General features: G+C 42.2%; 1 protein-coding gene across 5 annotated transcripts; it reads right to left on the bottom strand.

The window, feature by feature from the left end:
* Positions 1 to 56,905: 56,905 nt before the first annotated feature.
* On the bottom strand, positions 56,906 to 121,387 carry ICE1 (interactor of little elongation complex ELL subunit 1). 5 transcript variants are annotated; one of them, XM_045565699.1, is made up of 19 exons: positions 121,064 to 121,387; positions 106,745 to 106,803; positions 106,098 to 106,132; positions 103,658 to 103,676; positions 102,810 to 102,921; positions 99,478 to 99,554; positions 98,459 to 98,496; positions 96,406 to 96,488; positions 96,161 to 96,200; positions 96,024 to 96,080; positions 89,625 to 89,711; positions 86,132 to 86,544; positions 78,332 to 83,161; positions 77,022 to 77,190; positions 73,550 to 73,710; positions 68,541 to 68,731; positions 66,558 to 66,664; positions 59,645 to 59,743; positions 56,906 to 57,541 (listed from the first exon to the last, which is right to left on the bottom strand). In XM_045565699.1, exons 1-19 carry the CDS (start codon positions 121,145 to 121,147, stop codon positions 57,360 to 57,362), a joined length of 6,843 nt encoding a protein of 2,280 aa, XP_045421655.1. In that variant the 5' UTR covers positions 121,148 to 121,387; the 3' UTR covers positions 56,906 to 57,359. The 5 variants fall into 5 exon arrangements, with proteins under 5 accessions (XP_045421655.1, XP_045421656.1, XP_045421657.1 ...); XM_045565700.1 differs by lacking the exon at positions 78,332 to 83,161; XM_045565701.1 differs by lacking the exons at positions 56,906 to 57,541; positions 59,645 to 59,743; positions 66,558 to 66,664; ... (1 more) ...; positions 77,022 to 77,190; positions 78,332 to 83,161 and having other exon boundaries at positions 73,609 to 73,710.
* Between the last annotated feature and the right edge of the window lie 22,792 nt (positions 121,388 to 144,179).

Raw genomic sequence — 144,179 nt, 5'->3', positions numbered from 1 at the left:
ACAAACAAACAAACAAACAAAACCACCATCACCATAACAAAAAGTATAAAAATGCCCACACACAGTTGGCAGCTGGAGAAGGCAGACCTAAGACAGCTCCTCACCTCCCCTTCTGTCTCCTCGACTCGGCACCACCTGACTTTCTGCCTTCCCGGCCACCAGGACTGCCCTGAGCACGTCCCTGCAGCTCAGCTCTCGGCCTGCGGCTTGTTGTCAGTCTGCACTTGGCGTCTCCTCTCTACAGCCTGCAGCCTCACTGTGGTGCCTCCTCCTCACAGTCCTCTCTCACTGGGTTCCCTCCACCAACCGTACCGCTGACGTGGAGCTCTCAGCCTCTGCTCTTCTCACCATTCTTCTCACAGTTCTCATCCATTCCTGTGGCTCCACCGATAACTCTAAACTGGAAGATCCCGCCTTGGCATCTTTTCTGTCACTATGCCTTGCCCTGCCTTGCTACTGTGCGTCTACACCGATGTTGCAGAATTACGTCTAACTCAATAGATTGGAAGTGGAACTTAGCATTACCCCAATCAACTCCGCCTCCACATATTTCTATTTCTATTCTATTTCAGTCTCCTCATTGAAGGCATTTCTTTGATAACTCCCTCTCATTTTTTTTCAAGTTGATTTTTTTTAATTTTTTCTTTTAAAGTCACTTCTATCTGCATTTTGCTTCCATTTGCAGTGCCATATTCGTTCCTCATGCCTGGACTTTTGCAATTATACCCTGACCATCTCTATCCACTTTTTCCTCCAGTTCACTTTTTTCATACTGTTGCAAAAGTAAAAATCATAAAACCCAGCTTTGAACAAGTCAGCCCCAGCTGAACAACCAGCATGACTTCTCATCGCCTGTCATCCCTTAGCCTGGTACTCAAATGATATCTCCTCTTGCTCTCCTAGTAACTATGTTATTTTATTTTCATTATTTCCTCATTTATTTCTTTGGTACCCACTATGTGCCAGGCACTGTTTCACTGTGCTGTGAATTATCATCACAATCATCCACGGTTGATGCTAATGTTCCATTTTGGGGGAAGAGGGGAATGAGATATGACAAAGAAATCTGCAGCTGTCTCATGCATCTGACTCCATGGCTGTGGTCTTGACCACAACACATGCCAACATCTATGTTATCAATAGCTCTGTTCTTGTGCTAAGCAAAGGTTCAGTGGATCTAATATATTTAGATTAGCTGCAAACTGTTGACTCCTGTTCACACCATCTTTGCAGCAATGCTCAGAGAAATAGCTTCACTAAACTCATTAAATCACCATATCAAGATTTTCTTCCATCAAATGCTAATTAAGTTCCCTCAAGTCCCCCATATGCTATCCTTAAAGGGACCTTCAGGTAATAGACAACAGTAAGAATTGCAGTCTCACGTTTCTTTTGTTAAATCAGGTCCCAGCCAAGGGAGAACCCCAGGTCATGATCTCGATCCACATGGAGCACTATCAGATGTCAGGGCAGAGATGGAGACCAGCCTCAGAATCCTAAAACACAATACAGAGGTCATTGAGGAGACGTTGGCTGTCAGAACAAAAACACTAGTACCAATTTATTTTTCAATTTTTATCTTATTTTAAATACCAGAGAGGCTGTGGTTGAAAGATGTCAGTGGACCTTGTTAGTTCACAGGACAAACAACACACACCACATTTTAACAAAAAGTACCTTCTTGCAATAGAATATATATCTTCAAACTGTTTATTGTGCTTTTGTTTTTGTTTAATTCCATGTCTGATCTTGGGAACCTAGAGATACTTAACTACTAGGCCTATAAGTACTATCGTAACCTAATCATTTTTCTCAGTGCTACTCACTGGGGAAATCCTTGGGTGAAGTCATGCCTCCTTCCAATAATTCAAACATGAGTCAGATACAGATTCTACTCTTAAGTAACTTTCTTCTGAGCAGATAAGAGAATCTCCCTGATACCAAGTAGATGTTGACAAGTAAGATAGGATGTCCTGATGTTTTCCCGGACATGGCATGGAGGATGACATGAGACTTGGTTGGGAATTCCACAACCAAGTTTCTAGAAATTCCTTTAGAGAGATGTTGACTAACAAAAAGGATTTGGGTACACAGGTGGAATGGAAGACAACCTAGGCAGAAAGAGAGAGGGGGTTAAATCTCAGAGGTGGGAATCCACGTGGCAGGCACAGAACAGTTGTTCAGTTTGACAGGAGCATGGGGTGAGTGGAAACAAAAGGGGGAGAAGAGGAGCCAGAGGAGCTAGCACCTGAGGCCAAGGTAACTGGAATTTAATGGTCAGCTGTGAAAAGGGGACACTTAATCACAAAGTAACATGATCATAAATCTGGTAGGAAGAATTTTCCATACTTGAACTTAATTAAGAAGCTGTATAAGGTCATGTTTGCAAGCACAAGCTTGAGAAACATATAATCCTCATACTTAGCCCATGTCTACATTGTAGTAGGCATTTGGTCAGGGCATAATAATTATGAATGTAGTCAACAATCCTCTGGGGGACTAGAGGATGACTGCATAGACACGACAGGTGAGAAATGAGGAGGAGTGGGATTGAGAAGAGATGGATGATGAGTTCCATTTTGGCTGGTGAGATTTAAGATGCTGGTGAGATCCAGGTGGAAGTTCCAGAGCCAGAAATCCAGATTGGAAACACATGCCTGCACAAGTGAGAGCCGGCCACGTTAGATAAACTGAGATTTCCACAGGCAACAAGCACAGACATAGAGCCCTGGACGAGACCTCACCATGGGTAGGAGGAGAAAAATATGTCAAGGAAGGACAAGTCAAGATGGGGAAGAAAATTCCCCAGAGTTCAGGTATGAAAACCAAGGACTTGATTGCTGGATCAAGAGGCAGGTGTTGACTGACCGACCACCACACGGGGACTGAGCCGGTGAGAGCTCAGAGGGAGCTGATGGCTGCCGCTCACCTTAGCTCAGAACCAAGCCAAGGAAGATTTGGGAACATTTGTTGTTTCTATAAATAGGACAGACATAATAAATATATAAGAACATAAAGAAATTTAAACATTTAAGCTAATGGACAATCTCTCCTGATTGAGAGAGGCTAGAAAAAATAAAGATTAATGCATTAAATACTCCTGAGCCAATACTCCTTTGGCCAAAACTGTACCCTTTATTGAGCAAAGGGGACCTGTTTAATAAAAAGGAACAATGAGTGCTTGGGGAGGAGGTACAGCTGCCAATCTTTCCTTTTAGAATAAAACCTCCTGGAAGATTCCCAAAGTGATGGGTATTTTGCAGAGAAGGTTTTATAAATTGATGCTTCTGCAAATTCACTGATCCTATTTCCTCTGCCAACACTGTGTATCTTGCTCAAGTGTCCACAAATTAAGGATGTGATTATTTAGCATAAGTAAAAATGAGGAAAAAAATCTATTCTTCCTTTCCTCTCTTCATTTGTGAGCTGTATCTAATGAGGATTAAACCAAGGGGGCAGAGCTAATTTTGCAGAATCCCTATTTGCACTCCTTTGTCCTGTGCCTCCTTCTACGTGCCGCCCACTTCACCCCTCACCATGCAACAGCACCCCCGTCAGGGCACTGGGACATACTAAGGCCAGCCTGTGTGGTCAGCTTAGAGAAAATCCTCTAGTATTTCCAAATTCAAGGATGCATTCAGATTTTTTTTTGTGTGTGAAGAAATAGCCTTGAGCACCTTGAACACAGCAGACTGAATCTTAAGGGAAAATTTCTAGTCTCTAATCAGTGCTTTATGAATAATTTGAAAAGCATTGCTAAATGCCTTACTGTCCTTCATTCACACCTCTGTGTATTGTTTGGCTTCTCTCCTCTCAGCAGCTAAGCAGCCGTGGTCAGCGGGCCAAAAATCCCAATTATGAGGTCCAGGCAGCATATGCGCCTCCTCACCCAGACTGGCCCTTGGTCTCTGGACCCAGGTCACCACCCTCTGGGGTTGCGGGACAGCCTGAAGGGCCGGGCCATGCAGTCCTGAGAACCACCGGTACCCCAGGATGGAACAGACCCAAACTGTTTATAATGCCAGGAACACAGAGACCATCTCCTGTCCCGGTTCTTCAAGTGACAGGTACCACTTTTGTCTAAATTGTTCATTCTCCTCTCTTCACTCTGATGACATCACTGGACACAAATAATGCTATAACTTAGGCTATGCATTTATCTACAAGTATGTGAACTGTATTCTCTCACAATAAATGGCACTTAGGTTCAATGCTAAGCTCTCAATTTTAGAATATGATGTTGAATTAAATTAAATAGATATTATTTTAAAAGAACATTTTCTAACTGAAAAATGAGTATGTATTTTTACAGTAGAAAATTTGGAAAATATGACAAAAGACAAAGACTAAAGTCACTTTTATTCCCATATCCAAAGAAAACCACTGCTAACATTTTATTAATGTTCTCATGTTTGTATTTATGCATAAAATATTGTACATTTTAGTACATGTGTATGCACACACATATACAGTACCTTTGTCTAAACGTAGAATCATGTTGTTCTTACTAAACGATTTATTTTTTCCACTTACTATAAGCATTTTTCTGTTCAGCAAAAGGTCAACATCACTTTAATGACAACTTAATGTCCTGTCATTATGCCACCCTCTCTAACCACTCCTGTCAACAGCCACAGTCACAGCTAACTGTGCCAAAGGCATCCTGTGGGGCAGACAGGGTTCTCAGCACTTCACAGGCACCATCTCACTTAAATCTCAGATTTAAGTGATGGGTGGGAAACTGAGGCACAGAGGGGCAGTATGCCCAACATTACGTGAATAATATGTGTTGGGCTGTCTCTGATTTTTTTCTTTTATTCTTTTATTATGTTATTTAAAAATGACATAATGAATATATTTTGGGACAAATATTTATGCATATCTGTGATTATTTCTCTGGCATAACATTTTTATAAGTGCAATTGCTGAGCCTAAGTTTATGTTTATTTTAAAGACTTCTGATGGGCATTTTCCCAAATTGTGCCTCATCTGTTTTTTAATTTTGTGGACTGATGGTGGGTGGAGGAGCACCATTATTTTTGGTTTTACAAATCTTATTATGCACCATGGTAAACTAATTTTCAGACAACTAGGAGCTCCCACACAGAGATTCAAGGCTCTTTCTCTTCTTGAGTTCTCGGGGCTGGCCAAGCTGACTTCACCACTGTTGCTGATACACAGTACAGGGTGTTTCTGTGGAGTGGGGTCATTGCATCCTTTACAGTCTGAAACTGCACCTTCACCAGCAACACATGCAAACACGCTCGTTTGGAAGATCTGCTGGCTTGTTCAAAAGACCTCGCCGTGGAGGTCTATCCATGGCCCTATTTGGAGAGATCCCTTGGCTCAGCATGGCTGTAGATGGAAGATATGAACGAGATCAATATGTGAACGGACACGAAGGCTATTTTCATTCAAGCTCCATCATGGAAGCACCTTTTCAATTTATGGACCTGCTCAGCACTTCTTTTCTTTCATTTCTCATTTACTAGAAGCTTCCAAGTACAATGTGTTCTGTGCTGAATTAAATCAATACCCACATTAACATCCCCTCAAAGGCTACAGCTATCAGCCAAAGTTCTCACTTCCTGTGACCTTGCTCCGCACTCAGGCACGGCACGCACTTAGCACCGACTCTGTCTCCTCTGCCAGTGAGGAGTGGGTGTCGTCTCCCAGATAATCTCCAGGTTAATTAACCTTTAGGTGAAAACGTGGAATTGCTATGGCACTCACTTCCTTCTTGCTCATTAGGTTCAGCCTAAAAAGCAGCAAGGAGCTGCAATAAATGCATTAATTAGGAAAATGATTAAATGCAGTTGCCTTTATTACCTTGGTAGTTAATCTTCTCAGCAAGATGCTTGAAGTCACCCCCATCAGGGGGCAGCGAGGGCAGAGAAAAGGCCCCTCCTGTCTCTGCAGAGGGTGGGAAAGAGCTCCCACCAAGCAGTTGCCACCAATGCAAGAAGGGCGCCCAAAGGGAGCTTGTTCACCTGCTCATCCGAGAAGAAGGTACCGGGCATCCATGCCTTCTGCACAGACAGAAAGTTCAAACTCGTCACCCACAGATGGGGAAGCTTTCTTGGTGGCTGTCAAGCATCTCGAGATGCTGGGATTAAAAATTCCACGAGTGGTTTGAAAGAAAAGTAATAATATTCAGGGCTTAAAAGATAGGTCAACGTTTCCAAATAGAAATAAAGAAGTGATTAGTCGACATAGCCCTTCATCAAACAGATGTGATCAAGGCTAAACAGCGCTCTATCAAGACAGTTCCTGCCGTCTCCTGTCCTGCTTCTCACCTTGGACGGGCACTTTGGAAAGTGATACACCTTGTTCAACCTGGAACCTTCCCTGTGGTTGAGTCAAGTTGCATCCAGAGAATGTCTGGGGCACTGAGCACCCTCTTCTCTACTGTGGATTATGCTAGTGAGCCCCAGGACACACTGCCTGCCTCGTTCCCCTTTAACACCCAACCTAGAGACTGCCCAGCTTCGACTACCCTCTTGGCACCTTCGAGCTCTCCTCTCGCCCTCACGGACTCTACTCGCTCCTCTCCATCTCCCCCCTTCCAGGAGGGCCACTGTCACACTCTTCCCAATAAATGGAAATTCATTCACTTGTATGGCATGCCTGACCCCATCCTCAGGACTCGGAAAGGCCAGCTGCCCAGCATAGATGGGTGCTTAGTAAACGCTTATCACATCTAATTTAGAAGCATAATATATAATATCTTCTGGAAGATCTGAGGAAAGAAAATCCGCTATGCTACAGTTTCCATGTGAAGGTAATACTAACTAAAATTTGTAAGGCTGTCCTAGATCTAGGTCTTGCTGCAGGACAGAGAAGAGGAGGGCCACCCGCAGTTGTTCCACATCAAAGGCACAGGGTGCTTCGCACAATGGCCGTGGTTTTAGTGCAACAAGGGTGAGCTTCTCCCCATAATAACCCTCTGCCCTGCTCCCCACAAAGCCCCACCTCTCTCTGACTTTCCGTTTTGTCCTTGTGTGCCTCCCTGAAAAATATAATCAAATCTCACCACAAATCAGGGATTTGGGCATTTTTCATTTTCTACAGGGAAAAAAATACCAAGTTATTAAAAACAAACAAAAGTAATTAAAAGCCTCTTTTCCCCAATTAGTTCTAAGTATTTGCCCTTGACAAAGCCGCAACAAGCCCCCACTGCTTTCTGTTCGCTCCAACCCCCACGCCCCCCAGGGCCTCTGTCGTGTGGGGCTGGCTGAGTCTAGGCTGGAAAAATGAAAGTACAGTACATTTCTCAAGGAAATCTATAAAGAGAACTCCTGAAGACTAGTCTTCCCTTTAATTAGTCTGAATGAAAGAGGTGCTGATATACTTAACTATTTTCAGAGTAATTTGCTACTGAATTTGGAGAACAACCACAAGGTCCCAGAATCCTTTAATCAGCGCCTTAAAACTTGAAGTTGTCTAGCTCTCAGAGCTCATCTGCACTGTACTTCATTCGTACTCTCATGGAAATTAAAGATTGATGTCACGTCTCTCTGCTGAGGCTGGCCCAGCCAGGGTAGCACAGTCTTGTCCCGTTGCCTTGCGAGTAGGAAACGCCAAGCCCGAAAATCAGTCTTGGCTTGTCATGGGTTGAATTGTGTTTCCCCAAAAGTCATATGTGGAAGCCCTAATCCCAGTACTTCAAATGCGACCTCTTTTGGAAACAGGGTCATTGCAGATGTAGTTGGTTGAGACGAAGGTATCGTGTTGGAGCTGGGGGGCCTAACCCCTGTGACTGGAATCCTTATAAGAGCGGGATTGTGAAGATGAAGGCAGCGATCGGGGTCATGTTCCCACACACCAAGACAACCACCAGAAGCTGGAGAGGCTGGAACAGCTGCCTCCTCACAGCCTCAGAGGGAGCCGGCCCTGCCGGGCACCTGAGTCTGGGACTGCCAGTCTCCAGGGCCGCAGGACCACAAACCCAGTCAGTGGTGCTCTGCGACTGCAGCCCTAGCAAACTCGCATTGACCCTTCCTGAGATTCCGACACCTGGCTTCTCTCGCCATCTCATGCGAGGCACTGGGCCTTGCGAAGCAGCAGGAGACTGTCCCTGCAGGAAGGTTGCTGCGTCATTGTCATCGCCGAGAGCAGCGCTGACATGAGAAGGCTTCCTGAGTCCCTGTAGCCACCCTGCGGGGCTTAGACAGAAAGTACAGTGACAGCTTGGGATCCTGGAGTGACAAAAAGCCTGTGTCCTTGGCTCCCCTCTGCACACAGATGGAGGATTGAAATCCAGGACACATGCAGGTGCAGGGCACAGAGCCACCTGGTGTGGTGGGTCCCTTGATCTCTGGCATAATCGTTGCAGAAGCTCAGCTGCCCCAGCTCAGCCTCCCTGTCCCTGACCACGATCCTGGGCCATCTGGTCCTTAAACCACCCCCCTTTGCTGCTCTTAGCAGAGTCCCCCCCACCCCCTGCAGCTCCATCCCCCTCTGGGAAATTCAAGCACCTGAACGAGCAGACAGGCAGCCCAGATCACAGCACATCAGCCATGAGCGTCTCCAAGGCAGCCAGGTGGGCAGCCACGTCTGAAAAGGCAGGAGGTGAGCAAGGCCCTGCCACGTTGCCCCGTGGCCCTAATGCATGGGCTCCAGCAAGTCACTGTCTGGGTGTGACAGCGACAGCCTGGACTCCCTGCACCTGCCAGATCACTAGGCGGGAGCCGGACCCCAGATCCATCCTTGGGGCTGGTCCCCTCTTTCTCAGCAACACCCACTGTCCAACCTCTCTGGGACCAGTCCGTCAGCAACACTAGCCCCGCACAACTGCATTCCTATACGTTCCGCCAGCGTGAGGAGAGCCACAGTGCGAAGGAGGGAGGAGAAAGCTGACATGGAATCTCCCCGCAGGGAAGGCGTCCCCAGCTGACCCTGTGCCACTCTCCCCGCCAGAGGGAGAGGACAGCCCTCTGGGCCCAGCTCCCGCAGCCTCCGCTCAGAGCCAGGAGGAGTTTGACCTGCGCTTTTCTGATCCCTAAATCTCACTACTCAGATATCATCTCAGAAAATATTTTCACCCAGGGGCCCACCACACTGGGAATGTCCCTGGCACTGCCCCACGTGGTTAGGCCAGTGAAAATATTTCAAAGGAATGTTATTTTTGAACGCATAGCCAATGTTCAATGCAGCCTTTGAGCGATGCCCTAAGGAGCTGACATCGAGCCCCCACTGCTGTTCATAAAGTGCAAAAACCTTGCCCTTCCCTCCTCCTGCAGGCACGGCTATCACCCTTCTCTGCAGGGCTTCCCACCCCAGCCCTCCTGACCTCAGCTGGAAGAGCAGCAGGGCTGGGAGGCAAAGAGCTTCCTGCTCTCTCCCATCTGAGCCGATGTCCTGTCACCACGGTGCTGCTCCCACGTCCACCTTGAGCTAACCTTGACGCAGCACCATCTGCACACGGTTGCCCTGAACTACTGTCCTTCCACGTGGGGGAGTCTGTCTGCCGCAGACTGGCCCAGAGCAAGCATCACTTCCTCCCGGTGTTCACACCTATGTATTTTCAACATTCTAATGACTTTTAATTATGCATAATCATTTCCAAGAAAGGCTTTCCACACTTCATAATCCCTCGCGTAAACCGGCCCATTCTGAGAGCGTGCCCCTGGAAAGGGGACACAAGTGAGCTGTAAATTTAATTTGCTCGCACATCTGCTGTCGTTATGGCGGGCCCCCCTGGGCTCGGCGACTGTCCGGGACTCATATGTTCTCATGCCTCGTTTTTTGTTGAGGCTGTTTTTAATTATAGCCACTTCCACCAAAAAGAATCACCGTTCAAAATCCCAGCCAGGAAGCAATTTTTTTCTGCTTAGTTAAACTGAAAAGAGGCACATTTGGGCAAGAAATGCAGAGGCTCAGAAAAAATCCATTACAGGACAGCGGTCACTGCTTGCGGTGGCCCTTGTCTCTCGGCGGGAGGCATGGCCGGGGTCCTGAGCAGCACCACCAGCACCGTCGCGCTTCTGGAATGTTCACAGAAAGAGGCTGGTGACGCCCATGGTGTGTGTCAGGTTTGGGGGGAGCCAAATGCCCTGGACGGCATGTCCAGGTGCATAAATGGGTCACCCTAACTCGTGCCTAACTGCCCACCCTCCGCTCCACACCAGACAAGCCACGTCTGTGTGGATGCTGCGCGGACGACGGGTCCCAGCCTGATCTGGGCTCTGGGAGCACTGTGTGGCCTGAGTCCCAAGGCAGACGCTCCAGGGGAAACCGAGGGAGAAGAAGGAGCACTGTGCTCGTCGGGACGAGGATGAGGGTGGAGATGGGCAGAGGGAAGGCGTCTGACAGAGCAGCGAGAGAAATTGTGAGGAAAAGGCGAGCCTGACTTCAGACTCTGCAGCTGAAGTGTTGAGCCCGAGCTGTCTCATTCATCTGACAAAAAAGCCAGGGAATGGACTTTGTGTGGGACACAGAGTGGCTGGGTCTCCTTCAGTCCCAGGTCTTTCAGAAGAGCTGGGCTCTGTTCTCCCAGCTGCTAAGCCTCTGTCGCCCACCCTGACTTGTACCTGGACCTCACCTGTGGACAGAGGGATTTGGCACTGGGCCTCTGAGGCCACACTCTGGCTGCTCTGCCTCCCCCGTAACGTAAGTGAAGGATCCTTATTTGAAGCAGAAGGCCCCAGATGTGGCTTGGGCATGACCCAGTGGCAGGTCCTCCCCACTTTTCCCACTGCTGCCCAGCAGCTGGCCTCCCTAGCACGGCCCACGCCGGAGGGACACTCGGCTCCAGGGTCCTGGGGACAGCTGGCAACTCCTGCTCCCTCTGACTCCATGAAGCCAGCAGACAGCCCGCCAGGCTGTGCCCCAGCCTGGGTCACAGGTGCCCTCCACGCACCAGCTAGGGCAGGAGTGGGTGGGCAGCACCGTGCTGGACGCTGGTGGGGCTGGCAGGGCACGGCAGGGCTGTGGCGGCCCCTCTGGCCTCAGATGGCATCTCTGGCAGGCCAGGGGCTGAGCTGATGGAGGAGCGGGATGCCCCTCCCCAAGCGGGCACCTCCAGGGCTCTCTCCTTCCGAGCATGGCGGGGTTCCTGAGCTCCTGTCCCTGTCACTGCCATTTTCCTCTCAGTGCTGGCAGCACATCAGTCACACCTGCTCCTGGCCCTACACTTCACAGACATCCTCTTTCCCCCCTCTAGCCACGCGAGTCTTTCCAGAATGAAGAGGCTGTGCAGCTGAGCCAGTGTGCCTACCGGGACCCAGGGCACGCTGCTTCTGACCATACTGCAGGGTCCCAGAGCCCCAGAATTCCTTCCCAGTAGCCCTGGGGGCCCCTTCCAGCCTTTCTGCTGGCTCAGTCCTCACTGCTGGACGCCCTGCCACAGCCACAGTGTGACCCACCAGCCAGAGAGGTGGCCAAAGACAGCGGCTGGAGGCGCGAGTGGCCGGAGCACAGACCTGCAGGTGGCCAGGGGCGAGCAAGGCCCAGGCTGGGGTGCGCTGCAGGCATGAGCCCCACCCACTGTCCCCATCCTGGGGGTCTCAGAACCCCCTCATCCAACCGGACTTCGGTCCTTAGGAAGCACCGTTGCCACCGCGGAAGGAGAGGCGGCATCCTGGTCAGCAGTTGCTGGCTCCAGCTGCACCTTAGCTGACCTGGGCCCCGGCACTGGGGCCCCAGAGCTCCAGCTGATCATTCTTGACGTCCTGTGACCTTCATAAAGAAGCAAAATCCTCGGGCTCCACTCAGAAGGGACATTTTCCCAGGGACTGCGTCCGAGGAAGCTGGTGCTCAGGCATCTGTGTTTCCAGCGCCCACGGGGCCCTGACACCTGCAGTGCCTCCACGGCCTCATCCCAGCGCCCCGGCTTCCTTCCACACTCAGAGAAACCTGGTTTGCTTAACATGGGTCAAGGGTGATATTTTTTCTCTCAAAGCCCTAGATTGAGCATCAGACAAGAGAAAAGGTGCTGTTGGATTTTTAAGGACAGTGTGACCCCTCCCCAGCACGAGGTCACATGGGGAGCAGCAGCCCATCATTCATTCTTCCTGGGCCTTGGCTGTCTGTTGGGCTCAGTCGGGCTGGGGCACAGGGGGCTGGGAGTCCTTGGAAGTCACAGAAAGGCGGGGTGGGCAGGGCCCAGTGGACCAGGCTAGGGCAGCAGGGGCTGGGGAGCCACAGCCCCTGCGGCAGGGGGGAGCATCGAGGTGGTCTCTACAGGATGTGGCACTCAGCTGTGTGGACAGGTGGAAAGTCCCTGGGGAACCAGGGCGTGAGGGCAGAGGCAGAAGCAGGACCTGGGATGTCAGGGAGCAGTGGCGGACAAGACATTATAATGATGGAGCCCAGTCAGTGGTTTCAACACCCCTGAGGATGTTTGGGCCTCAGAGGCTGCACAGCCGCGTGCACCATGTCTGGTGTCCCTGCAGTGGGGTACCTTACAGGGCCTGGGCTGATGCGGGGCAGGAGCTGCAGGAATGAGGCAGGGAGGAAGGAGGGAGGAGGGAGGATGTCCCCCACAGGAGGCACAGAAGTTTTTAATTTTATAAAGTCCAGTTTATCTACAGTTTCTTTTGTTGCTCATGCTTTTTGTGTCATATCTAAGAATCCATTGCCAGATCTAAGATCATGAAGATTTACCCTTAAACTTTCTTCTAAGATTTGTTTGGTTTTAGCTGTTGTATTTAGGTTGTAGATACATTTTGAGTTGGTTTTTGTGTATGGTGTGAGGTAGGGGTCCAACTTCATTCTTTCGCATTTGGATATCCAATTGTCTCAGCACCACTTATTGAAGAGATGACTCTTTCCCCATCAAATAGTCTTCACACCTTTGTTGAAAATCAATTAGCTACAGAAATGTGAGTTTATTTCTGGACTCTCAATCCTATTCCATCAGTCAATATATCTATCTTTACGCCAACACCATACTCTTTTGATTACTGTACCTGTGTATACTGCTTTTGAAACTTTTTGGTTTTACTTAATAAATGGAATAATTTCTGCAAGACTTAACATCACAACAAGTCAGATATTTTATGTTTAAGTTTTTCATATATCTTTATTATCAAGAGCACCATTATAAACATACTTGTAGCTTAATGAATGAGCTGACCTGCAATTATTCCTCAGGATTAACTTCCTACATGTGGAATCCCTGGGTCAAGGATATGTAAAATTCCCAGACTTTTGTACTCTTGCCAAATTCCTCTCCAGGAAAGCTCTGCCGGTTGATCCTCTCCCCAGCCCGGAAGATCCTGCTCACACCTGCACTCTGCTCTCTTTTATTCCAGTCGGACCTCGAGGATAATTATCTCTTCCTTTCCTCTTTATCCAACTTTGCTGAATACCAGCTCTCCTTCTTTTTGCAGTTTTAAAGTTAATTGCAAGTTGGAAAATGTAATGCTACCTTTTATTCCTTTTTTGGCCCAAAGATTAAAAAGCTTAGCTCCCTTGAAAAAGCCTGAAAACCCTGTTCCCCATGTGATGGTCCAGCAGGGACGGTGCTTCCCGGCACTTGTGCCTCTGGGAGTCCAGCTGAAATGATGGGACGGACCCTGCACCCCAACTGGGCAGTGTCATCTCTCAGCAGGTATTTTAGAGATGACGTGTAGGAAAAATTCGCAGAAACCATCCAGCGTAAATAAAGTTACTGGTCTCCAAGCTGACTTATGCTGGTTAACAAAGTCCTCTCAAGCCCCCTGGGTAGGAACGGCATGAAGGAGAGAAAGCATGCTTCATCTGACTTGGGGAACAGCGCTTCCTCTCTGTACGCCCGAGAAGAAACAACCCTGAAAAGTTTCCACTGTGGCGGGCACATCATCAAAGCCACATGAGCTGTGAAGTTTCACTGAGACACAAACGGTTCTTTTGCCGATGAACTTGGAGCAGTGACTGCTACACAGCAGGTGGGGAAAGGAAAGCAGGGCCATTGCCACGCAGAATACGAAATACAATAAAATCCCTCAGCTTTCGATGTCTCTGATTCTGAGATGTGTGCTGCAGCTCAGGGGAGACCCACAGAGTATCCTCACCATGATCCTTTCACAGAACAGAGGCAGGCTATAATAAAATACTGCTTTTTCTCAGCATCAAAGTACAGAAGACTAAATAGTACCAGGAAGCTAGTTATATAGTTGAGTCATGAACAACCCCAAAGAAGAAACCAACCAAAGTCGGACAGGGCAGGCAGGAATTCCAGCTCACCTGCCACCAGTCCCCACCCCGCACTGCTGCAGACACCTCCAGCCCTCCTGCGGACCAGTCCCGCACGGTGCTCCACGGACGCAAGAGGAGCCCAGTTGGCCGCGTCTGGGCTATGTGCTGCCCTCTTTGCTCAGACAGGATTGAATCTCTCCTTTTCTCCTTTTCCTCACCCCTCTCTCTTCTTATCTCTTTCCCAAAAAATGGACACATGAGAATGAGAGAGAAGAGGAGGAGAGAATTGCTGGGAGATCGTGGTATATTTTCATGATATGATTATCCTACTAGGGATGGAGGGGAGCAGAGACCAGGCAGGGGAGTTTCCTACTCAGAAGGGAGAACTTCCGTTTGAGTCAGGCGCACACTTGTGCTTGAAAGGCATTGGTTCCAACTGGGGCAGCGGTACCTGGGATATTTCGGAGGGAAGAGATCCCAGAGTTTGCATGTACCTTCATGCCCTTTAAAGGATAGTGCACAGAACACGTGAGAAATTGGAAATGGGGAGAAATGTAGATGATGCTAGAATTGCATAGGACAAAGAAAACATTCCAGACAGAGTAATAGAAGAAGCCTGCAATCAAGTCAGCAAACAAGTAGAAGGCAATGTAGATGAATCTTTCCATTTATACTTTAATTTCAGTGTAGGAGGGTTACCTGGAGAGAGGAATGTGAGCCAGGTATGACACAGTTTGCTTAGGTCCAGGAGTTGTCTCACCTGGGGACTGAGTGGCTGATTACGGGCTCAGGGCTCATTACTTCTAAATTGCTATCTGTCACTGCTCATTAGAAGAGTTTTCATTTGAAATCTGTTTCTGGTTTTTTGCCCTCTTGCAGAGAATAGTGAATGAGGCATTTTAAAATTTTAAAATTTTAAAATAAAGCATTTTAAAATTTATTCTCTTATAATCTTCTAGCTACACCTCAGGAACAGACAGCACCAGACTTTCTTTTCTAATGAAGCAATGCGGTCGAGTCCCACCCTGTGGTCTGAGCAGGGTCACACGGCTCCTTATGGCAGAAGGCGGACTTGACTCGGGTCTCCTGACTCTTGTTGGCTCATTGGCTACTTCAAAATAGACAAAGGCCAACAAAGAGCGTATTCCTGAGAGCCCAGGTGTAAAGAATGAGAGAGAGGAGTTGGTAGGAGGACTTGGAGCAGAGGTGATGTTTAAAACATCACAGAAGAAAACAAACTAGAAAGAATCTCACTGAAAGGATGAAGGAAAGGCAAGGTTGGGATGGGATACTGGAGCTTGATTTCAAGCCACACCCAGCGATACCCAGGCTCTGCGAAGGTTTGGGAAAATGACGGCAGGTGAAGGGGTGTAGAATGAGTTGGTTGAAAGCACAGAAGCCAGAAGCTAAAAGGAGAACAACAAACCCAGCAGGTAACAGGGGAAACTTCCAAACCGCCCACACGAAGTTTGAGAGGGCTGTGCAGAACCCCAGCCCCACCCCACAGGCTCAACATGAAACCACTACAGAGGGGAAATCGAGGCAGAGGCGACTCTCCCATCAGAGACTTTGATTAAAACTTTATAATATTTTGGATTAGAAGATTCTGCTGGCATACCTTATTGATCTATTTGACACTAACCTGCCAAGGATGTTTTGAAGAAAGAACATGAAAGTCCATTGAAAGATTTCCGTGTAGATTGTTAACATAAAATGAGCAACAGAGAGACCAAGTCTCCAAAGCATAAAATGTGTTCAGAAATAGCAGAGGGGGTTGCGGCCTGGGATGTGACTGCTAAGGCGGATCACAGGCATACCCAAGAGGGTCAGGACCAAGGAGAAGCTTTTATAGGCAAAAAGATGTCCACGTGAGCTGTTGGAAACAAAATCCACAGGCCCCAGAAGTTCATTTAAGGAGTCAGTGTTGGTTCACTGGTGGAGACAGCTATTGTGGGTCACTGTCCTCGGGCGGGCAGCTTCTCTGGACCACTGCAGTCCGCAGGGGGTTCTTGGGATAAGTTCTGCGACATGGCGCGTGCAGCATGTACAGGTCCTGTGGGCTCAGGGGCACGTGGAGCATGTGGCACTTCCCATGATAAGGCAGGCCACGGACATGTGCACACATTCCTTCTTTCACGCCCTCCTGAGGGCATTTTGTTAGGGTGTTGACATAAGTGACTCCATTTTGGTGCTGGCACCTTTCACGAGACTATCTGATTGGAGGTGATCTACTAATTCTAGTGTTTTTATTTCAGGGTTTTGATTCAGAAAACAGGGTGATTAGTTTTCCTTGGAGCAATATTGGAACAGAACAGCTTTTAGTGGCCATTAACCCCTGTGACCTCATTCACTATTCTCTGCAAGAGGGCAAAAAACCAGAAACAGATTTCAAATGAAAACTCTTCTAATGAGCAGTGACAGATAGCAATTTAGAAGTAATGAGCCCTGAGCCCGTAATCAGCCACTCAGTCCCCAGGTGAGACAATTCCTGGACCTAAGCAGACAGTGTCGTACCTGGCTCACGTTCCCCTCTCCAGGTAACCCTCCTACACCTGCAGTTTCTCTGGGCTTTCTCCTTCCCTCATTCCCCTCGAGCACTTGGCTTCGAGGTCTGAGCAGTAAGACATATATTTAATTTTATCTGGCCTAGTGGTTCTCACCCAAGAGACAGGTGGCAACGTCTGGAGAGATTTTTGATGATTGTGACAGGGAGAGTCAGAGTGATGCCGTTAGCATCTGGTGGGCACAGGCAGGGATGCTGCCAAGTACCCTCCGGGACGTGGCAGGACCCTGGACAACCATCTGGACCAGAATGTCCACAGCGCAGAGGCTGGGAAACCATGATTAACTAGAGGACGTGTACCACTCAGACTATCGTATGCCACTTCTGTGAAGGAATCACGTCTCACCCTAGCCCCGGCTCCGTCGTCTTCCTTCTCATAAACACGGAATTTGAGCTTCCATACATCCAAATGGTGGATACGTGCAAGGAATGCCTGTAGCTGCCCTGACTCCTGCAGGGTCACGGGCTTCCTGCTCACGGTGATGCTAGAAGGTAAGTCGGGCCGTAGTCACACAGTGGGGTGGGGTGGGGGACAGTTCCAGGACTCCTTGCTGCGTGGGGCAGGGGCACCCTGCAAAGAGTTAACTTCAGCAGAGTCGCACACATCACTTCTTGGGGGAGAATCCAAATGGCCTGTGTTCTTTTGCCGACAGACTTCACAGAGGTCGGCTGCCTTCCGAAGGACGCCGTGTCCTGTCCCAAAGGTCAAAAAGGACACGAAGACAATAAAGGCCACCCTCTCACCCCAGATGGGCGTCTGCAGAGGAAGTGGACTCTGGGATGTGTTTAGAAGAGTGAGTTGTGTACTTTTAAAAATTTGTGCCAAAAATAACAAGAAAAAAAGGTATTTAAAGAGCAGATGTATCACAACAGCCCAAAGATAGAAACAATGCAAATGCTCATCAACCAATACATGGATAAACAAAATGTAGCATGTTTGCATAATGGAATATTACTTTGCCATAAAAAGGAATGAAGTAGTGACACATGCTACAACATGGAAGAACATTGAAAATGTGACACCAAGTGACAGAAACCAGACGCAAGGGCCACATATTGTGTGACACCACTTACATGAAATGTCCTGAATAAGCAAATCCGTCGACACAGAGATAGATTAGTAGTTGCCGGGGCTGGGTGGGTGGGGTGGGGAGTGGCTGCCGACAGGCACAGCGTTTCATTCCGGGGCGATGAAAATGTTCTGGAACTAGATAGAGGTGATGGTTGCACAACAGTGTGAATGTACTAAAATCCACAAAATTGTATACCTTAAGATTATTAAAACAGTGGATTTTATGTTATGTGAATTTTACCTTAACTAAAAAAATGTTTTGGGGCCAGGTGAGGTGGCTCACGCCTGTAATCCTAGTACTCTGGGAGGCTGAGGCAGAAGGATCACTTGAGCTCAGGAGTTCGAGACCAGCCTGAGCAAGAGCAAGAGCAAGAGCAAGACCCCATCTCTACAAAAATTAGAAAAATTAGTCCAGCGTGGTGGCTCAAACCTGTAGTTCCAACTACTTAGGAGGCTGAGGCAGGAGGATCGCTTGAGCCCAGGAGTTTGAGGTTATAGTGAGCTATGATGACACCACTGCACTCTAGCTGGGGCAACAGAGAAGACCCTGTCTCAGAAAAAAAACTATTTAGGGAACCTTCACTTGGGAGATTCAGATGACATGTCTTCTCTTGATGAAAGAAATGGAAAATTGCCTTTTATTCAGGATCTATCAACTTATGAAAAACAAAGTTAAACAAGCAGTGAAAAATATCAGTACACAGGTGTTTGTGGATGGTTAGTTAAAGAGCTCACTCCCCTTGGAGCTGGGTAGCACAGTTCTGAAACAGGATAAGTGAATAGTGTCATTGAACACACGTCATTCCCTGGCCATTCGCCAGCTCGCTGTCCTGTCCCTCTCATTTGTCATCTCACCACATAGCTCCATTTCACGGTGAATCAGTGAGACCTGGGTGTGATCGTGGCCAGCCACAGCCTTCGGCACAGGTGACCTCCTACCTACCAGACTCCAAGCCCTTCCTCCTCAAGCAATTTCCACCACTGGCATTGGTGGGTCCCCGGCCCTGGAGTCAAAACCTTGTCTCTAGATAGAGTCCTGAGATGAGAGGCAGCACATGAGACCCCACCAGTTAAATCAGCAGGGCACGTAGCACAGCATACAGGGCAGTGACAACTGAGTGACCTAAACCACAGTGTGCTTCCCAGAGGCTCAAGCCAGCGTGGGGAGCCAGGCAGGGGCTGTGCATGGCCGGAAGACAAGAAGGAAAAGGCACAGCCAGTCTGAAAGGGAGGTGGCTTTAAACAAAAGGAAGGCAGGCACAGGCCAGCAGATATTTCCAAGCAGGATGTGGTAGAGCCCCAAGGCTTGGCTTCCACGGTGCCACCTGTCTGCAGGCCCTACCTGGAGCTCCTCAGCGGCACACACAGTCCTCAGTTCTGTGCCACACGCCAGCAGCTCCCCCTCCTTTCTGATGCCTGGTGACTTCAGGCTTTCAGAATGCTCTAGTTATTTGCCAACCCCCCCATCAAATTCACAGGGTCAAGGTAATTGCAGAGACATGGAACATGATCCCAGCAAGATGTTCTCTGTGAAGGAGGACAGACACGTCCATGGAATCAGACTTTGAATACACTCACTTTTACACCAAATTGTACATCAGTGTGGTCTTGGCTTTGGCCGAATGGGTTATTTTCTTCTTTGGTTGGAAGGAGGATGTACAAATCACCATGGCCAACACAAAGCTATCTAATGTGAGGAAAAAACCAATTCCCACCTCCCCAACTACAAAAATATGTGCAAATGCACACGTGTACCCAGACACATACTCCCCATGTCCCATCCGCTTTCCTTCTCGAAGACAACCCTGGCCAACACAAGCCTCAAGTCTAATTCTCTGCCTTGCGCATCGCTGCGTCAATGTTAGCACACAACACTGTTTACTATTTTGCTCTTGATATTACTATTAAACAGAAATCTCCTACAGATCTTCTAAACCAAAGACAGATCCCTCCTTCAAGATGGAAGTCTTTGAAAGGTGACTGTTTCCCCATGATTTACAATGTGCCTTCAAAGCCCCTTAAACGAGTGGCTTGTGAATAGGAAAGATTTATCACTGTCACTCCTGCTATTGAAAACAAGTCCACACCTCACATCAGAGAATTCCAGCTGCAGAGAGCAAAGTCAGACAGAATCTACCTTGCAGCCAGCTGAAAGGGGGGTGCCCAGAGCTGGGGCTGCCCTCCCTGCTCAGATGAACGCTGATGGCCTCCCAAGACAGTCATGGGCTCTGCACGGCAGGGCCACGCTAACCTCTGGCCTCCTTTTGTTGCTGAGAACAGTGTATGCACAGGATGTCAACAAGAGGGGTGACCCATCCTGTTTTGCTCAAAAGGACTGGACTGTCACGGGACTCAGGGAAATTGAAGTTGGATGAAACATGGAGTTAGGTGCTTGCTGGTTTTCTCACTCCCAAAGAGTAAGATACCATCTTTCTTCTGTGAGTCTCTCTCGACTCGCTCCAAAGATTGACAATAACTGAACAAAGGTAAACACTTTCAGTCATCCTTGTTCAAAGCTCCAGCACAGGGGTGCCCGACACATATATCTCATAGTTCAACAGCCTGGTTGTGGCCCCACTTCCTTCATCCCCCAACCTTAAAGTATACCTTTTTAAGAGGAGCTAACAAGGAGTGAATGTTTCATCCTGCCCCTCTGGTCATGCCCCTTCCGTCCCTGTCTGTCCCGTCCCCTGGGCAGCCTGTCTAGTTTTGCTGCACTTTCTGTAACACAAAGTCAGGCATCTCCTAGCCCTATGATGACAACTGCAGAGGCTGCCAGGCAGAAAAAGCACTTAGCCCCACGCTCGTGCAATGTTCAGTGAGAATTCAGCCCTGGAGAATTCATGCTAAGCATCTGAAAGACAAATCACTTTGAAAATAAAGACACTTGGAACCCTACTGAGGTTACTTCATGCTGTAGAAGTCCAGCGCAAGGCTGAACAATGCCTCGACTAAAGGGAAAAATACTCTGTTGGATGCAAGGCTTAAGCGAGTGATAGCCTTATACGCTCAACTGCAAACACAGAGTAGGCGGGACACTCTGTCACTAATCATGAGCTGGAGTTTATCCAGCATTCACCTGCACATAATATATTCACACAGAGATAGAAGCGCATGAGCTGATGTCAGTCATCCGCAAGGACAAGGCGATAGACCAGGGGTCTGCACACTACAGCCAGTAAACCAAATCCACTCCACCTCTTGTTTTCAGAAATACGGTTTCATTGGAACACAACTATGCTCATTCATTTTTATTTTGTTTATATAAGGCTGCTTTCTCACTACAACAGCAGCAATGAGTAGTCGTGGCAGAGACCTTATGGCCCACAAAGTCTAAACAATGTGCTCCCGTTCCTTTAGAGAACAAGCTTCCCAGCCCTGCGACGGAGAGAGGATGGCAGGTGGCCTTTTGCGGACACACCTAAAATTCAGTCGGAATGAGCTGCCTTCACTAGCTCTGAGAACCTGGGTAAATTCCTTAAACCAGCCATCACCAACCTTTTTGGCACCAGGGACCAGTTTCATGGAAGACAATTTTTCCACTGACTGGGAGTTGGGGGTAAGGTTTTGGACAAGTTCTCATAAGGAGCCTGAACCCTAGATCCCTCACAGTAGGGTTCGAGCTCCTGTGAGAATCTAATGCTGATCTGACAGGAGGCGGAGCTTGGGTGGTGATGCCAGTGATGGGGAGCCGCTGTAAATACAGATGAAGCTTCACTCGCTTACCTGCCACTCACGTCCTACTGTGCAGCCTGGTTCCTAACGTGCTGTGGACCAGTACCGGTCCATGGCCTGGGGTTTGGGGACCACAGCCTTAAACCGTTTGAGATTAATTTTCACAACCTCTAAGCAGGTACAATAATACCTGTTTCTTTGAGATTTTTATGGAAATGACATGCAATCATCAATAGAGAGCGTGTGGCCCAGACAAGGCATCCAGTAATGATTAGCTCTCCTCCTTATCCAGGGGCCTCTTCTCCCCCTCAAAGAATTCCCCAGGTTCAGAATTCTAGCAGAACTTTAGTTCATGGGTAAGTGTAAGTGTGCACACACTAACTGTTCATCTACAGATGCCTAGTTTTTCAATATGGGTTTTAATGTATCAAAATTATAGTTAAACATCATGGAATAAATTGCAAATCATGCTTTTGTTGCCTATGAGTAAGTATTTAGGGCTGAGAGCAATTATAAAATTTTAAATGTTGTTTAATGTTGATGTGACTGATGAATCCAGAGTCGCGCTGGTCTGCTCACCCAACCCCTGCTGCTCCTCCAGCCCGTGGCAAGTCTGTGGTGTGGCCTGGCTGTGCACCTGAGGAGCCAGCCCAGCTTCCACAGCCTCCCCGGGCCCCACTCGGGGGCTCTGCAGCTCTGGGCAGCTCGCAGCTGTCAGGGGGCTGCCACACTCCTTGCCACAGACCACTTTGGGAAGCTCATACACGTAAGTCCCAAGCCTTCATCAGTCCCCTGTTTTCTCAGGTATAGGTGAGAGGAATTGTGCCAGAACCTACGTTTTCTCTCTACTTACAGTTTCTGTGATTCCATGAGTACATATATTTCTTGTATACTGCTTCAGAAACCATTCCATTGTACAGTATACTTGCACATTATCCGCACAGTGCTTTTGACTGTTTAAAAATAATATTGTGTGCATTGGGATTTTGGAAAACTGTTCTAGTGGTCAATAGTGGGCAATAGAACACTGTTTTTAGATAAAAAATAAAAAACATGTTCTGCTCACAGAAATTTTCCCCAGAACATGAGCTATATTAAATGTATGTCTACAAAGGTTTGGGACAGCTCAATGATCTACTTACAAATAAAATACTTATACATATATGTGTATATGTGTGTGTATATATATGTATGTATCTATACATATATATATATATATACACACACACACACATATATATATATATATATATAGAGAGAGAGAGAGAGAGAGAGAGGCTTCTCCAGAGCAAAAGAATCAATAGACTATGTGTGTATACAGTTAATATTATATATAATATATATGAACAGAGAGAGAAAGAGATTTATTTTAAGCAACTGACTCATTCACTGTGAGGACTGGCAAGTCTGAAATCTGCAGGGCGGGCAGGCAGGCAGGAGGCCCAGGTAAGAGTCAATGCTATAGCTCAAGTCCAAAGGCAGGCCGGAGGCAGAGTTCCCTCTTGTGCTGGGGAGGTCAGTCTTTTCCAATTAAGGGCTCCAATTGATTGGATTTGGTCAACCACATTATGGAGGGTCTTCTGCTTTCCTCAAAGTCTACTAATTTAATGTTTTTGATTAATTTATTTTAATGGATAAATCACAATTGTGTACATATATGGGGTACAATATGATGTTTTCATATATGTCTATAATGTGGAATGATTAAATCAAGTTAATTAACATATTCATCACTTCACTTGTTATTTTTTATGATGAGATATTTCAAATTTACTCTCCTAGCTTTTTTGAAACATATAATACATTATTATTGATAATAGTGACCCTGCCGGGCAATAGATCTCAAAAACTTATTCCTCTCACTGAAACCTTGTACCCTTTGACCAACATCTCCCCAATCTCTTTGCCACCACCCAGCCTCTGGTAACCACCATTCTATCCTCTACTTCTGTGTGTTCAACTTTTCTAGATTCCACACATGAGTGAGATCATGTGGTATTTGTCTTTCTGTGCCTGGCTGATTTCACTTAGCATAATGTCCTCCAGGTTCATCCACATTGTTGCAAATGACAGATTTCCTGTTTTTTTCTTTTTGAGGCTGAATAATGTTCCATCGTGTGTACGTGCCACATTTTCTTTATCCATTCATCTGTCAATGGACACTGAGGTTGTTTCCGTATCTTGGCTATTGTGAACACGGCTGCAGTGAACATGGAAGTGCAGATATCTCTTTAAGATCCTGCTTTCAGTTCCTTTGGATATATACCCAGAAGTGGGATTACTGAATCACAGGGTAGTTCTATTTTTTGTTTTTTGAGAAACTTCCATACTACTTTCCATGTGGCTATGGTAATTTACATTCCCATCAACAGTGTACATGGGGTTTCTTTTCTCTGAATCCTCCCAACACTTGTTGTCTTTCCTCCATTTGATGATAGCCATACTAACAGGTGTGAAGTGATATCTCATTGTGGTTTTAATTTGCATTTCTCTGCTGATTAGTGATGTTGAGCATTTTTTCATGAACCTATTGGCCATTTGTATGTCCTCTTTTGAGAAATGTCTGTTCAGGTTCTTTGCCCACATTTTAATCAGGTTATTTGTTTTCCACTATTGAGTTGTTTGAGTTCCCTGTATACTTTGGATATTAATCCCTTCTCAGATGTATGGTTTGCAAATATTTTCACCCATACTCTGGGTTGTCTCTTTGTTGATTGTTTCCTTTGCTGTCTTAAAGCTTTTTAGTTTGATGCAATCCCATTTGTCTATTTCTGCTTTTGATACCTGTGCTTTTGGAATCATATCCAGAAAATGGATGCCCAGACCAATGTTGTAGAGCTTTTCCCCTATGTTTTCTTCTAGTAGTTTTACAGTTTCAGGTATACTCATTAAATGTTAATCACATCTAAAAACCAGTTTCACAGCAACATCTAGACTGGTGTTTGACCAAAAACTGGGTACCATGGTCTAGCCAAATTGACACATAAAATTATCCACTACATATACAGTCATGCTTCACTTAACAACTGGGATATGTTCTGAGATGTGTGTAAGGTGATTTTGTCATCATGTGAACATCATAGAATGTACTTACACAAACCTAGATGGTATAGCCTACTACACACCTAGGCTACAATGTACAGCCAATTGCTCTTAGGCTACAAACCTGTGCAGTGAGTTACTGTACTGAATACTGTAGGAAATTGTAACACAATGGTAAGTATTTGTGTATCTAAACATAGAAAAGATACAGTAAAATTACATTATAATCTTATGAGACCATTGTCATATATGTGGTCAGTCATTGACCAAAAAAATGTCATTATATGGCACATGACTGTACATACATATACAGAGGTAAAATTTATCCAAGCAGTTTGAGGTTATTCATCTTTAGGCAAAAATAAATGACCCTCAAAAAGGAAAAAAAGTACAGAAAGTCTATAAAATGTACTATATGTCTACCTGCAGGTAATATTATGCTTGGGTTTTCTTAGCTAAAGTCTTATTAAATAAAATCAAAGTAGATGGTGTTGGACATTCTTCCTACATGGGGATGAATCCTACTCTGTGCCTAAGTTGTCTTGGAGTGGTTCTCTTTGCTCAAGATGCTTTAACAAAGCAGGGTGGTGCAAAGCTCAGAAGCACAGGTTTTGGAGTCAGCCCAACTGGAGTCCACACCTGGGCTCCTTGCAGGCTCCCTGTGTAATCTTAGACAATCAAATCAATCTTCTTGGGGCTATTTCCTAATCTGTAAAGTGGGCAAAGGAACATGAAATTGCTGAACACTGTGAGGAGAAGTAATTGAGGCCTATAAGGAAAGTACTTAATGGCAGTGTCAGGCACACGGCAATGGCCCAGCGAATGATGGCTGTAAAAGCGCACCAGCAAGGTGTCACACTGTCATCTGCCATGTTCACTGGGGCAAAGGTAGACCCGGATGAGGGCTATGAAAGGGGTGGTGGAGGTGGCCAGGACTGCAAAGTCTCCAGGGCAGAGGCTGTGGGAGGGAGAGCCAGTGGTCCAGCATAGCCTCTGGGGGCGACGGTCTCCACGCTGACCTCGCACACAGTTAATAACAGAAAAATAATCAAGTGGGCAGTGTGTCCACATGTTCCTTTAGAGCAAAAGGATGGCAGTTCTGACATGAGCTCTGTCTTTTTTCAGCATGATCGCAGCCATGGAGGAGGGGTGATGGGAAAGAGGCAGGGTCTTAGGAACTTAGCCACATGGGTGGGCTCAGACACTTTCCCACGAATCACGTGCAATTCTTGTGAAACAGATTCACCTGATATGTGGTTGAGACACTGCTGTATAGCTGAGTTCCACCTCCACTAATATCAGACTAATCCTCCCCAATGGGAACAAGCAAAAAATCTGAGAGAGTATTGTTCAAAAGTATTTTAAGGTGTCAGAAAACTAATACGGTGATAAAAAATTATGAAGCCAAGGTTTGAAAGAAAAATAAAATACAGACAAGTGAATTTTGCACTTGGAGCCATTTTACTCCTAAAAGCCTCCCCCTATCCTGAAAAAGCTGAAGAACAGGTAGAGATGCACAGAGCCTTTGACAGATGGAGACAGAAACTGGAATTCACGGCACTTCAGTTACGGAGAGTGGCACCTAGACTGTAGGTTGGGACATCAGATGGTTACAGCCTAGGAACTAGAGTGACTGGAAATTCACTGACCCCCAGACAAAATCAGCATCCAAGGTTGAACCAGGCCAATCCCTGCAGAGTTACAGCAACCCCAGCTTTCAGACTCCCCTGGCCTCGCCACCTCGAGAAACTGACTGAAACTCTTTATGTAGAAAGACAGCATCATCCGGAGCCTCAGGTTATCTCTACAGTTTCTCAAATGCACTGCCTGTGCCTCGTCTAAAATCGTTATGCATGAGGAGAGTTTATGTGCAGTAAAGAGAAGGAGGAGACCATAAATGACCTAGACAACACTGTTATTAGATGAGGCTTGGCACGTTAGAGAAAATAAAAGATAGACTGAGAATTTCTGTAGAGACCTAGAAACTATGTTTAAAAGTCCAGTGGGTATTCAAGAACTAAAAACTACAGTGACAGCATGCTAATGTATTTAACAGAAAATTATATAAAGCTGAAGATGAAACTAGTAAACTGAAAAACAGGTCAGAAAGAATTATCCAGCCAACATAAGAAGAATTACAAAAGAAGAGATAAGAGATGTGGTGAGAAGGACCACATTGCCTGTAACTGAAGTCTCACAGATATAGGAGAAAAGTAAACAGGCAAAAGAAATGGTAATTTTCCAAAATTAATGAAAGCCTTAAAGCTACGTACTCAAGAAGATCTATAAACCCCAAAAAAGATAAATGCAAAAGCACTGTGCCTAGGCACGGTGTAGGAAAACACATAAAAACAAAAGAGAAAGAAGGCAAGAAAAAAAAAAAGACAAATTACTTTCCAAATGGTCTCAATAAGACTTAAAGCTGATGATTCAATGGAAATGATACAATAAGAGGAGAATAAAGAGATATCTTCAAATAACAAAAAAACCCACAAGATTTTTAATTTATTGAAGTTCTAGAAAAATGCATTTTAAAGATGAAAATTAAATTAACACATGTTGAGACACACAAAAATTGACAGACTGTGTCAGCATCAGAGCCACAGGAAATGCTAAGGGCAATTATTCGACTGGAAGACAAATGACTACACATAAAAACTAGAGGCAGACACAGTGGCTCACACCTATAATCCCAGCACTTTGCGAGGCTGAGACAGAAGGATTGCTTGAGCCCAGGAGCTTGAGACCAGCCTAAGCAACATAACAAGACATTGTCTCTACAAAAAAAATTTTTTTTTTAAATTAGCTGAGTGTAGTGGCATGTGCCTGTAGTCCCAGCTACTCGGGAGGCTGAGGCAGGAGGATCACGTGAGCCCAGGAGTTTGAGGCTGCAGTGAAATATGATCATGCTACTGGACTCCAGCCTGGGCAACAGTGAGACTTTGTCTCTAAAAAAAATTATAATAAATAAATTTAAAAAAATGAAGGAAGGAAGAAAGAGAAGTGAAACTTTAAATATGTAAATAAATCTAAACAGAATTATCTATTAAAACAATATTAATGTAGGATTACCATAAACAGCAATGTAACATATAAGGTGGGAGAAGGCTAAATGGAGTCAGGTCACCCAAAATTTCCTATGTTGAGCACAAAGAAGTAAACGTGTTTATTTACATTAGACTTTGTAAGTCAAGGACCCCTGTTACAGTCTCCAGCATATTCCCTGGTTTAAAAAGAGTATATAACTACCATGAAATGGAACAAATGTTTGTGTCCTCCCAAAATTTATATGTTGAGACCCTAATAAGACAGTATTAGGTGGAACCTTTGGGAGGTGTGTACATTGTAAGGGCAGAGCTCTTATGATGGGATTAGTTCCCTTATAAGAAGAGATTTGAGAGCGCTCGCTCTCTCTCTCTCTCTCTCCTCTGTTTCCCTCTCTCTCTCCCCCCCTCTCTCTGCCCTGTGAGGACGCAGCAGGAAAGCAGCCATCCATAAACCAGGAAGAGCCCTCACCAAAACCCAACCACACTGGCACCTGATCTCAGACTTCCAGCCTTTGGAGCTGCGAGAATCGAATGTTTGTTATTTAAGCCACTCAAGTATGGTACGCTTATTACAGCAGCCTGAGCCAACTAAGACTAAGGAGTATAATAATTAAAAAATACTTCACCAGTTCAATAAAAATGAAATCTTCAAGAGAAGAACAAGGAAGAGACCATCTCTTCCAGATATCAAGACTTACTGTATCATAACTGAGACACTCTGGTACTGACAGAAGGATAAATAATGTTATAAAAAATGGAAGGCCGGGCGCGGTGGCTCACGCCTGTAATCCTAGCACTCTGGGAGGCCGAGGCGGGTGGATCGCTTGAGGTCAGGAGTTCGAGACCAGCCTGAGCAAGAGCGAGACCCCATCTCTACTAAAAAATAGAAAGAAATTATCTGGCCAACTAAAATATATATAGAAAAAATGAGCCGGGCATGGTGGCGCATGCCTGTAGTCCCAGCTACTGGGGAGGCTGAGGCAGTAGGATCGCTTAAGCCCAGGAGTTTGAGGTTGCTGTGAGCTAGGCTGACGCCATGGCACTCACTCTAGCCCGGGCAACACAGTGAGACTCTGTCTCAAAAAAAAAAAAAAAAAAATGGAATAACCTCTCTGGAACACTGTTTTGGCATTAGCGACCACACACGGTCCCTTGCTGCATGACAATGGTGGCACTGACAAGCAGTGTGGACGTGGTGGTCCTTTCAATAGATGGTGCTGAGTCCAAGGGACACCCATCGGAAGTGAGTACATCTATACCCCTGCCTCATACAGGACCATAGAACCCATTCCAGGTGAATTATGTAATCAATTTACTGTGAAATGCAAAACAGCAAGAGTTCCAGAGAGTGACATAGAAGAATATCTTGGTGACTTTGTGTTAGGTAGATAGTGAGGGCTCTGTGCTATCCTCTGGACAAAGGCGGGCACCTCGCCTTGGTGTTGCCCCACCTCCATCCTGCCTGGGGCAATTGCCACACCTGGGGGAGGAGGCAGGCCTGCTAATCAGCAAAAGGATGCAGGGAATCCCCCAGCCCACAGGCCAGGCAGCCCAGGCACAATAGGATTTGGAAAGTGACCTAGAGTAACCTAAGGCTAATTATCATATCATTAACTGTCCATGAAAGTGGGCCAGTGGTGACATCTGAACCATGAGGAGGGCCCAATCCAGACACTATAAAACAGGACCCCAGACCATAACCAGGGCCTCTTGTTACGACAGGGGGTCCATTCATCGTCTGCGGCGAGTGTATCTTGCCCTCCCTCAATAAACTTCATTTCAGGCTTGCCTTGCTTCTGGTGTGTCTGCTCATTCTTTGGCCAAGAGCACACCAGGAACCGAGAGCAGACGACTGTCAGCCCAACACTGGGAGGAGGAAAGGATACGAACAAAGAGAGTACCAAGCAGAGCTGTGCTACAGGCACATGTTTAAGGCAGCATGTTCATCAAAAACGACACTGGAAGGGAGTGGTGAGGCAAGCCAGAGTAAGAGAAGGTGCTTGCTCACACACAGCCTCCAGCGGCCCCGCAGCCAGACGCCCCAAAGACAGACCACCCTGTAAAAACAGGCAGGAGACCCTGTGGGACGCCATAATGGGACGCTTCAGAACATGAGGGATTGCTGAGACGCAGGAAAGTTTCCTGACTAGCCTTTACGTGTCAGTTATCTGCCTTCCCCCAAGTTGCTGCCTCCAGAGACTCAAAGTCCTTTTCCTTTGTCCTGTCACTTCTCTAAAAATGTATTGTTCTTTGTTGAAGATGCTACATGAGCTGGAATCCAAAGTCACCTTTCTGAAAATCACCCATTCCCCGGGCGCCTCCCAGGTACATGTGAAATACAACTGTTTGTTTCCCCTGGTTCATGTGCCTTTTGTTACAGAGATCCAGTCCAGCTATCACCTGTGGGGATGATTCTTATCCTCCAACTTCAACAGGTATTTCCCAAAAAGGTGCATATGAACAAATGGCTAATAAACACATAAAAATGTCTTTCATCTTAGCCATCTAGGGAAATATATATTAAGACCACAATAGGATACCATGACACACTATTCAAAATGAATAAATTAAAAGGTCAACAGTAACAAGCATTAGCACAACTGCTTTGGAAATCGTTTGTCATAATATACTTAATTTGAATAAATGCCTACCTTATGACCCACCAATTATACTCTTTGGTCTCTATTCAAAAGAAATCCCTGCACAAATGCACCAAGAGACACATATGAGAATGTCTGTGGCAGCGTTACTCATCATAGCGCAAAACTGGAACAATTATAATGCCAATCGATAGTAGAATGTATAAACAAATAGTAGAAAACTAAGGCAATGAAATATCATGAAGCAATAAAAACAAACAGGCTATAGCTACCTGCCACAGCATGGCTGAACGTCACGAATATAAGTTGAATGAAAAACACCAGTGATGAGAGAATTGTACTACATGACACCATTTGCGTAAATTCAAACACAAGCACAGCTGCTCTCAGACATCAGAAATCACGTGGTGGGTTATGGCCTCAGGGGCAGTGTGAGCAGTGCTTTGGGGGTCTTGACAACGCTCTGGACCTTGATCTAGGTGTTGACAACACATGAGTGTTCAAGTGGCAGCAATTTATTGGCTCCATATGTTATATTTCCACCCCCCAAAAAGGGAAAACGTGTACTCTCAACTGTCAAACCTGAAAGCATAAGAACTGTAAAATCTGATAGCCAAAGTTGGAAATAAGTTCCTTAAGAACCTCTAACTTAGCCTTTAGACTGGATTTTGATATGTGTGGTTCAAAACAGATTCTGCCATGCTTGGTGTTCTAAAAGACACAAAAGCTTTTGGAATAAATAAATGGAAAACTCTGTACATAAAAAAGAATATTGTTCCTCTTTGGGGGTAAGGGCAGACCCACTCCGAAGCCTTCAAAGAGGCCCTTCCTGAAGTCACTTGCCAAGGGCTGCTACACGTCTGTCACCGGCCAGGTGTGTCTTTTGACCCAGAAACCAGCACCTGGTAAGAGGATCTCAGGTACTTTGGAAAGTTAGACTCTCTCTTGACTTCTGCCAGAGAAATGTCATGTTGAAGCATGTATATAATGGCAGCTTCCATGAAGTAGACAAAATACCAAGGAAATTGAAATTTAAAAAAAATCTATTGTTTAGACCCCGCACAACTGTTAAACTCTGTTGTTTTAGCAGTTATTTTAATCTGTAAAATAAAATATAGATTATCGGTCTAAATAGCATAAAATATTATAATTACAGGGCTTTACTGATAAACATTTTAAGTGAAATGTAGGTAGTTGTATGTTCAGAACTCCCACTGGGGATAAGAGTGGATGAACCACAGCAAAGCAGGATCTGATGACAGATCAGGTGGGTCAGACTCGCCCTGAGAAGTCGTGCAAGACCAGGCATTTCTGAGCCCTTGAGTCATCGAGGGTATGTCCAGAGATATGATGCAGAGACCCCCTGCATCTCACAGCTCTGGGCTTGGGATCAATGTGCCAGGTGGTTCTTCTGGGTCTCCCGGAGAATTGTCACCCTGACCTTGTGCCTCTTTCTCCCTGGCCTGTCAGGAGAAGCTCTGCCCGGTCCAGAGAGAGGAAAATTCTGATCAGCCATGATATTCTTGCATCACACTCCACCTTCACCAGTAACTGTTTTTACTTTGGATGGCACGAGGCAGCGTGACACTTCTGTCAAAGGCTAGGGTACTAAACTCTTTCTGTCCATTTTCACCCACCCCTAAATGTTTTTGTCTTCAGTCTCAACCTCTGTACCTCATATGACAGGGACAGTGTCCTGACTCCAACACCACGCATGTGGGGATAGGCCCATGGGCAGGCCCTTCCAGGAGGCCATCTGAGAGTTTTACCAACATAACTGTCCCAACAAGAAGAGTAAGACTCCACTAAGGAGCATTTCCAAGTCTGTCAAATCAGGCTAATGATAGTAAATATATCCCAAGACTTGAGGCTTAAATTAAATTAGAGGTAGACACTCCAGTGTAAGCTCTGCAAATGGTACTCATGACAGTCACCATCATCATCATCACCATCACCATCTTCATCACCATCACCACCATAATCATCGTCACCGTCATCCCTGCCAATACTGTCATCATCGTCATCACCATGATCATCATCACCACCATCATAACCATCATTCTTGAACCAGCAGATTGGTTCTGCCTTCTTAAAAATTTAGCTCCCACCCCACTGAGTGCTCCACGTCAGACCTCAGGACTAAGTGCAGCCAGCCACGCCCACCACAGAGGCTCTGGTGACACGGTAAAGTGGTGTGTTCTCCCTCTCTGACCATATGAAAATGGCAGGGAAGCATGTCAGCAGCCGACTGTGCACTGAGCCAGACGCGCCACGGACAAGCCTGCATCCGTGGCTGTAAGCTCAATGGACACAGAGCAGGAGGCTCCCCTGGTCCCAGGAGGCAACCGACCAGATGGCTGAGAATAAAGATGTGAAGAAACTGCCTGCCTGTGATCTTGAAAGTGCAACCCACTCGGACCCTGCAGGGAACCTGTTTGAGGCCGGTTTGCCTTGATGTTTTGAATGCAGCTCATTCTGATGCACGCCTGTTCCACTTATTGATGGTGATGAGTGAGATGAAACCCAGGTGAGTTATTTGGCAGCAGGGAATGCTGCTGTTTTTAATCAAAGCAAATAAAAAGACAATCTTTTTATTGAAAAGATGCATCCTCAAGGCCTTTTACAGACTGCAGATGTGTGCACCTTAATCTTACATTCCTTTGAAAAGAGAACACTCTTGAAAAGCAATCTATATGTTCCTAATTTCACAATAAAAACTTGAATAGTTCTGTCTTTCTGAATCAGCAAAGCACAGAAAGGCAAGGACGAAGCCTGCTGCGGTGCACGAGGCGCTGGAAGGTGACGCTGGGAACGGAATGCAAGGCCACCAAGCGCTAAGGCTGCCCAGAGGTAAATTTGGTATCACAATGTAAACATGAGGACATGTTTACAGGAGAAATATAAACAAGACAATTACTAAAATGTGGAGACACCAAAGGATGAATAGAATAGCAAAACCCAACGTGTTCGAGTTTACGCTGTAGGTTTACCTTCTCCCTGAGAGGGCTCTGCACCACACGAAGGCTGAGGCAGGAGAGGACCTATGCACACCATGGTACGGAGACCAGGGAGACGGGAGCCCTGCAGAGGAGGCTGAAGGAGAAGCCGGAGGTAGCAGGAAAGGCAGTGTGTGTTCTAGAAGCCAAGCAAGGAAGGTGCTTCACCAGGAGGGGAATCAGCTGTGCGCAGTGCTGCTGGGTGAAGAGGAACACTCAGAATTAGCTCTGGGGGTGGCCACAGGGCCACCGCCCGTGACCTTGACCAGAGACCACTGGAGCAGTGCAGGCAAAAGCCTGATCTGAGTCATTTCAAGAGTGAAACGAGGGCATCTGCTAGAGGGAAAAGTAGAATAAAAGGAAGGTTATTTTTTTAACATTGAAAGAAAAAATAGCATGTTCATTTGCTCATGGAAATGACCCAATAGGGAGAGAGAAATTGATCACGAAGGAGAGCAGGGAGGAATTACCCAAGTGCTGTCCTTGAGAGATGTCCTTGGGAAGTGGGAAGGGACGGGACTCCGTGCAAACATTCACCCCCAGTAACAGGAGGGGAGAGAGAGTATGTGGGCACCGCAGGGGTAGGCGGGTGGGTGGTGGGGAGGGAGTTCAGGGCAGTTCCTTTCTGATCACTCCTCTTTTCTCCAGGAAACTAAAGAAACCGAGAAGTCAGCTGATATGAAGGACGGAAGGAGAGGTTTCAAGAAAGAGGAGATGTGCAAAATAGTGATCTGTGAGTGTCGTGTGTGGCCGGATGCCCCTCAGGGCCCATTTGAGGTCAGTGGTTGTGCACTTGTGTGTTTCTGTCCAGCCTCCTTCTGCTGCACAGACGAAGGCAGCATGGCCAGAGGACAGGGCTTTGCCAAGGAAGTAAGGTGCAGAAAGAGCAGAGCAAGGGAGTTCAATTCATTGGTGGTGAGGTGTTATTTTTTCTTTAAGATTATAAAATGAGTTAAGAATTTGCCCAAGATCACTGAGCTAGGGAGACACTGCCGTGGGATTTAAATCCAGGTCTAGCTGACTTGGAGGCCGTAGATCTCCCCACTACCATATTCTCTCACTATTTGATAAGGAATTGGGTTTTGTATATGGCCATTATATACATCTGCTCTGGAGTCTCTATGTCATGGTACCATTCATACCATTTTGAATTGCATTGTTTTTATTATTCAGTATTAATTCTTTCTTTTTCCAAAGTGCTCTGCATTTTTTATAAATTAATTATGGTATTTCTTACATACAGGAAAATCAGAGTTCAGAGGTACACAGCATGAATATTGCAAAGTGGTAATTACCAATGAGATTCTCGTATCTGGGAATTGATGTCTTTCATTGGTTTTGGAAAATTCTCTGCCATTATCTCTTTTAGGTTACTGTTGACTCATTCTCGGTGTGTTCCCCTTTGCAGGCACGAATTCTATAAATGTCAGACCTTTCATTTTGCCACTATGGCTCTTTATTCTTTGCCATATTCTTCATCATTTATTCTTTCTATAATTTATTCTGTACATTTTCTTTCACCTGTGATCTAGTTCTTTGGTGAAATTCTCCAAGGTGACCTTTAACCCTTGAACATCTTAATCACAGTTTTGTTAAAACCTGTGTCTGATCATGTCAGTATCTGGATTTCCTGTGCTTCTGTTCATGCCCAGTTTTTCCTCTTTGTTTTTTGGCCCATTCTTAACTGTTTTCATCCATTAATCCATTATTTTTAACTGCACTTAAGACATTATATATGAATAATTAAAGACCACCTGAGGTACTGGTTTATGCTATGCTATTGTTCTTCAGGAAAGACTTACTTTTGCTTTAAAAAGGCTACCAGGATAGGGCTAGATAATCTAACATGGGATTGAGCTGATTTGCAGCTGAGCTTCAATCTTTCTGGGGCCTGAACTGTTTCTGGTTAACCTTACCCTTAGATGTTACCCTGCAAGATCCCCTGCCAAAAGCCAGGCGCACCTCCCAGGGCCTCCTCTGCCTGCTGGTCCCTGACATCTGAGTTTTGTCTTTCCAAGCCTGGGTGACTGCCGAGAGCTCCGCTCAGATTCTGAAGTTTTTGGCTACTACAAATGCCTTGAAGGAAAAAGTGGCACCTAATGTTAAGGTTTCTTCAGTTTGATCTTTCTTTCCAGGATCTTGGCCCTTAAGTTGTTACTGATTTAAGAGTTCTCCAATGGCTTCAAACAGGCGCTTTTCTTTTTTTTGGCTTTATGTTGTGTCCAGTGTTTCGAGTTGTTCTTGGTAGAAAGGTTGGTCTGCATTATCTAGTCTTCCGTTAACAGAATTCAAAGTCTCTTCTTAACTGCTTAAAGCAATTTCACATAGATTCTTTTGTACACCTCCATAGCCCATCAGCATGTGGCAGACACAGAGAAAAACACATTTCACTGGGCAAGTGACTTGGCTCAATGCATTAGTACATTCTTTCAAGAATGTTTAATCTTTTGTTAATCTTCTTAATAAAGCTTGTTTCCCTGCCTCTTTCTGTGTCTGGGAGGGCCCACAGAGTTAATGTTTTTATTACACTGGGAAATCTCTCTCAGGATTCATCCACCACATCATGTTCTTAGAAGATTTGCACCCCTCATTAAAGCATGCCAGGTTACTTAATTATAAGTTTCCAAGTAGTGGTTGGGGCAGGATAAGGGGTTTCAAGATGTACAACCTAACCTCAAACTTAATAATGTGTTTTCAGGGGGAAAAAAAGAATTTTAATTAAAAAAGCAAAGTGGCAGATCAGAGAAATGTAATCAAGTAAGTCAGTCTTACAGAGCCTTATTTATCATCTATTTTGTCTCGAGATCTAGCTTGGAGAATGCAAGGGAACAATGAGTTTGGATTGAAACCTTGCTCTGAATCAACCTGTGCACACTCCCTCTGACCCAGGCCGTGCCCCCTCTCTGGACCCCACCAGCCAGCCTGTGTGAGCTCTGGATGTGGTGGGGGGCTCACTGCAGCATGGAGAATGGGGTGGGGGTCCTCCCTGTGCGTGAACAGAGATGCACTCACAGGTGGGGGTGTGCAGGCCAGCACAAAGCTCTGTGCAATGAGTATTTCAGCTCAGACCTATTGGACATCTCTTGTGTCACATAAAAATCATACTCCTCAAATTGAATTTATTTCCTGTGCCAAGCTTAATCCCTTGGCCCTGTGTTGAGAAAGCTTCTGAGGCTGAATCAAGGTCCATGAGAAAGGGTGACACAGCAGCACAGGGGTTGTGTATCTGTTGCTTCTCTCATTAGAATATAATTACTTCAACAGTTTCTATGGCATGTCAAAGCACATTATATTTTTGTGTCACTTTTTCCCCAAACAACCTCCTGATGTAGGCAAGACAGATACTACACATCCCATTTTACAAGTAAGGAAACGGCAGTACAGAACATAACAGGATTTGACCACGTGCTCCACAGCTCCTTCCTGATCACTGGTTCCGTTCCCACTCGACTCTCCCTCAGCGGTAAGAAAGACAAGTAGGAGGCTGTCAGGTCCCGGGTCTTGGCGGGCTGTTGTCCTGGTGCTTTGGCTATTTGCTTGGACAATTCACAAGCAGGGCTGGTGTGACGGAGTGACCACAGACAGGAAGCAATTCCACGCAAACAGCTTTTATTGCAGAAAAGAAGGGAGCTATACAAAGCGAGAGTACATTCCAGAGAGGAACGGGTGAGTCTCCACGAGAGGAGAAAGACATTAAGGATGCCCAGGTGGTTCCCGTTTATTGGCCTGGTCAGGGGAGCAATTACAGGAGGTGTGAGATGTTACCAGGTGATTGATATACGTGATTGTCAGGTGCTCTGCCTTTTCCTGCAGGCCCTTCTTCCCCTAATTGGTCCCTGGCTTCTCCACCCCCAGGAACCACCCTCCTGGCCTGTATCTGCCACCTGCAGATTTGGTCCCTGCCTAACAAGCTCAATAACTGTGGAATCATGTAAAAAAGAAATGGACTCAGCAAACTTATCTATAGCATTACTCTCAAGGAACACAACAAATGCTCCCAAAAGAACAGTAAACGGTTCTTTCCACTCATGTCAAAAAGTTAAACATATAGTTCAGAATCTTTTATAAAACATAAGTACAAGATAAAAATTATGAATGATTATGCATATAGACTTAATATTAGAAATGGAGTAATATAAATAGGTAATGTTGCAAACATATAAGGAAATAAAAAAGTGCTTTCATGATTGAAAACTCTAGTTGTTAACTGAAACTCTAGTTGTTAACTGAAACTCTAGTTGTTAACTGAAACTCTAGTTGTTAACTCTAGTGCTTTCTTGATTGAAAACTCTAGTTGTTAACCACCGTGCATATCTAAAAACACGGCAGGAAAAGAAGTTCAATTTAGTTAAAGGCACATTTCTTGGGCCATATGCTAAATGCATAGAATATAATCTATTCATAGATATATCAGCATAGAATGGGCTATATGAGTGTACAAATAACGGTCATTCAAGAGAGGATAGGACACTTGCCATTCGGGAGACTCATGAGAGAACATTGGTTCAGGAGATTTGGAAATAACCATTCAGAATGACAATTGAATGAGTATGAGTTTCATTTTTTAAATATTTATAATTGGCTCTCAAATTCAAGAAGGTAAACAAAAAGAGAAAGAGAGGAATTTCTTTCAATTTCTTGAATTGATCAATCCTACATATTATTTTTTTTCCTGGAATCCTCAGATGTCTACAATGTATTCACATCCATTTCCTGGAACCTTTCTAGGATTGATGTAATGAGCATTCAACAGTAAACCAATTCATCTTGGGATTTGCAGCATGGATTTTAATTTCTGGCTATAATTCCTCAAAGATTAAGAAAAGAGAAAATGATTTCTACGAAGGAATCACAGAAACCAAGAATGTGATACAATTCTGTCCACCTTTAAATGGAAATATTTTCACACCATCCAAGATGGACTGTTGTCTGTCTCATTCAGTGGCTGTCATGGAATCGGGATCCGAGAGTCTCTGCATCAAGCATTTGGATCTCAAAGCCCTTTTGTGTTGTGGCTTTTCCTCTCATGGCTGAACACGTGGAAACCAGGCCAGAGGGAGAGACTTTAGTTCCATTACTTTCTAAAGTTTCCTGATCCTTGGGCGCTCTTACTAGTGGCATTTCCTGCACCCACTTAGGCCTTAGGGTGAAGGTCCTTGAATGTTACCCCTTTCCTAATGTGCTGCTTCAAATAAAAAGATCAAAATTTCTTTAACACTCCTCTCTTCAAGGAACTGGGTTGGTGTCCCCTCCCCTTAAATCTAATCCAAACAGTCAAGTAGGAAAGTGGCAGTAATGACACACTGTGACTTTGCGGCAAGGTCGTAAGTGGCCATGCAGCACCCACACGGCCTTTGGCAATGCTCGTGCTTGGTCTCAGGACCCAGTGCCAGGCAGTGAGCAGCTCAGGCCATTTGGAGCATCCACCTGTAGGCGCTTGCTCAGCCATCGGAACGGAGCCCAGCCTTCAGGATGTCCCAGCCCAGGCACCAGACATCCGAGTCACTCCAGCCGTTGGAGTCTTTCTGCATGAGACCTGAGACCTCCCTTCTGTGCTCTCCATAATTTCCTGGCCCACAGACTTTGGGAGCATAATAAAATGACTGCTGTTGTACACCATTAAGGTTGGTGTCATTTGTCATGCAGCACTTGATAACCACAACACTCAGCGTTACTTTTGGCCATGTCACTTGCCTTGTCCCGAGTCCCACCTCTCAGTCCATTCCTGTCCTAATCCTTGCTTCTCTGAGTGGGTTCTTACATGATCTTTACATTTTACCACTCACTCAATTTTACACTAATGTTTTTCTCATTATAACATTTTGGTTTATTTGCTTCCACTTTTAAAAACATTTTACTATTATAGGACATTTTACTAGTATAAAATGTTTAGATTATTTTCCATTTGGAGCAATTATGAATTGCATTCTATTATGAACATCTTTGTGTGCAATTTTATGCTTGAGTTTGGGATAAGTTTTATAGGATAGATTTTCAGAAGTTCAATTACTAGCTTAAAGAGGATTAATGACTTAAGGCTCTTGAGGCATACTGCCAAATCTATTTTCAAAGAGTTGTAACAACTCATGGTGACACCAATAATATATGAGCATGCCTGTTTCACTGCACCTTCACCAGTTAAATTAAGTTTTATAATTAAGAAAAATATTAACTCGAAGCATAAAACTCATAGTTTTGTTTATCTCCCAGACACACGTAGATGTGGAACGACAAGTCAGCTGGAACAATAGGCACATCATGGCGCAGGATGCAAACACAGATGAACCATGAAGAGAGAAATTCAAACGAATGATCGTCAAGCCTGGGGAAGAGAGAGAAAGAGTAAGATGGGGCAAAAGAAAGATGGAGCGATGTCTCTGAAGGGAAACCAGAGCCCGTGGCAGGGCCAAAGTGCGTACGAGGGAGAGAAAGCTCATGCGACTGCACAGCTCTCATGGTTCCAAGGTACTGGACATCAGACAAGGGGTGTTAGGAACGTGAGAACAAAAATATCTTGACCAGCAGTGTCACTGCAATAGAATGTCCACCACGTTTATCACCCGTGGTTCCCTCAGAGGGTGGCTAGAGGGTAGAATAGGAGCTTTAGATAAATGGCATTATAAAAATCATCACAAAAAGAAAATTTCTGGAATGAGAGTGAATTTGGTCAAATACTCTCACCATTATTTTCCAAAATAACTGACATTTCAGCTTTCTTTAGGTAAATGCAGCTCTTAGAACTAAGAAATTTAAGGGAATATTCAAAACAGCGTTTTAAAGAGTTTTCCTTGAAATTCCCACTGTTTGGTGGCCGTGTCCTGCACTGTCCTATTTTTTTCCCCAGATACCAAAGGCTTGGGATAAAAACATCTGGTTTATGTGAGCCGTGGTGTTGGCAGTAGCACCTCATGTAAATAGATACATATTATCCACTATCCAGCTTTTCCAAGAACAATATGGGATAAATCACTAATTATGACTTCTAAACAAGAGGACACGAGAACAACAGGAAATAATGGGTTTTGTTCAGGCTCTCTCCAGCACGGGCAATGTCATTCAGGGTTTTTGAAGCTACTGGACTTGCAGGAAGAAGTATATTTTCCCCCAGATCACATTCAAGAACATGGTACATACATCCCACATGTACAAGCAAATTAAAATTCCATTTTCTGCTTGGCCAGGAAATGGACAAATTAAATATTCCAGTTTATAGAATAAATGATATTGACATATCAGGTATGTGAATTGTGCATTACTTGAGATCATTTATATTTGTATACTGACCTACGATGTGCACAGTGGTTTTCTGTGTATTATCCTATTTCACTAGCACAATAATTCTGAAAAAAGCTATTAATCTGTCCACTTTTCAAAATGCTGACCCTGGATAGATCGACCGGTTGCTCACATGAGAGTAGCTGGGTGCTGAGAGGAGAAGCTACACAACCATCACATGATGCTCTTTCAACTCAATGTCCTCCCTGCGCCTGTCCCCGGAACCCCAGACCACAGGGCCATGCCGGCCTCACCTCCGGCGTCCACGTGGGGAGAGCCTTGGGAGGTCCACCCGCGGGCCTGCTGCCCTGGTCTGTCCCTTCCTTTTCATTCCTGAGTGGCCAGCCCCAGTGTGAATTCTTCACCTTCAGTTCTCAAAGTAAACCTCACACAGGCCCATGAAACGTACACCATTTTGTAAGGTCTCAGTGGGTCTGGGGACAACCTCCACATCATTTTCTGAAGAATTCTCTTGTTCACATTGGCACTCCAAAGGAGCAGAAAGTGGCCTCTCTCTCACGTCCAGATGCTCTTTGAAGAGATTGCTGTTGTTTTCCAACTTGCTTTTTTCCACGTGACTGGCGTGCCCTATGTGGGAAGTGCTGATTTCTACTGTGGGCCTTTGACAAGAACTGAACGCACCGTGCTGGCTGTGAAACTGCTTGGCTGGAACCGCGGCGAGTGCTTGCTGGAGGGAGGGCCCGGCTGGCTCCACCAGGGACCCGGCGAGTGGAGTCGGCTCCACAGCTCAGCAGATCTCTGCCCTTGCAGATGGCAAGTGCGATCAGGTGTGGGAGGGGAAAGTGCGAGAGGGACAGGGCGGCAAAGTGGGGCTATAGTCCAGGGCCCCCTGGGCAGCCTTTGCCCAGCTCTGCTCTCTGGGGAACACAGGATGGGTTTCCAGCACTCAGGTCTATCTCGTAGGCTGGTTGTGAGAATTAAACTAAACATACAGAAGCTAACATCCATTGTGCACTTAGTGTATACTTGACATTGTGCTAAGAACTTCCACTATCTCCAATTCCCCATCAGCCCATGAGGGTGGTTCTGTTGTCATCCTTGTTTCACAGACGAGGAAGGTGAGCCACTTCCCACAATCCAAGAACTTCGCACAATCTGTGACGTCATGGGAACAGGGCTGGCACAGGGGACTGGTTCATAAACCATGGCTTCCCTTTCTCTCCATCTGTGTTTACAATTGTCATAGGACATTGACTTTCTTTATTTCAACATAGCTTTGTAACATGAGATAATCCCTAAATGTGTGTTTCCTGCTACGAACTGAATCTGTCCCGATGATAGGTCCTGTCAGCGCTTTGCCACATTTGCATTGAGGCTCAGGAACAACATAGTGAGAGGACGCACACCATGTGCCATTAGATTATGCCACAAGATCCTCAAACATGCACGAGACCCATCCTGACAAACAGTTGTTCTTGGAGGCCGATGCCATTTCTGAAACTACTTGCAGCATATTGATTTGATTATGATACTGAAAAGTTATTCAATGTTATTATATGTGGTTCTTTTTGACTTGCCAATGTTGCAGGTAGCTTTCTGATCTCAGGAAAAGGGAGAAATCACCTTCCATGTTTACCGTGGGAAGGAGCAGCACCTCAGTCCCGGAGCACCTTGGTGGTTTTCCATGTGGTTCAGCCAGGGCACAAGGGCCACGCATCTGGGGCCTCACCTCCAGCTCCCCTCCGCCCTTCAACCCCTGCAAAAAGCATTATTGCTCACAAAAAGCCGCCAAGGCTCACTGTTTTCCTATAATTTGGAATTGTTACTGGAGCAATGGAGAGTGACTACTTTATGTGGTTCTTAGGCAAAAGCCTGGGGCAGGCCCCCTGGGGTACGGCCACCTGGAGGGGGAGGAGGCATCGGGGCCTCCATGCACAGCCCAGGGATGGGCACCTGCCAGGGGAGGGCAGAGGAGGGAGGTGACATTTTGTGGCAGGAGGAGGGGAAGGCTGGGAAGTGGGGCCACCTGTAGGCTGTGTCCAGAAAGCACAGCGCTGGCCCAAGACCGTGAGGAAAAGGGAATTCCGGACTCCGGAATACCATGAACAAAGTCCCGGATGGGACAGGGACAGGTGTGCAACAGGAACTGCCGAGCTGGGGGGGGTACCCCCAAGGCAGGCGGATTGGGTGTGGCAAGAGGTGTTTGGAACCCAGAGGAGTGACGGTGTCCCCCACTCCCCGTGGGCCCTGCCAGTCAACCCAGAACAACAGGTAACAGCAGGCGGCCACCGGTTTTGCGGAAACAGTGAGATAAAGGCACCAATGATCAGCAGAGAAAAGGGCCCGAGGCCAGGACGAGACGCAGCCTCCAAGGCACCCTGGGGGTGAGCGGTGCCCTCCCGCCCCACCCTCGCCTTTCTGTGCCCTTGACAGGGAAGGAAGGAGAGAGCCCGGATGGCCGGGTGGCAGGACAGCTGAAGGCCCCTCAGGGAATTGGGAGCTGCACCTCCCGCCCTCTTTCCCCTCACCCCCACCTCTCCTGCTCTGGAACCCGTGGCCTGTCCCGGGTTGGAGGAGCTGTCTTCGTTCAGCCCTGTGCTGTTACTGGAGACAGCCCCACACAGGCTGAGCATGCGACCAGGACCCAGCAAGGGCCTGTGCAATCAGCCGGGCTTGGCACGTGAGAAGGACCGTGCGCCTCCCAAGGGGCAGTGGTGTGGCCACTAGGGAGTTTCTGGCCTGGGGACACAGAAGCAAAGGGCTTAATAAATCCGGGGGGAGGAGCGTGAGTGGGACCCTGTGTTGGCCGGGCCTGGGTTGGGGGGTCCAGGTGGGGTAGTCCAGGCGGGGTGGAGAAAGCCCTCAGACCCCGTTCACTCTGGGGTTCCAGTCTCAGCTAAGGAATTAATCCAAAAATGGCTGTGAGAACCCGACCTTCACCCCAATGCTGAGTTCATGCTGGAGTTATCAGCGACATAATTGCCCTTGAGGAGAAAAAGGCACATTGTGATTAAAGAGCCCACAGACCCTGAGATAGAGAGATTGCAGTTTAACAATTTCGCAGCAGACCACAATTTTTCATCGAGGAAATAATGAACAGGTACATCATGAAGAATTATGTGATGAGCAGCACAACATCCCATTTTAGGGAATCTGGGCTCAGAAATATGAATGCCCCTGTCCCCAAATATGCCAGCTGGAAGACACCCTCATCAATCACTTCAGGAATGTTTCCTTCCAAATAAATGACCTTTCGCAGTGGGCCACCTGCTTCCTCTGAGTCAGGACGCTGTGCTGCTGCAGAGGGGACCAGAGCAGGTGCGTGGTAGTCTGGGTTCTCAGAGACACAGAGCCAGCGGGGTACACGCTCCTCAGGGACAGGGGTCCTGTGTCTCTGGGGAGCCCTGACTACTACCGTCTGGATGATTGATAGATAGATCCATAGGTAGATGGATGGATAGATGATACATAGATGGATCATAGATAGCAGAGAGAGAGAGAGAGAGAGAGAGAGATTTTAAGGAATTGTCTTACGTGCTCGCGAAGCTGGCAGGTCTAAAACCCACCGGCAGAGCAGCAGAATCTGGAAATTCGGGGAAGAGTTGATGTTGCCATTGTGAGTCCAGATTCCACAGGGTGCCAGTCTCAAAACTCGGCCAGGGTTTCTGTGGCAGTCTTGGCAGAATTCCTGCTTCTTTGGGAAACTTCAGTCTTCACTCTTGAGGACTTCCACTGGTTGGATGAGGCCCACCCACGTCGCTGAAGGCCATCTCCTTTAAAGTGACGTCAGTCGCATCTAGAAAATCCCTGCACGGCAGCATGTAGACTGTTGTTTGACCACCGAGAGCCACAGCCTAACTGAGTTGACACACAAAGTTAACCACCCCAGCTTGTCTATATTTCCTTCTTTCTAGAACTTCCACAGGGTGAGAACAGTTATCTTTCTGCAGAGAGCGGCCAGACTGCCAGTGATCCGCCTGGTGCCCAGGACCCAGAAGAGCTGCCTGCAGTGGGAGGAGGGAGGAGGGTCGGGGGAGAGGCAGGCGCAGCTGCTTGTCCTAGTGCAGTTCTCAAATTCCACTTTTTCTCCCTAGAAATTTCCTTGTTGAAGCAACTGCAAGGACTACTGTGGTTTCAGATATATTCTCTCAGCCTCAGAGGTAACAAAATTATGCACATTCACACAAGGAAAACTTTATTTTTAATAGAGTTTACACATATTGAAGTGCTCTGATGTCAAGTGCACCATGGGAAGGCCTCGGGGCATTTTCATCATCGCGGAAAGTTGCCCAACTCTCCTCCCCAGGAGTCTCTCCCAGTCCAGCGCAAGCACTCACCATTTCTGTCACCACCACTCTCTCTTGCTTATTCCACGTTTATATCTATTGAATCGTATGGTATTGTCTCGATGAAGTCTAATTTACTATTTTATATTTTATGAGTATACCATCTGTCTAAGAAATCCTTCCTTGCCTAAGATCATGAATATAGTTTTCTATGTGTTCTTTTAGAAGTTTTGTGATTGTTTGTGATGTTTGAGATCCATCCCAAATTGACTTCATATGGAGTAGTAGTTATCAAGGTTCTTTTTTTAATGGATCTCACACGAGACACACACAGTCTATTAATTACAAGTGGCCCTTGAACAACACAGGGGTTAGAGGCACCGACACCCCCATGCAGTCAAAAATCCACATATAACTTTTTACTCTCCAAAAACTTAACTACTGATAATAGCCTACTGTTGACTGGAAGCCTTACTGAGAACATAAACAGTTGATCAGCACATATTTTATATATGTATTATATACTGTATTCTTATCATAAAGTAAGCTAGAGGAAAGAAAATGTTACTGAGAAAACCATAAGAAAGAGAAAATGTATTTACTATTCGCTAAGTGGAAGTGGATCATCATAAAAGTCTTCATCCTCATCTTCTTCACACTAAGTAGACTGAGGAGGAGGAGGAAGAGGAGGGTTGGTTTTGCTGTTTCAGTGGTGGCAGAAGTGGAAGAAAATCCACACAGTTCTAGAGCTAACTGTGATATAGAGCAGCAATATACACTTTCTTCAGTCTGGCTATTGACACAGGTCTTGGAAACCAACCTTGGTGCACCGGGAAGTGTTAGAGGAGCTTGTGTGATTCAACTCTTCTTGCTTTTCCAGCTCCTCTGCATGGAACCCCTGTGGCTTACTAAACACATTTATTTATCACTGATGGTCTCCTTGCTGTCAAAATAGCACTTTCTTTTCATCCCTCCTATGTGTAGCACAGACCATGTGACAGACATTCTCCAGATGGCATCACCTCCCTTGATTTTTTTCTACTTTTTTTAAATTATGAAATTTACTATTCATGGATATATATGCACAGTTTAAAGAATAAACATACATGTTCTTATACTCTCTCACACACATATTTGTAAGGGTTTTTTTAAATATTTCTACAAATAGGTACCCCTTTTGGTCCTTTTCATTACATCCTACAGATTCAGGGTTGACTCTCTTTTTTCTTTACCCAGAAAAATAATTTTAGTATTTCTTGAAGAGAAGATCTGGTTAAAATTCTTAGCTTCTATCTTTCTAAAATGTATTTATTTTGCCTTCTTTTGTTAAAGTTATTTTTTTATTTTGAGATAATAGTGCCTTCACATGCAACTGTAAGAAGAGCAGAGAGATACCATATCTTTTACTGAGCTTCCTCCAATGATAGTATCTTGCAAAATTGTAGTACAATATCATAACCAGGATATAGACGTTGATAAATTCAAGATACAGAACACTTCCATCACTGCAAGGGTCTTCCATGTTGCCCTTTGCTAATAACATTTAGCTCTCTCCTCCCTACACCCATCCATAACCCCTAGTAACCGTTTATCTCTCTTCCCCTTCTATCTATAATTTTGTCATTCCAAGAATAACATTACAGTATGTAATATTTTGAGATTGGCTTATTTTCATTTTTGAAGGCTATTTTTGTGGGATATGAAATTCTAGGGTAATAGTTACTTGTATATGAGTGTGTGTGCATGCACATGTGTGTGCATGCTCTCCTGTGTCCTTTCAGTACTTTGAGGGTTATCTTTCCATTGTTTTTTGATCACTATTACGTCTGGTGAGAATTCAGTGATTATACTTATCTTAGTTCTCCTGTATATCATGTGTATCTTTTATCAGGCTCATTTTAAAATCTGCTCTTTTGTTTCGGTTTTTAGCAATTAACTATGATGTGCTTAGGTACTTTTTTTTCTGATTGGTGTTTTCTGATTGTTTTCAATTTGTGGGTTTATGTCTTTCATCAACTTTAAATCATTCTCAGAAAATATCTTTTAAATATTTGTTCTTCTGCATTCTGTCTTCCCCTTCTTGGACCCCAATTATACATATGTTGGGCCATTTAATACTGTCTCACAAACAAAGACACTATCAGCTTTTCTTGTTTTGGGTCCTGTTATGTTTATCTTTTGTTTGCTATTTATTCTCTTTATAATTTAGTTTGGATAATTTCTATTAACTTGTTCTCAAGTTCACTGATTATTTCCTCTGCTGAGTCACTCTATTATTAAGCCCAATAAAATGTTTATTTCTAATACTATATTTCTCATTTCTAGCATTTCTAGTCAATTTTTTTTTGTAGCTTCCATATCTCTGAATGGATGGCAGAAATTTGCCATCTCCTCACATATTCTATACACTTTTCTGAAAAGGTCATTTAGCACATTCTAGGTATTTTAAAGCCCCTGTCAAATAATTCCAACCACTAGGCCATCTTTGGGTCTACTGCTACTAACTGTTCCCTTCGTCACCATATTTAATAATGTACCAGAACAGGAGAGACTGAAGTAAATAATATTTCCCTTCAGAAAAGCGCACTCCTCTTCTTGTGCCAGGCCACCAGTGCAGCTGTGTCTGCACTTCTTGTCAAATTAACTTTGCTTCAATTCAGTTCTAGCTTCAGATATTTTGAAAGTGGGCTCAGGATTTCCCATTCTTCAGTGCTTGGGGTCCGAGCACTGGCAAAATTCCCAAAACTTCTTCATGTCATCCCAATCACCAATTTTCTAAATCACGAGAGATCTTTCTCTGATTTGCAACTCCAGTGATAGCTTTGCACAGTATTTGGGAATTCTCCTTGCTCTCCAGTGCGGCTCAGGCTTTCGGACATGTGTGGGGCTCTCACTCTGTCTGAAATACCTTAGGGATTTCCTTCATCTTTCCCACCACACCTGCAGCTTTCAGTGCGAAGACTGATGTTTGAGCAGAGGAGGATTCTCTCAGGTCTCTTGTTTACAGCCTCACACTGATTTATCTCAGCTCTCACGCTCTGTTTCCTCCTCCTCAGCAAGTAGTTGCCTTGAACTGGGAGGTGGTGCCTTGAACTTCAGGGGAGTCCTTTAGTTCGCTGTCTTGCCCTCCACTTCAGGCTTTGGCACACTGACCTGAGTATTTGATGAGGGCCTGTAAGGAAGACTTACTCCATTATTGGGGCTCCTCAGAATTCTACTGTGCCAGCCATATGTGCCACTGTGAGTTAAAATTCATCCTAATTTCCCCTTACCCCCAGCTATGCTACATTCCTTTTTCTCTTGCAGCTACATCAAGAATGAGAACTTCTTTCCTCTGAAAAAATCTTTTTTAGAGTTTAGTTCACTTATTACTTTTTATTTTTAACTCTCTGATTGGTTTTAGAATGTCTATGATTCTGTGGCTTATAAATCTTCTTTGGATCATTAAGTTGAGAGCAACAGTTTCCCGTCATTTGTTACATTCTAAACGGAAGAGACATCTTCCATGCCTCTTACTTTCTATTGTCTATTGTTTTGTCTCTCCGAGCTGTTTTCTGGGTTTTTCAGAGCAATCTTGCGTAAATTCTCTCATCATTTATAACTAATCTGCTTTTATCTTGTTCCTTGGCTTTATATTTTGAAATATTTATGTGTATTTTTTGTTTTAAAAAGTTCCATTTTGTTCTTGTTTAAATCTGTCCAGTAAATTTTTGTAAAACTTATTCTTTTGTCAAATTTTCATATTCCTCTTACTTCTTTCAACATATCAGCCACACACATTTTATGTATTCTAAACGTGATTAGTAAAATATACACAAACTCTGTGAATCTGACTCTAAGCATAGTTTGTTCCTGGGAATCCTCTCATGATGTCTTGATTTTTGTTTTATTTCTCATCTTTTCAGAACTTTTTTGGGTATGAGCATGAATTCATGATCTTTGGAACTTTATCCATGGGGATCTTTTAGAACTGAACTTAAATAACTTTCCTGTGATGAGGATTTGCACTTGCCTCTCCAGGAACTTGGTAGAACTACCAGGTTGGCATCACTGGAAACAAGTGTGAGGGAATTAAGCCCCAGAGGTGATCTCCACTCCTGCCCCAAATTCACAAGTTCAGGCCTTTGGGTAAGAATTCTTGTGGGAGACACTGGCATTTTTGTTTTTGTTTGTTTGCTTTTTTTCTTTTTCTCTGATCACCCAGAGCTAGGATGAAGGTAGGTTAGGATCCTTAACTTCTTCTCTGGGGCTTTGTTTTGTTTTAGGTTTTGGCTTACCTTAAAGATTTCTCGTTATGTGAGGCCTGGCTTTTTGAGGTGGGGTTATTGCTGATACGACTCCCTTTATTCTGGCCCAGACCCTGTCTCCTTGGCCCTTTCACGTGGCCTGTAACCTTCAATCTGCTGCCAGAGACTGGTTTGTGCCCATTCCCCTCTAGGGCCAGTACTGCAATGTCCCTTTCCCTGTGGGTGTAAACTTTCTTGCCTTTTCACACTTCTAGGAGATTCCTTTATTTTCTGCCAGCTCAACTGTGCATTGAAGATATTTCATTCAGTATTTTGGTTGTTAGCCTACAATTCTTCAGGAGTTCCACATTTATCTTGTGTTTCTACTGACAATTCTTGGGCAGGTTTGTGGTTTCCAGTGGCCCTCAGGGGCCATATCTTTAAGGCACACCTCAGGATTTGGATAAGTGGCACAACGATGTTTGTCTTTCTTGGAGAAAGTAACCATACTCATCTGGACATGCACTTTGCGCAGCTTCAAAAGGAGGAAGCCTGCTTCTTCCGTGGGCCACTGAGACATCACAACCTTAGAAATATTATGTTCACATGATTGTTATGTTAGCCTTCATTGTGGTCACTGTAAATGTTGAAGCAAATGAATGTAGATACGACTACATTTAAAAGTAAACATTATCATGCCTACAAACTCATTTCCACCCAAATTAAATTTCAAACAAGTCTTTGTGATTTAAAATAAATGCTTAGACATTGTTTCTAATTTAAATGAGTCATTAGGTAGGAATATATATTTTTGCATGGCCAGAAATTGTGTTAATTGTTCTTTGATATTAATATTTTTGTGAGCAAATGTTTGGGTTGACTAAATCTTGCAAGCTTCAGGATTGAAAAGGGAAGTATATGGTCAAACCTGGAATGATACAGAAATGCTGCGAGATAATCTGGTGTAACATCTATTCAATAACGTGGACCTCACCTTGAAATTCTTAATGTTTGTTCTTGCCTTTCTTCAAGGGAAAAGAGAAACTTCACGTGTGGATGCAATACAACGGCGCAGTGAGAAGCTACGATGCGCCGGGGAGAAAAAAGGAGATTCCACAGAACAGCGGAGAGACCAAGTTGGCATCTTCTCTCTGTCACTCACGGGCTCCCGCACCGAGGCTGTCCACTGTAGACCAGGAGCGGCAAATCCCACCTCAGGCGGCCGCTCTGAGCTCTGTGCTTGGCCCGGGTCTGCAGGCTGCCGGGCAGATGGTGTGCTTGCCTGCCCCGCACAAACTCGCCTCATGCAGTCATACACCACGTCTGATCTTGCCACCATCCTTCCTGGTTTCTTTGCTCAGTTTAACATGGTGACAACACAGGGTGTGGCATGCAGGAAACACATTTCATCTTTGGCCATTGCATACTTCACGAGGCTACTCAAATCAATGGGCAGGTTTAGGGAATCATAATCAGTGTGTTTTTTTTTTTTTTAACAAGCCTATATTTTCATTGATATCAAGGTCACTAAGCCTGTGTGTGCCTCAGCTTTAGAAGAACAGTGCCTGATTTTCAAGCATGTTGTAAGGAAGACAGAGATATAATAGCCCTCAGTTTAAAAGAGAAAGTAGTTTGTAACGAAAAACTCCATCAAGGAAAGATTTTCAAAGGTTAATTAACTGAAATTAGTGACACGGAATTACTTCAAGAGTTAACATGGAAGATTTTGATATATATGTATCCACTTGAACATTTAATACAAATCCCGGCCCACCCCATTCCTCCATAAAACAGAAACGACAACAAAGATAAAGGCAAAACAAAGCAATCAAACTCATTCCATTCCAGCAGTGAGAGATTACCAATTCTATAAACCAATAAGCACAAGGGCCCTGCCAGAATGAGTGCCATGGGGTCTCGCTTAGTACAAAGAAATGTCTGCTAAATGGAAACGTCTTGTGAGGTCAAATTCTCATTGTCTGAGTGGCATTTCTCAGGGGCAGTGTATTTTCTATAGAGGAGTTCTATGCCCTGCCAAACGTGTTCGGGTGACTCCTGCAAAACTATTTTTGTGGCATACTTGTCTCGTCACAGCTACAGAAGCCAAAAGGCCAGTCCCAGGCACGCAGGGAGCCAGCCGCATAAAGCCGTGGAAGAGCAGAGGTCCCCTCTCGCCCCGCCCGGGCTGCTGTCACTCCGGGAGGCGGCACCGAGCGCTGCCTCTATCTACCCTTCGCCCCGGGAGCCCCGCGCAAGCGCGTTAGAAGCGTTGCCACCCCAGCCGGTGCAGCCTTGCTTCGGTGGAAATTTCCCCCTTTAAAGCATATTCAGGAGCACGTCGAAGAAAGGATGGCATTGGGTTGATCTGAAATACGACACACTCGGGTTTGCGGGGCGCAGGCGGCCGCCGCACGCGGGACTGCCGAGAGCCCGGCTCGAGCAACGGCGCGGAGCGCCCCCTGCTGGGGGAGGCGAGGAGGCCGCAGGCAACACATTTTCCACCGAACACACTGGCATAGGATTAATAATGATAATATTAATAATTAAAAAAAAACTTGGAGAGCCAGGCGAAGGGTTTTTTAAAAAAAATTTTTAAGGTTTCTGTTTCCCTGACTCCTTTCTCTCCACTGGGCCACAGTGTGGGGTTGCAACGAAAAGAAAGTCAGGTAAAGAATATGGTAAAAGCTCAGCCTAGGAATCAAAACCAACCATTCTCAAAGACGTAGCTTTCTTCCTAAGAGCATTGAAAAATAGCAACGTACAACTCAAGTAAGCCAGAAAAAAAAAAAAAAACAGCAAAGTAAGCTTATAGTTTCTAGACTCATGTTCATCTAACTTTAGTTTTCCCAATGCCAGTGTTCATATTTAGAAATTAAAGTGATGCACTTCAAATTTGCATCAAAATCCAGAAAACTTACTTCCTCATCACTAAACAAATAAGCTTCACAAACAGAAAGATGCATTTAAAATATTATTCTGGATGATTGCCAACGTGATAGGGGTTGAATTTGTCTCCTTAAAAATACAAGAAAGAAAAGGTCAGGAGTGAGTGCTTTAAAAATTCCATTTTCTGCTCCACTGCAGATTTAGCAAACAGATTTTCAATATGCAAATAGAGGATGGCCCTCAGTTATAGAAATTCAGAACTGAAGTTGTCTGAAAGTTGTTTGAACATACCGTTTAGACGGTACATCACAATCTTCCATCTTCAGCGAAGGCGTAGCAACCGCAAGGAGATGGCTGTTCAGGAAAACACAGCATGTTTCTTGTCTCTCAAGCAAGAATAACTATTCAAATCGCATTCTGAAAAATGACCTGCGGGAGAGGCTCTTCGTGTTTTTAAAGCACTTCTTTTGCATTTTGAGGCAGGGACAGGGTCGTGTCTCTCCCTTGGCGACCACATGTCTCCTGGAAGACAGTGACATGACTCTAAGAGGACAGGCGGCTGCCACGACATGTGAACCCAGTTCTGCGTGCACGGATGTGTCTCCACACTAACAAGAGTCTGGGGTTAAGACCCCGCAGTTGGCAGCTTCTTTCCCTTGTAGACTGTTTCCTCAGGGCGATGTGAAAGCAGAAGCTTCGGATAAAACCGTGAGCGGCCTCTGAACGACTGACGCGAACTCCCCAAGTGCTAGAATCATCCATATCACCTGGAGGTATCCCCAGAGTTTCAAATTCAGGAGGCCTGACTGAGGCCCCAGAATCTCCATTTCCAACAAGCCAGGCCCAGCTGAGCCTCCCACTCCTCTCCCCCATAGCACAGAGGCCTCAGCTGTGCCCAGCAGGGACATCAGCTGGGCTGGGTGAGGACGGGGCTCCCTGTGTGTGCACTGGCACCCTGGACCAGGCACATCTTGTATGCACTTTTTGGGAGGGGGGCTGGCCTGAGCCGAGCTGGTCCAAGATCCTGAGATCCTTCACAAAAGCACAAAGCCCTTCATAAAAGCAAGCAAAAGCATTCATGTACGTAGAAATGAATTGTCCCATCCCTCCAGGGCTCTTCCTAACAATTCTATCTTTGCCTGTTATTATTAGAACTTACTTAACTGGGTTAAACAAACTGCAAAACAATGACAGTTCTTTAATTCCTTAAAATTATCTTTAGAGGGGCAGGAAAAGGAACTTCCTGTTTGTTTCACAATCAGGCACACTGGGTTTCTTTGCGAAAGCGTCAGGTAAATGGAAGGAAGCAAAAAACAAAAATCACAAGTTTATGGATCTGTCTGCCTTTCACAACTCTTTCCCCTACATTTCTAGAACATCCATCATGGAAACGTTGTTGCATCACATTTATAAGCTCTAACCACACTACAGATTCTTTGTACTATGTACAAATTCTTTGTAATATTATGAATTCTTATATTCTACACAAGACAATGTGTCAGGGATGCTGTTTGAAAACACCTGTGTTCGATGTGGGCAGGATGATATAATTCACTACCTTCTATGCCTGCTCGTTCATCAGGTGAGTTGTGATAGAACTTGCTGTCACCACCAATTGCTAATTACCCACCTAGCCATTTTTTTTTTTTGGTCAAAGCACTTTGCTTTAGGATTACTAAAAAATCACCAGAAAAAAATTTGACCGAACAAGCAAAGTATGTGTTTTGTTTTTTTGAAATATGCTCTCAAATAACAATTTTACGTATCCTTTTCTCACATTTCCCCCATTTACTTCTGGAGAGAACAGATCTAGGCAATAAAACTATTATTACCCCAAATAGGAATGAAAATCTGTTTCCCTGCTAGAAAGGCTCCAGCTGGTAAACTTCTAAGCTAAGGTGCCTTTTCCATCCTGCATGGTTTGCTCATGGGTGAGACCACAGAGCCCTCTAGTGGCCACAGTGCAATTCCCGCCAGTCCCAAGTACAAATTTGTTTCAAGTTCTTTTAAAATTAAATTTACTGAGTTACACTGCCACATCCTATCTTAAAAAACAAATTAAACAATGTAACTAACAAAGTAATCTCTCTGTGGAAAATTACAACCTGAAGTGTGTAATCAGGGTATCACATATAGGCTGATTTTGAGCTTGAAATGAAAAGCCAGGAACACCCTAGGAATGTGCACGAGCACCCAAGGGCCAGATGTACTCAGTACTCTGCTCGGCCCCTGTTCATCTTCCTCACCCCTTCACTGCACCTGACCAGCAGCTCCTGGGCTTCCTGCACCATCGTCATGTGAGGACAACTAGGAAGAATTGCTGCTGTCGCTGCGGCCAGCCTGGTTCCGGGTCCCTCCCGCTTAGCTCTGGACTGACTCGGCTGGAGCCACCCCGCACCTGTGTGGTCACAGGGACAAGGACTCCAGCCCAAAGCCCCATCCAGCTCCAGGTTCAAGTGTTAATTTACTTTTGTATTCATACAATTTTTTTTTTGTCAAGTGAGAAAACCTTACAGCAATGTTCTGCTTGGATATGAGAAATCACTAATATCTTAAACCTGGTTCACTCTGAGGGTGACATGGTACCATAGGCAACTTCAGGCCCATTTATTATCAGTCCACAACACAGAGTGGAAGCTGACAAGTAAACAAGGCACCGTGGTGGTCAGAACCACGGCAACCAGGGGATAGCATTGGTGCTAATTAATACACATCAGAAAACGTCAGTGTGCCTGTTCTGCAATAATCAAAAACACGTAGAACTGCTGAGGTTACATGTTTGATCCACCTGACAAATCCACTAGACTAGGCACGATTTCCACAAACTGTCAGCAACCCACACACTGCTCTGCTCTTCCTTACTTCCCATGGTCTCTGCAGCCGCTCCAAGCCTGTCACTATGTGGAAAATGCTCACCTAGGTCACTGCCACCCAGCCATGCTCACTTCACCAGCTGCACAGGGAGCCACATGCCTGGCCAAGAAACAGTGCCAAGGTCACTCCCACACACCTGCCGTGCACTGCCTTTTGTCTCTTCCACTCTCCCACACCACTTCAAATTGCAGCAGGAACTGGTGGAAGTGACTTTTCTCTGGAGGCAAGCCTAAGTTCACACAGAGCTCTGAATGGCCTCCATATGCTATCAGCTTCCGAAGCTTTCCCTGATCCCTTCTACAGAATTCTGCCCACAAAGGCTCCCTGCCACCTCCACTTGGATGTCTCATTGTTCCCATGTCCCAAATGAAAAGCTTGAAATTGGTGACTATCACCAAACCTGTCCCCAACCCCAGGAGCCCAACTCAGTAACCTGGGAATCTCGATTCTTCCCTGTCCCTGACCCCCACCCACTTCATGAACACAGCATTGATTCTACCACTAAGACAGATTTTAAATCCATCTACTCTTTACCCATCACCAAGCCCCACATCCACCTGTTGGGGTCCTCAGCCTGTCCTCTCCGCTGCACCTCTCGCCCTTCACATCCCTTTGCCTTTGCCTCACAACAGCACTGGTTACTGTCATCTCATGACAGCTCTGCTCAAATATGCCTGGAGCCTTGACTGCCACTCTGCATGAATGTGACCCCGGCTGTCCTGACTGGCATGTCCCTCTAACCCAGTCTCACAGACATTCGCCCTGTGTTTTGGCACTCTGTGGGCTCATTCCCAAGCAGGCCTGCCCTCACCTGTGCAGCAGGGACATTTCTGCCGCTTTCAAGGCAGGCTCTTTCTTCCCAGGTCTGTCTAGTTACCTCCTCAAACACCCCCCTTGACCAATACACAGAAAGAGGAGTCTCCCTGGTGTTCTCTACTGCAAACCTACATGATTTCCTCACTGCAGTTACTTCAACTTATAACTGTTGCATTTGTTGGGTGATTACTTGTTTAGGATTTTCCTCTACCCATCCATCGCAGCTCTTTGAGAATTTGGCTCCTAAATGCCCTGCTGTTCAGCTCTTCCCAGCAAGGCGCCAAGAGAGAATATGCCCAATATATATTGGTAGAAAGAATGATTATACCAACAGAACACTTCCAAAAGGGCAGTGTTATTTATAAATTTCAATTATGTTTGTTATAGGTGTTACAGTTACTTAAGAAAACATAAGGAAGGTGTAACAAAATAGCTGTCAAATTGTAATTAAACAAAAAATCCATATGGTATCTGGTATCACTAAAGAGCATCTCAGTGAACTCTCAAAACTGGATAAATACTGGCAATGCAATATCGTTAAATATGTTTATGTCACCAGAAAGCCAGTGTCCTCAGGAATGGCCTTTCTCCTATCTTTGGTTAGAGTATGTTCTCCATCTTTGGTAGAGCAGAAGTGAGGCCTAGTGTCACTCTTTACTAATCAGAACAATTAACATGCATGGCTTACTTTTATTTTTTATTATAAAAAACACATACAAGAGTTTTAAGAAATGATGAATATAAGACAAATCAGAACCACGGTGAGTTATTAAACCCATGTTCTATATACAAATACTAAAATTCCGAAAGTGGAATATCATCAAATGTGAGACACATCATAGCACTGTCCGTATGTACACAGCACACAGAGCTCTCCCTGCGGTCACCTCTGAATCACTCATAGACATGACACTGATACACAGACCTGCAAGGGGACTTCTACTCGTCAGTTCTCCTCTTCCTGATATATAGTTAAATATTTGTAAGGAACTTTAGAGATATAAAGAAAATGCATTAAAGTGAGTTTCTGCTAAGGGCTCTCCATGTTTTACTCTGATCAATTATGTACTACCATCTTGAGAAAACTTTTGTAGCCCATTTCCAGCTAAGAAGTGGAAAACTCTTTAGGTCTTTGTTTTGCCAATTTACTTTTTCCTAGTCACCCATTCGAGCACAAGTCCAAAAACAGCTCAGGAACCGAATGATTTTTTTTTTTTTTTTTTTTTTTTTTGAGACAGAGTCTCACTTTGTTGCCTGGGCTAGAGTGAGTGCCGTGGCATCAGCCTAGCTCACAGCAACCTCAAACCCCTGGGCTTAAGCGATCCTCCTGCCTCAGCCTCCCGAGTAGCTGGGACTACAGGCATGCGCCACCATGCCCGGTTAATTTTTTCTATATATATTTTTAGTTGGCCAGATAATTTCTTTCTATTTTTAGTAGAGATGGGGTCTCGCTCTTGCTCAGGCTGGTCTCGAACTCCTGACCTCGAGCGATCCACCCGCCTCGGCCTCCCAGAGTGCCAGGATTATAGGCGTGAGCCGCCTCACCCGGCCCGAATGATGTTTTTATATTGGTAAGTTCATTATAAAATGCCACTCAATTTTAAAAAGCCACTAAAAGGACACTTTCTGCAGCAAAAAAAGGGCTAAATTCAAGTTTTTGTTGTTTGACCAAGACACAATAATACAATCCATATGTCACATGATCACAATAGCCTTAAGTGAAATGTATGTGATTTAGGGAAAAACAACTGTGCAACTGTTTGTTTCTCCTGTCTCCTTGCCAAACGATAAGGAGAGCCTCTCGTCAGTTTATCTATTTTGTGTCTTCTTTAAGCCCTCCTTTGTATCTGAAAGCTGATCAATCTACCTATATTCAAAATGTGTCAAGGCACTTCTCTAGCCACAGTGGCCTTGCTGCGTCAGCCAAGCCCCTCTGCACTCAGCGCACTGACTTCTTCCAGGCAGCTGCGGATGGCAGACGGAACGCTCTTGGAGGCCTCTCTCTGCCAAGCTTCCAGAATCTTGGAAATTTCTGCTGGATTGCTGGGACTCAAGTCACAAAGAGCATATACGGCTGCTAACTGTATGCCCCATGGTATATCTGAAAAGAAATTTTATATCAGTTATAATCCAAGAAAATGTCTATTGCTCAAAATTTTAATAATGTCATCTACTGAAATACTATCCAAATACAGAATCATTTCTGCTTCTGCCAGCAATGAAAATTAAATAACACTCACAATAAAAAAATTCAAGACCTGTCTACAAATTTAAAAAAATTCATCAAATACATGACTCTATTAAATGTCCACTTGAAGTATTTATAAATGGACTTTGGAAATAAAAAATAATGAAATCAGATAAAATAAAAAACTATCTTTGTACCACAGTTTCACATACTAGATACAATATATGATTCTAGATTATAGCTAGGTTATAAATTACAGTATATTATTACAGCTCTCCTTTAAGATAAGTTTATTTAGTTAAAGCTTAATTTATCTAAATAATTTAGGTTAAATAATGTAGTAGTTATTTAGTTAAAATTTATTATTAACTATAATACAGGTTGAGTCCAAAAAATCCAAAATCCAAAACTTTTTGAGCATCACCATGATGCTCAAAGGAAATGCTCACTGGAGCATTTTGAATTTTAGATTTTCAGATTACAGATACTCACAAATATTCCAAAATCCTAAAAAATCCAAAATCCTAAACACTTCCGATTTCAGATAAGGAATACTCAATCTGTATTTCAGTTTTCTCCAAATGGGTAAACTAGTACTATTTCAAACAAACAAACCCAACACAAAGCTCACACTTCAAATGTCAATGCTGAAAATGCAGGCAGTATTGTAGCTTTTAAAATTACTTTTCTACCTAATCTATACGCAATGAGAGAAGCAATAGAGCATAGCACATAGTAAAGCCACAACTCAAAAAAGTGTTTAACAGTAAAAGCATAAAAAATTAAAAAGACAATCTGAATAAACAGGAGCACGAGGCACTGTTTAAAGAGCAGGGCTCTGGCTGGAGTCCGACAGATGAGGGCTAACTGCTGGGGTGGTGCTGCCTCACCTTCTGCAAATTACTCTGCTCTCTGGGCTTTAATTTCCTCAGGTGTAAAATAAGGGAGATGCCCATTCACCTCAGAGGGTTGTCCTGGGGACCCTGCTGTGCTGTGGGGCAGTGCCAAGCACAGTGTCTAACCACAGCAGGTCCCAATGTCAGCTTCTCCTCTTTCCTCATGCTCCTCGCTTCTATGTTATACCTGCCCCAGCAACAGAACAAGTTATCTGTTGGCAAGACAACCCATTAGCCATTATTCCAGCTACTATCTTTTATGTCAGTATGCAATCTAAATGGTAAAGGAGTACACTTTCACATGGAAGAAATATGCATCACTTCAGCAGCTATCCTAAAGTCAAAGAAGGTACTTCAGAGAAGGCCCCTTGACAAGAAAGGCTGTGCTCATTAAGCTCAACACACCAAGTCTCCCACTGAAAACTGAAGACAAAATATCTACCGTGTTAAGATTATCTTGGGTGTCATGCGGTTGATGTCACTTTGTACATTTCTGATAGGATGTTGCTTAACTACATTATTCCTTGATTATACAACATTCAAAACAGAAACTAGATTCATCACTTATAAAGGGTTTCTTTGAGTTAAGGTTTTCCCACAACAGAATGAGACATAAAATTACATGCTGTACAAAATGTAAATGTAACAGAAATCTTGCCATGAAGACTTGCTCACAAAGTTTCCAGGCTTCCAAGTTCTCTCCAGATGCTAAGTACTCAGTGATACCTGGAACCTCACTGTGCATCCCTGCTTTGCACATGTGGTTTCATCTGGCCATCGGTACACAGCAGGCCTCGCAGAGAGCCCAGGTTAAATCACTCTTTGGGAATCACATGGCACAGTTTCTGAGACAGAATGTTAGCACCAGGGGGAGAAGAGAGTTCCCTCTTCCTTAGAGAAGCACTGCCCAACAGGGCGAATTACTGCCATTTAAATAAACAAACACACAAAATCCAGGCACACATTCAAATACTAATGCTGAAAATGTTTGTGCAAATATGCCCCAGTCTACAAGGCAGCAAGAGCAGCACAGAGCACAGCATGTAGTAAGGATTCCAAAAATGGTTTAATAAGGGAACACAAGTGATTCACAAGTAATTTTAACAAATAAGAGTTTTACCTTCATCCTGAGCATGCTGTATAAACATACCAATAACTGAACTAATATTTTTCACAGCAGATGGAAATCCTTCCTTCAAACCCAATTGGCCTAAACGACCTAGGGGAAACACAATAAAACAAAATGTAAACAGTCTTTGGTTAAACGTTGATTAACTTTTCATAATTTAAAGCACCACTGTCTTACAGGAGGCGATCAAAATGCCCAATCTCTTCTTTTATTCACACGTATGTGATGATATACAATGTGTTGCTTTCCCAGCTAAGTTACGAGGTCATCAATGGAATCCAGAAGGAATGTAGGGCTACTGTGAAATGGCTAATAGGCTCATAGATCAAACAGAAGACAGTGGTCCAATCAAAATATGCATTTTTGGTTCTAACACTTTGGCAGCTGCTGTGATAATAAAGAGCAGCAGTTCTCAAGTGTGGTCCACAGACAATCTGGAGTCCTCAGAGTCAGAACTATTTCAGAACAATGCTGAGAAGTTACGTGCCTTCTTCTCAGCGCCAAGGTGTGGGCTGATGGCGCAAAAGCAACAGCAGATCAAATGACTGGACCCTGAACACGTATCAAGATAGTGGCAGCTCACTGGACAGCAGCCATTCTTCATCACCAAGCGCCCACAGTCAAGAAGGGGAATTTCACTTAAGAATGTCCTTGATGAGGCAGTCACAACTGTTCTCACTAAATCTAGGCCCCCAAACACAGAACTCTGCAACGTTCTGTAGACAGCCAGGAAGTACACATGCAGCTCTCCCCTGCACCCCACATACTGGCTGTGGTGAAGAAAAGCATTTGTGGAACTGTTGTGTTGTGAATGAAACCAGGTGCTTTCCCCATGGAACAACACTTTTGATTGAAAGAACTGACAAACTACGAGTATTTGGAATGAAGCAGACATTTTCTCAAAAATGAACAAAGTGAGCCTGTAACGTCAAAGAAATTTATCATTATGGTCAATGATAAAATCTGAGCCTTTAAGGCAATTAGAATTATGGAACAACTTCCACCAGTAACCCTGAGCTTCACAACTTTCCAATGCTTAAGACTTTTCTGTGATGAGATTGGCGATACTGTGTTTTGGGGGCTATTGCAGACATTTGGAAGATCTGTGTGAATCTCTTATTTTCCAAGTGAACAATGAAGGTTACAAAATCATATATGGGCAAAAGGATCCCTTCAACATGCAAACTAGACCAAGGGATTTTAGTATAACGGAGTACAAAAAGCTCACTGATAAGGTTTCAGATTTCACACTGCAACTAAGCTTCGAGAAATTACTACTTGTTGAGTTTTACTGTAGTATCACAGGAGAACATCCATAATTATTTGAAAGGGCTATGAAAATACTCTTCCCTTTACCAACTACATATTTGTATGAGGATGGATTTTTTCATATATTCAACCAAAACAACATATTGCAAGACACTGAATGCAGAACAGATAATGAAAAATCAGCTGTCTTCTATCAAACGAGATAGTAAAGAGGCTTGCAACAACAAGGCAATGTCATTTTCATTATTTTTTGTTTGTTTTGGAAATAGTAGTTACTTTTCATTAAAAATGTCATTTATGTTAATGAGAGTATTATTAATTTTAAATGAATAACTAAATATTTTTAAAATTTCTTAGTTTCTTATTTAAATAAAATATAATAAATATTGATGTAACCTGGAGTAACAAAAGTTCTTCAAGAGTTCTTAATAATGATTAACAGTATATAGGGGTCCTGAGACCAAAAGGTATGAGAACCAAAGAGATCACAGGGCAGCTAAATCTACTGAAGGCTAAGGCAAGCAGGGCAGCATTGGCATCAGTCACCCAGTCCCCTCATGTTTGGAGCCTTCCTTTAGTCCAGTGGTTCTCCCATGGATGTAAGCTCGCTCCAAGGTGGAATCCCTGTTCCTTCCATCAAGGCAAAGCCCTCATCTTCTTTTATATAGGGGGAGGACTCTGGAACATATCTTGGATGCACTTTCATGATAATATTATATTGTATGCTCATTGCTCTGTGTTCACTGACGGACCTCTGACCTTTTTTCTCTTGCCCAAATTCCTTTTTAAGAGGCCTCGTGAGTCAGGACTACAAACAATAAAAGCTCACTAAACAGGTTTTATTAAGCCAGTATAATGTGGTTTACTTTCCAACTTCATTCCAGTATAGCAAAAGATAACAAATAGAAGACCCCTTTATCTTAACTCAAGCATTCCTTTCTATTGACTCCACATCTGTAGACAAAGCTCAACTCTTTCAAATAATTACCAATTAAAGAATACCTAAAACCCACCTATGACCTGTAAGCCCCCAGATTGAAGATGTCCTGCCTTTTCAGGCTGAACCAACTGTACACCTTCCATGTACTGATTTCCGGTTTTACCTGCAATTCCCGTCTCCATGAATGTATAAAACCAAACTGTTACCTGGTAGCTTCAGGTGCATTTTCTCAAGACCTCCTGAGGGCATGTTTCCCTGTGCCAAGGTCACACACATTCAGCTCAGAATAAATCTCTTGAAATTATTTTAGAGAGTTTGGGTTTTTCTACCAACATCTTATTCTCTCTCAATACTATATCCCATGGGTTTATATGTGAACCCAGTACATGAGCCTCCTTTCTATTTTAAATATGAAGAAACTGAGGCATACAGCATTTAAGTAACTTCTATTACTTTGTATCAACTATAGGAACTAACAGTACTGGTTACACATACCCTATTATGATATTTAGCAGATATACAGTAAATAATTACTGATCAAACAATATTAGGATTAGGAATTAGGAATATCTATGATGACATTTTATATACTTGAATAATTCCTAGGCATCCTAGGGAATTGAAAAGTAATTTACTTCAGAGATCAGAAATTTTAGGTTACTGACCACTTTTAAATATCTCTTTGGGCCAAGCACAGTGGCTCATGCCTGTAATCCTAGCACTTTAAGAGGCCAAAGTGGGAGGATTGCTTGAGTCCAGGAATTTGAGACCAGCCTGAGCAATGCAGCGAGACCTGTCTCTAAAAAAAAAATTAGTAGGGCATGGTGGTACACCTATAGTTCCAGCTACTTGGGAGGTTGAGGCAGGAGGATCTGTTGAGCCCAGGAGTTTGAGGTTGCAGTAAGCTGTGATGTACTCTAGCCTGGGCATCAGAATGAGACCCTGTCTCAAAAATTTACATATATATGTATATATCTTTGCAATTAGATCAAACTGCTAACTGTATGCCACTGGATCTGTCCTCTGAAACAATCTACCAAGGGCATTAGATGCATAACTAATAGCAGAGAAAGGGGTGTGTGCCTAACACAGCTATGGGGTCATTCAGCCACAGGATGTGCATTTATTCTCAGATAATACACGATCATGTTACAATGGCTCCCTTTCTTTCAATGAAAAGTACATAATGAAATTGGGTTTTATAAGCTATTTAAATTAATGGAGCTATCAGGAGTAAAATAAGAGGAAATTATGAGTCTGGGGTAAATGATTTGGGAAAAAAGACTCAATACATAGTGACTTGACAAAGATAACAAATTGGTTAAATGATGGGAAGAAAAGTCCCTACAGAAGGTATGTGAGGGAGTCCAGGACCATTCAGCTGTATTAGAATACAAGTAAGAAATGTGGAGCTACTTTCAATGTCAATGACAATGCACTCCACAGCACAGTCACAAAGCCAGAGGAGAGGACAACCTCCTAAGATGAGTCTACAGGGCAGAACTAAGCCCAAGATAAAGATCCTAGGACTTCCATTCAAGATTTTAGATGCAAATATGCTAAGGAAGGGGTAAGTTGAGGCAATTTAAAAAAAAAAAAAAAAAAAGAGTTGAAAAACCTGGCAAGAGAATGGCTAGAAATCAACAAGTAATGGCTACTTCAGTCTGACCTACATGTGAGACAGTTTTCCTAGCTTCTAGGTTCCAGTTAATACCCAGTACGCCGTATCATTCAGGATTCAGGAAAAAACATGGTATTACACAGCTTTATGCTCTGCTGAATCCAGTGGTGGACAAATTATCCTTGCTCTGCTACCTTCCCACTGAGTGGCCTCAAACAAGGGCTTAACCTTTCTCGGCCTCAATTCTGCCAAGAAATGAGGAGTGCAAAGATTAGATCCGGTTCTATCACTCTTCCATATTTCTATGCATCTAAAGCAATTCAAGCATTCCACAAAATGGTCTTTAATATATTATTGTTAAGGTAGGTCACAGTAAACCCCATTTAATAATCATATATGACCAATTGCTAATAGCAATGTTCATATCTCAATCTAACATTAGATAATATTAAATTGTATTGACAGAAAGCCTGTTTTATTTTCCATGGAGTAAAAACCTCTTTACAGGACCTTGCAAATTTTAAATCAAGAATAAAGACAATTCCCCTGTTTTATGAGTGATTGGTGTGGGATTTCGGTTAAATCATGGCTTACCAACTTAATTTTTTATTTATCAATTCTTCAGTGAAGGCCAGCTTCAGAAATGGTGAGAAAGTACACTAACAGAGTTTCTTCTTAAAAACAGCCCTTAACTCCTTACCCCTCAGCCTGCACTATTGCCCTCACCGCCCAGCAACTTCTGGGCTCTGGGCTGGCATCAACGCATGGTACTGCAGCACCAAAAGGACCAACAGGCTGAGTGGGGTAGAGCTGAGCTGCTCTCTAGCACTGGCCATCCCCACAGGTCAGCCCCACGTGCCCTAGCCTCTCCAGGCCTGTCTTGCTCATGCATGCCAGCTCTATCAGCAGACCCAAATAGGATTTATCTTCCTGAATTTGCTTTTATTTTCCACGTTGTACTTTTTCTCTAATTACCCATCCTTTGAACTGTATTTCTCTATTTCTATATTATCCTATTATATGGTATTGCCAATTATGCCTTATTAATTATATATTATTCTTATTCTCCATAATATATAATTGTGTTATAATATATAATTGTATTATAAATATATAACATATCACTGATATAAACATACACATATTACTCTAAATAATATGTATTCTCAAATAGTCATAAATTGTCTATTTCTTAACAGCCAGAATTTTAAAGACTTAAAGTACAAACTAGCTTTAATCTGACAAAAATTACAAGTCATGTTTTCTCCCTATAATTATACATTGTTTTTAAACTATTAATACATTCTTATTAATTCACATATGGGTTAATTTTAGGGTATATATTTGAAAGTACTTCTATAATCTTGTACAGTTTTGTTTGAAAGAGTTTTATGACATCTAACCAAAATTAAGTACCCTTATGCGTTGCTTAGCAACGGGGATGCATTCTGAGAAATGCATCATTAGGCAATTTTGTCTCCTGTGAACACCACAGAGCACACTTACACAAACCTAGATGGTACAGCCTATTATAAACCTAGGCTATAGTGTACAGCCTATTGCTCCTAGGCTACAAACCTATACAGCATGTTATGTACTGAATACTGTAGGTAACTGTAACACAATGGTAAGTATTTTTATATCTAAACACATCCACACACAGGAAAAATACAGTAAAAATATGGTATTATAATCTTAAGGGACCACCATCACATATGCATACAGCATATGAGTGTATGTGCTATCTCACTTAAGGCAATCATTACCTTTTCCAAACCCACTTTATCGTTGGCACTCCTACACGGCTTTGCAGACACAACTCTAAACTAATCCTATCTGAACGTCACAGAATGGAGCCTGAGAATCTGTATTTTAAATAAAGCTTCTCAAGCAATTTGAATGACGAACCAAATTTGGTAACTCCAGATGACTGATATAAGCTAATTGGAAGAGGCACTGGGCAAGTCACTAAAAAGAACCTCATGTACGGCTGACCCTTCTCTATAAACATCAAGGGGCCGTTTCCACTGTGGTATGCGGCCGGTGACCACAAAAAATACAATCTTCATTCTTACTTCCTCTCTAGTTACAACCAGTAACTACAGTTAAATACAGAAACACAACCACTCCAAAATAAACAGCAAACATTATCATATTTTAAAGTGTGACTTTGAAAATATTACATTCCTTGGAAAATTCCATAGATACTTCATCTAGGTCAACATAAATATATTTATAGAATTAAAATTAAAACATCTCTAAGTTTTTAGATTCTCAAAACGATTTCATAATTTAGAATGAGTCCAAAGTATGAATAAATTGTTCTTGAATTCCTAAGAGAAGCTGCTATTAAAATTGGAATGTCCACTACTAGCCCTTCTGTGTTCCCTACTGCTTTGCATCTATGACAGAAATTGTTATTGAGGATATCCTGAGCTGAGGAACTCAGCAAAACAGTTTAGGGACTGTGTCCCACTGGGCATAGGTAATTTATTTCCACTTCTGTGCCTCTGTTTAACTTTTCATATATCTCTTCTGAATTCTTATATAGTCTTTTGCAATCATTTGGTTCTCACACTCTTATTTAGTAACTTGACTCCAAGTGTATTTTTGGTTATTTCCAGTGAAATTAAGTGTCTACCTGGTAACCAGGTTTTTGTCTTTAACCATTTTATATATTTTACTTAACACAATGTTGCTACATCTGCATGTGAAGTACACACAGAAAGGAATGCAAATTTGCCGATATAGTAACAAAAGTTTCAGGAATATTGCAATTCATATAGCCTAGTGTGTGTGTGTGTGTATTGATATTAGCATCTGAGATGCACAAGTTCAATTATAAATAAAATGTACTAATGTAAAAAAATCTTAATCTTTGACAAAAGTGGATAAAACACTAATTTATAAAGAAAGAGAAAGGAGGAAATTAAGCACAAAAGTCTCTACTCTGACAGTTGTGAAATCAGTCATTACGGTGAAGTTTTGAAGTCATCACATATTATTATACACTTATGCGCTGACCAGGATATCATCAGTTACAATAAAAATGATCAATAAAACAGACAACTCACCAATGAGCCTCAGTATTGATGCTATAATAATATCAGGAATATATGCAATGTTTGCATGTCCTTTTCTGTATTTTATCCACTTATCCATTACAGGCCACAGCTCCTTACTATAAAAAAACAAGAAAAGATGTATACTCACCATCACTTAAATTATAAGAACTTATCTTCTAAATGGTCCACAGGCAATTAGTGAAAAAGAGTAACTGCTAAGGATCTAACATTTTAAGTTAAAATAAGAACAGGTATTGGAAGCTTACATCTTCTCTAACTATTCAGGATATCTGTGCCCACACTGACTTAAAAGAGGCTACAAAAGTACATGTTTTCATCATTCTGTCTTGACCCTTTTTATATGGCACAAAGAAGCCGAACAGCGTCCCCAAAGTCACAGAACTAAGAAGTGGTGGAGTCTGCATTTTCGTTTGGACCCTCTAGGCACTTACAGCAGTCCCTGAGTTCCAGAAGCCCATAGTTGCCTGGGAGGATCACAGACAAATAAAGCTATGTGTGTAAAAATAGCTAAAGCAGAGGAAAACTATAATGTCGATAATCAAAACACACTTTACATGGACAAAAAAAATCTTTCCACTGACTGAAAATAGTACCAATTCCATGTTGCTTTCTTTTTTCAAAAATGTATCTACTTTTTGCAAGGCATTCACAATGTATCACTATAAAATTTAAATGCAAACAAAAGAAAAACAGAAATTAAAAGCATCCCAAATAACCCAGTCTCTGATAATTATTACTCTCCTAATTTTGGGCTTTTCTTCCAGATACTTCTTGCTCTCTCTGTGGACGTAAACAACCTGGAGAGAGCCATGAAGTGCTGAGGAAGGGCACAGGGTTTGTAGTTGCTCAGGCAGAGACCCTTGTATTTGACACTATCCTCTCCACTGGTGGGGGGGATCGTGGACAAAGCAGCTCTGACGGGGATAGAAGGGCCCCTGCTTCTTGGGTGCCCATGAAGAGTCACAGGGACATGAGGCACACAGCAGGCCCTCACATACCATCACACAGACTGGCACTGGACAGACCGTTCTGTCACTGTCTTAATTAGTAACAGACTATGAAACACTTTTCCATGTTGATACATAAAAATCCACTTACACCTCTGTACTTTAATGCAGCTATTATCTCATTATATAGCTTTACCATGATTCAATTTCTTATTGTTTGACATTTAGATGTCTAATCTACTCTTATTGTCAAGGGACTGAAAGAGAGTGACAGACACCCTTGTACACAGATGGATCCTTGCACAAGGTAATTTCCATAGAATATATTCTTCAAGTATCTAAATGATATGGATTATCAACTGTTTGACATGCCCTTTTTATGTCACAAACTCCCTTATATCAGCCTTTCTCAGCATCATTAACACATACAGAAACATCATTTGAGTAACAATTTTCTCCCAGAGGAGGCACAGATAGTGCCAGGGCTACAGATGCACAGAGAAAAGTTAATTTATTATGAACAATGGACGCCTGAGAGTATCAGGTTTAATTCTCTCCCAGGTGAGAACTGCTAACCTATAATTTTGAATATTTCTGTTGCTTTGGGTTTTCCTAGAGTATCTGGATGTTAAGATAATAATCATTACATTTGATTCGACACAGGTTTGCTGAGTGCCTCCCTCGTGTGGGCACTGTTCTACATGCTGGAGCTATGCCAGTGGACCAAATAAAGGCATCCCACTCCCACTTCCCGAAAGTCATTTCTACTGGGGACAGAGAGAATAGCAGAATAAAATAAAAAGTAGTGACAGATACTGAGGAAAAGTAAAGCAAGGGAATGTGGTAGTGTTACAGGTCTATTAAGGGTAGTTTACTCTTTCTTATCCAAATAACGAAATCTGTACATGTTTCAGCTGCCTTATACACTTAAACAAAAAAGTGATTCAAACCACAATGCAGCATTCAAAAGAATACTTTATAAACACAAATAACCCAACTTTATTTGAGTTAGCCAAATAGCAACCTTATAATGTTATCATGTGTCCAAATCCATTTCTGATGGCAGCAGAGCAGATCAATGGCAAGTATGTATTCCCATGTATTATCACTTAGGTCTTCACCAAATTTTTCACTGGCCTGAAATTCTGTTTTTGGACATAACTGTATGGTCAAAAGCAGCTTAGAAACCATGAAGCCAACATCTGCAGGAGCATTCTAGTAAACAGAGAAAAAACAAAATAAAATTTGGAGTCTCAAATATAATACATCTTTTGTTAGTTATCTCACAGAATATAATAGGCATCTTATAGCTTTTTGAGATAGTTGTTGCTTGAATAAGGAACTATGTTTATCTTAGTCATAATACTTATCATGAAATGATTTTAGCATGGTAGCTGATCAGCCAGATGATAAAGCCATAGGTAGGAAGCAGAATCCAATCAGGTAGAAAAGAGCTTAGCTGTAATCTAGATTCAAATGAACATTTTCATCAACCCAAATAAAAGAATTCAAGTTATAAAGTTAGCTATAATAAAAATAAAAACATTAAACCTTTAAAAAAGTCTTTTTTGTTTGTTTGTTTGTTTTTGAGACGCAGTCTCACTCTGTTGCACAGGCTACAGTACAGGGGCATCATCACAGCTCAGAGCAACCTCAAACTCCTGGGCTCGAGCGATCCTCCTGCCTCAGCCTCCCGCGTAGCTGGGACTACAGGTGTGTGCCACCACGCCCGGCTAATTTTTTCTATTTTTGGTAAGAGATGGGGGTCTCACTCTTGCTCAGACCGATCTCGAACTCCAGACCTCAAGCAACCCCCCCGCCTCAGCCTCCCACAGTGCTAGGATTACAGTCATGAGTCACCATGCCAGGCCTAAAAAATTCTTTAAGTTCTGTTATCTTTCTGACACTGTAGATCAGGCTGCCTTTTCCAGAAATTCATAAAATTGAATCAGACAGTACTAAATTCTTATGTATAGCTTTTTTCACACTTCTGTATAATGTTTTTTGATATTTATTCACATTATTATGTATATGAGTAGTGTGAACACTCCTTTTCATTGCATAGTACTCCATTACATGTATATAACACTGTTTATCAACTCACCTATCCAAAGGCTTCTGGGTTATTGCCAGCTTTTGGCTATTGTTATTTAATAATTAGGTTGCTATGAACATTCATGCATAAGTCTTTGTGTAAATATAAATTTCATTTCTCTTGAAGATACCTAGAAGTGGAATTGCTGGGCCCTTTGTAAGAAAAGATTTAACTTTGTAAGAAGCTGCTCAACTGTTTTCCAGTGGCTGCATGTTAGCATTCCCAGCAGCACTGTATCAGAGTTTCAGTATAAAAATAACACATATGTAATACAGGCTTAGCATACTCAGTACAACAAAAGGCTTGGGCTTGAAAATTTGCTTTATTATATGAAGAACTCAGTACGTTAATCTGTGGCTTGGGCATAAATATTCTGAAAGATTTTGATCAAGCTTTCCATCAGATAAACCACAACCAAATCATTGTCCCAGATAATCTACCCAAGAGCTGAAACTCAGCCAAAGTGGCAAATATCCCCCTTAGGGAAGTCAGTGACTTTGCAACCTGAGAAGACGGTGAAATAACTTTAGACACAAAGAAAATCAAATCTATATATTAACTCTTTTGTATTATATATTTAAGAATATATTTCGCAATAATCGTGAACATGTGATAATCTGTATTTGTGTTATGTATCTGCATAAAAGTGCTGAGAATCCGCTTTGTTCAAGTTGTGGACTTTGCAACCTGAGAAGACAGTGAAATAACTTTAGACACAAAGAAAATCAAATCTATATATTAACTCTTTTGTATTATATATTTAAGAATATATTTCGCAATAATCGTGAACATGTGATAATCTGTATTTGTGTTATGTATCTGCATAAAAGTGCTGAGAATCCGCTTTGTTCAAGTTGTGGTTACAGTCTGAAGTATTTGATATTAGAATCATGATTTTAATTAGAAATATTAAAGAGAACATAATTAAGTTTGTAAACAGTGTTTGAATATTTACAACACCTCTACATCCTCTATTGACATTTAACATTCAAGAGCTGCTTAAAGTGCTTAGAAAGATTTTGCTTATTAAATTTGAAGGTCCAGTTTCAAGTATTTTTGAGGAATATATTTTATGTTTAGGAATACTTTAAAAGTTTAAGATAATTAAATTTTAATAGTTTATAAACGATTATTCAGATGTTAATTTATTAAATATATGAATTGAAGTAACATTAATCAATAGCAAAAGTAAAAACATTGTTACATTTGTCACAATTACTTGATTTATAAATGAAACAAGATTTATGAATTTAAAGGCTTTTTAAAAAGGTTTATAAATTTACAACTTTAAAATTGAGTAGTAACTTAAGCCAAGTAGTCAATTGTACGTAAAGAAGCCCTTAAGGATCTTATCAACTCCATTGGAAAAACTTGGGGGACACACCACCCTGAACAGGCCAACTCAGGGAAATACTTCCTACCATGGCAATAGTAGGAATTCGTAATTCCTCATTTTAAAAACTGAAAATAATTTAGTAATTTGCACTGAAGATACTATACACTTTTGATTTCTTTTTAACTAGCAGTATTATATTTAGTAAGTTTCCTTCTATTTTCTATTCTAGGAATAATCCCATGGGCTTTCTTCTTTATCAATTATATTGATTTCCTGATTCTGAATTCTCCTTGTTTTATTAGGATAAACTCTAAAGTATTATTCTTTGCTACATTATCAAATCTCCGTTTTATGTGCACTGTTTATACCTAAATGCCTCATTGAAACTGTTTTTTTTTGTCTTATTTTTGCTATTTTGGCTATTTTTTATTGGGCTTAATATTACAAATGAACAAGGGACTTTCAATTTGCTTTTATGCCCGAAATAGATTGCAATTACTTGGTTCTTTAAAGATTAGACAAAAATTCAGGTGGCACCTATACATGTATTGTTTGTGTAGTAAATTTTTAATCATCTTTTCAATCCCGTTACTATAATTAACAACTGGTCTAGTAACATGTTCAACCCCCAAAGCCATTTTTGAAAATTTTTATTTTACTGGGAAATCATTCCAGGTCTCCCAATCTGTTGCTATGGGGTTAGAGGTAGTCGTCCTCTCATTCTTTATTCTGTATCTGTAGTTGTATCTTCTTTCCCGTTTCGAATCTTCAATATTTCTGCTTTTCTCTTTTTTCATTAATCAAGACTGAGTTACCTATCACTAGCATTTTTTTAAAGGCAGTATTTGTACCTTCTATGTGTTTCGTTTGTCCTCTACTTCATTACTGTTACTTTTTAAACTTTGTTCCTTTTTCCTAGATTCCTTCTCATATTTCTAATTTTTAAGATGAGTATCAGCCAACTTCATTCATTCTCTGCTTAACAATGAAGACATTTAAAATATCTTAATGAGTATGTTTTCCAAAAAACTAGAGATCTTTAAGAGTTTTCCTTTTCATTGACTTTTAAGACTGTGATTTTACTTTTCATATTTTGTTTCCAGAATGTCCACGACTATGTATTCTCAATTTCAAAGTAAATGTAAGTATTTTTTATGAAAGCTTTGAATTATTTATGTTTAATTTTATTGAATTATTACCAAGAAATTTTGTTTTTTATATCTTTTTTTAAAAATTAATGTTTTCAGGTGGCCAAACTTATGACTGATTTTTGTTAATGTATCATGGACATAAGAAAAATATATATTCTTCACACACATTTACTTTTTATGTTATTGAATTTTTCTATGTCCTTATTTTTGTTTACCAGATCTGCTTAATTTTATAAAAGAGCATTTGGAAATCTTTAATCATAATGGTATTTTTCCCCAAGTATCTCTCACCTTTCTTACACTTTCAACTTCCTATTTTTATTTGCTATGATATTTAGTAAATAAATGTATTTATTAAAACAATATTTTCTTTAAAAGTAGTGTCTTCTACCATCAGATCACCGTATCCTGGTGAATTGTGAATAGGCAAAAGGAGACGGGCTCTGAAGGGCATGTGGAGGCCCAGGCAAGAGCAGGGGCGTCCCTGGGAGGTGACCCCCGCAGAGGCAGGCAACTTTCCAGAGAGGACGTGTGTGGGGCTGCAGGTATCCACAGGTAGGAGTCATGAGGTCTTTTCTGATGCTAAATGACTGACCGGAATTAGTGACACTACCACATGTGAATATACTCTGGTGCATCTAGATAGACTTGCTTCTCAATATTTACCTAATTTTTAATCATCAATAGACCTTTCCTTTACTTTTTATAAAAAATAAAAGCCTAATGACCATTAACATTAAAAAGTACTAAAAACAAAAAGCAAAACAGCATATAAAATTCCACTCCACACCAAGCCAGGACAAAATTTTTAAAGAGGAAAATAAAACATGCTAATTAAAAAAAAGAATAAATTCAAAAAATCAACCTCTTATTGACATCAGTACCTCTTCTTAAAGTTTACTGTCAATTGCATTCTCATTAGATAAAATCTATGAATGAAAGAACACCCACCTAGATACTACTTTAACACGTCAATAACTAAAGAAAAAATAATAAAAGGTAACATGGGAACAATGTACTTAGAAGAAAAACAAATTGGATCAACTGGAAAGAAAAATACAGAATAACAGATTCAAAAAAATTATAATAGGAAGGAATTGAGATATCAATTTTTTTTTACCTCTCCAAGTGCCTATTGTAGAATCATAATTTTATAGCTCCTCCAAGACCTTTATACATACGTGCATATGTATGGATTTTATCATCAGTCATAAATTAGTGTATAAAACAAACTCTGTTAAATTAACACAATGCATAGGTCTACAATTCTTCCCCGAATGTCTTATGCATACTTAATGAACAAAATGCATAAGCCTAGGCTAAGTTCACACGCTGAAGGATCTAGTATGAAGAATAGCATCTCTAAAATGCCTATGAACTGATACAAAACTAAATATATTACATTCACATAAGATCTACAAGGCATTATAAGACATAAAAACAAAGCTCACCTTTTCCCAATTAAGAAAAGCTCTCAAGCAGTTCAGAACCTCTCCTTTAGCACGTTGCCTGGCAACTAACTGCATTGCTTTATTAATCACCGATTGAGAGAGAAATATATCATGCCACATGTTTGCAATAAACAAAGTCAATTTCTCAGACTCTGGAAAATCTATGAGAAAGAAAATTATGCAATTAACCTTTATGTCTGATCAAGTGAATAAATTACAAACTAAGAATAAATTTTATTAATTTCATTGGTGCCTTGCAAAGCATTGTGCAGCTGAAGGGATTATAAAGAGATAGCCCAGATGAGGCTCTGGTCTTGATAATTTCAAAATCTCCCGCTTTTTTTTTTTTCTTTTAGGCAAACTTTCTTTATATTTTAAATATAAATGTTCAGGAAAAACTCAAAACATTTTGAGATTTTCCTAGAAAACACCACAGCAGTCAACACAGATTTCTGTGACCATGTGTGTGTGGGTGGGGTCCCCACACCAAGCAGTGGACACCAGCTGGGTGTCCTCTAATTCAATTCCAACACTATCTACCTGGAGACGGCATCAGATCCCACAGACTGAGGCTCCGCCCTCAAGACTGCCCCTGCTTCAGGCCCACTTGTAAGTCCGGGCCTCGGGAACTTCTGACTGATCAGCCATAAGTTAGGGATCCCATGACACCCTCTTCGGGTTTGATAAATTCACTGGAGCAGCTCATAGAACTCTGGGAAATACTTATGTTTAACAGTTTATTATAAAGGACATTATAAAGGATACAGACAGAGAGATGCGAGGGAGGTATGGAGGAAGGGACCGGGAGCTTCCACACCCTCCCTGGGCATGCCACCCTCCATCAACCTCCACGTGTTCAGCTATCCAGAGCTCTCCAAACCCAGTCCTTTTTGGGTTTTTCATTATATAGGCATGATGGACAACTGTGTACAAACGTGACTGTATAAAAAGGGTATGATCTCATATCCTTTTCTCTAATAGCCTGAGTGGGGAAACCCAGCAAGGTCTGTCTGTTCAGATTCTTCTTGGCCTCTTTGCGCGGCAATCCTTTCCCCAGGGTATGGGGCAGGACCCTCTCTGGAATGAGGGTCTTAGAACCCACCATCAGGTTAGAGTCCTGCCTTGGACAGGTCAAAGGAGGGCAGGAGAAGGTCAGAGAGAGAGATTCTGTTTCCTGAGGCCTAAAGCACCTCAAGATTATAACTAGGCTATGGGAGTTATGAGCCAGAAACCGTAAATGAAAACATATATATAAAATATCACAATACTACACAAATATACAGCTCTGTATGACAAAAGAAAAACTCTGAAACATAAAGAAAAGGCAAAAATTCTTTCTCCAAACTTGCTCAGTCCCAGAATTCTCCCATTTGATATGTGTCAGTACAGGTAATTTTTATACATTTGCACAAGTTTAACTTACTCATAGAACACCTAAAGCTTTTGATTTGAAGAAATAAATATTTTTTATAAATTCTGGATAACAATCCTTTTGTTGCAAATACCTTCTCTTATTCTCTGGCGTGTCTCTTATTCTCTGGCGTGTCTCTCTTTTTTTAATTAACTTAATTGAAGTATAGTTTACATACAATAAAATACAATGTTTTTAAGTAAACAGTTCAAGGAATTTTGACAAATGAATAAAGTCACATAACCACCACCATTACAATCAATACTCATTGCCCCAAAAGCTCTCTCACTCTGGCACTGTGCAGTGAAATCACCTCACTCCAGACACAGAGAACCCCCGATCTGCTTATTGTTGGTATAAATTAGTTTGCCCTTTCTCAAATATTTACGAGTGGATTCGTGTATTGTGTGTTGTTTTCTGTCTGGCTTCCCCACTCAGCGCAATGTTCTTGAGATTCACTCATGGTGCTGCATACCGCAGCAGTCTGTTCCTCCGTATGGCTGAAGAGTACCTGGTCATTTAGTGTATCTTTTCAGTTCTCTCTGTTCTACCTTATCTATCGTCGTGCCTCTCAAAAGAGTGGGTAGCTCAAAGGATATCACTGCACTATTCTGATCTGTTAATTTTAAAGCCTATGTTTATGTGGAGACGCTTCCTCCTGTCACAGGACGTCTACACGTGTTTTTCCCTCTGCCTAGAATTCTCTCCTCGCTCTCCGCCTATGTCCTTTTGTGCATCTTCCCATCTCAAGTTTAGAAGTCACTTTAACAAGCAAAGCTTCACTGACCCCTCAGACCGTGGCAAATCCACCGTCCTCAGTACAATTCATTCATTCAACAGATACTTCATCGCTGCCAACAACACACTTTTCTGGGGTGGGGATAGCGTAGAGACAAAACAGATAAAGCCGTGTTCTTACAGAGTATGCAACCTGGTGGTGGACAGAGACAGCAAATAAGATTTATGATGTAATAAGGGGTGGTAAGTGCCACGAGGCAAATAGAGGAGAACAAGGGACACAGAATGACTTAGGGAAGTATGTGAGGTAACCAAGTGAGCCACCACGAAGTCCAGGGAAGCAGGGAAACAGAACGAGAAACCTATCAGCACAGAAGCCTGCGCTGAGAACAAGCATGCTGTGGTTGAGGAAGAACAAGAGATCCTATGTGGTCTCGGCTGAACCACACCCCTCTCCGTCCTACCACCCACCACTAACTCCACGGTTTGTGCTGTGACTACATACGGCCTGTTGGCCCACTGGACAATCATACCTGCATCTGATTTTGGTCAGCACAGAACTCCTAACACTGAGCATGCACTCCATAATGATTTGTTGAATAAATGAGTGACTGAAAGAGTAAACAAAGAAATGAAATGGGCAACTAAAACACTTAGCAGCTTCATTCATAACACTAAAAGTGATGGATATACTCAATTGTCCTACTTACAAACCCTATAAACATGTTACTAAAAGACTTTCTGATGTATTAATAATATTAAGTTGCATTGTTATATCATTTTATGATTTTAAAACACTGATGATTTAATATAATAAAGAATGCCTCACAATCTGATCCATGAGCAGAGACTGAAGAAAGAGCAGTGAAGGGAAAGACACCACAGGACAGCCCTCATGTCCCCAACTCCTTTCCAGCTCTCTCTGATACACTCTTCTCTCCAGCTTATGAATTCATCTTAGGGTTGCTGCCCTTTCTAGCTAGTGGCACAGAAGTTCGGCTTGTCACTTAAAAGTATTTCCACAGTTATGGAAACTATATCTGATTCTAAAGCAGCTGTACAGGGTATAAAACAAATATGCAGTGATGAGAGATATTCTATTTACTTATAAGCGGAAATGTATGTATGGACATAAGTAAGTTTAAGTAAATTCTCCTACTGAAAACCAGGAACAGCTAGGTATAGCTAAAGCTATTGAATGCACAAAACATAATTTTAAAAAACACACAACAATCACATAGCTGAAAATATAGATCCAAGCGTAATACGGTAAAAAAGGCAACAGTATATTTTTAATACAAAAATGTTGCAATCTAAACATACCTTCCTTGAGTAGGCTATAGCTAAACACGCGAGCTCTTTCCAAGTCTCCAAGTTGCCGACAAATACCCACATACACTCTGCAGAGGGCATGAATGTAATTGTGGTCTGTAGACATCTTCTGAATTTTTAGTTCTGAGAGAATAGAGTGAAGCAAGCACTCCGCTAAATGCTGAATTGGAAAAAAAAATAAAAGGCTTATTTATCTTTCGCCTAAGAATAGCTAAAAATTACAAAATTATGTATTTATTGGAAAAATAAAACTTGCACGATTATCAGAAGGTAGAAAACAGGTAAAAAACTTGATGAGTATGGTAAGCCACAAGAATGGAGCAGGGGACATCTAAGAAATGACCACAGCCGTCTGTTTCCTGTGGTTGGTAACACTGCAGATGCCAGAGTGCAAGTCTGAACACACCTGGCTGCCTACTATCACTACCACTACTCAAATAAGTCATAATTGCTCAGTTTTTGCTAAAATAATCTATGTGTATGTATGCGTATTAAACTCAGTATAATTCTACTCTCATTCTTGTTTTCTAAACTTTAATTTACTCTATATACTGCTTAGATTTTAAAATATTGGGTAATATTTTTCTTGCTCAGAAAGAGGAACATTAAATGATAATGATACATTTGTTAATTTCCTTTCAAAATTACTTGGGGAGTTCTTTATACTTTCTGCAAGTAAATCTAAAAATAAATAAATAAATATTTATAACATAACGTCTCCAAATATATGCAGATAACCACTTAAGTATGATCATTGAGCACTGGAAATCATCCACACAGGGTACCAACAGATGTTTAGAAAATGCAGAACTACAAAAATCCTAAGAAACTATATACAAAAATCTACATAATCCCCCTCCCCCCACCCATCTTTAAATCAAGCATTTGGTCCTGTTGGAAGGTCTTTCTGTGAGACTATCAAAACACTTAAGTGTGTTTACACTACTTTTAAAGGAAAAGGGATCTATTATGTGATAATCATTTGATACTCTGAAGGAAATTATTTTAAGCCTCTAAACATGCCAGGATTGCATGGAAGTAGGCAATTTTAGTCCTGACAGATACTTTTTTTTCCTTTCAAGTTTTAAGTATTTGAGGAATACAAATTATCTAACCTCCAGTGTCTTACCATATTTCAAATTTATAAAAGATTAAAGTATTTGTCATGAAGTTTATACAGATAATTCTCATCTTTGAAATAAAACTTTTACTCAAGGTCATCTACACATTTTGTAGGCAAACAGCCTCTGTCTTTGAGGACATGTAATTCCTAATGCTCTTAGAGAAAAGCGGCCACATACCTTTTTTGTTGTGCTAAATTCATAAACAACTTCTTTTTCTTGATCTCTCATCACGGGCTTTTTGGAGATATTTCCCACATATACATGACTACGAATGACAGGTAACAGATCAAAAGAAAGCTCTGCAATTTTCCTCAGTGCATTGGCTATGGCTTTGTCATGTGACTCCACAGTTTCTTTGGGATTTAGAGGCAGCTGTGAAACTGTACTGACGGCTGGACTAGAACAACTTCTTTCCTCTTCTGCTGTTACTTCAGCTTGAGGGAGGTTCCTCTGAAGGTTCTTACGGATTCCTTCTGCAGTGGCCTCAATTTCTGGTTCTGGGGACCCACCATCCAGGCGCAATCGTTTAGCACTCCTCAGTGTAGGCGCTGACAATGTTCTTTTCCCACTGGAATCCTGCTGAGTCCCCAGATCTCTGGCTTTATCTTGGCTACAGTCACCACCAGAGCTGCTCCCTGTTTTGACAAAAGCAGTTGATGTTGAAGTGATTGCTTTGAATCCTATCATAGCACTGACAGGTCCTGGCAAATTTTTACAGTCAGTGGATGGACCTCGAGTGAACTGAATATTCCCTTTGAGGATGTTGAGGGTCCGGGCCCTGGCAGACAACTCAGGGTACATGGTGTCAAGGATTTTAACGGAGTTCTCCTGAGGCCCTCCCACAGCAGCATGGCCAGATGCGCAGGGCGGGAGTCTGCCAGGCACAGGAAGTGCATGCTTTGGTGTGGCTGCACAGAACTGCAGAGGAGACGACACTATCCTCTGACCTGCTGATGCAGCAGACGGAGACGGAGAAGGACCCGGAGGAGAGGTGCGCCTGGGGTCTTCTGGCCATGGAGACATCACAGGAGGAACCGGGATTTCACAGAAGGGAGAGATCTGGCTGATAGGAGAGGGTGGTGAGGGAGGACTAGAACTCGGTGCCAGGGGAGAAAGTGGCTGTGAAGTCCTTGGAGGTGTGGCTATCAGAGGAGCTAGCAGAGGAGGCAGGGGAGGCCCCACTTCTTGCCGTATTTTACTCAGCGTATCAGCAGAACAATCTGTAGGAGTAGATGTATCAGCATTTGCTAAAATGGTCTGAGTTTGACTTCTTTGAGTTTTTGTATTACTTTTTTCCCCTGACAATGACTGAGAAACTTCACTCTGATGAGCTTCAATTCTGCTTGATGCTAAAGTCTTTACTGGTTTGTTAGACTGATCTTTGTTTGAAATCTTTGATCGATTCTTATTTTTGCTGAATGGCTCAAGTTTTGAGTTATAATATGTGTGATCAGAGGCAACAGTCTGAGAGTCGAAGTCTTGATCATATATTTGAGAACTAATCCATATACTAGGCTTAACAGGTCTATTCCGCAAACGACTTTTATCAAAGTTGGTACTCTGAGCACTGCTTGAAACATCCTCTTGGGGACATGAAAGATTACTACTGCCACATGGAGGCTCCTGAAAGGGAGGGCCAGTGTGACTGGCCTCCGGGGTCTTCTCAACAGAAGTCATTGGGGCGCAACCAGCATCCAGCCCTCCTTGATCCTGAGAAACAGGGATGTCTCCAGAAACCTCACACAGTGTGACCTGTTCCATGTGTGGAACAACAGCCACACCACTGATGACTGTCCAGTTGTCTCCATCCTCAATGACTAGATTTTGATCCTTATTGATAAGCACATTTATGACTTCTGAGGTCACTGTTGATATCTGATACTGAAATGTCGTTTCAACCTCACAACTAGCACTTTGCTCGGTCCCGGGCTCTGCTGCCGAGTCAGAGCACAGGGCTGGCGGCTCTGCAGGCGCTGCCTGGAGCTCTTCCGCACCGTCCGGGCGCCTGCTTGCCTCTGAGCGATCCTCTGGCCTGCTCTCAGCGTCCTGGTTATCAGGGCCTCCGCTCACGGGAGAGCTGCCTCGGGTGTCCAGGGCGGCTGCCAGTGGGGGTGGTTCTGAAGCATGTGCCAAGGAGCCAGTCATCTCCTGAGGGGGAACTTTCTCTCTTAAATTTTCACTTGTCGTGTTGTTATGTATATTTAAGAGCAATAAATTACCAGTATCTTTACCATCACAATCTTCACAATTTGTTTGAAGTTCTTGCCCAATCTTGGTGAGAACCTCAGACAGTGTTTCTAAAGAACACTGAGTAAACTGGCTTGTGTTTTTTAAAGAATCATTATCTTCTGATTCAATCCATTCTTCAGAGGTTCCAAGCGTTTCTTCTTCACAAGGTTGCTTTTTGTATTTTTCTCCTGATATTTCACCTTGCTGTAGTTCTTTGTTCGCTTCTTTATTTAGGGTTCCTTTACTAGAACATTCTGAAACAGAGTCCCCTGAGCTATAATCCCTTAACTGACAACTCTCAAGAAAGGTAACGACATCTGAAGTAGAAAGTCTGTCTAGCTCAGAAACAGTACTTATGCTAAAATGCTGGAAAGCTGAGGTCAAATCACCTATCTCTAAGGAAGGTCTTATCTCAGCTACACCAGCACCTGTATCTCCTAAATCTTTCTGTGGGTCTCTGGTAGCATCTTGCTGCTCATTCCCCATCACGGCTTCAGGCTCACGTTCCCCCTCACTGCAGCTAAGTCCCTCACTCTCCTCTACCTCAGTGTCCTCCTTTCCCTCCCGAATGCCTGCGAAACAATGCAAAGTGCCAGCAAGGCTACTTGGGGAGATACTCTGTGTCTCTCCATCTTTTCCACAAAACGCTGAAGAAAAAGAAGTGCCTGTTGTGACAAAACATTCGGGAAAAGCCCTACCAGGATTTTTAGATTTCAATTTCAAAAGTTCATTAGCATTTTGCAGTGTGCTAGGAGAACTGTTTGCTACAGCCAAGGCCTCACAGGGGTTCTCTTCAACAAGAAAACCTCCTGATGCTATCACTTCTGTGGCCAGAAGCGGCTCACTGCCATCTGTCCCACTCGAGTCTGGATCTGTGGCCTGAGGAAGCTGCCTTTGCTTCTGCACTGCGGCTTCTCCCTGCACTGCAGCTTCTCCCTGCACGGCGGCTTCTCCCTGCACGGCGACTTCTCCCTGCACGGCGGCTTCTCCCTGCACGGCAGCTTCCCTCACAATGTCTTGGTTTTGGACAAACATGTTTTCAGAAGAGAAAGATAATTCAGTGTTTGTGGAACAATCAGAATTTTCTACTGGTAAAGAACCACTTGGAGAACTGAAATCTGATTTTCTCCTAGAGGGAGAAATTTCTGGTGAAGTGCCTTTCACAGCAGCCACTTCCTTGCTGTTTTGTGTTGTATCATCTCTTTCCCCTCCACATTTTGCTGTAGATGGCATACCATCAGTTTCATTATCACTCTTTCCCGTTGCTAAGGTAGTAGGCTCATTCCCTTGTAGTCTCAAGGGTTCCAATTTAGCACTTGGAATCTTTTCAGGTCTTGCCTGCTTTGTGATAACTGATACTTGATTAGGCAACAACGATGTAGTGGTCTTAAATTCTAAAGGATTATTATTTTCTCTAGGAAGATCAAGCTTGGGTGCTGGTCCTTTATTCTGTAGGGACGGTGCTGTCTTTTGTTCATGTTCTGATTTAGCTCTCAGACTTTCTTCCCCACCTCTCCTTAATAAATTGCTATGGTGCCATGAAGTGCTTTTAAGGAAATCCAAACCACCCTTGATCAAGCCAGCCTGAGAATCTATTAATGACGTGAAGTCTGGCTTACTCAGTGCCAGCTCCATTCCTGTATCTTGACTTTCACATTGTCCATCTTTTGTAGCCTTCATAAATACTGACTGAGGAAATAAATGTATTTTGGTCATACCTTTTACAACTTTTGTACACTCTATCTCACTGCTCTTCTGATCATTAAAATTAGATGCTCTCAGTTCAGGGCTCAAAGCACGCAAGCTATTCTCCAGGCTGTTTCCTCCTACAGAACACTCTGGTGGCTCAGACTGCAGATGTAATGTGTTTAAAGTTTTAGTTTGTAAATTTTGTTCCAAATGATGCAGTTCAGTAGGGAATATGTCAGTTGGAATATGTGTATCATTAACACACTCTAACCCAGAAGACAACTGGGGATTACTGCACAAAGACAATGTTACTGAGGAAGAGGAGGAAACACTGGCTTCAATATCAAGCCCTGCTGCATCCATTGCATCACCTGCATCGTCTTCTGAGTCAGGTGACTCTCCCAAAATGAACCCTTGCATATCCTTTGTTTCCTTTTCCATTTCTCCAGATGCTCTCTGCAAATGGTCAGAACCTGTTACACAGTCTGATTCAGAAGTGATTTCCTTAGTTAGTGTCCACTTAGTAAACTCCGACGTGGGTGATCCTATCACTTTGGACAACAGGGTTTTTCCTTCAGATTCCTTGGGTTCATTTAATGGCCTCTTGCTGAGAGGAGAATCCCACAGCTCTGGCTCCCCAGGGGCAGCCTCCTTCCCCTGTGCTGGGCTGCCAGACAACTTCTCAATGCACAGGCTTCGGGTGGGCTTCGGGTCAGTTTGCACTGACTTGTCCTTTTCCCTAATCTCTGTCTGTTTTCTTGCCTCTTGTAAAATGTCTCTTTTTCTATCACTCACAAATTGAGATGACACTGTCCAGTGTTTTTCACGAGCTAAAGGTTCTCTCAGTGCTGCTGTTGAAGTCTCAAATCCAAGAGTTGTCGTTTTATTTACTTCCAATGTATTTAGAGCTTGGATAGGTCCATGAGATTTGGGCTTTTCCTGCCATATACTACTTTCTTTATTTTTTCTGAATGAGCCCAAATAATTCTGTGATTCAGTTGTATCATCTTCTGAAACAGACTCAGTAGAATTTCTAAGCTGGGCTGAGTCATTATCGCTGGAATCTGTATACTCTCCAAAGTAGGTTTCCTTAAAAAAATATGAATTATACTAGTAAAACACTAATTCAACAGACTAAACATGACTATCAATTAAATGTATGTAAAAAAAAAAAAAAAAAAGTACATGCTTCCCGAAGAATCCTTAAAATCACATCTGAGAAAGGACAGTGTAGGCTTGGAGTCTCAGTGGGTAGGGAGTTCTCCATCTCTGGTATAACACTGTCATGCCCTCTCCCTGAAGGTGCCTGTCCCTCCCCAGGGGCCACCCCTCCAATATTAGACACCCTCCCAAGACCCACACCCTATTACTCCACACAGGGCTGAGAGTTATGTTTGTTCTTTTAACTTCCAAACATTCCTACATCCGAACTCTTACTTCTCCACAGAGAACAATGCCTGGTAACAAAGCCCCCAACACAGATGTATGGCCTCTGGCTACACAGCCCTCTATTTCCCTCCTTGTCCCATGCCTCAGACTCTCACCCAGTACAGCCTTGCCACTGTTCAGGGGCGTCTTGTGGATGTATCCTGCCACAGGTCTCCCCAGCGCATTCTCACATGAATGCTGCTCCCCGGCTGTTGTCATCAACCACACCTGTGCCATCCTTACATCGCTCCCTCCCTCCCAGCCCCTGTCCTCCACCAACCAGTACCCACCTCTGCTCCAGAAACCCTGCCTGGCCCCCAACTAGTCTCCTCCTACCTGTGTTAACTGTCTCTAGCATGTGCCCACCTGGTACATAACAACATCAACCACCTTGCTGCTATTCAGCAAGGAAACAGTGGACTGGTGAAGATTAACAACTGCTGACATAGACTTGCTCCTACTGAAAGAATTCTTTCCTCTCCTGAACTCTAGAGCTGTGGTCCCCAACCCCTGAGCAGCAGACCAGTACTAGTCCCCGGCATGTTAGGAACCAGGCCACACAATAGGAGGTGAGTGCCAGGCAAGCTTCATCTGTATTTACAGCCACTTCCCCACCGTTTGCCATCCTTGCCAGCCCCCCAGTCCATGGAAAAATTGTCTTCCATGAAACCAGTCCCTGGAGCCAAAAAGGTTGGGGACTACTGTTCTAGAGGACTACTACTTCCTGGCTTTCCTCTGCTCTCCTGTCCTTCTTTTCAATCTCCTTTCCTCACCCCTCCTCTACTACCTGTCACTTACATAGGGACAGTTCCCCAGGATTCAGACTGGGCCTCCATCCTCTTCTCCTGCACACTTACTGGATGACATCAGAGTCACATGGCTTCTGCTGCACTCAGACCCCGACAGGCTCTAACCATTTGTGCCACCAGTCGCCCTCTAAGCACCACACCTGTGTACACACATATCTAGTATCTGCCACTGTACCATGGCTGTGCACACACACACCTAATGTCTAACACTGTACACATTATTCTCCCACCCAAACAAGGTCTCTTTTTATATTTGCTATTTTTGAACATCTTTGACTCCTCAAGCTCTCGTAACCACAACATCGAAAATGTCACCAAATGCTGCTTATGTGCTCTCATAACACTTTCCAAACCAGTCCCCACCTCTTTGACCCTAATGCCCTAACTTGGGTTCAGGTGTCAAGAATCAAGTAAACTGCTTTTCAAACCACTGCCCATTTCCTGACTGTCCCCACTTTCTGTTCATTCACACTGTGACTAACCTGAAACTTTCAAATAAAAATCTATCTTCAAGCCCATTCTTTGCATTTGTCAGGACTTCCCATTGCCTTCAGGATAAAGCGGAAACCTGTTAGGAGGGCACACACGGGCCTTTCATGTGGTCTGCACAAATGTTCCCAACAAGGTGCTCACCCTCAGTCCTACATGCCGTGTGAACAGCTCCTCCCCGAAACTTCCTCACTCACTCTCCACAACTCAGGAGGGGCCTACCTTCAGAAGCACCCTGCACCCCACCCCACCCTGGTCTCCGTTCAGGACTGAGCTTCTTTTCTGTGTCCTTTTCCAGCAGAGTTTCCCAGCACTGCAGGGCACAGCAGAGCCCTTGTCTGCCCCCTTACTGGTCCCACCTCCACACAACAGACCCAACAGAGCAGCAACTGCGTCCACGGTCATCTCTGCCTAGCCCAGTGTCTGCAACATAACAGACGTGTGATGTTTCTAAAGCAAGAAAGTGCCTCCAAGGAGGGGAACACATTTATCTGCTCCTTAAGCCAAAAAGTATACAAATTGCTTCATCAAGACTAACTTCCTAAGAAACTACTACAAAGCACTCTGTAAGCACATAGTATGATGATGAATTCATCAAATAAAGGTGTAGAACTCGGCTACACTAAGTTAATGGGCATATATACTGTACACATGGCTTTTCCTATCACTGTAAAATTCCATGCATACAAATATATATTTAATTTACTCATTTCATATTTATTTTGTGCTAGAGATAAGAACAAACAATGAAGACACAGTCTTCCTACAGGAAACTTATAATTTGGTTGTGGATAAAGACAAATAAAAAATGCAACCATAACACAAAGTGAAAAAATTCAGGTCAGGCACAGCGACTCACACCTGTAATCCTAGCACTTTGGGAGGCTGAAGCAGGAGAATCATTTCAGGCCAGGAGTTCAAGACTAGCCTGAGCAAGAGCGAGACCGCTTCTCTATGAAAACTAGAAAAATTATCTGGGCATGGTGGTACGCCCCTGTAGTCCCAGTTACTTGAGAGGTTGAGGCAGGAGGATTGCTTGAGCCAGGAGTTTGAGGCTATAGTGAGCTATTATGATGCCACTGCACTCTAGCCTGGGAGACAGAACAAAACTCAAAAAAAAAAAAAAAAAAAAAAAAAAAAAAAAATCACCCTATATATGGTGATCCAAGGGGTACTGGGCATGCCTTCTTAAATTCTCATGTTACTCCTTAATAAAACTGGCTAAAATTAATAGTCTTTGCCAGAATACCACAAATACCCTTTGAGTATCAATGACATATTGGGATAGACAATGTGCCCACTTGCTAATTCAAATTCAGAGAACAAAACTCACAGGTGCAAGTGAAGACGGTAAGGAAGCCACGTGTGGTGATGACATCAGAGGGGGTGAGGGCACTGGAGACAGAAGCGGAGGGGGAAGTTTGAAGAAGTCAATTGCAGCCTGAAGATCTTCGTCAAAAAAATGATCATGGTCAGAAAAGTCAGTACTGTCACCATCATTATGACTCTGCATTACAACCTCAGGATTCCCATCCTCGTTAAAAACATGGTCAATACTATAATTTGCTCTACCAGGCCTCTCTTTTTCCACATTTTTACATGAAGATAAGTCACCCGCTATCTCCATGGACAGTTCTGTGAGGCATGTCTGCACATCTGAGGCCCTGAGAGGACTTCCTTGTGCTGGAGGTAGTGTGCCATCTTTCCCAGACACTCTGGATCTGGTGTTTTCTTCGGCAGGTTTTTCTGTGGAAGGGTAAAAAAGTAGGTATCAAATATTTACAATATCAAGAAAACTTACAAAGAAACCTCATTCTAAGAGCTTAAAATGCTTGAAATATTAAATCCAAGTAAGAAATATTTTTTATCTACTCAAATTTTATTTTTTGACACACAACAATTGTACATTATTTGAGGTTAGGCGTGAATTTTGATACATGCATACAATGTGTAACAATCAAATCAGGGCAACTGGGGCATCTATTATCTCAAATATTTATCTTTTATTTATGTTGGGAACGTTCTAATTATTTTCTTCTAGCTATTTTGAACTATACAATAAATTATTGTTAACTATAGTCACCCTACTGTACTATCAAACGCCATATCTTATTCCTAACTGTATTTTTGTACCATTAATGAACCTGTCTTCATCCCACCCTACCCTTCCCAGAAGTAGAAATGTTTTTTAAAAAAGTAGCTAATTTCTTTGCTGAACATGTCCTAGAAGACGTATGTGAATATATTTCATATAAGTATGCTACCCCTGCAATGAGAAAAGTGAGACAGATAGGTAGATGGGCGGATGGATGAGACAACCCACCAACCCATTACTATAATGCACAGTTGGAAAGGCATTGGCAGAAGTGGTCACAGGCCTTGTTAACTCACTCATTCTCTTGGTGAATCTTACCATATAACTAGCAGAATTTGGCAGAGAAACAACTTTGTGTATATAGGTCGAAAGGGCCACTATTTTCTCTGTCCAAAAAGTAATCTGAAATCAACCAGTATCAAGCCTACCCACGGCCATATCTATGCAATGCTCTAACTGAGAGACCTGACCTGACAAGGTCACCTGAATACTTCATATGACAATATAACAGAAAAGTTCCTATAAAAGTAAAGCCAACCCTTTTGGGTCTTGATTTTGGTGAACTCCAGTAGCACTAATTATTAGCAAAGACATATGGGTCCATAATCATTTGTCATATTCGAAAGCTTAAAAAAAAAGTTTTACAAAGAATCCTGGGCTCCTTGGAAAAGTGGTTGATAGCTGGGGGGGGAAAATACAAGTTGAGACTGAATCATCTTGAGATAGCAGAAAGTAAAGTACTCAAAAAAGGATGGAGTATGTCTGAAGGGCCCACGAGACAATCTGAAGAAGTTCCCACAAAGCTAGAGCAATTCAAACAATAAATAAGGATAGCACTGAATTATAATGTATAGAATAAGTATCTATGAGACTGTACTGACATAAACAAATAAGCTAATACATAAATAAATAGAGAAAGGACACAGCTCTTCTTTACAGAAAAATTCTAATTAATAAATACACAAGAAATAAGAGAAATACAAAAATCACTATTTGGCAAACACCAAAGCAGTAACTGTAGCAGGTAAGAAAGATCCACTGATGGATGCTAAAATCAGTGGGTGACGATTTGAGAGAAACAGAACATTCACATATTATTAAAATATCTTTCTCAAGTTAATTCATTAGGAAAAAAGTAACTTTACAATAAAGAAAACTGCAGACACCATCTTAAACAAGTGCTCAAGGTTACCCTCCCCAGTGATAACACTTCTCCCCAGCACCACACCTCCAGCAGAGGGAAACATCTGTGCTGTCCTTGCCATAAATACACAGCCTCAATCTATAAAAGAAAATGTCAGACAAGCCAGAACAATAGGCTTTCTATAAAATAATACTCTCTCAAAGTGTTATAGACACGAGAGACAAGGGAAAACCAAGAAACTGTCAGACTGGAGATTAAAGTATGATGACCACTAAAGGCAACTGGGTCACGGACTGGACCCTGGAATGGCACATCAGTGGAAAAACTGGGGAAATCTAAGCCTTAATGAACAGGATTGCACCAAATGTTCTGGTTTGGGTCATTTGTAATGGAAAATGTGAAAATTTGGGAAATCTGGGTAAGGGTTCCAAGGGAGTTCTCTGAATTATTTTTGTAACTGTTCTCATGTGAAATAAATAAAAAGTTTTTTTTTTTAAGAGTATGTTTTATAGCATAAGATTATAAAAATACCATGTTTTCCCTTTCTACCTTGAAAAAATTAACATAACAGATTTATCCCTCAAAACCGTGTTTTTAAATGAAAACATCAGATTACTAACCGAACAACAGCCCTTTTAATAACATAATATCATAAAACCAAGTGCTTAAAACAGACTACTGACTGATCCCCAGGTTGCTTCTGCCTACACAGATAGAGAAATTCTGAACTGAAGTGACTCATCTAGGAGTTGCAGGCACCACCTGGTTACTATCAATGCTATTACCCAATAGATGTACTGAAGGAAAAGTCTATTTAAAGGAACCTCATCAAATATGCCTTTGTAGACCTGACAAGTTCTGGATTTGGCATAAATATGAATCAGTAACTTGCCTATTAACATTTTTCTGAGGGAACTTTGTCTTCAGAAGCCTGAGAGGAAAACCAGGTGCACGTGTTTCTATAGATTCAGATCCTTAATGATCTGTGAATTCACAGCAGCTAACCATAAGAAATTAGTAAAATGACAAAAAGTTAAACAAGAAGCACTTTAATCTTATAAGCAAGACGGCTATCTTCCACTCTTCCAAATAGGTATTTGGCTAATATCTATTTACAAATCCTACATCGACTCTAACTGTGAACTTGGTAGAATGCTTCTGTGACATTTCACTGCAAATCAAGATGCTCAGGCAAAAAGAACTGGTAGTTACATAAAAATGCATGAAGCTAAATTGCTGATGGGTTGATTAAACTCATGAAATGATCTAGAAAAGCTGTCCATCCTTCAGGTCTGGCGCATATGCCTGTTCAACATGCCTCTGTATCTGTCCTTCCAGCTTCTTAGAATGTTCTCAGAAGAAAGCTGCTATTAAAAGATTAAAAGCTAAATTCATTTACTGAGGTTAGAAGTCACACTGAAGGGAAAGGCATTTTGTATAATTAAAAGTACCTATTCTAGTTTATTCAATTCTTTTCATGTAAAATCAGGAGATACTAAAAACTAAAGGCTGCAAGGTCTATGGCAAACATTTCTATTTTACCAACACAGAAGTACAGGAATGTACTTCTGTAAGCTTCTCTCTTACCTGGGACACATGTGCTGCCTTCACCAGGGAGTCTGTGTGTTGTGTTTACACAGAGCCAGAGTTCCTTCAGAAGCAGTTTTACTTTTCCTGTGAAAAAGCAAGCATTAAAGTCTTATCATTTGGCTCAGCCTACACAAGGCCAAAATATAACTCTGTGAAATCAGATTTATTAGGAACTTAGGAAACTAGGTAACTTAAACATCTTCCCCAAACTCAACCATTATGCACAATTCATTAACGCAAAGGGCTGCAACATTTTAAACAAATTAATCTTTGGCCAATATATTTTCTCCAGAGTGCTGTGAGATGGGGGAAGGAAACAGTTAATGACCAATACAGTACAAAGGATTTGGGCTCTACGGATTCTATAAAGAAGAGTAGAGGAGCATCCCTCAGTTATATGAGGTTATCAGAAAAGTCATCAGAGTTATGCATGCTATAATAAACCTGGTGGGGGTTCACGGATCGTAGCAAATCCATCAATGGAAATGAGGTGGGAGATAAAATGTGTGTGCATGAGCATATGGAGAGCAACAGATAATCACACACAGCAAACAGAGAGAAGCACATGCTTTCAAAAGGAAAGTAAAACCTTTGGAATTTATATAAATTTTTAAAGGGGTCTGGATTCCTAAAATGGTTAAGAACCACGAATTCAAGTTGAAAGGCCAAGAGCAGTTATAATTAAAATAGCCCTAATGAAATTAATGTAACATTAAGAATATTATACTATGGTTTTAAAGCTTTTTTAAGTACACAAATTCCAAAAAAACCTTCCAAAGCAAAAAAATATTCATGAGAATAAAAATATGAATAGCTTATGGTGAAATGTATATAAAGACAACACACACTGATTAAAATTCAACTAAAAGTAGCTTTGAGTATTAACTTTCAGGTCACCTCAAAGTTCTATCATAGTTTCCTTAAACTTAAGTTTTTAAATTAACCTTGAGCATTTATTAAAATTAGTGAAACTTGAAATCAAGAAAGGCTACAAAGACCAATCGTTTAAACCAAAGTATCTCCAGGGAATCACAGACTTTGAAATAGGTTAGCCCTATTTAAGCCGGCAAACTGCACCACTCCAAAAAATGGAAAGGGACCAGGACAAACGCATAGGGCAGTTATAGATAATTCTGAAAGGCTGGACATTCCCCACCTCTTCTGAGCCAATTCAACCTCCTGATTGTCACCGTGTGCCAGGTACATCCATTTTTGAATTCAAAAACTCTGGGATCACATAGCTTATCTACATTGTGATTTAACCTACCCAAAAGCCTGCTTCCAAATATTGTAATCCCCTTTGCTTAAATGACCTGACCAGGATCCCTGCTTATTAGGTATACCCAAAGCAGCAAACAAGGAACCTTAAAAAAAAAGAAAAAAAGTTACTTATCCATTCTTACGGAGGCTATAACCAGAGCTATGTCTATTCTGAGAGTCATTACCTCTAATCTGACCACAAAAAAAACAAAAAACAAAAAAACTATCCATTCCCAACAAAGCAGAAAACAAATCTTCAGTTTTCAGTGTGGCTTTGTACTTAGTTGTGAAGATAAAACCTCATTAAATCGAATCGCATCTTTCCTTTAATATGCTTCCTTTTATCAAACTGTAAGGCATTTATGAGTATTTCTGGACTTATGCATTTATGAAATTTCTTTTCTACTCCATTGCCTTGTCTGTTTTTGTATCAATGCCATACTTCTTTAATCATCATAGGTTTCTCTTATACCTATCAGGGCATGATCTTGGCTGTTTTTTTCCTTTTTAAAAATTTTACTATTCCAAACACGTATGCTTCCCGATAAACCTTCACCATCTGCTTGTCCTTTTCCATAGAAAATCTAATGGGATTTTGAGTGAGTCTGTATATTTATAAATATATTCAGGGAAAATGTACATCTTCATAGTCTGAGTCTGTAATACTCTTCAGGAATGGTTTAGTTTTCCTCATAGAGGTACTACACACTGCTTTTAGATATTTTCCTAGACATCTGCTGGTTCAGCTGCCATGTGAGAATAGGTTGTTGTTCTTATTCCACTTCTTTTCTGACAGGTTAATAATAGTACATTATGTAAGTTCACTCTATATGCTCACTTTACCAAGTTCCTATCACTTCTGTTTCTACCTGAGTCTTCTGGATTCTCTAGATTAGTCATATAATCTGAAATAATGACAATTTTGACTCTTTCTTATTAACATTTACAACTCTTACTCTTTTGTGTTTATTTTGCTGCACTGGTTAGAGCCTTCAGTATGTAAGTAATGAGAGTAAAAAACAACATGCTTACCTTTGTTTCTGACAGCAATTGACTATACTTTTAATATTTCAACTTTCTCAGGTTCAAATTGTTTTTTACTATTCTCTCACCACTTTTTTTTTTAAGGAATAGGTGTTGGCTTTACATCCTCTGAACCACCTATAGTATTCCTGAGATAAACTGTTAAGGCATAATTTGCTTGTATTCTAAATTACTCATGGATTTGATTTCTTAAAACTTTATTTAGTATTTTTGCAGCTATATTAACAAGTGACAAAAGTTCTGAGTCTTGAGGATATGTGTGTATGTTATTCATAATTGGTTTTGGCACAGAGTTATGCTAGCCTAAGAGAATGAGGTGGAACCATTCCTTATTTTCTAAGTTCTGAAACATAAAGACACTAGTTATTCACTGAAGGCTTTACAGAGCTTGTCCATAAGCTACCTGAATTTATTATGCTATTAGATCTTTAGCAACTATTCTGAGTCAATTTGAGCATGTTTTCCTAGAAAATGGTCCATTTCATCTATATTCTCACATTTAAATACGAACTTGTGAATTAGGAAATTTCTCCTCTGTAGTTTTATAGCTTTCTCAGTCTTGGTGCTACTGGCATTTTCTTTGTCCTTCTTCTCTAGATTAAACTTGCCATAGAGTTGTTGGTTTAATCAGCATTGCAAAGATCCAGCTATCAGTTTTAAAAGTTCCAAATTGCTTTATGTCCTATTTCAATTAACTTCCATCTTCATCAATTCCCTTCTTCAGATAAACACATCATTTTATGTATTTCTTGATTTCTAAAATGATCACTTAAGGCCATAAAACATTCCTTTCCATATCAAAGGAATTGGCTACATCTAGAAGGTTTTAAAAAATACTGCCCTATTGTTTATTTCCAAAACAGTTTAGTATTTCAGTTTTATTTGTTATCCAAGAGGGGTTTGTGTGTTTAGTTACTAGGTAAATTTTGTAGGTTTTGTTTTTGTAGAGGGAGGGGGATTTTTATTAATATCTCATATTAAATTGTACATTTTTGTTATGTTAGTCAATTATATATGTTTGCAAAATGTTTTAAAGAACTCTAGGTATGTGGTTTACAAAGAGTTGTATGTAAATTATCAATCTTGGAATTATGATTTCAATTCCACTCATTTGCTTTCACTCTGTGTTTCTAAGAAACACTGAAGAAAAGATTTGGCTATTCCCCCTAAAATTTCTAAGAATTTTGCTTGACACGGTTTCATCCTCTTAGGTACATGACAGAGTATCTTCTTGGTGAATTATACCTTTAATCAGCCTTTTAACCATGTAAACTCATTTCTAAGTTTAAATTATTTTTTGCCTTATATGACTGCTCCGATGTTAGCATTGCTTGAAATATCTGTATCCATTCCTCTATATTCAATCTTCCTGCTTCATTTGCTTTTAGGTATATTTCTTACAAACATGTCAGAGATGGAGACTACACACAAAAATCACACTCTACAGATACAAATATTACATGTGTTTTCTGCTCAGGATGTTTCCTTCCATTACTTCTTGACCTTCTTCTCTCCTTCTGATTCTGTTCTCCCCTCTGAGTCCCAGTAGAGGAATACTGACACGCCTGGCTCTTCCTTGTAATCTTTGTATTTTCTCCAGTACCTTTCATGTGTCTGTGGCTTTGCACCACATTCTCACAGGCACCTAGAATTTAATCTCTTGGTTAAATGAACTGATTTTCTATTTGTCCATCCAACAATTCTGCTTTTCTATTATTTATTTATGCATTTAATTTTCAAGATCCCCAACAGGTTCAATTGCATAGCAGCAGCCTATGGATATATTCTTTGATTTTCTCTAAGAATAATTCAATTGTTAACATTTTCTCCTCATTCATGATTTAAAACTGTTTCCTCTGTCTTCTTGCATCTGGTGCCTTTCTTGTCACCACTTTTTCTCTAAGTTTTAGATGTGTTTAGGCAGAACACCTTTGGTAGCCAAAGCGTATTTCTGCAGCTTACATTTTCAGTCCTATTCCTTTGGCAATAAATGTAGACTCTGGTTTCACAAACCTATAGAACCCTGACTTTGAGGCAGAAGCAGCAGTGAGTGAATGCAGTTGTGGGGGTTTACATGGAGTATGTAAGTATCTTATTTTCTGGGGACAGGAGGGACTATCCCTCAAAGCAGCCATAATTACCTAATTTTCGGACAACCACACCTACTCTGGCTACCTTCCATGTCGTAGCTAACACTAAAAAATTAAACTTGGGCCAGTCTATGGGCAAGGGCCAATCTATGGGCAAAGGCCAGAAACAGTTTTTGAAACCAGCAGGTTGGCACACTTTTCACCCTTTAATCAATTACCTGGCAAAACACTAATGTCCTGCTCCTTCTCCTACTCCCTGCCACCTCTGATTTGGGGAAACTCTGGATTCCGCAAAACTTGCTTTTTCAGAGTTGCTATTTTCTCTGCAATTGTGGGTTTCATCACCAATTGATACCTCCTCCTGTACATCTTCCTCATTAATTTCCTCTATAGATAGAAAACTTTTTAACTATCCAGGAGACCTACTAAAAATATATTTTTACTTTTGGTCATTTTTATTGGAATTTGAAGGGAAGGAAAGGGAAGGTTGTACTTGGGTATCCTTTCTGTAAAGTGAAGTCAACCCAATATTCTTTAGTGTCTACATTACAAATCTCTTCCAGAAGTCAAGTATTAACAAGGAAAAATGTTAACAATACACTTAAGAATTAGGTTTCAAACCCATCAAGGTCCACAGCTAAATAATCAGCAGATTCCTAAAGACTTCATTTATTTATTTGGAGAAAATAAAATGTACAACAAACAATATCCCTGCCCTCATCATGATGGTAGATAAAAACAAAACATAAAATAATTTTACGTGAGGTAGGAACAAGTTCTTTGAGAAACATCACACAGAATGCAGGGATAGAGAGCAGCTATGGAAGTGGGTAGAGGGGTTCTGCTGTGAATAGCAAGGCCTGGGAGCAGCTGAATCCTGAAACCCATCTGTCAGTCCAAAAGAGAAGGCGACTCAATTCAAAAGCTGACTGTTGGTTGGGAATGCAAAATGTTGTCAAGTCTTCTATTTCTCTCAGCCATCTCAAAGTCTCACTTTCCACACACAACAGCAGGAAGAACAGAGTAGAAAGCACATGGAACTATTTATTAGCGATAGTATTAAGTGACCAATTAGTGCCCAGGCAGCTGAAAGATGTGGACTATGAAAGCATTAGGCCAAGGGAAACATGAATTTGTGCGCTGAATTAAATAAAAAAAAATTAAAGAAGAAATAAAAAGATAATGGTTACTTAAGAAACACTATACACTTGCATACAACAACTTAAATGTTTTTAATCATTTCCACTTAGAGAAAAACAACACGTAAGTGGCATGAATTACCATTACTTACGTATTAAACATTTAAAATTTATCCCCCCCAAAACTTGTAAGATACAGTGGAAATTCAAATTCATAATCTCCATTTTTAAAAGGAAGAATGAAAACACAAAAAAGGGAAGTAAATGGCCAAGGGTCACATAATAAATGGAAGTACTGAAGTGAAAACTCCAATTTCTCAAGTTCTCAAGTTAGACTTCTCATCTATAAGGCACTCAGTAATAAAATGCGCATGTACACATTTGTATTTCCCTTGTTCCACTACCACCAGAGTTTACTTTTCTTTTAAACTTTAGGCCTCCCCTAAATTCTTCTATCTTCTGAAAATATACTACAGGGCTTTGACTCTACAATATTCCTATCTGACTTCAACATTTTTTAGATATTTGGCACCTAGAAAATTTAATAAATTAATTTAATAAATTATAATCTGGCAAGAAAATCAATACTTATTACAATTGAAAAGTGCAGAAATTATATCTCTAACTAGTTTTCCTTTCCCAACAATATTGCTTTTGATGCTATCATTCACTATATTATTTTATAAGACAATAAGCTGACCATATATTTGAATCTAATGAAGACACATAATATATGTTGTCTTCCAACAGGAAATATCTACTAAGCCCTGGCATTTCCACAATCACATATAAAAGCAACATGTAGCCTCCCAAACCACTAAAAGTAATTTAAAGCATTAAAACAAAAGCTGTAATATACTCACTTTTATCTATGCTTCCATATGAATCACTTGAAATTTGTGTTCCAATATGTCTCAACTCTAAAGGGAGAAAAAATAGTTTTAAAAAAAAATCCTGCATATGAAAATAATTTTTATGTAAGCTTTAACTAAATACTCACCTTTTTCATTTTTCTGTTTAGAAAATTCGTCAAGCCTTTCCTGTGAAAACAAAGCACTAATAGTGTTTATGCTGGATAAGAAATGCAGTCATTCTGGACCAAATGTAAAAGGTGCAACTTAACAGGCAACTGTGACTGCCTCTGCCAGGTGCTCATACCTGACGCCTACATAGTTACAACACAGAGACACTGCAGGAGCCCTGGAGCCAGGAATTTAAGGTCTGTGCATTGTGTTTATCTAGTACCTGTGTCTTCTTAAATTCCTTTTCAAGTATTTTCTTTTCATTTCTCAGTTGCTTGAAGTCCTGAGTTTGCTTGACGGCAGCCTCTTCATTTAAAAAGTGCAATGAATCAATAGAGAGAGAAAATCAATTTACTAACTTTACTACTATGCTTAATGAAATACTCAAAATCTAATCTATTACAAGTTTTTCTCATTTCTTAAAACTCTGAAACAAACTTTGTACAAATTTATTGCTCTTTCAGTATTTTATCAGTCAGGGGTGAATGCAGGAACACTTCTTTTTTTCACTGTCATTTATAAATCCATAGAAGTGGAATAAGCCTTAACAATTCTTTCCAAAGTAGGCACGGCCATCCCAAACCCTTCCAGTTAGGCAAGAGCCCAGTGCATGAGAGGGAGATGCCGTGGTAACCCCTTGTTCTTCCTATCTTAGTAATCAACAACCTTAAAGTCTGAGAAATTTAAGAACTATGATTCTACTTCAGTATAGAGTTGACCCCATTGTCTATCTGGTGGGGGGATGGGAGAGCTTCTCAATGCTTATTATAGATATTACTCTTCCCCCTGGATCTCTTTAACAAGTTAACAAACCATAATTCCTAAAACCTTTGTTAGACATCCTCTTTTTAGTTATTTTTATAGTTCTTCCCTAGACCTGCAGCAACTCCTTCATTCTAGTTTTTGGTTCTGAAGCACTAAATGGTCCAGACATACCAGTAAGAATCTGACCAGTATTAGCTTTACATAAATGTGCTCATACACAATTACTAAGTAAAATCCCATAAAGCACCTTATTAATAATCACCTCCTGACTCCTCTAACAGTTTGAATATTTCTTTATTTAATAATCTTTATTATGCCATATCACTTAAAACATATACATATATATTTGTTATATAAAAAATAAAGGCTACATTTTTGCTTCATGAAAGTATATTCTAAAAGTTGCATATAGTCTCACAGGCATTTCAGGGCACTTTAAAAACATTTCCTGATATACAGTAGACACATCTCCACATCTAGCGAGAGAAGCCAATACTCAAAACATAGTAATGCTGTACTAACTCCTATACTGTCATGCAACAATCAAATCAGAGGAAAAACTGAATTTAAGTCTAAACTATTTGGCTCAATCTACATAAATTAGTGACTGGAGATAATTTCAACAACTGCTATTCTATGTGTCCTGAGACAGAATTCTATGTGTCCTAAGACTAAATTTAAAGTCTTACTTCACACTCTAGATGACACTAAGCCACCTGTGAACCAGAGAGCCAGCAGTCCCATGGGTTGGAAACGCACAGCAGGTAGGACTGCTGCCGTCCGGGCTGGAGTACAGGAGCTCCATGTGCAGAAGGGATCTGGCAGGGCCCTGTTGTCTCTATCTGACATTATGTTGTGCCCCAACCACACAATGAAGGGAAGAAAAAGCAAATGAAAAGATCTTGAGTTCAATTCCTATGGATTCAGGAATCAGAAAGGGTTATTAGCTGAAATGCAAGGACTTGATAGATTCTTATGTGGCCCCTTTACACTCTGCCTACTCATTGTAGATTAGACCCTAACAAGATGGTCGGGTACACGGAGGATCAGGTACAAATTAGACAATCTCCAATGTAAAGATCTCACAGAAACCTCTCTATGGGGGTGTTATAACTATGTAAATACATTAATTTCTTAATACTATGCATATAACCTTTTCTACTAACCATATATTTCATTAGGAAACAATGAGAAAGCCCCATGAGATTCAACTTTCAAAATTAAATCCTTTCGTTAATTACTGCTTTTATATCAAAAGTATGGCCTGCTTTTACTACTTTGAGTGCAATAACATCTCAGAGATTTGCCACATTCCATCTCTATGTTATCTGGTGACTGAGAGTATAGTATGCACACATCTTTCTAACAGAACCCTTAATGAAATCATCCAAGGAAGTGCCATCAAAAACCACGACTCAACTATCTGATCAAGTAGTACAACCTCATGGTTACCAATGATTTGCATAATGACCAATGACTTCCATTAGCCAGGTAACAATAGTGCCAATTACCTTCCAGCTTCTTCACCTTAGCTTCTAGTTTCTTCTTCCTAATAATAAAATTTTGTAAGTTAAATTGCAAAAAATAATGTAACAGAAAAAATATGATATTGCAATTTGTGGTAGCTTTTTTTAATAACTGAGATTTACATAACGAAGAAATTTTCAGTTCTGATGGTATCAATCTAAGAAAGAATAACAAACTGTTTAGTGTGCAGTATCTCCACATTGAAGTAAAGCAATCTGTCTTTTCCATTTGAAACACATGCTATGTACCTATCCAGGCTCTGCCAGGAGTACATCTGGGCCCTCCCCTGCACTGCAATGGCATCATCTAGGAGCCCAGCAGATGTGTCCAGATGGTCTCCAAGAGTCAGTCCAGCGCCTAATAAGTCAATGTTACTTTTCAGGAGCATGAATGGTGTTATGTTCACAGCACCACTTTAGGGAAGGCAATGGTTGGAGAACTGCACTTGTTTTAAGATGGATTTCTGAGAATTGGAGAAGGCAAGTAACTCTGAGTCACTGCTACATCACATCCACATTTAACTACTGTATGCCTAGCTCACATGTATATTTGGGGAATAACATGAATGTAGTATCAAACTTCAAAATCAAGAAGATGCTTCTGAACAGCCCTTTTTATCAATGGCAACAAAGACACTCATTCCACATGATATCTGTTAAAGTACTGGTGCAAAGAAAGGAGCCAATAACTATAATTTATACAGAGACACACATGCATGCATATATAAATATACAGAGAGAGAGAAATATAAAAACTTATGGAGTTCTTTGTGCAGCCCTTTAATAGATGATGATTTATTTAGTCTTCTTTGTAACCCTTCAAAGTAAGTATGATAATTTAAAGATGTGGAAATCAAGGTTGAGAGATTAAATAATTCAAGATCACATAGCTAATTATAAGCAAAATGTCCAAAGACAGATAAAAAAAGAACACTATTGATTTAAAGATTACCTATTTTCAAAGATGAAGACCTTATTTCTATAGTAATTTTAAAATCACTTACTGAGCATCACTTTTTAAGCATTCTTCTTTTACCCGAGCATATTCCTGATGAGTATCCTGATACAACTTTAGAGAACTCTAAAAAAGAAATAGATAAATATTGTCAACTGAAAGTCACTGACCATTGGCCATAACTTGTTTTGATCTTGATAAGCTAAATAAATTATCATCCTTTAACAGTGTGAAATTAACCAAATGAATTAGGCAGGAAATCAAAGTATAATTCACTGAACATTTTAATGGATGTAACCAGATTCTTAATAGATGTAATATGACTAAGAGTATAAACAAAAGCTATAAAACTTAAAACAATATACTAATTTTGTAGTAATTCTTAATCTTTCTAAAAATTGGTTTAAATACCAGATAGCTAATACTTTTCTCTCAATCAATTAAAATCAATATAACCTAAAGAAATTTTAGAACTTAATAAATATTAGCTATCTGTATAGCTATGGAAAATATAAAACAAATCATTTTACTTAACAATAACTGGGAAAAATGTGTGAATAACACAGTGGCAGCCACTGTGAAATGGGAAAGGCATTGTTACTGAGTGTTCCATTATAATATATGTATCAAATATTACTTTAATCTCAATAGCTCTGAGAGATAAGCTTTATTATCCCTTTTTCACAAACGAGGAGTTGGAGGGTTTGACAGGTTGACTTATTCTTCCAGAGTCACAGTCACTGAGTGACTGACTAATTAGGGTTTACTATTAAGTATAACTCTAATTATCATTCAGGTATGACTCCGATGCTCGTGTTTCCTCTCAAATATGGCTAAAGAGATTATATAATCAGGGTTTAACTTTGACAGCATAAATATCTAACAAAGAATTTCTACAAAATAGAAAAATAAATATGTACTGTCAAAGATCTCGGAAAGCTACAGGTCACTACTCAAATAGCACAATTTGAGGAAGACCAAGAGGCACAAATATCCTCATGAAATGAGCCTAGAAAGAACAGGTTGAGAAGTGAGAATCGTTCCAGGGTGGCTACAGTTTGTCTTATTTAAACCGCCTAACTTTATGGACTTCAAATGTTTTTTATCTGTAAAAGCTACGAATTCTCTTCTAAGATTCCTGTATGGAATAAACCAAAATTTATACAGAAGAGCAATTTTACAGCATTTTTAACAAACTCTTTTACTATTAGGTCATTAAGTATGAAATGCATGATTTCCTTAAGTACAAAGTTTGACAGTTAATATGTGACATTTCATTTTGACAATTCTTGTATTTTTTTCCTACTGTGAAGGTACATCCTCAGTCTTTCAAACGTGCATTTTGGCTTGTGATTATTTTTCACGTTTTTTTAGAGCAATTTTTGTGAAATCATGGATAAGACAAAAATTCTTGTTATTTTTGCATATGAGGTCCATCATGGAACCAATGCAGTGCAGAAAGCTTGAAATATTATCGAGGTGTTTGGGAAGGATGTGGCTAATGAACACACAGTATGTCAATGGCTTAAGAAGTTCCATTCTGGTGATTTTAATTTTGAAAGTGAGCCATGTGGGTGACCTGAAACCAAGGTGGATAATGATGAGCTGAAAGCTGTAGTGGAAGCAAATCCATCTCAACCTACCCGTGAATTAGCAGCAAGGTTTGACGTTACTATTCCAACAATATTGGATAAGTTGAAACAAATCGGCAAGGTAAAGAAGCTGAACAGATGGGTACCGCATGAATGAAACAAGCACCAGAAGAGAAATCTTCTTGAAGCTTGCCTTTCTTCACTGTCATGACATAAAGGCAAACCATTTCTACACTGTATTGCTATGTATGATGAAAAATAGATTGTTTTTTGACAATTACAAGCATTCAGCACAATGGCTGGATGAAGATGAAAGGCCAAAACACAGTCCAAAACCAAATATTCATCAAAAAAAAGGTAATGGTGTCTGTTTGGTGGTTCAGCATTGGTGTTATCCACCACAGCTTCATGAAACCTGGTCAACCGATTACCAATGACTATTGCAACCAATTGGATGAAACGATAGGGATGCTTGCAATTAAGCAGCTGAGATTGGTCACTAGAGACAGGCCAATTCTCTTACAAGACAACGCTTGACCACGTCACACAAACAATGCTGCTCAAACTATAGAAGCTGGACTTGGAAACTCCGTCATACACCGTATTCACCAGACCTTGCACCAACTGACTCCCACTTCTTCCAGGCTTTGGACCACTTCTTCCAAGGAAAAATATTTAATTCTCAACAAGCTGTGGAAACCGACTTCTGTGATTTCAATGCCACTCACTCTCCAGGCTTCTTCACTGCAGGCACAATAAGCTACCCTTAAGATGGCAAAACTGTGTTGATAACTTAGGCACGTACTTTGATTAATTGTATTGTTTCTTGTTTGAGATATAATAAACTAAACTTTTGATTCAAAATCAGACATTTCATATTTAATGATCTAATAATATTAATTTGACTTTGAAAAGAAGAAGAGCCTCCATTTCAAGATACATTAATCAGATTTTCATATCTGAAGTGGATATCTTCTCCCAGCACTCCATTTCAGCTTAGTAAGTATCACTCGAAAAGATCAAACACATCATCCTCCTGTGCACAGGAAATAACCTCTAACCTGAACATTTATAAGAGCATGGGATATATTATTGAAAGACTCTCATTTTGTGTATCCCCCATAGAAGGGGAGCCCAGTGGTGAATGAAGCACACAGGGCCTCTGCCTTGGTCTGCGTTAAGATGTCCTTTAAAGAACCTGCTCTCATAATTCAAACTAGTCAATGTTTCAAGCAATGTCTGCACACTTTTACCTCTATAACCCTGCCACCTTTGTTTCATCCTTTTAAATTTCACTTTTTTTTTGTAATCATGTTTGGTTCCTTGTGGCTTCTCTCACCACTGGGCTCACCAGGGCTACACCAGAGCCACCGAAGAAATCAAATTCTCTCCTGCACTCTCTCTCACACACGATTCCTCTACCTTTAAAGTTGAAATTTTTGTGTGTTATTTTACACTTAAGGCAAAAGAGATGTGAAAAAGCAATTAATGCAGAATACATAAAACCATAAAAATTCACAGCTAGAAGTTTCCTCTACTGATCCTGATCCTCCCAAAAAGCATAGGAACTGACACAGTATTGCAGAGCGAATAATCACTGTAAAGATTAAGCCAATTATCAATTAGTTCAATGTTCTCCAAGGACAGTAATACATACACTTAAAGAGTTCTTGACTAACATTTATTTCCTTTTTTAAATGCATAAAAACTCCCCCTTGTCCCAGTTATAGTGAATGAGCTGTTCCTAATTTATTGATCATAAACCTTTTCAAAAAAAAATTTTAGTTACCTTTTTCTCTTCTAACTCTGCTTTTAAAGACCCCAGTTCTTCCTGACATTTCTGCAGAGGAGAAATTTTTTGAAGCATCTGTTCCACTTGGTGATGCAGAGTACTATTCTCTCTAGAAATGGAGAGTATATTGACATTATTATACAAAAATATCTACGGTGAGTTATTAAATATACATACTGATGATTTTAGATTTTACTTCTAACTTGGAACAAGGAAAGGAATGAAAAAAATCTCTCTTTTTAAATGCATTCCCTCTATTTATACAACATAATCGTCATATTGCTTTCCATTTCTTAGGCATAATAGTCTATTTTTGGTAAACACATATCAAAAAGCAACTTGAGAAACAAATACAGTAGATGCTCAATCTGCTGAAGAATACATTAGAGGACAATCTGCCAAAAAATCCTGGCTTTTCCAATCTTGAACTCATCCTCATTTATTCAAAATAAGTACTAGGCAATTTCCTGATTTAGTTTAGAATCATGTTTTGCCTTCTTCTAAGTGATAAATGTAATCAGAGGATGAAATATTGCCAAAACTTTAAGTAGGCCTATTTTAAATTGTTTAAATCATCTCAATGGCAATGTAGTCAGTAAAGTTATTGAAAAATGAAACACCAGGTTGTAATTTAAGACCTCAGTAATAAATTAATTTAAACAATTTGATAGTAGGAAAACACAAATCTTCTTTTATTATGAACATGAAAGCAAGATTCTATATTATGGGTCAATCTTCTTTACATTTTCTTCAAATTCATTAAAAAATCTGCTCTGACAAAGGTCTACCCCCAATCAACTACTCAAACAGGTGGTACAATCAACTATGAAAACAGGTTGGCTTACCTTCTTGCAAACTGCAGCTGTATAACTTATTAAAGAAAACTCTGAGAATTTTACCTTCTGATACTTGTCTGGAGATAAAACTCACTTTACGGTTATCTTTAATAATCTGTATTCAATGTACACACAAGGAAGGTCATGAATCCTAGAAAATGATGTTCAAAGTTCCATGTATAATACAGAAGTCATTTCAGTGAGTTATTCCTTTACCATAATATCTACCAAAAGTCAAAACATTTATCTCTCTAAATAAAAAGTCCTTTGAATAAATACATGATTGATTAGAATTAAAGAATAAAGACAAAGCAATACGTAACTAATAGAAAATACCTTCATTTCTGAATATGTCAGAATACCCAAACAACCTGTCCTTCACATCTCAAATAGTCCAGAGAATAATTCAGCAAATGAGAGTTATGTACTCACAAAAATAATATATAACTATATAAGTAATTAGAAAAGAAAGATTACAAAATCTACATAAGCCCTCAGTTTTATAATTTATACAATCTGATAAACTCATTTTCCCAACTCATAACTGCCAGTAAATTATTCTAAGACAGCAAAAGATAATTCCTTTAAGTTTCATCTCCTACAAATTCCTATGTTTATATCACAATATAGCATATGCATGTTCCTAAAAACTGTTATCTGCATCCTCCTCTATTTAGAATGTAAGCTTCTCAAGGTTAAGAACTATATTTTATTCATCCTAAATTATAGCAGTCTTTGCAGAATAGAAAAGTTCAATAAAATATTAAATATATTCCCTGCCATTTAGAGAGCAGTGATTAATAATAAAATATTCAGAATCACACACACAAAAGTAAAGTGCTAAAGTAATACTAAATTATCAGACTGCAGTTACTGAAGAAATAACTTTCCCATTTTGGAAAAAAATGGGAAAATCTATTGGTACTTTTGTAGCAAAAGGAACAAATTATATAAGAAAGACATATTAAAGCTATGACATTGGCACTTCAAGTTGCAGGGCAAACTACTGCATATTTGAGGTACAACAAATACTTATTTGGGGCAAATGCCAAATGTGTTTTTAGAAAATCAAGTATTTATCTGTAGCTGAAGCTGAAGCCTAATATCCTATTGTAGAATGAATTTCTGGAATTCAAGAATAATCAATAGTTTTATATAGTTAAAAAAAATTCTAATAATTTTTATTTAAAATTTTTATGGTCAAAATTTAGAACAGTAAAATAGTAATTCTATAGTATAGTACATGTGTAATTACCTCAAAAAGCTTATATCTTTTCTCCAAAAATGATATAATGAACACATACTCTCCTAATATTGGAATTAATTGCCCATCTATTTCCCTATTTAGCTATTTAAAAAATAGTTATAATAATTGTTTCCATACAGCTTTCATAATCAAAGATATACTCTTGCAATAACATGTATTTATAGTTAAATGGACTGAATGTTTCAACAAATAAAGCAAATAAGATTTTCAATGACTTCTATTTTTGAATGTAAAAATTCAGATCCTACAAAAAATCTAAATGATATGTCTGAATTTTATCACTTTAATTACACAAATTAGAACGATAGTACCAATACATATAAATAACTGGTGATGACATGTAAGTTCAGGTATACCAGAAACAATACTGAAGCAAAATCTGGTTATTATCAAAGTTGGACAACTGAATCTGTCCCAATATTGAAGATGATGCTGAACTCCAGTGATTCCCTAAAGGTATGTGTATATTTATTTTTATGGGCAAAATTTGGTATTTTTATGGGAGAGATTTAAATCAACGTAAGTGTTATCACCACAAGATATGGAGAGATCCATTACACATACCTTTTTCCCACTATAAGAAAATATTTAACGAGAGTCTAAGTGCACAACAGGTGCTCACGAAATGGGTACTAATCAAATAGTGACTATAAGGCCAAGAACTGTCTTGTGAATGCCTATGAACTCTATTGTGAATATACAATTACACTATTTCTACATGATTCTGGATATATACATTAATTCTCTACAAATAGCAAAAACAATTAACGAAAGTCAATTTCTCAACATTTTGGATTTCCCACAGTACACTTTTTGCAGATTCAAAAATAACATTCAGACAGCATCACATTCAGTTTCACATTATTCCTAAACCTAAAAAACATGCCATATCCTCAGAACAAATAAGAAAAACCCACTCATTAAAAAGCTTATGAGGCCTTAAGAAAATCAAAATCAATGACAAAATAAAGACTGCTAGATCTAATTTTAAAACCTATCATTAAACATGCATTAATAGTGAAAGCACTAGCTATTTACTGTGCTTGCAAGAAGTGTTTCCTACTTCAGCTGCAAATATTGCCTTCCAAAAGATAAGTATAAAAAACGATTCTCACATCTCTTTCAGGAATTAAGACACAAGTTAATTCTAAAATTCAACAGAAAAAGCCAGTGAAAGGATATCATCACATTTCTTCTGATATTCCGTTAACAAATTACTGCAACAAAGAAAAGAAGAATTAGCTTACTTTTTTATCTAGAAAATAGGCTATGTTAAAATCATGTTTCAAAACATGCAAGGCTCCTTCTCTTCCTAGATTTCCTGAAACAAATTTATGCTAAATTAATATACACATGTCACCTTAAATTCCTCAAAACCCTTACACTGATATATAAGCTTTTAATTTAAAATCCGTTTGATCTAAGTAATATCTTGGCCTATAAATACATGAGACTATTACAAAATTTTTTCAAAAAATCAAATCTCCCACCATGGCTATGAAATACTGTGAGGAAATGGGAGGTCTGGCCCTAAAGCTAAGAACGTTTTGAAGCTAGAAAATGGCTTTAAAAAAAGTTCCAGTTTAGCAAAAATTACTCCCTACTCACTCATGAGCCTTGTTTTAAGGGCCTGTAAACCACAAACCAAAGGTTACTCTTGCTGAAGAGGCTCACAAGCAGTTTTATTATAATCAGCACCATCTAGGCCTCCACAGGAGAAACTCCAGTTCTCATGTTAGCTTGATGGACCTAAAACCACCACCTTGCTTCTGCTTCAGCCAGTTTGTCAGGTTTACAAAGTTCTGCCAAACATATGCAAATATACTTACTCAGTGTTGATAATTTTTTGTTTCAAGGTAATTAATGCTTCAACATATTCATTCAAATTCTGAAATACAAAAAGCTACACTCAGTTGTTTATATCTTTATCACATGTAATTAAGACAATTATTTTCTGTAACATTATTTATAAAATAGAAACATATTGTTTAATATATTATATTAAAATATGTAAATTTATTACTTATATTGTATATAAGCACATACACAATCTGAGCCCATGCTCCTACTCCTCTCTAAAACTTGTTCTTGATCTGAATGATGGTAATTCCTTTCACAGAAAGGAGCTGTAAAGATTCTTTTACTGTGTGCTCAGTCACAGAGCTTAATAAATATTAACTGTTTTAGTTCACTGATTAATTATGAAGCATCAATCTTCACTCTATATTGTTTCTGAAAGGATTTAAGACTACCCCAAAACACATAAATCATAAAAAAACTGCAAAATAAATAAAATGGGGGCAGATGAATAGGAATATTAAAATGGGGCCAAGATTAAGTAAAAAAATTCATTTTATAAAGATCTATATTACACTTTAGGGACGAACTACAGATTTACTTCTAAATTATTAGTATCAACTTGAAAGGGAAAACGTCATCAGTTACACCGTTCAAATGTTCCTAAGATTTAAAAATAAGCTGGTTTCTTCTTTTCTTTAACTGACTTCTTTCCTTTAATGTCTCCTTTTTTCATCAGTGAATACTTTAGAAATAAGAACTTATTTTTAAACATAACCACCATAGCCTTTTCACGCTAAACACAAGTAATAATTCAGTAATACCATACAGACTGCTCAATTTTTACTGGTTATCCCAAAAATGTCTTTTTCTAGATAATGCAAATGATTTTGATGGTTACAGTAATATTTCCCATTATGATAACATGCTTTTTATCAGTTATACATGTAACATACCTGTTAAAACAAAAAATCTACACATTAAAATATATCAAGTAAAAAGAACAGGTTCCCCTGGAGTCTCACCACCTATTAAAAATCATTCTTAATTTTTTTTATTACCTTTCAGAACTGTTACTGCATTTGTAAATATATTTGGATGTATTAAATTTACCAATTCTCTACTGAAGGACATTTAGGTCCTTTTTCAGTCTTTACTAAGAGCATGCAATGATTTCCTTGCCCATTCCTTTGTGAGACATTTCTATTTTTCCTTAGAATAAAGTCCAAATAGTGGAATTGTTGGAGGAGAGAATGTACTGAGATGTTTAATGCTGACACGTAGCAGCAGGCTGCCCTCCAGAGAAGTTTAGCCACCCACAGCCACATCTCCCGTGTTCGTGCTTCCAGCAACTTGACCAGCTCTCTGCATTAGTGATAACTGTGATCTTTGGTAATATTAGAGGTACTTTTCATTAATATTTATTAGTGATATTGAGAAATCTTTTGTATCTCTTCTGGTCATTCATGTTCTTTTCTTTTATTAATAACCTATTATTACCATTTGTTCATTGTACACATGTAGTTGCACTTTTCTTATGAGTCCTACCTAATATTTGAGACATAGTAACCTCTCATCAAATGTTACAAATATATACATTTGTCAACTGATCCTTAAAATATACCCACACATGCATACAAAATTTTAAAGATTTATATAGCTGAGTATGTCTTTTTTAAAATCTTTGTTTTCTGCCATAAAATTTAGAAGGTTCTATCCCACCCCAGGATGGTAAAAGGAAAGGATTCTTCTATATGATATTCTAGTACTTTTATGCTCTTAACTTCTTGTATTTATATCTTTAACTCTTTTGGAATTTAGTCTCATGTATAGTATGATACAGAGACTTTAAAAAAAACATTATAAATCAAAAAGGCAACAAATGGACTATTCAATAGCATTAGTACATTTGACTTTCCATATTTAAAACAAATCTTTCATAAAACAAAAATAAATTCTACAGCCTACAGTGATAAAGCTTTAACACTATCAGGCAAAATACAGGACAATACCTTTACAATTTCAAGGTAGATAAGGACTTTTAAAATTATACACCAAAGCACAAGTGCGTTGTGGTATTTAGCTATGTCAAAATTTTAACTTTTACATAGCACTTGACACTATGAAGTTAATACGACAGTCTTGAGGGAATTATTTAACAGAAACAATCCGTAATATATAAGCAACTCTCACAAATTAATTTCCAAAAGTATAGGAAGTAAGGGAAAAAAGTAAAAAAATATAAACTGTCAATTCATAGATTAAGAATCTGGAGTACACAATACACATAAAAGAAAATCTTCTACCTTTCTGGCATCAGGAAAATGCAAATTAAAATAACAAAGATTTATTCTTCATCCACCAGAATAAAGTAGAATGAAAGCATTGGTATGAATGTAATGAAAAGTCATACCATAAGTGGTAGTATCTGAAAAGCATTTTGGCAGCACATAATAAAATCAAACCGTATATAGTAACAATTTTCTGTTTTCCCTCTATGCTAGTTTTCTATATCCCCCATTAGATTTTCTTCCAACATAAACATTTTTTATCACCAGCACGAATGCTATCTATATGTTGCTGTTGTTTTTTCTATATTATGTTTCCTAATTGGTTTATGTGAGTGTGCAGAAATAGCACTAATCTTTATTTTTTGATTACATTAGAATTATTTCACAACAGTGTCACTTACAAATATTGATGCAAAAGGGCAAATAAAATATTTGCAAAGCAACCCCAGCAGTGTTAAATAACTTATCTGCAGATTCTGTTGGATGTTCTATATGAAGAGTTATAACATTCACTGATGATAGTTTCATCCTTCCTTTACTCATGCTAACATTTAATTTGCTCTCTTCCTGAATTGACTAAGAACTCAGCACAATGTTGAAGAGTAGGGGTGATAACAGGCATTATTGTCTTAAATTGGAATTAAGTTTGCTCTACTCCAGGTTTTTGATTGATATCCTTTAATCATGTTATAAAACTGCTACATATACGTTTGCTAAAAGATTTTATCATCTATGAGTATTAAACTTTTTCAAATAAATTTCTGTATGTATTTAGTTTAAATGTGTATTTTTCTCCTTTTATTTACTAATTCCAGTGGATTACAATAATAGATTTTCTAATGTTAAAGCAGTTTTGCATTCTTGGAGATAAAAATAACTGAATATCATGTTAATACTATTTAAACACACTGTTGGATTTAATTCCCCAATATCCTACTTAGGTTCTTTTTTCTTCGTGTATGTTCAAAAGTGATATGTCTATACTGTTTTTGTATGCTGTCCAGTATTCCAAATAATGTTATACAGTACATGGCTCTTAAAATTAGTAAGATACCTTTTCCCTTGTTCAAAAAGTGTGAGGAGGAGGTAAACCATGAACACCTCTCATGTGTGAATAAAAGTCTGCCAGGCAGAGAATTGTTGGATCACCATCTGTTATTAATAAATCATGTCCAGCCCCACAAAAAACATGCTGAAGTCCTAACCCTCAGTACTTCAAATGATCTTACTTAGACATAGGATCTTTGCAGATATGATCAGGTTAAGATTAGGTCTTATTGGATTAGCATGAGCCCTAATACAGATTCCTGGACACAGAGGGTAGATACATGCAACTGCTTTTAACTCCTCCCTGAAACCAGCTAAAACTACAAAGTAATTTTTTTTCAAAAGGCAACATCAACAACGATGAAAACACAATAAAAGACAAATGGAAACTGGAAAGCAGATTCTAGAGTACTGAGTTAGCACCCAAGAAAGCCAGCAGTGGGGAAAAGTGAGAACCAATTCAATTTACACTGCAAAACTTCAACAAGCTTGAACAATCAGTGACACAGTTTCTTTCGAGGGAAAGGTGAAAGGGGATGGAACTAAAACAAGGAGTAGTTGCAAATTTTCTGATAAACATTTAATCCTAATCCCCAACTATCCACCATGGCATGGAGAAATCACTCGTCCCCAATCCCACAGAAGAATTGCTTTTTGAAGACTGGGATACCATGTACATTTGGGTTACATGTACTGTATCAAAAGCAGACAGATTAAGTAAACCTAAGCAAACTGATCTGAGACTGCTGCCTGTTTCTCCCCATCAAGCTCCCTCCAAACAGGACAGTCCTTTTGCACTTCAGGCAGGAGGATGGAAATACCTTCTCTGAGATAAGACCTATAGGTGCTGACACTGGACATTCTTCAATCAATAACTGGCCCAACTAGACTACACTGCAATGAAACTCAAGGTCCAGAAGCCCCCCACACTCAGCATATTAGCCACCCACTCTTAATACGAACAATCAGAGATTTCCAAACACGAGACACAGATGTGCAGTGTGAAATAGGGAGACTAAATCAAGCAAAAGCAACTTGAAGTAAACAAAACCGAGAATAAAACTTCAAATATACACAGTAATATTATCTGAGATAAATGATATTATATTCATGAAACAAGAGGCTATTTTTAAAAGGAATATTCAGAGCTCTAAGAAAGTGATTTTAAAAAACTCTTAAATATTAAAAACATGAACACCCACTAGGATGGCTAAAATTAAAAAGACAGACAATAACAAGTGTTGGTAGGATGTGGAGAAACTGGAACCCTCATACATCGCTGGTGGGCATGTAAATGGTGCAGCTGCTGTGGAAAATAGTTTGGCAATTTCTCAAAATGTTACAGTTACTATAGGATCCAGCAGTTCCATTTCTAGGTGTATACTCCAGAGAACTGAAAACACACCTCCATGCCAAACGTGTACACTGGTATTTATAGCAGCATTATCCACACTAGCCAAAAAGTGGGCATCTACTAAATGACCATCGAGGAATGAATGGATTAACAAAATATCATACCCATATATAATAGGATATTACTGGACAATGAAAGAGAGTGAATGATACATGGTACAACATAGACAAATCTTGAAAATATTATGCTAAGTGAAAAGAAGCCAGTTACAAAAGCCCACATATATTATATGTTTCCATTCATATAAATTTTCCATAATAGGCAAATCCATAGAAACAGGAAGTAGATATAGTGGTTGCCAGGGACTGGAGGAAGGCAGGAGAGACAGGAAAGGGCTGGCAATTAGTAAGAGGTTTGAGAACGGGGAGCAAAAGAGGATGAAAAAGTTTTATAACTATATAGCAGTGTGGTTGCACAACTCTGTGAATATACTTAAAACCATTGAATTGTACACATTAGAATGGTGAATTTTATGACATTATTTTAATAATGCTGTTATAGCCAAATTAAAAACAGGAAAGCCGAAATAAAAGGCTAAAAAGATTTGACCATAAAATTGAAAAAAAGAACTCAGAAAATAAAGCTAATACAAACATAAGAAAACTAAAAACAATGAGTGTCATTACAAGAGTTCCCACACGCCCAACAATAACAGTTCCAGAAAGAAGAAAGAAAACAAGGAGACAAAATCAAAGTACCAATATTCAATAAAAGTTCCCAGAACTGAAACCAAAAATTTCTAAGTTGAAAGTGCCCGGCATATAAATTCAAACAGGATCCAAACTAGGAAACGTCAGCACAAAATTTCAGAACATTACAAACAAAGCAAAGATCCTACAAGAATCCTAAGAGAAAATAAAATGAAACAAGACACATACAAAGAACCTGGAGTCAGAATGGCTTCAGATTTCAAAAGCAACAATAAAAACTAAAGACCGAGAAAGCAAACCTTCAAAATTTTGAAGGAAAATTAATTCCAACGTAAAATTCTGTATAATAAATATTTTCAAAGCTGCAGAGTTTCCACAAACTTATTTCCCAGACATGCTTTCTCGGGGAGGTACAGAAAGACACATACATGCTTCTTCAGAAGAATGGAGTAAACCGAGAGGCGGGTGTGCTGGGACAGGAGATCTAGGTGGAGAGATCGCCTCCGAATGCTGCTGCACACAGGTTAGGGGAGGCCCCAAGGCTCGGGAGGGAATTTTTTCCCTTGAGAAGAGGATGACAGACTACATGGTGGGAATGCAAACATTTAAAGGATATTTATATCTAACTAGCAGAAAATTGCAAGTGAATGTAGTTTTTTTTTTTTTTGTCGTGCATTTAAATTATTACTTTTTACATAGTGATTCTTCTTCTTTTCTTCCATTCTCTTTTGAGTTCTTTGCTACTCTATCTCACCTCCCCACCTTGCTTCCAGATGCCACTCTGTAGCAGCAAGTACCACACCAGAAACCTCAAGGAAACCTCAGGCTCTAGAGCCACACACTCTGGATTCACACTCCTGTTCCACCATCACTTTCTGGCTGAGTGACCTTGGGCAGATTTATTTAACCTCTCCCTGCCTCACTGCTATTCCCAATTTTATAGGTGGGGAAACTAAAACACAGAGAGGTTAAATAACTGGCATGCTATCAGGATCAAATAGGATGAGCTATATGAAACGTTCAATCCAGTTCCTGGCATAGCATGAGCAGTCATTAATACTGTCAGGATGAAAAGTTGGAATTAAAGATATAATCATTAGTCAACGAAAAAAGAAACCATGCAGGAAAGAAAAAATAATAATTTACACCAGAGCTTGACTCTCAATAAACATACAGTCATAATAATGTCAACTCCAAATATCGATCTAACCAAAACGGGGAGAGGAGGTGCAGGCGCCGGCACGGAGTAGGGGGCAGCAGAGAGCACAATCCTCACCAGCCAGTCAGCAACACAAGTCTGTTACGCAAGGGTAAGAAAGCTCACTACACAGCACACAGCGTGAGCAATTAAAAATCATAAAACATAGCATTATACAGGAAAAAACAAAAAAGAACACTTCTTAGTTATCCTACAGCATTCCAGTCCCTACCTAATATTATTTCCTGAGGCCCAGCTGCATCTCAGCTCAAATTTGGTCAGATACTATAATACCATAAAAAGACATTTTGTCTCCTCCAATCAGGTTCGTATGCCATTTATGCTGGTTGAAACCAAGGTCTCTAAATAATAAACCTTAGAATTGTGAAAGTTAGCAGCCTACGCCTGGGTGGAGGGCACTTAGGGTCTTCCGATGGACATAGAGTCATGCACGTGCACAGGTTCTACGGAAAGAAGTGGGTTCAAGGTGTTCTTCCTCTCCAGGAAATATTAAGGCTTGTTTCCTTGATTATCACTTTTCTTCCAGCAGCCCTGCTCTCCTCTTCTGGAACTTCTAATATATTGCCTATTGGAAAGCTTAGATTTATTCTCAATTATCTCTTCTTTACTTTCATAACTACCATCTCTTGTTCTTCTTTGCCTTCTGGGTGATTTCCTCAGGCTATACTTACTCACTAACACAATTCCCTGAGTAGCCCATTCTCTTACTCAAGACTTTTTGTTCCCATTTACTCCTTTACTATAGCAGACTGCTCTACTTTTATCCATACAGTATCCTTCTGAACGGTCCCTGTGAATATTGCTCCCACGTTCCCTTCTTTCTTAGGGAAATGGAATCAATACCTGCTGTGCACACAGGGCAAGAGGAAAGTCACTAGACCTAGAGGCTGAGATGAGGTGAACAGATGGCCAGTGTAGTTGGGAAAATGGTTGTACTAGGCAAATAAGTAAAATATATGGATAATATAACAAGTAAATATACAGATGATAATGCAGTAAGTATACTGCTTGAAAAAATAAGTAAATAAATAGGTGAGAGGAGTTTCTCAACTTCAGTACCATTGACATTCCGAGCAGAAAGAGAATTTTCTACAGCATCGCTGGCCTCTACCAGTTGGCCATAACACTTCGCCAGCCCCAACGGGTGTGTGCAGAAAAGTTAACGCAACAGGCCTGAGGACAGCAAGGCCTGCTTGCAAGGTGGGCCCTTGGCTGGCATTTGGGAACTTGGATTTCTGGAGAGTTACTTCCCACCATTCTCCGAACTGGTAAAAGTGGTTCAATGTGCCTAAACTGCGCAATGTGGTTTATGCTGAACACCTGCTTTCCTTCTAAGAGTACGGACTTTTGGTACTTGCTAGGCAAAGGGTGTTTATGTAACCAGCCCCCAATAAACACCTTGGACAATGAGTCTCCAATAAGCTTCCCTGGTAGACAACAATTCACAATGTTGTCACAATACACTGCAGGAGGAATCAAGCATGCCCTGTGTGACTCCACTGGGAAAGACTCTCAGAAGCCAGTGCCTGGGTTCCGTGGACTTGGCACCATGTGATTTTTTTTTTCTGGTTTTGTTCTGTATCCTTTCACTATAATAAACCACGCCCATGAGTGTAACTATATTACTAAGTCTTACTGAGTACTGAACCTGGGTGTGGTCTTGGGGGCTCCCAACACTGTGACAACCAAAAATGTCTCCAGATGTTGCCAAATACTCCCTGGGGAATACAAGGCTCTACTGTTTAAACTTTCACAAACATGAAAAACAAAGACTAAATGAAGGAGGCTGAAGAGACACGACAATAAAATATAACACATCTTCCTGACAGGACCTTGAAATAAAGGAAAGGAAAAAGCTATTCCCGAATAGGTATATGGACTGAAGTGTTGCGCCAATGTCAACATCCTGATTTGGAGGGCTGCAGACCAATTACATCATAAAGCGTTCATATTTGAAGGAAATACACTCTGGAGCATGCAGGGAAGATAAAGTATATGTGTGTGCACACAATGATGAAACAAATGCAATGACATGTTCACAATTTATGAATTTGAGACGAGTACAGCTATTTGTATTATTCTGACAACTTTCTTGTAAGTCTTAAATTATTTCAAAATAATTATTTTTAAAAATCACACTAATCACATTTATTGTTTTGCTGGGGGAGATTTGGCCAACTGTTCAGCTTGACCACTCTTTGATAAAGCACATTTTCAACTCCTGGTTTACTGTTTATTAACTGCTCTTTTTTAAAATCAATCAAAGCATACACTGATCTCTAAGGGATCAGCTGTTAAGACCTCTGGCATAGTGTATACTGGAACAGGGCAGCAAGGTGGGAATGCCCACCTCTCTCCAACTATGCTCTATACTCACTCACCAAAAACAAGCCTAGTGGCTTCTGGGTCCCTCGAAGGCAAAATTCCAGCCTCTGGAGCCTCGCCCCCCATCATCCCTATCTTTTACTTTTTGCTCACTTACCGTAACTATTTTCTCCCTTCCAAGCCATCACACAGGTTACTCCCTCTGTCTACAACACTCTGCTTCCATCTGTTCCCTCTTAGTTAACTGCAAATCATCTTGCAGACCTCGATTTAGAATCACTTCTTCTATGAAGCTTCCAGAGTTCACACAATGTACTGTACAGTTGTGCCTCCTACGTGCTCCCAGAGCACCTCCTCTGTGGCCCACCGTAACACTTACTACATTATACTTAGACTGTGGTTGCTTTTTTACTCAACTGTAACCTCAACTAGAATGAGCTCCATGCCTTTTCGGTTCTTGACTGTATTCCAAAACACATCACATATACATCCATCCTCAGTAAATATCTTTAGTAAATGAATAAACTATAAGTTTGTGAGCATTCCTTGTATTAGAACCACTTATAGATCAATATGCCTGGGGAAAATGTTTCACAAAGACGAAGAAGTTTAAACCACCGGCAATTATGAATGGGAGTCCAGCACAAGTTTATGTAAATAGTAGGTTCAAATCTGTCCCAAGGACAGCCAAACACCAAACTGACTGAATCTAATCTGGTTACATGAGTAGAACAGCATAACCATGAGTTTCAAACTCTCATCTGGATCCTCAAGAGAGTCCAATTGTTTTGCCCTGCAATGAAGCTAGTCAAAAAGGAGCTTCTCCTTCTCTAGAATAAAATGACTTATGTCAGCATGACTAGCTTGACTTAAAATCACGCAACTTTACCACATGTACTCACTATTAAACTGGAACTAACTGATCAACACTTATATGCACATATGGAAGAAACTCAACAGAAATCAAGCAGGTGAGAGGTTAGGTAAATTCACACCTAATGGGTAAAATGCACACTATTTGTGTGATGGACACACTTATAACATTGACTCAAACTGTACAAAAGCAATACATGTAACAAAAACATTTGTACCCCCATAATAATCTGAAATTTAAAAAAAATGAATCAATTGAAAAAAATTCGAATGTAGTAAATGTGTAGAAGTGGCAAGCAGAAGGAAGAAATAAAGTAATATTTCCATTGAAATAAAAAAAATGCAACTTACGATTTGCTTAATTGTATATACTATCACCAGAATAAGGCCCCACATTGGTTTATATGACTACCAAAGCTCTGCAACCCACATGGACATTGTACTACAGATCAGTGATGAAACACTGTCATCAATGAGGGTGAGGAAACAAAGAGGTGATTTGTGAGACTACGAAAAACAGCATAAAATGCCGTCATTTTGTGCGCTTCTATATCAAGTAATGACCTTAGTAAAGGTACTCTACCTCTTCTACTATTAAAGAACAAAGGGGATGGAGAACTAAGACATGAAAGGAAGATTTTCAGCACAAGCAAACCACTGTTCAATTCAGGACAGAGGCTAGTCGCTCAAACATTGCCTGAGGTTCAGAATAAAGTCACAGCACCTCCTACTGCTGCCTCCTATTGGAAAGACTCATACATTGCTTGTGAATTTTATACAGATCAAGAAGTTTCACTGTTAAAACTACAGAGCAGGGCAGTGTGGTGGCTCACACCTGTAGACCTAGCACCCTGGGAGGCCAAGGAGGATCGCTTGAGGCCAGGAGTTTGAGACCAGCCTGGGCAACATAGCAAGACCCCATCGCTACAAAAACTAAAAAAAAAAAAAAAAAAAAATTAGCCAGGAGTGGTGGCATGCATCTATAGTCCCACCTACTCGGGAGGCTGAGGCAGAAAGATTGCTTGAGCCCAGGAGTTTGAGGTTGCTGTGAGCTGATTGTGCAACTGCACTCTAGCCCAGGCAGAAGAGATTCTGTCTCATTAAAAAACAACAACAACAACAACAAAAAAAAAAACCCAAAACATTACAGAGCAAGAATTTTCTCTCTGTACCTAATGTCTTTAGCTTCTCTCTCACGCAAAAATTTAATCAAACAAAGCATGGTACTTGCTGTGGTTATAATGCACCCAGAAAATTCTTTCCTAGAGGTGATTATCCATCTACTAATCGACCAATGGAATGCTTTTCCTCAATTCTATTCTCGCCAATCTTGTTTATCTTGCCTCCCTCTATAACACAGTCCTGTGTAATTCCTCTATTTCCTTGGAAGTGTATTACAGTACTTTGGAGGCACTGTGCTTTACAAACAATAAATATGAAAATGGTTGAAAATCCCCAGTTCTAGTGTCATTCTAAAACTTCAGTCCCACATTTCAAATGTCCCCTCCACCTTGATTTCCTCCTTCTACATCTACAACAGTTCTCATGGTCATTCAACTTTTAAACCTCTGGACCTTTCACTTCCCTGAGATTCGTCCATGCTTGGCAGTTTCTCATATTCAGAACCTTTTTCTTCTCTATTCCCATTTCCAGGAAGCCCCAATTAGTTCAGACTTTTATTATCACTAGTATGCACGTACTCATTTGCACCCCCTCCAATTCCATACTGCAAACTACCAACTGTTCCATTTACTACAAGCACTGTTCTTCGTGTGGGAATCATGCACAGACCTTCACCACACTGCAACACTGACAGAAGTAAGTATAAGACTTTGTGAACGGTTACTATTCAAGATTCCTTACAAATTGCCAGGAATGTATTTTTCCAGCCTCACTTTGTAAAATTACAGAATTGCTCCAGAGACTCCACTCAGAACTGACCACCGTTTTCTACTAAAGGCGTGCCAATTCCAAGCCACAGAAAAGCCAAATGCAATGGAGTATTCTGACCCAGAGAGGAGCTCTGCAAACTAAGGCACTCCTCCAGGTTTTGTGAATAAAGTTTCACTGGAACACAGCTGCACTCATTCCTTTGTGGATCATCCATGGCTGTGTTTACACTAAAGTGGCAGAGTTGAATAATTGTGAACAAGTCTCCAAAGCCTAAATGTTTATGATCTTTCCCCTTACAGCAAAAGTTTGCAGATCTCTGGATCTAGAGATTTAACAGGATTACTCCTATTGCTGTTTTGAGAACAGTGGGAACCAATAAATACAGGGTAGAAGGAAGGAGACTCCTTAGGAAGCTAATGCAATAATTTCTAGGCCACAGAGTAGTTCACACCAGGGTGGAAGCAGTGGAGATGGTGAAAAGCAGGTGGATAATCAAGGTAGAGCCATCAGAACCAGTTGACAGATTAAGCATAGGTTGTGAGAGAAAAAAGCAGCACCAAGGATTAACATCTAGTTTCTAGCCTAAGCAACCAGAAAGCTATAGTTGCTACTTTCAACTTGGAGTAGACCAGCTTTTGATGGAAGATCAGATCTATGCCTCAGAAGGATAACTCACATCAGTAGTTCTGCACAAAAGCCTCCAATGACTTCCCATTTGAATCACAAAAGCCCAAACCCTAACAGTGGTCTGCACAGGCCAATCAGACCCTGCTTTTACCTTTCTGACCTCATCCAACTCTCAACGTTCACTCCACTCCAGCCTCACCGGACTTCTTGCTCTTCCCAAGCACACCAAGCCAGCTCCTGCTTCAGTTCTCCACATTTGATGTTTCCACTGTATGAGATGCTTTTCTCCCAAGATGTCAACAGAGCTCATTCTCTCACCTTTGCTCAAATATAACTGTTCCAGGACTCCATATCTAAATTCCAACAGTCACTGGCCCATTCCGCACACATTCGTTCCTTCCCCATCGGTGCTCAAATTTATCACCAACGTATTTATTACCTTTTAACAGAACTGCCTTATTTTATTCATCCAGCTACCATCCTAGAATGGAAGCTCCAAGAGTGCAAGAATTTTTGTCTTTTTGACGCCACCACAGTTATTGCAATGCCTAAAAGGCAGCAGATGATCAATAAACATTTTTTGAGTGAGTGAACTGGCTCAAAGAATAAATACAATTTATTAAAGATTTGAGAGAATTCCACTCACGTTCCTGGATTTTTTTTTTTTTGGAGGGGGGCACCCACATTATAAGACACCTACACAACGCAGCTCAATAAAGACAGTGATTTTACTATCAGTCCTCCTCCTACCCAGAGTGGCAGCACATTTCCTCCCTCCCCTGCTTCCAACACTTAAAATGTGTGGAATCAGTTCATTGATAATGCTCTGAAAATAAAAACTTATAAGTTTCTCCACATGGCTTACCTACCCTGCAGTCCCTTCTGGTCTCATCTTACTAACCATCTTCCCTCTGCACTACGCTCATGCCAACCACACTGTGTTCTGCTCAAAGACAGCCTTCTCCTTCTCACCACAGGAAACTTTCCACTTTTGAATTCTTCTCTGAATGTCACCACCTCAAAAACACTCTACCTGACCACTCCAGCCAAGAGACAAGACCACTATTCCAACATCCACTTTATTTTTTTCCTAACACTTAAAATCTTCTAGAGTCTTATTTACGCACACACATCTTACTTATGAAAGCAGATCCCATTTATTTGGTTCACCACAATGTCTACAGTGCCTAGAGCACTACATGAGGTAGCTATGGTGATGGTGAGTTCCACGAGTTCCATTTTATCACTGAAGACAGTGACAGCAAGGAGTTAAATGAGACTCCTGACATCAAACAGCTAAGAGAGTCACTGGAAATGAGGGGGACTGTATCCCAAATAACATCCCCTAAGACCTGCAGCCAGACTCTAGCAACCCTCCTTCTGTCACTGTAAAGAACAATCCACGCTGCTGTTAGTAACTTCCAGTCTCCACCTGCCTTTAATTGATTAGTTTAATCAAACAACTGACATGTTACTTGACTTAACCAATTACCTGACTTATTATAGTTAAAAAATTAGCCTCGGCAGAGCTCATCAGATATGAGCTGCAATGCTTCCCCGAAGCCTTGGAGTCTAAGGACCCAGACATGTCACATAAGATTCTGCCTCCAAGCAACAAATACTTACGATGGGCCAGGCAATCAAAGCATTATCCTCGGAGAGGTAACTACCCCCAGCATTTCACTTACCACCTACTAACCGAAAAGTCAGCCGTAGGCTGGATAAGGAAAGAGGGGGCCCTCCAGAACTCACACGCTCCGCCCCCCACCACCATCGCATCCTAGTAAATGAATTATGAGTTCCAAGGCTAAATAAAGCAAAGGAATCCGTCCCAAAAACAAGACAGGAGAAAAATTAGGAGAAAAGGGAGCGAGAAAGCGGCGACGGGACGTTTGTTTTGGGAAGTGCGAGCAGCGCGCTAAGGCGCGGCCCGCGGGACCCCTCAGCCCCGCACCCTCGGCCGGCCGCGCCTGGCCGCCCCTGGCGCCCTCGACCCCCGGGAGACGCCACACCTGCTGCAGGGAGGCACACCCCTGACATCGCGAGAGGTCTGCTGCCGTCCCGGGCGCCGCCGAGTGTGTCTCGCCCGGCATCATGGTGCCGCCGCCGGGCCCGGTGGGCACGCGCGTCTCAGGGACCCGCGGCTTCGGCCCTGTCCTCTCTCTGCTGATACTGCCGGGGCCGCCGCCTGCCAGGCCGCTTCCCGCCGGGTCCGGGCGGGTCCATCCGTGCACAGAGGTCCCCGTGGAGCTGGCGAAAGGCTCTCCGAACCAGAGCTGCCCCAGGCACTAAAGAGCAGGCTACCCGGCGCGGCCCCCGAGCGCGACGCAGTGCAGCTAGGACCCCGCCCCGCCCTGGCTCGCCCCGCCCCTCGCCGCGGCGCGGGGCTGCCTAAGGCGCTGCCTGAGCAAAATGGGCCCAGGAGCAGAGGCGAAGGAGACGTCCGCGAAGGAAAAAGCCCAGGGGAAAAGAGGCATCGGAAGTGCAGCCCTCCCATTGCTGGGAGGCGATCCTTTATTGCCAGCTTGCTGTACGACAGGCTTTCCACAGCCACCAGAACGCTTCTGCTGTGCGGGCAGGTGACCCGCTGATGACGTCACCTCTGGGAGCCCGCTGGAGTGCAAGGACCCCGCGTCGGGGACGGGAAAGTGCGCGACTTATAACCAGAGGGAGAGGCGCCGTCCTGGAGCCCGGCCCGGGTCGGGAAGCAGGAGAAGGGGGAACTGCGGTTCCCGGCACGGCCCGCGGCGGGCAGAGGTCGCCGGCTTTTCTGGCGCTGTCCCGTGCGCCTCGGCGCCTGTTAGCGGCGCTTCTGCGTTGCTGCGCTTGTGTTCGGCCTTTCCCTCCTCGGTCGTGTTTCCGCACTCATCGCTGCGGCCGCCCCCGAAGACCGAGCGGCGGGTTCCCAGGCTGTGGGCGCCGCCACTCACCAGGGGCCGAGCGCCGAGCCTGGCCGAAGCCTTGGCGACCCCTCCCGCCCACTTGGTCACTGTCCGGCCACTGCAAGTCGTGTGTCGATACCTCTTGGGCGTGGGGGAAAAAGAAAAGAATCCTTGCCCTGACCGTAGTGACTGGGCACATTCGGGCCCTGATCTCTCGCCGGAACCGCAGCCTTTCCCGTCTCCAATCACCTTATCCACCGTCACCAGAATCATCTTTTTCATAATCACAGCCAGTTGCCCTCAGTACCTTGCTTGGAAGCCTCTTGTGGCTTCCCATCGTCTGGTTTATAAAGGCCAAATTTCTCAGCGTTCCGCGCCAGCATTGCGTATGATAAGTTAGTGTCCGTCTTACCAGCCTCTTCCTAACTCCTAAATATGGAAACTGCAACCGAAAACCCTTCCCAAAAAGCAATTTGTATTTTCCGCTGGGGTTTCTTCTCCAGCTTTCACACCCGTGCCCTTGCTTACACTTTTACCACTCGTGCAGTGGAGGAGCCAGATAAGCACCAACGGCTACCTTTCTGCCAGATTTTCTGCCGTTGACACCCAAGCAAGACACCCCTGTACCTAACTGAGGACACGCCTTGGGTAGGGCACAGCCAGATAGAAGTCTGGGTTCTCCTCAGAGACAAGTGGGCGAAAAACAAGAGTGGGGTTAAAAGAGAAAGGTGAAGTGAGCAGGCGCACAGGAGGCGGCAGCTACACGTGGTCTGTCCGGAAAGTATCCAGCCATGTAATTTGAAAAATACATTTGTTGAAGAAGATAAAATAAATATTGTACATAGGACAATGATGCCTCATTCCTCTTCAAAGTAGGCACCTTGGGACCTCACACAGTTCTCCCAGCGTCTCTTAACCTAACCCCTACACGTTCAACATTCTCAGGTGTTCTGCTTGTTGCAGACCTTCCAGAACGTGGATCACTTTCAACCCATCCTCAACCATCTTTGAAGCATTTGTGCCACACCTTTATTTGCACTGCACTCATTGCATTGTCCCTGAAAGCGTTCTGAATCATCCTGATAGTTTCTGTGGAGGAATGTTCAAGCTTAATGCAAAATGTGATGCAGATTCATTCCTCTACGCTCTCAGTCATTTTGAATGCTAAGGCCACACAGAATGTATGCTCACTCAGCGGCATCTAGTGCCCCGCTGACTGGTACAGTGAAGTCATCACTGTTCACACATGCGTATTACAGTCCACTCTTCCCCAGCTGCCATGTTATATCAATGTCACCCAAACCGTTCTCATTATATTAACAATCGCTGGATAATTTCTGGACAGCCTCATATACTTTTGAAGGCAGACCATGTGACCTATTAGAGACAAGGAGAGACCTGTATGTATCTTGATGACTTTCCAATTCCAGGTTCAGATCCCAGACAAATTTAACTTCACAGTAACTTCCCTTTTATTTAAGGTTGCTTAAATGAATGTTTTTTTCGAAGTACCGTAGTGGAGGGAGGCACCAGTTTTCACTCCCTCTACATCATCCAACCACAGCCAGAAAACACAAACACCACTGGGGAGCTTGGAATTCTCACTGCTGCCTCCCTCCCTGTCCACGCTTACCACTGTTTTCCCTTCACCTGGAACTCCCTTCCTTCAGCTTTACATCCTACCTGCCATTTTAGGTTCCATGTTTACCTCTGCAACCCTAAGTAACATCTACCTCCTTTTCTGCCCCTTAGCATTGAGTAATTTTTAATAACACCACGTTTGGATTTGGATGATAGTGATTTTTATGTCTTAGAGATGAGTCTTCCTCTTAAACACTGCAAAGTGCTGCACATAGCAGGTGCTAAGTGAATGTCAGAATGATCAAATTTGCTGCAACTCATTGAGGGTCAGAAAGAATAAGGATTTCCCTTCAAAAATGAAAGTGCGTTTCTTCTACCTTTCTCAGAGCCAGTTCTCAAGACTTTAAAGGAAAACAAGTCCTGTTTGGGTAAGGCAGAGGTAGGCAAACTTTCTGTAAAGGGCCGCACCATAAATATTTTAGGCTTTGCAGGCACAGGTCTCTGCCACCTATTAGTCATTTTCTGGGCTTTTTAAAAAATATAAAAATCATTCTTGGTATGCAGGCTGTACAAAAACACATGTGATTATGGGTCATAATGGAAATTGATGCAGGTCACTAAGTAAAGAATGCTTAAAATTACATTTTTCCTCTTTCTCACATGATAGGCCACACCTATTCTGTCACTGTGATGGGAACAGAAAAGTGAACGTCTAGATGGCAAAAAGTGATCAACTATGGCTTTGGAACTGCACATCTGTCTTTAAATTCTCAAGCAAGTGACCTGTTTGTGCTGGCATTTCCTTACAGAGAACTAACTGTAATTGAAGTAAAAAGTGACAAGGACAGTCCCAAGTCCATAGGATTCACTATGCAGAGAGTATTTATTAATAATTTAGATGGCGTTATCTGTTTTGGAAAATAGATAAATGTATCTTCAGCCTACCCATAGGAAAAAAAGAGGGTTTTTTTTAAGCACTTTTCTTGCCAAACTTCAAAAAAACCACTGTTTTTCTGCTTGACTGCCCTGTGACTGGGAGGAATGTCTGCATTCCAGCCTCTGGTCTTGGGATTCCCTGGGCTTTTTGAGTCTAGTCAGCTGTTTAGAGGATCCAACCAAAAAAGTCTCAGTTCTTGCCCAAACCCTCATTACCTTCCAGATACTTGATAAGGTCTTAAAACTAAATCTTTGAAATACAGTGTACTTCAGAGGTAACTGATGATTTAATTTATTAACATATGCTTCCACTGAAATGGCTAATAGGTTTGGTCTATAATCCAAGGAGAACTCAAAACGGAAAGCTATTTGTTCTTTGGAAGTTCTCGTATGTTGCTTTATGAGAAAAGCTATTCCTTCATTTGATGCATTTACCCATAAGAGAAATGAACTATATGTTCTTTCTTTTAAAAACCTAAGAAATATTTCGTGAAGTAGTTTGTGACTCTAACAGTCCGTAATTCAGTGCGTAATTCAGCGATGTTATCGACTAAGTTACTGTATATTCATTTCCAGGCCTGTAATGTAATGCTACCATATGTCCACAAGATGTCAGTCTTTCCCTGTCTGTTTTATACATAAGTGAAATTTCCAGCTGAATTTAGGATGTATCAAACCCTTCTCAGGGGAGGGAAAAGCCCATCCTCTAGGACAGCCGAGGGTGGAATGTGTGTTGTAAGAACCATCTTTCCTGCCGTTCGTGTCCACCGTGCTAAGGTGGACTAAGCTACCTTTGCACCAGTTTTTCTTAATACTCAGGGTTGTGGTGGTTTTGTTTGGACTTGTCCCTAGGGATCAGTGGTTTGTTCTCAGCCTCAGCTCTTATCCGCAAAATGATGTGAAGCCAGAGGGTAAACATTGCTTCTTCCTAGACCATTGATTTTACTCCGAAACCGGACAAAAAAAAAAAACCAGTTTTGTTTTAAAGCAATCATAGTTTAGAATAGAATGCAAAGCTGACATGATTACTAATGCAAAATTTTAAAGGACTTTCACATTGCAGTAGCCTTGTGCAAGGGAGGGTAGGGCCACCCTGCCTTACAGGGTGTTCTGTGAACACCTGGCAACTGTAACAAGCTTGTCACATGAGAAGCTCCCTGTGGCCTCCAGGACTGAAGGACAAAGAAGGCAGGTGTTCAGAGGTGACATCTGTTGAGGAGGGGATTCTTTGCAGGAGAGCCAGCAAGGGCATGTCCCACCTACCCCAAGAAGAGGTAAGGGGAGGGAAGGGAGTTTCCCCTTCACTTGAGGCCAGTGAGGGGCCACAGAGTGGAGCACTGAGGGAACCAGGGGACGGCTACAGGAGATCAGTGGGAGGTGGCTGAGGCTGAGCCACACTCCCACCAGCCCTGGGACAAAGGGCTCTGGGGTTCTGTGTACTCAGTGAGATCTGCCCATGGACCCCAGGACAGCCAGAGGGAAGGAAGAAGGCCAGCCTCGGTGTTCTGCTGGACGCCCAAGCCCCAGGCAGGCTGGAAGTGAGTAGCCAGAAATAAAACTTTGCTCCTCCATCCTCCGTCCAAAAAACTGTAGCTGCCTGGACTTTCTCCTGTATCCAGAAGGCACCAGTGGCAGACAATGTCAGCTGCTCACCAAAACCTGTTTCTGTTTTCTCTAGACATACAAGAGTTTCCCAGCCTTCTTGCACCTGACATGTGATTAGATTCTACTAGTTGAATGTCAGCAGAAGGGGCCTGGCCCATGCATGCTCTTTGTCACTTTCTGCTGACTGGAGGAGGGATGAATCCCAGGACCCTGAGCTGGTGACCAAGCTACAGTCCCCCAACCCCATGCCTTCCCTTTTATACTCTGCGGGGTGGTTCTGGGACTCCATAGCCATGTGGCTGCCTCGCCTGCTGGAGCCTGCTCAGCTGTGCCAACAGATGCCCACAAGGCAACCAGAAGACCAGAGGCCCATGCCTCCCGTCCTGTCCTGTTTGACTCCCCAGCCCTGCCACCCTGTCCTTGCCGTTGCACCCTGGCAGTGGCAGTTTGTCCACGTAGCAGCGTCTGAGTCCACACGTGCAGAACCAGCCTCATGGCATCCGCTTTGAGACACCAGCAAATGCTGGCTTCCCGGCTCCACCGGGCCCTGCCTCCACGAGCAGAGACGTGGTGCCCTGACGTCTGTCTCATACATTAAAACTAAGGGATGCCTTCCGACACAAGTCAGATCAGAATCCTCTTTGTACCAAGAAAAAGTAAGATCTCAACCTTGGAAGACCTGTTGCGTCTCAGTTCTCACCCCTACTCCTGGTCCTTGGAAGCCTCTCCTCAGGGTCTCCGCAGGGCTCTTTCTTCACTCAGACTTCTCTTCTCCCCGAGATCTGGTGGCCTCTCTCACTAATGTCATTCCCATCTCTGCCCCGGTGCCACCTGGCCAGAGGGCCTGCCTGATAAGCCTATCGGAAGCAGCCATTCTCATCAGCCTCTGTCCCTGTTGCCACCTGGCAGTGTCTGTGAGTCTGACTGCCCCCCACCCTGAGAATGGATGTCACAGTGGGGGTGGGGAGCACTTTCTGTTCCTGCCATGTCTCGGGCACCCAGATCGTGCCTCACATGTGGCAGTGACTCAAGAAATGGTTGGTGAGAGACTTGATGAGCTGAGCAAATGAATAAGTGAATATTTATCCAGCTGTTAGCCAGATAAAAGTATAACCCAGGGAGATCAAAAACCCAGAGCTCTAGTAATCGCGCTCCTCGGTCTTTACCCAGATGAGCTGAAAACTTATGTCGCACAAAATCCTGCAGGTGCATGTTTAAGCAACTTTACTCAGAGTTGCCAAAACTTGTAAGAAACAAGCCGTCCTTCAGTAGGTGAAAGGATAAATCAACAGTGGTACACACAATAAAATTGAATAATTTTATTGTGTAATTCAATAAATTTATTGTGTAATTCAATAAAATTGAATATTATTCAATTTTAAAAAGAAAATGTTCTCTACCACTGTAGGATGACTATAGTTAGCGTTAACATATTATATAGTTTCTAACAGCTAGAAGGGGGATATTGAATGCTCCCAACACAAAGAAATGATACATTTTTGAGATGATGAATGTGCTGATTACCCTGATCTGATCACTATACATTGTATGTATAAAAACATCACTGTGTACCCCATGAATATGTACAATTATTATTTGTAAATTTAAAAAACAAAGAAATGAGCCATTGAGCCATGAAAAGTCATGGAGGAATTTTAAATGCATATTATTAAGTGAAAAAGCCAATCTGAAAAAGTTGCATACTGTGTGATTCCAACTATAGGACCTTCTGGAAGGCAAAGCTGTGGAGATGTAAAGAGGTCAGGGGTTGCCAGGGGTTTGGGGGAGGGAGGCAGAGCACGGGGGCTCCATAGGGCACTGCGACTACTCTGTATGTCGGACACACATCATTGTACGTTTGTCAAAACCTCTATAATGTGCAGCACCTAGTGAGCCCTGCTGTAGAGTGTGGGCATTGGTGATGACGAGTCAATACGAGTTCTCAGTTATAACAGCGCAGCCCTGTGGCGGGGCGTGTTGATGCAGGGGAGGCTGAGCATGTTTGGGGGCACAGGGCGAATGAGAACTCTCTGTACTTTCTGCATGATTTTGCTGTGAACATAAACTGCTCTAAAAAATAAAGTCAATTTGGAAAAAACAAAAACGGCAACGAAAACCAAGGGCAAACTGTTGCAGGCAGTGGAAATAATACCAGGGAGTCTCCAAGTCAGGAGAAAACTTGCCACGTTAAAGCATCAGAAACCAGCCTAGGGTCCCCGGACTGCAGTGAACCAGGAGACACTTGGCATTGGCTAACTGAGGAGAAGAGGTGGGCACAGGCCAGATATATAGGGTCTTGCATGCCAGGGTAGAAATGTTTCAGATCTTTGAAGAGTTTTAACAAGCAGAGTGGCGTTATCTGATTTACACTAAAAACATTTCGCACTGGTGCCGTAGGGAAACAGACTGGCGGAGGCAGTGCGGGAAGCTGAGGGACCAGCTACGCACAGTTATGATCTGGGCACTGAGGGGGGAAGAGTTCACAGCTAGAGCTTTGAGTGTGAGTCAGAGCCTGCCGATGAGACGCACTCACAACAGTCTGGGGAGGAAGGAGAAGGGAAAGTCAAGCCTCTGCTGCGTTGATTATGTACGCGAGCTCTGCAGTGTTCCAGGATACCGTTACTAGTTTTTAGGTCAAGCTCTTTGAGTCAACACGATGGCTGGAACATCTCTGTCCAGCTAGGAAAGGGGGCTGAAGGCACCAGCTATGTGCACCCTGCCAACTCCCCCCTTCCCCTCTTGGCAGAGGTGGCAGCTTCGGTCTGCTTTGGCCTGCGGCTTTCCGTGTTCTCTCTGGGGGCCCCGTCTGGAGCCACTTTTCCAGTCCGGAGTCTAGCCGTTCTGTGGACACTCCACTTTAAATCCCTTTCTGCTTAAAATGGTTAAAGAGGATTTTTTAAATTAATTAATTAAATTTTAATTGAAAAATAATAAGGGTATATGTTATGCAGTACAATGCCATATTTTGATTTATGTATGCAACGTAGAAAGATTAAGTTAAGCTGGTTAATACATCCATCACTTTACCAACTTACTTTTTTGTGTGTTGTGAAAACATTAAAAATCTATTCTTTTAGCAGTCTTGAAATACAAAATATGTTACTGTTAACTGTGCTCACCATGCAGGGCGATAGATCTCGAAGACTGACTGTTCCCTGTTCCAGTCTAACCGAAACTTTGAGCCCTTTGATCAGCACCCCCTCCACCACCGCTCCCCCTCCCTTCCAGCCTCTGTTGACTTTTTTAGATTCCACATGTGAGACCATGCAGTATTTGTCTTTCCGGGTCTGTTTTTATTTCCTCCGATTTAATGCTTACTAATACGGGATTTCATAGCAGAAGTAGTTGTAGGCAACAGCCCCTCAAGGACAAGCATGTGGGACTGCTTATAGGTCCTGGCTGGAACTGGGGAGATTCGGGGTGAATAAGGATCGAATAACCACCAGAAAATGAGAAAGGGGCGCATGTGGCACACAGCAGGAAGCACCTATTCAATTATCACCCGAAGTCACTGGAAGTAAAAACCCTGCTGAAGGCAAGAGAGTGGACAGTGGCCAGTGAGCGGCTGCTGCAAGATCACAGCAAGGGGCGCAAGGAGGGGGTGGATGGCTGCTTAATGCCAGACGGAGGAAGGAGACGGGAAATGTCAGGCTCAAAGGTTTACATTCTCAACTCAAGCTGCATCAGATGACAAGCCTCTAAGTCCTAAGCTGTTGTTGTCTCTCGGAGCTGCAGGCCTGGCCTAGCCACAAGTCCCGGATGGAGTTGTCATGCACGTGGCTGAATTGCGGTGGAAGCCGAATTCCAAGCTTCACCAGGTTTTCTTTACCAAATGCTGGAGATTGTTTCGTTAAGAGTGAGAACAGGAGAATAGGAACGGGGCTTCCCTTGCTAGCAGAAGCTCCTCCGCCTTTGTCTGATGAGGCCAATCCTCCCATCACCTGGCACAGTGACCCTGGAAGGAATGCCAGTCCTCCTGCCAATTTAACCTCCCATGCTGCCTCTAGACCCATAATTATAATCAGATTCCCACATGCCTTAGAGGCGCAGTACAGAATCCGACCCAGGAAGAAAAGATTTACTCATCAGAATAATTATAACTTGTTATAATTTGTTTATATTTAATTAATTAATGTAATTAATTTGTTTGTTCATGCTTCATTACCAAAGAACCTTGCTTCTGACCTAACAACTCATATTATAGCAGGAGAAGTGAGACAATGGTCTCGTACCCGTGGCGTTCTGCGGCCTTCCTAGCTCCTTCAACACTCGGGTATTAAGGCAACCAAGGAAGCTTAAACAGTTCAGATTGAAAAAGAGCTACTTCAGTATACCCTTTGTGCTTTGTATTTCTTTCAGCTTTTCTTTATCTATTTATTTATTTATTTTTTGATCTATATCTCTAAATTCAAAAGAAACCAGAATGAGTTCTGTTAAACATTGAAAGCCAGTGGTAGGGAACTTGCATTTTTTCCTTCATCTCCTTTTGCAGAGAAGAGGGAGTTACTTCTCGTTTGTGTGGAGAATAAAGCCCTTAGGTTGGGCCGGAACATCTGCTGTTCAGTGTCAGTGTGGGATGGTGTGTGTAGATACTGAGTTGCCAATAGGTTTGGGACTCAACTTCCACTCTAACCTCTTCCTGAGGTGCCTCCCAGCGGTCAGAGGTGGGGGCTGCGTTCCTCACGTTCCCGGCTGCAAGTGACCTTCCAGGAGAGTGCCCCTGGCAGAAGGAGGCTGTGCTTACCTTGCTGTTGCCTTGGCTTGGCCATTTTGGCTGACAAGTGGGAAGGACCCAAGTGTGGGGTTCCATTGTCCAGGCCCTCCCTTCCTGCTCCTCCAGAGGCAGTTTCCTGAATGCAGCAAAGATGCCACCAGTCCAGTGCTGGCCTCATGAGTCCCCACCTTCCTCTTTGTAGGGGAAGTGCAGCTTTTCCGAAAGGCCTTCCAGAGTATGCCAGGAGCCTGGGCACAGACCACCCCTCCAGCCCCTCTTGGAAGCATGAATCCTCTGCATTTAAGCCCTTTCTGTTCAAACTAGCTGGTGAATCCCGTTTCTTGCTCGTTAGCCTGAGCATGGCTTGGTTACTTTCTTGTTGCTTTGGGAGGAGATACGCAAATGACATCTGAACTCTTGGCCGCCTTCCCTGAGCCTCTCTGTCCATGACAGCCCGTTGTCCCTGTCTGCTCTTGCTCCACTGTCCTTTCCCGGGGTTTCTCTGAACTCCTTTCTTCCTCCTCACCCACATGCCTCACTCTGGGTGCAGGCAGGCTCCATCCTGGCAGGTGTACACCCAGCGTCACCAGCTCACCCACGCGCTGGCTGGCTCATCTTTTAAAGCACTGGCACATTCCTTCTCTCAAAGCAGTTTGTTAAAAAATTATTCTCTTGCCTTAAAAACAAACTCTTGTCACTATGATAACCTACAAGACAAAGCCCCACCACCACAGGATGGGTTTAACATCCTCCCCGCTCATTTCCTGCACGTGCTTGAAGCTTAATCACCGAGTAGTACCTGAAATCGGCTCTCAGCCCCGCAGACATGCCATGGGTCCCCTGGGCTGCACCCTCGCTCCAAACACCGCCCTCATGGAGATGCCGACAGCCTCCCTTCCTCTATCCAAATCCCGTCTCCTTCAACTTCCTGCTCAGGCCCACCTGCTCCGTGATTTCTCCCTATTATGTCATATTAACTCCTACAGGATTCAGAACACAACTGAGTCATGCACTAATCTCACACCGCCTTGTGCTATCTCTTGGGGTCTTTGTTTGTTTTTTTGTTTCTGTTTTTTTAATCTCTTAAACTGCTCTGCACTCTGTAACGTGTAGGCCGTAAATCCCGAAAGCCACAGATTATCACTGTGTTTCCTCAATGCATATTAAAATCAATTCATAAAGCAGGGTTTAACGCATAATCATTAAACTGCAACAAACTCTTGGGAATAATGGGTGGGGAAATACAGTTTATGCAATCAACCCTGAAGGGCGATGCTAAATACTTTGTGTCCTAATGTCAGCTAGGTTATACATGTCTTGTGTGCATAAAAATTTTTTTCCATTTGTATTTCAGATTTCCTGCTCCCGCAAATGGGTGTAAGTACATTGAGTCATTTAACAGCAGTCCCGCAAAGCATGGAGTTGTTTGTAAAGCCCCTTGTTTTTCACTGACAAATAGCAACAGAAGAGAACAGTGTAATTTTCTTCATGAAATGTGTTTAAGCCATGAATCTAAAATTTGAGAAAAGCAAAAAAAAATCTAATAAATTTTAAACTTGACAAAGGTGACCTATTGTCCTTGAACCAAGTGGTACTAATTTAGAAAAGAAAAAAAAAATCCGTGTTCCTGCCAGAGTTTATGTTTCCAATTCGCTTATCCAAAAGTCTTTCTAATTTTTTTTTGAGGGGAAATTCCTATTTCCCACTAGGATTGATGAAACTCCCATATGTTGTAGGAGTAAAATACATGATTTCCTCATTGAAACATCTCCCCGGAAAAGGGTTCGTGTTAGAAATCAACGTTTTTTTCTCAGCGAACGAGCGTGGACTAAGCGTGTGCTCCCGGCCAGGCGCTGCTCTGGGGAAGGAGAGACGAAGGAGATGCACTCCCCGTCTTCAAGGTGGTCACGTGCCGCCGGGTAAGCCCCTCACAGGTGACGACCCTCTCCACTGAGCACTGTGACAGAGCCGCAGCTTCACAAAGGCGAGGAACCTCGAATCCCAAAGCCCCAAAGTTATTTTTGTTTGGCTTTCAAATTCACTACATGTAATGTTATTGGCAGTAGAATATCTTCCTCATTAAGCCTTAGTCTTATATAATTGGTTTCCCGTGATAACCAGCCCAAAGATAGACATCTTTTTTACTTGTTTTTAAGGCTGTCATGACTGCATGCAAGGATTGCATATATAATACAGCATCTTCTGTAACTTGACAAATAATAATTGCACATATTCATGGGGTATGTGACATTTCAATACATACAATGTATAGCAATCAGATCAGGGTAATTAGTGTGTCCATCATCTCAATCATTTATCATGTCTTTGTGTTGGGAATGTTCAGTATCCTCCTAGCTATTCTACAGGGTGGAAACTTGGGCAGGGTTTTTATTTTGCAGTCTTGAGGCAGAAATGCTTCCTCTTTGGAAAATGTCGGTCTTTGCTCCTATGGCCCTTGACTGGTGGGCTGAGGCCGACCCACACTATGCAGGGTCACCTGCTTTATTCAAGGTCAACTGATTGTCAAGATTATTTTTGTTGTTTAACCTACTGCTCTTTTATTTGGCAGATTGTGATTCTTTTTCTGAGGGCCAGGCACTGACTGTGAAATGTCTGCTTTAAACTTTGCAGTACTTACTTGTATTTCAAGATATTTTCATCCCTAGTAGAGCGTACGTAGTCCAGTTGCTGTCTCTTATTCTGCCTTCATAATCACCGGGAGACTTCCTCATTTCCTCAATCGTGTTAGCCTCTCCAGAAACTGGCCACCTGGGGCCACAGCTCTTTTATTCACAACATTAATGCACAGTGTCCGGTCAATACATGTGCCACAGTCAAGAGCTGTGAACGATGATCTGGTTGGGCAGATCAATGAGTAATTGGACATTTTAAAATAGCCTTTGCCTGTATGTAGTTGTTCTGCGTTGGTGGCGGTATTTGGCCTTTATTTCTAAATCTGTATCACAACGAGCTAAGTCATGACAAACTTTTACCACATATTAAGGTTCCCAGATAAAATTGGAGATTGCAGACAGGACGAAGGAAGCCCTCGGCTTCACAGAAATATCACCGCTGGGTCTTACCATGGTACAGTCTGAGTCAACCGTGACTAGAGCCGTGGAAGGGGCTTGTAACCAAGACCTGCTTCTCCACCATGGGTCCCTGACGGTCCCCGAGCTGCCCTGTGGATGATCCAAGTCTCCTTCCTAAGAATTTGGAATTGGGATCTGAAGAAGCCACTCACCTCCATCAGCATTTGAACCCAGGAATATACAACTCAGCCACAGTGGCACGGCCGTCCTCAGAGGACCGCATTCTGCAAAGGACACTGCCTACTGCTCTGGTTTTGACTTAATTTCCATAAACAGTTGACCATGCTTTTATTTAAAATTATTTTTTATTTGTATATATTCATGGGGCACAAGGGCAATTTTGCTACAGTGATATTTGCATTGTGGTGAAGTCAGAGCCTTCAATGATTATAAATATTAAGCATATCTAGGAAATATCTTCACAGCAGCATTTTGACCAAACAACTGGGCCCCACAGCCTAGCCAGGCGGACACACGAAGGTAAACATTGGAGGCTCCACAGCGAAGCAGAGAGAGCTTACACATTTCTTATACTCATTAGTCTGCTGGCTGAGACCCGTGGAAACCCACATGAAAAGACAGAAGAGGTGGCTTCAGAGCACCTCACTGCAGGGCTCACTCACATACCTGATAGACCACCCCGTCTACCTTAAAAACAATCAGATTTGTATTTTCAGGTTTTTTAGGAAATGCAAAAGGATGTCCACGTAATGAACGTGGCTTGGCTGGGGAGGCAGCATCCGTCTTCTGTCCCACGCATCAGTGAGACTCACAGGAAGGCAGATAGATGCGGGCTTGGTCTTCGTTGGCCACCAGCAGGTGGACAGAGTGTATTTGCAAGATTACTCGGGGTTGGTCTCGATGGTTTAGCTAGAATGTTCTGTGCTTGATGCCCACTTCCATGTAATACCTGCTTCCTTAGCTTTGCCCCAAGTGTGTTCGTAGTTACGAATATGGCTGAGAATGCAGAAAGTCGTGGAATTTTCCTGTTATATTTTTTTCTGTCAAAGTTTGCTACTTTATTTCAGAAAGACTCTTTAACAAATGTTTCCTGTAAAATCTGATTTTGATCTCATACCTTTTTTAAATATTTGGATAATTCTGATAAATTTTCTGAAGATTCAAATTATGTCAGACTGGAGTACCTTGTCCTAATCTGTTAGTATATTTAATTAAGAAAAGACATTCTCCAAAGCAGGTTTCCAGAATTCTGCTTGCACCTGGTGTTGGGACCTGTTTGCTCTTTGCACAGGAGAGTCTTCCTGTCACTGTAATCACTGCAGGAACCACTGGCAGATTGTACATCTTGACTGAACACGTTGTGTGGAGCCAACTTTCAAAACGTCTTGTCACAGTACAGGTGACCCACCCCTGGGTCAGCCCTGCACCCCTGCTGTACCTGTGTAAAGGGGCAGCTTCTACCTCCAGGTGTGGCAAGTTCCTTCCCTGCCTCCCCTCTCTCTCCCATGGGTGAGAGGTTCTGAGCCTTCCCCCACTGCCTGCAATATCCCAGGAACTAATGACATGGCAGGACCTGGGACAGCAGGGGGACGGGGACAGTGAGGAAAGGAGCAGGGACAGTTTAGCAGCTGGCTCACAGGGGTGGGGATGACCATCCTCGGCAGCCTGGGAAGCACGGCCTGGGGGCAGGCTGGCCTGGGGCATTGCCGGAATGTGTGGTCACCCCAAAGCAGGGCAGAGAGCTCATTTTGCTGAAGACGCAGGGTGCCCTTTGTTACCACTCCAGAGGGTTTAGATGGGAGGTGACAGGTGCACTGAAGTTAAAATCCTGTCCACGGTTTCTGTTTAGCACAGTAAGCTCTGAACCTACTAAAATGTTTGGGCAATTGACCATCATGATGAAATCCTCTCCTCTTCCTCCTCTTTTGACCAAAAGCTTTCTAAAATGCACAGTTCCAATGCCCTGCCTTACAGTTTATAGTAATTATTATTATATATAGCATACATACCATGTAAACATAGTATGCTGAATGATTCTTTGATGTCTGAAGACTTTTTTAGTTTGTTGCTCCATCCCAGGCATCAGTGACAGCAGCACACACTGAGGAGGCACACGGCTGAGCTACCCCCTAACATGCCCTGGACTTTTATTCTATTTTTTGAAATCTCTGGTATGGACTATTTTAAAATGAATGTTTCCTAATTTTTAGGCTAGAACTGGGATGCATCCAAATTATTTTGGTCATAGTATTGTCAATGCAGTCATCCACCGGGAACACACCTGTAGCCCGGTGACGTTGGGTCCATTGACGCGTTACAGGAAGGGAGGGAGGCCGTGCACACAGGGACCATTGGGCATCTCAGAAGGAGGGTGTTGGGGAGGACCTGTAGGGTTTGGCTCCCATGGGACGATCTCGGGGAGGGTGCGAGGAAACAGGCCGTGCTCAGGATCGGGTGCTGTCTGGAGGTGGGGGGGCGGGTAACGCTGTGATTGAATGTCTGATTCTCATATAGAAGGCGAGAAGAATGGCATGAGGCTGATGCTGTAGTTGGCAAGGAAGCCGCAGTCACTCACGTTAGCCAGGATGGGGATGTGCAGGCCTGTTTGTGGCTTTGATAATGTTCGTATTTCTGTGTCCAGATGTGACTATGGGGCGGGAGGTCTTTATTTTGCCTCGCCCCACCGTCGTCACCGAGTGGCCTTGTCTGAGGCTGGTGCTTGATGTCGTTCATGTTTCACGGGAGCACATCAGGGTGCAGCTGCACATGCCAGGGTGGCTTCTCTTCCAGGCCGCCTCTCTCCGTGGATGTAGTGCGAGTTCTGCTACGTCAGGCGCTGGATAGTTAAGAGCCACTAGTCTCTCAACACAGAGTTGGCTACAACACTTAGGGAAGGTATTTGGCTCACGTGTTCTTAAAAGAGAAGAAGCTGCCTGTGTTAGTTATCTGTCGCTGCATAACAAATGACCACAGACTTAGTGACTTGAAACGACACACGTCTGTCATCTCATGCTCACAGCAGGGCAGACGTTCGGGCACAGGCCAACCGCGCCCTCTGCTCTGGGTCTCACCAGGCTGCAGTGGGTGTTGGCAGGGCCCTGGTCTCATCAGAGGCTTGACTGGGAAAAGATCCTCTCTCAGGCTCTCTCAGATTGTTGGCAGAATTTATTTCCTTGCAGTTGTAGGACTGAATTCCGTTTTTTATTGGTGGCTGTCAGCTAGGGACCCCTCTCAGCATCCAGAGGCTGTCACGGTCCCTGCCCCGTGGCCCTCCCAGGCCATCTTCCTTATGCAGGTCCGCCAGCCGGGGCTGTCTGTGCTCACCTGCTGAAGCGGAATCTTATATCACAGGGAGGCATCGACAACACCTAGAAGTGAGTCACAGCCCCTTGTGCTCAAGGCAGGGGGGGTTGTCCGGGACACATACCGCAGGGGAGGGGTCGCCTTGGGCTGTGTTTGCCATGTCACCTAAGAGTACATGAAACGCCTGTACCAATTCTGCCATTTCTTAAGCTTTTAGAAGCTTGTAGATTGTACCAATAAATACAATCAAGAAAATAAAATCAGTCTGAATTATTCTACTTCTACCACAAAGGTGATCATTTATAGCATTTGATGCACATGCCGGACCGGTTTCCATACCATCCCAGCTTCCTGCAGCCCCGATTTACTGCTCGGTGTGATTGACGTCTCTTCAGACATGTGGTCTGGGACCAACCACATTCGTGTAGGTCGCAAAGAGGAGGTGTCGGCCTCCCCTGGAGACAGACAAGCTTCTGTGCACCTTCTGCACCCTCACGGGGGAGGCCGGGGGGCAACTGGGCAGACAGATCCCATGTTGCCCTGGATGGGAGACTACTGAGGTTTTTATTTTCACACTGTGGTGGTAGGGGGGACAGTGCCATTGGCATCTAGTAGGTACGGCCTGAGGCTGTTGCTAAATATCCTACAACACACAGGACAGTCCCCAACCACAAAGAACTGTGTGGCTTAAAACAGCAACAGTGCCGGGGTTCACAATGCCTGACCTCGATCCTTGTATAAGCGTGGGAAGCTAACGATGCTGTGGATTTTTTTTTTTTTGGCTATTTAAAAAGGTGTTTTTTTCTCTCTCAATCAGGCCTCACAGTTCAACCCAATAGAAATAATGAGTGAAAATCACCTGGTTTCAGAGAATCTGCAGAATTCAACATTGTACAAATGACATAGCAATTTTGGGTAGATATTTACAGGCACTAACAAACCCGGCAAACGTTATATGACTCCCAGGATAAATTGCTGGAGAGCATTAGAAGATTTACTGAGCCTCGAGGACTAAAGGGAGAATTACGTTATCAAGTGAAGGCCCAGCGCTGAGCGAAGATGAGAAGACGCTCCACAGAGCCAGCAGCCCGCCGCCTCCGTCCCACGGGAGCGGCAGCTGGCTGGCCCTCCGGGTTCCGTGGTCACACGTCCCAGACCTTGGGAATGCTTTGTGGGAAGGCATTTCTTTGGGAGCTCTGGGGCCCAGCACTTGGAGAGAGGTTGGCCTCACCTCTCCGCCCCGGGGCCTGTGATCATTCGAAAGCAACAGGAGAACAGAACGCTGTCGCTGTCGAGCCAAGGGAACGGATTCAACAGGCACGTCAGGGGTGAGAATGGAAACCACTCACCTATTGCGAAATCTCGGGGACAGATGAGGAATTCACAGGGTCTGAGCACCAGAAAAGCTCTGGAGACTGCTAGTTCAACGCCTCATGCCACAGATGAGGAAGTCAAGGGTCAGAGGCAGAGCCAGGGCCGGAGGCTGCGTTTGGCACAGTCAAGCCTGCCCTGTCCCTGTCTCTGCGCCTCTGCACTGAGGCTGGTTCCGTGGGCTGTCACGAAGGGCTAGCCTGCAGGAAAGTAGCAGGATCCTCATCTCCTCCCTGTGCCACTCCGAGGTCGACCCTTCTCCGGACAGTGACACTCACTCGGGTGTGCCCCCTCAAACCCCCCACCCCACTCAGTCACCAAAGCTTCTGGTCTGGCCCCAGAGCAATGCTGAGTGACAGGCAGGCCAGCCAGTCCCATCAAGCAATTCATACACAGTGCTCACAGCTGATACAGAGTTAACGTGCTGTCTGTCCCCCCGGGACACACGCGTTATGACAGATTTAATGATCTCTTCACTCGGAGACAGGACTCCTTCGTGGTGCAATCTCAGGCATCCACGTAGGATATAAGAAAGCTCATGTATACAGCAAGTGAGAAACAGAAGAATAAATACCATAATATGTGTATAATTATATTTTTAAAATGTATACGTTGGTTTGTATAGAGATATATAAAAATATATTATTTCTATGGAAAACATGAAAGCTATTCTATACAGAGGTATATATATAGTTTATTAATATATTTATTTTTTTAGTCATATGAACACCACAAATATAATTTTATAATTTTTTCTCACTTAATATGTCCACAACATAAATATGAATATATACTGACAATATCATAGTTTTTTATGATTGTGAAACATTCCACTTTAATGTACTCTGCCCGATCCCTAGAGTTTCACATGTGAGTCAGGGGTTCTCATCCCCAGCACTGGTGACATTTGGGGCCCACCCCGCTTCTCGGTGGGTGCTGTCCTGGGCGCTGTCGGCTGGTGCTCAGCATCCCAGCTCTGTCCCCTGGACGCCAGAGAGTCCTCCCCACACCCTGCTGTGACAAGCAGCACTGTCTCCAGACATTGCCCAACGTCTGCTGGAGGACAAATCACCCTAGGTTGACAACCAGTGACGTAAGTTTTTCCTTTTCTTTCCTGAAAATAAATAGCATCAGGCAAAGCTGCCTGAACTTCCTCCTAGCTGTCTTTCCACCTCTATCCAATTATATGCAGAGTGTAAATGCCTAGAAACTAAATTACTGCTGCAGAGAAGAGGCCTTCCTTTGAGAACTTTCATATATTAATATTTTTGCCAAATTTCTGTCCAAGTGTCATTTTCAAAAAGTTAAAGACATGACTATCATACAAACATTCGTATGTCAAAGGTTTATCCATCTCGTTCAGTGGGACGCCCAGCATGATGGCGGGGATGCTCCGCAGATGGGGACGGACACCGCAGAACGGCCTTGCAAAAGCACCGCAAGGAGGTCATTCGCTCCTGTGCACAAGGACACCTGACCTCTGGGCTGCCGCCCTTCCTAAGCCTGCAGGACAGCGTTCCTTTCTGTCACGACCGGCCGGAATCTTCTGTTGCGCTCGGTTTTCTAAATGTTAACATGGACACTATAGGGTTGTGATCGAGCCTAATCAATAGAAATAGCAAGTAAAACCAAAGGGTGTTACCCCTAATGAGCAGTTGAAAAGATATAGAGCCATCCTTTTGCCCATTTCCAAGTTTTTCTTACATTGCTTTCCTGAAATTTTAGAATTTATCTCAGCTCCCATAACCAAGCCAGCAGGAAGGATTATTATTCTTTTTCATTATACCCTGTAGGTTATTTTGCTATTTTGTTTCCATTTATTTCATAACCACTGCAGTCAAATATGTTTTCATACATATATATATTTTTTTTTTTTGCCATTTGTGTTTTAATTTACTTTGTCTATTCATATCCTTTGTCCATTTTTTTAGGAAATTCAAGTTTTTATCATTTATTTGTAATTCATTTATATGTGTAATACTAATCATTTGACTTTTATAAATCTTTGGAATAGTTTTCTCAATTTTACTTTGCCTTCTCGTTTACGCTTTTCTTTAATGTGGAAATTTATATGTACTCAAATTCATCAGTATTTTTCTTTATGGCTTCACTTCCCAGATTATGTAGAAAGGTTTTTTCTTGACCCCAGAATTAAGTATTTATCTATGCTTTCTTCTAGTATATTTAGAGGTTATTATTTAACACTTAAATTTGTTTTCCATTTGAAATTCATTTTAAAATAAGATGATAGTTGGTGATATGACTCTTTTTCTCAAAGAGTTAGCAAGTTTTCTTGACTCTAAATATTGAATAATTCATCTTTTTAAGTCATATGGCTCATATGTGAAGTCCCTATACATGAGAGACTGTTTTTAGCCTGTCTGTTCCCTTGGTCTGCCCATTGTCTCAGCCCAGGCCACAGAGTGTAAATTACTGTTGATTTATAATATACATTTTTATCCTGCAGAGCAGATCTTGTTTTAAATGTCACATCTTTTATTTGCAAATGAAGTGTTTATTTTTATAGAATGTAGATAAGTAAAAATGATTTTTTCATTCTCTTATCAGGTCAAATATTTTCCCACTGAAAAGATATTTTCACTTCTTAGTGAATATTTTGAGGGTATGAATTTCCCTCTGTGTGTTGAAAGTCAGTGTCCCCCACCACCTTAAGTATTCTTACCAGGACCCAGTTTCCTTTGCCCAGAGTGCCTGGAACATTGAGGCCCAAGGGTGGGGGCGGGGGAAAGGTGGCTGGGAGCTCCCGGGCACTGTACAGGCACAGAGACTGGCCTGCCCGTGAGACAGCAGGATCAGGCTGCCTGCTCTGGGGAGTCAGCAGAGCTTTAGTTGTCTGTTCGTTTCCATTATCCACTGGACCAGTTGTCTCAGACTGGGCCCCATGGCCCCCTCCAGTCCCATGAGAGTTAGCAGAGTGGCTGGAGGAAAGTGCTTTTTGGATCAGTAGGGTTGGGAAATGCCAGGTTAAACAATATTAAGCAAGTTTCTTTGGTAGGACTTCTCAGGGCCCTGAATCCTGTGACTCAATGAGAGTGTATGATCATCAGATCTTGGCATTGTTCTTCAAGAAACACCAATCAGCATCTCAACCATCACTCCCCTTCTGAGCCCTGCAGCTTGGGAAAGGCTGTTTTCCCAATACTATTATTTTTCAAGCAAAATTGTGAAAAAGACAAAGTGTCTTCAATAGTGAAAATGGAAACAACGGCAATTAATGATACTTGTTGACAACAAGAATAAGACTTACTCCATCTTTGTAGGCAGTTTCTATTTTTAGGACAGTGTCCTCAGTATCTTCTTGGCAGTGCTGGTGAGTGGAGGGTAGGAATGAGCACTCTTTTGTGAACGAGGACGCCAGGCTGAGAACACTGATGTCGTGCAGCTGTGGGATGTGCTCAAGCATCTGCATCTGTTGATTCCAAAACAGATTTTGCAGTTTTTCTTTGCTGTGTAAAAGTTACCATGAACTTAATGGCTTAAATAAACCAATGGCCATTTGTTAGCTCACAGTTCTAATAGATCAGAAGTTGGGGCACAGTGAGGCTGGGTTTTCTGGTCAGGGTTTCCCACCATGAAATCAGCCTGTTGACTGGGCTCCCTTCCTTTTTGCAGTCGTGGGAAAATGATCTGCTTCCACCTCATGTGGGTTGTCGGCAGAATCCAGTTCCTCAAAGTTGTAGGACTGAGGACTCCAGCTCCTGGATGCTGCCCCCATTCCTTGCCACGTGGGCCCCTCCATCTTCAGAGTGAGCAATTGAGCATCTCCCGCACACTGAGTCCTCCTCACCTGTAAACCCTCTTCTTCAGCAAGAGCTCCATCCCTTTCAGGGGTCACCCGATTAGGCCGGGCTCACCCAGGGTAGCCTCTCTGTCTTATAGTAACTTATCTGGGACCTTGATTCTGCCTGCAAGATCCTTGTGTAGCAGTGCCTGGATTAGTCTCTGATGGAATAACTGGGGGACTATTTGTGCGTTCTGGGGAGAGCGAGGGGGACACTGTGCGGTCATCTTAGAACTTTGTCTCCCACATTCACTTCATGCTCGTTGGAGGCACCAGGATTGCACTTGCTTTAGGACAATTCTGTGCTACTCGATAGTCCACGTGTGGTAGGGGACATAAAAATGAGTCATAACAGATTTGAACTCAGTGTGAGTTAGCAGAATGCGTTGCAGCTCCGGAGAAGCTACAAAGAGGCCAACCAATGCTGAGAAGCTGGAAACGTCTTTTCCACATCTGACAAAAACGTTTCCTCCCCGCCTGTCCTCTTCTGCAGGTCACCAGAAGTTTGCCTTTCTGTGGATGCTTCAACGGGGTCTATTTTAGGCTTCCCCATTGTCTTTGGTTTATATACTACCCAGTACATTTGGGGTAATTAAATAATGAACAATTGTGCCCTGCTGGTCTTCACAGGGTGTTAATATAGTTCACCTTTTGTTTGCCTTCAATGATAAATTCAAAGAAACTACCAACCCCAAGCTCTCAAATTTAGGCATTTTGACATAAATGTCACGTCTTTGCACCAAACCATCATATTCCCCAGGCTATGCCTGATCTCACTTTCTGAATTCTTGACTGCAAATTTGTAAAAGTCACTCCCATTTGTAAAGTTTTTAGTGAGATCTGAGCAAGTGAAAACATCAGCGGAAACAGACTCCCTGGGGTGGGCTGCTGGTGGGCTGGGTGCGGCTGTCCTTTCTCAGGCAGCACCAGGGGACGCGCAGGAAAGCTGCTAACGGACTGTCCACTCGACCTCCGCCCAGACCCCTCAGTGCGGGACCACCAGCTCTTGCTGGGGACCGGAGGAAGCTGTGATTTCCTGTTTCCACAGGAGACAAGCGAAGCCACTGGGGGCCAGGAGAGGAGCCCGCTGCCTGGTCTCCGCTGGAGCTCACCAGCGCCCCTCCCGGCCTCCCCCAGGCTCTGATGTCATAGACCAAACCGAGCCCAGAGACCAGGGGCCGAGGCTCATTTTCTCAAACAAGACCATATTAACATCATTAAGCCGCCTGGTTTTAATTTTCGACCACTTTCCAACTGTCTCTTTAGGATATTTAAAGCCAAAGCCATTCATTCTTTCCACCATTTACTGGAGATTGGAGAAGTTTAATGACTGTCCTGTGAGGAGCAAGGGTGCAGGTCAGGAACAAGCCGAGAGTGATGAGAAAGAATTGTAAGTTGGAAGAGAGAGGCAAGATAATAAAAGCGTAATTTAAAACATCGCGCTTGCACAATTACTGCGGCATGGCCTGCTTCACAGGGAGTCTAAATTTATCCCGCTGCTGACAGTCCGCTGTGAGAAATAAAACTTGAGACCTGGGGGCGTTCCGGCGCTTCTCAACAACTTTATCCGACGGTTCAGTTCGTGGGAAACAGAGCGTGGGGGTGATTTAAGGTGCTCGGCGGCCCCGCGCCCCCCGGCGAGAGGCCAGCCCTGTGGCAGGCTGCTGGGACCCGGGCTCGTGTGTTCCTGGCTGGCGTCGGTTGCGCTCTTCTCGTGTTCGCAGGGTTTCAGTGTCAGAGCAAACGGCGGTGGCTGCTGAGGTCAGCTGTTCCGGACATTTCCCTGCGTGCCTTAACCTGCAACGTGCCCACATGAATGTCCCTTGGGCCTCACCGACATTTCTTCCTTGCGTCCACCTTAGACATCCACCTCGTTCCTGA

The sequence above is a fragment of the Lemur catta genome, chromosome 12, assembly GCF_020740605.2.
Source record: "Lemur catta isolate mLemCat1 chromosome 12, mLemCat1.pri, whole genome shotgun sequence".
Lineage (NCBI taxonomy): Eukaryota > Metazoa > Chordata > Mammalia > Primates > Lemuridae > Lemur > Lemur catta.
The sequence above is the reverse complement of the archived record's forward strand: the minus strand, read 5'-3'. Positions and strand labels throughout refer to the sequence as shown.

Coding starts and splice junctions, on each gene's coding strand:
- ICE1 (XM_045565699.1), bottom strand. CDS start 121,147: ATGATGCCGGGCGAGACACACTCGGCGGCGCCCGGGACGGCAGCAGAC. Junction 73,711..77,021: donor CTATAGCCTACTCAAGGAAG/GTATGTTTAGAT, acceptor TCTTTCTCATAG/ATTTTCCAGAGTCTGAGAAA. Junction 68,732..73,549: donor CTTTTCTTAATTGGGAAAAG/GTGAGCTTTGTT, acceptor TCTGTTTACTAG/AATGCTCCTGCAGATGTTGG.